The sequence below is a fragment of the Myodes glareolus genome, chromosome 13, assembly GCF_982192425.1.
Source record: "Myodes glareolus chromosome 13, mMyoGla1.1, whole genome shotgun sequence".
Lineage (NCBI taxonomy): Eukaryota > Metazoa > Chordata > Mammalia > Rodentia > Cricetidae > Myodes > Myodes glareolus.
In genome coordinates this window covers 50869575-51013753 of record NC_142038.1, presented here as the reverse complement: position 1 = coordinate 51013753, position 144179 = coordinate 50869575, and the positions used below count along the sequence as shown (strand labels likewise).

Here is a 144179-nt window from a genome sequence, read left to right as displayed (position 1 = left end):
CGGGGAAGAACACAAAGATCCTGCCCGGGACCGAATGGGATTTCGCAGTTACCACGACTCTGGGAGGCCCTGCTTCGGCTCCTATTTCTGGAAAGGACTGAAAGATCCGACTGTCGCAGCCCAGGCTTCTGCAGCACCTACTCCAGGTCCAGTCCCGCTGCTCTCCTCAGGAGGGGAGGAGGACACGGTCCGGACTGGGGAGCAACAGCCCCCGCCCCGAAAGGGGAGGTCAGAGGGCCAGCTGGACAGATTTAACTGCAGAGATGGCCCCTTTCTTCCTGGTATTGGAGAAGGAGCCACCATGGTCATCCTCATCCTACCCCAGAGCTTTCTTTACCCTGGGACAGGGAAGCGAGACTCTCTGGCATTGGTGGAGACAAAGTTAAAGTCCCCTTACCACCGAGGCCAGCCGGACACCTTGCTTTCTGGAGGTCTGTAGCAGGAGTTAGGAAAGTGATTCCAAAGATTTCAAAGCTTCCGGTGTGATGCCCAAAATGCTACTGTCAGCTACTACAAATCTAGATCAGGACACTCCTTCACCACCGGCTCTACAGAAGCCCATCCCAGAGCCTTCTCCAACAGCAGCCAGTTCAGTGACATCATCCCAGGATATCAGTTACTAATACTTGTACCGACTTTGGTCTCCAGTTTTTCATTCATTACTTTTTTTTTTTAAATCCCTCACAACCCTCATAAGAGTTTGGTCCCATTTTACAGATGGGGTAACCCCAAAGCTCAGGAAAGTGAAGTGTTCCCCCAAGGTCACCTTATAGGTGACAGAGGCAAGATTGAGAACTGGCCTACCTGACTCCAAAACCTACATGGTCACTCAGGACCTTCCCCCAGCAGACCAACATTGCCCCCTCCCCCACCACCAAACCAAGGCTTCTGGGGCATTGGGCATCACTCTGGCACTGCAAGATACCTGTCCTTCACCAGCCTAGGACTAACTGTCCAGAACTAGAGAGAAAACTGGGTTCAGGAAGAGTCTACTGTTCCCACACTCTCACCCTCTTCCCCAGGGCTCTTTAATTCTAGTGTCTCAAAAATGAGAGTCACGTAGGTTTTCATGAGGGGTGGGCAGGCGTCAAGCCAGCATGTCCTGGCACATGAGAAGAAGCTGAGCTCAACTTGGCCCACGGACTGGGCACAGCCTGGCCAGCATCACAGGACACGTGAGCGTGTCCGAGTAGCCATAGTTGCTTTTGTTAGTTGGGATGACTCCATTCAGAAGTGGGGAGGAAGGGCCCCAGACCATATGAGTAAGAGGGCCCCAGAAACTTCTGGAGTTACAGTGGGGGGATTTGCAGCTCAAGCTGGCAAAGAGGCATGCTCAGGTATCTAGGATCCCGCCAGCACAGCTCCCAGCCCTGGGCCTCACTGTCCACTTGGCCCAGTGCTTCTCTCCCTGTCCTTCCTAGAACCCATGGGGTCATGGGAAGCCTTCCTTGAGAAAAAGAGAATGAAACGTCCCACCCTTCTCTCTAGATCTGCACCCATCAGTAGCATCCACAAAAATAGAACTCAGTTTCTTTCCAGTCAACCACTGATCTACCCTCGCCTCCCAAAAGGAGTCCAGATTTTAGAGCCAGAGGAATTTGGGTTCAAATCTCAGTGCCTCCGCTTTTAGTTGTGGAACTCTAAGCCTTTCTGGGCCTCAGGTTCCTAGTCTCTGAACTGGCAGAAAATTGTGGCGAAAGTACAGATTATGGGGCTGGAAGGGTGGCACGGGGATCAGAAGTTCATACTGCGCTTGCAGAGGATTCAAATTTGGTTTCCAGCATCCACACCAAACAACTCACAGCTCCAGCTCCAAAGCCTCTGGTCCACAAGAGTGCCTGCATCCATGTGCACACAGTGCATCCATGTGCACACAGGCACATGTACATGTGCGTAAGTTTTTCAAAGTGCTCATTAAAAAATGTATAATGCTGCTTATCAAATGTCAGTACACACCAAGACATTTCATGTATTATCTCACTAAGCTTTAAAATTATTCTGTGGGCTAGGGAGATACCTCAGTCTATACAATGCTTGGAATGCAAGCACAAGGAGCTGAATTCAATGTCCAGCACACACACACAAAAATCTTGGTGTGGCAGTACCTGCCTGTAATCCGAAGCAGAGACCAGAGAATCCCTGGGGCTTGCTGGCCAGCAAGTTTAGCTGATTTGGTGAACTCCGGGTTCTCTGAGAGAGCCTGTTTTAAGAAATAAAATGGAGCTGGGCAGTGGTGGTGCACACTTTTAATCTCAGCACTCAGGAGGCAGAGGCAGGTGAATATCTGAGTTCATGGCCGGCCTGGTCTACAGAATGAGTTCCAGGACAGCCAGAGAAACCCTGTTTCAAAAAGACGAAAAAAGAAAAGAAAGAAAGAAAATGGAGAGTAATTGAAGAAGACACAGCATCAACCTTTGGCCCCCTTGCACACTCACATTTGCACGTGCATCTGCACACACAAACTCTGAGATCAGGGCTATTAACTGCCCCGCCTTATAGAGAAGGAAACAAGGCCCGGGTTAAGTTGCAAGCTGCAGAGCTGGGATCCTTACCCTTTACCCTGACTCTGATTCACTGTGATGTTGGCTACCCCTCTGTGCTTCTGGCTGCTATGGATGGATACCCACAACTGGGTGGCTCCCTACCCCCTCAATAACAACCAGAAGTGCCAAGCTCAGCCCCCTACCCCTGCCTTTTGAACCTGTGACAAGCTTTTCCTGGCCACCTCCCCAAAAGTCCCCACTCCTTCCCCAGGGCCCAGCTGGGGCCTGACATCCTCTGGGTGTGTGCAGGACTCACAGCAAGGGCCATGCCTTCTTAAGCAGCCTGCGTCCTCTGGTGTGTTTGCTTTTGCCTCCTCCCATATGGCCACTCACCAGGCCCAAGAAGGCCGAGTTCCACTGGGTCATTGAGTGGTTCCCAGGAAGGACTTTTCTTGGATAGCCCTTCTTCCTCAGCAGCTCTCATCTCGCTCCCCCAGGGAATATCCCGAGACCAGACTCTGCTCTCTAATGCAGTTAAAAACTACTGCTCCTTTTCGGCCTGGATCATTACCCTACCCGCATGCTGTCCGATTTTTGTGAGCAGGCTCGCAGCGGCTCTGCTCACCATAGTCTCCATGGCATTGCGCAGCACAGGAGACCCAAATGGTAAATGAGGGAAGGAAATGGAGGCTGGCTTGTCTAGGCCCCATGTCCTAAGGAAGCGGAGAAGCTGCAGGAAATCTCTCCCCCCCCTCCGCCCCCGCCCCAGCAGTGATTACAGCAGAAATAGCTCTGTCCTCAAGCAGAGGGCAAGACCTGTCACCATCCGGGCTTCCTGGACCAACTCAGCAGAGACCAGAACAGCCTGCTCGCCCCAGACCCACCCCTCACCTCCGCAGTCCGCAGTCCCTTACTTGAACACCAAGGTTGCAGCCTGAATCGCGGGTTCCTTTTCCAGAAGTAGCCCCAGAGACAATGCCTGGTGTCGTTAAGCCCTTGTGCCCCCCCCCCCCGTGCTTTCAGCACCTCACAATGGCCCTTGGAAATAGCTTTTCTGTTTCCATTTCACACCTGAGGAGGCTGAATCAAGAAAGGTTCTATGTGCAAAATTCTCTAGGACACATTCCGTGAGAGGAGGTAAAACTGAGCCGCCACGTGGTCACTTCTCGCATATCTTAATTCCAAATCTTTGCGCCTCTGGGACCTGCAGTTTTAGGAGGGTCTGGACCAGGTGCTATCTGGTAGGCTACTCCTGGCGTACTGAGTTCTCTGAATCCTGAAGGCAGCCTTTACCCTCACTGCCCCGTAGGGCATCTTTCGCTGATTAAGTTGACAAATATTTACAGGATACCTACAGCACACTAGACGCTTTAGCAAAAAGCGCTCCCAGAGCCCGTTTTTACAGAACCCATACCAGTAGGAATTAGGCAAATGTATGTCCCCTTACAAGCAACCACATTATGAAGGAAGACACTGAGTGAGAACGTCAGAGACAGAATTTAGACAGGAGTGAGTGGCCACAGATAACATTTATGCATTCATGCAACAGGCGAATAAGCCGGTTGGTTAGTCTGGACCAGAAAAGCACTTGGGGCCTCCTGCCCGGGGTGCAGAGAACCGGAGCTTTCCCGCGGTCTCTTCTCTTGGGGTGGGAGGTGGGGATGCTGCAGCCCACGGCCATTTTGCCATTTGCTGAAGTAAAGAGCTCATGGGATTAGAGATCCCTGTGACTCGGAGTAAAAGACGACAGAAAGGCAAACGTGACTTTTGTGTGTGTGCGTGTGTGGTGGTGGGGGAGAGAGCGTTGCTCTTGGATAAAACAGGAAGGGCAGCGCCCTCCACGCCCCGCTGCGTTTGAGCTGCTGGCTCCTTGAAGCCCTGCCCTGCCCAGAATGTGGTGCTTTGTCTCCACCTGGTGGTTGGAGCTGACACTGCATAGGGCGGCTGGACCCCGCCGCCTGGGGTGGGATGCCGGGCGCCGTTCTTTTTGCGCAGAGGCTAATGAACCCTCAGGAGGTTTGGGTGACTTCCCGGCACGGGGCAGAGGTGGGGAGAAGGAGCGAGGGTGGTGCACGGGGATCCGCTGCTTGAAAGTCAACTGACTGGGGACCGACAATGGCTTCATTGTGTCCGGGGCCTTGACCTTGATTTCCTGCCACTCTCATCCCTGGAGCATGGCATCACCAGGGTCTGATTGGCCAGGAATCCTCTTGGCGACAGTGGGCGGGCTGCAGGGTTGGCCACTCGTCCTTGGGCTCCCCAAAGGCCGAGAAGAGGAGCTGGCCCTACTCCCCAGGAAACCCAAGGGGCGGGGCAGCCTGTGGCCGGTGGCTCTTGGGAGTCAGCTGGCAGTCCTTCACCAGCAGGAGGCAGACTGAGGATCCTGAAAGACTGTGAGGCCTAAGACTTGGGATCTGCAGACTGCGTCACCAGGTTCCATCCAGCTTAACTCTAGGGTCCTTGTGCACAGGCGTTAGTGCCGCCCAGTTTTTGTTTTTCTTGTTGTTGTTATTTTTTATTGCTCATACATAGTTACACATTTCCAATGTAAAAGGCAGGTATTCCACAATGTAATAAAAACTAAAGCTGCCGCTTTTGGTTAGCACTCCTTAGGTAACTATTATTCCTGTACTGTATACCCTTCCTGATCCCATCCAATCTATTTATATTCCTCTTTGTGTGTATAAAAATGTGTGTATCATCACGGCAGGGCCTGGAAGCCCAACTCCCTACTTCCCGAAGCTAGGGCAGGAGGGTAGAAAGTTCTAGACCAACTAGAGCATTTTAAGGAAACCCTATCTCAATTTTTCTTTTCTCCCTCTCTCCCTTTTTTTCTTCCTTCCTCCCTCCCTTCCTCCCTTCCTCCCTCCTTCCCTCCCTTCTTTCCTTCCTTCCTTTCTTCCTAACCTAAAAAAGAGGGCCAGGGACATAGGTGAGGGAAAAAGCTCAGCATGTGCTAAACTCCTAGATTAATGTCTAACACCACAAAAAAGAGGGAAGAAAGAAAGGAAAGCATGATGTTGGAGTCACCTAGCAGTGGAAAACTTGCTTAGTATGTGCAAGGCCCTGGGTTTAGTCCTTGGGAGTACACACACACACACACACACACACACACACACACACACACACGAGTCTGATTTTTGTCTTCCAACTCTGAAGATGGAAATGAAAATAGCGAAGTAGAGAGGTTATCTGAGATGAGTAGCACGGTACTTGGCACACGGTGTCTTGATTTTGTTCTTGTCGCTGTTATTGTCGTTGGACCCCAGACCCCAGCAGCTCATTCCTCCCTCCACGCACAGCCTGCTCCTCCCTTCCTCCATCTCCCTCCTAATGAACCAGACTGATAAAAATCTGTGTCCCTAATGCCTGTGTTTTTTGAAAAGCTAGAAAGAGCAGCTGGTGTTTTTGCAGTGTGTCCTCCCCTCCCATATTTGACCTAGATGGGACCACTCACTCTCTGTGGAGAAAACATTCCTATCCCGTGTCAGAAGAAGAAATGTTGACAGCCCACACAGTGACTCTACATACAAAGCTGTCCCTGAGGAATGCCGAAGGGGAGGCCGAGGGCTCTGCAGAACAGGTACCGCGAGGGCTGCTGTCCGTCAGGTCAGAGCTCCCTGAGGTGCAGCCGCAGGCTTGTGGCTTCTCCTCCATGGTACGTACGTCTTTATCTCTCCAACAGGCTACCCACTACCTGTACAGCAGCAACCACACTCAAGGGTTTGTGGGATAACAGACAACCAGTGCCGGAAGAGACCTGCCTCGGAGAAAGTCCCTGAAAAACAGTGAGTTTTATGGTATTGTAAAGCAACGTAATGTGCCTTTCCCCATACTTCAAGTATGCAAAGGGAATTGCTAACAGATTTCTTCTCTTTAAAATAAGCCAGCCTTGCATGGTGTGATGGCGCATACCTGTAATCCAGCACTTGGGAGGTGAGGCAGGAGGACTAAGAATTCAACACTAATTGGGCTAAATAGTAAGGGCCCTATCTCAACAACAACACACACACTTGCTCTCTCTTCCTCCCTTCCTCTCTCTCTCACACACACTTGCACACACATGCTCTTACACACTCAGTGCTCTCTTACACACTCCTACTCTCTTACACACTATTTTACAAATCTCTTGCACACACTCTTACACACCCATACTCTCTTACACACGCCTTGTACTTTTACACACTCACACTTTTGCACACTATTTTACACAATCTCTTGCACACACACTCTCTCTTACACACACTCACACCACTTGTCTCTGCAGCACATAGAAAAAAAATTGGCTCTGACTTGAAGAAAGAGAAACTTGGCCTGGGGTCCCTGCTAGAACATCTTGTTGTCACCTGTTAACGCTGTTGCGGTTCCCCTGTGCCCTCCACCCAGAGACCACAGGACCCGGAAGAAAGCTACACCAGAGGATACAGCGGGACATACACGAAACTCCACAGGAATGAAACAGGGCCAAACCACGGGTTCAGCAAGCACCCTCAGGGCACCTACTATGGGTCGAGGGGGCCTCCACAGCGCTTCACAGCCAGGGGTCCCTAGAACACAGCAGTCTAGATTGAGAAAAAACACTTGCTGCAAATACCGAGTGGTATTCTTTCTGAGTTTACTGGGCGCCCACTGCTCTAGAAGACTTTAAACAAGAAGGCGAGTCTGGCCTTCAAGCAACTTGTCTTTCAATAAGTTCTCTACACATGGTAAGGAATTGTGTCCTTTTCTCTGCTCTTTTTTTAAGGCCCAGTTTACAGGCAGTCTGCTTTTTAGTTTCCCGTCCTATGAGTGTTGACAGATGCAGCCGCTACGGTTTCCCTCTGTGCTCTGGCGCTAATCTCGCCTTCAGCCGACCACTGCTCCCGTTCCCTCTTGGAGCTTCTCCTTCCAGCTGAATAATCTCACAGTGAGCAGCCCTTTTAAAAACAGTGTGTGTGTGTGTGTGTGTGTGTGTGTGAGAGAGAGAGAGAGAGAGAGAGAGAGAGAGAGAGAGAGAGAGAGAATGAATGTGTGTGGTGCACCTGTAGAGGTCTGTAGAGGACAGCTCTTTTGGGAACCAGTTTGCCCCTTCCATAGAGGGTTCCGGGTCCCAAACTCACCAGGCTTGTGTGGCAGGTGCTTTGTCGTCTGGGCCTCGCTGGCCCCAGTGCATAGCTTTCTGTGAGCTTGGCTAGGCAAGGGTCACACATTGTCACTGAGCTGTATCTCCCCACCCTCAGCAGGCTTTTGTCCCCAGTGATCTGCCTTGCCACAGTGCTATGGGGATCCATCTTCATTAATGTGCATATCCAATGATATGCAATTGGCCTTCATTTTTTTCCTTCAACTTTTTTTATTATGAACATTTCCTAATATAGACTTAAGAGACTAATACAATGAACCTGTAGGTCTGTCTATCACCGAGATTCAGTGACTGATGACATTTTGCCATATTTTTAAATGACATCTCTCTATATAGACGTACATTTACTGAACCACTTGAAAGTAATTTGTAAGGGCTTGAGAGATGGCTCTGTGATTGCTTTAGGCAGTAGTGGTGCACACCATAACTCCACTCGGGAGGCAGAGATAGGTGAATCTCTATGAGTTCAAGGCCAGCCTGGTCTACAGAGCAAGTTCCAGGACAGCTAGGGCTACACAGAGAAACCCTGTCTCGAAAACCAACCAAAACAACAACAAAAAAAGAGCACTGGCTGCTTTTGCAGAGGGCCTGGGTTCAGTTCCTAGCACTCACATCAGAATGTTGACAGCTGCCTGTAACTCCAGTCCCAGAGAATTGACACCCTTTTCTGACTTCCTAGGGCATCTGCAGGCACATGCGCATGCGGGCGCGCGCGCGTGCGCGCGCGCACACACACACACACACAAAAAGATAATATAAATCTTTAAAACGTCTTTTATTGTTTTGTTTTTGTTTTGTTTTGTTTTGTTTTGTTTACTCACCTGGTGGAATTTTCTTTTTTTCCTTCTTTCTTTTTGTTTTTCCAGGTAGGATTTCTCTGTGTAGGCCAGGCTGTCCTGGAACTCACTCTGTAGTCCAGGTTGGCCTGCTACTCAGAGATCCACCTGCCTCTGCTTCCTAAGTGCTGGGATTAAAGGCATGCACCACCACTACCTGGCTGATTCATTTCTAAACTTTTGGAACTTTAAGCTTTCTGATTTGGGTGCTGGGAATTGAACTAGGGTCCTCCGTAAGAGCTTCAAGCACTCTTCACTACCTAGCCATCTCCCCCAACCTTTACATTTGTGTGTAGGGTTTGTGTGAACATGAGCTTCACATCCCTTGAGGAAATGAGTAGGCATAAGATTGGTGTGTCACAATCTTGTTTGTGTTGTTGTTGATACAGGGTCTCAGTCTGTAGCTCAGACTGGCCTGAAACTCATACATAGCCCAAGCTAACCCCAAACTGCAGATTCTCCTGCCTCAGTGTACCGCGTACTGAGATTGCAACCGTCTGTCACACATCTGACTTGGTAATAATTACTGGACTTGCCCTTTGTTGCCCCCACACCCTCACTCTAAGGATGAGCTTAGCTTTCTAACGAGGCTCTCCAGTGTTTAAGATGGTATGTGGCACAAAATATTAGTATTTATGAGGTCAGTGTGTCTAGGGAACTTCTTGTTACCCTCCTGTCATCCGGTGCCTCCCGTTTCCCCTGCTGTCACCGTGGTAGAGCTCCTTGGCCTGGCCGCCCCATTTAGTCTTTGCAACGTTTCTCATACCCGCCCTGGATTCCTGCCATGCAGCCTGGAAGACTGGTCCACGACACTGGAAGCCATGGAAACGCCACACTCCCTCTGATGCTCACTGGACACTCAGAGGCACACTCTGCTGCTCTGCACTGTGCGCCCCCTGGACCAAGACCCACTTGTCCCACGGCCATGATCATTTCACTCACATGACCCTAACTTCTGTATCTTAAAGGCATCGAGCAAGCCTTTCCTTGATTTCTTTGCCTGCAAGGAAGTGGCAGAGATAGAGAAGGGCCCAGGCTAGACTAGAACAAACATTTGTAAAATTTTCTATTTATTAAACTTATTGATTTTTGAGACATGGTCTCGCTATGTAGATTAGGCTGGCCTTGAAGTAACAGAGATCCTCTGAGGTAGTTTGGATCTCCGGTCATTGTTGGTTTTTGTTTTTTTGGATTTGTTTGTTTGTTTGTTTTTGTTTTTGTTTTGTTTTGGTTTTGGCTATTCAGGCAGCCAGGGATCCTCTAGCCTCTGCTCTGCCCCTTACAATGCTGGAATCACAGGTATGTGAGGGACCAGACAGTTTTTATGTGGGGACTGGGATCAGAATTCAGGCCTCATCTTTATGCACTGAGAAATCTTAACCACTGAGTCATCTCTTAAGCCTTAAATATTTTTTTCCACAAAAGATTTTTATTTAGTAGGAAATCTTATAACTCAGAGTACTAACACAGTCAAATTAAAATAATGAAGAAAAGGGTTTAACCAGTGCCTCAAAACTACATCTACACATGAAAAGTTTCTCAACATCATTGGCCATTAGAGACTTGTACATTAAAATCCCAATGAGATAATGATGTAATACCAAGTGTCAATTAGAATAGGTAAGCTTTTTTTGGGGGGGGCAGGGTTTCACTATATAGCCCTAGCAGACCTGGAACTCCCAGAGATCCCCCTGTCTCTGCATCCCAAATGCTGGGGTTTAAAGGCATGCACCAGCACACCTGGTTAGAATAGCTAAACTTGGAAAGACTGGAAATGCCAGTCTTTCAAAATGCATGTGTCTATAATCCCAGCAATCCCAGGAGGCAGAGACAGGTGAATCTCTATGAATTCAAATCCAACCTGGTCTACATAATGAGTTCCAGGCCAGCCAGGGCTACACAGTGAGATCCTGTTTCAAAGAAAACAAGCAATAATAGTACTTTTAAAAAGAAGAACTGGAAATAGCATGTGTTTGGTAAGAATATGGAACAATTAAACTCTAGCTTAGTGTGTGGAGAGGTAGTCCAGTGGTTATGAGCACTTGCTCTCCTCCAGAAGACCAAATTCAGTTCCCAGCATATTCTCAAGGTCGCTTAGAGCTACCTGGAACTTCAGCTCCAGGAAATCCAATGCCTCCAGCCTCTGAGGGCACCTGCACTCATGTGCACATGCCCCCATAGATACACATGCCCCCATAGATACACATGCCCCCATAGATACACATGCCCCCATAGATACACATGCCCCCATAGATACACATGCCCCCATAGATACACATGCATACACATAATTAAAAATACACACCAAAGTCTTAAAGAACAAGAGTGTGAACCAGAACAATTACTTTGGAAAAAGTCAGAATCCCTCATGAAACTGACCGTACTCTGACCGTAAGCCAGCAAGCTCCATAGCAAGTATTCACTAAAAGACAGAAAGAAAATAGCTGTTCGTACAAAGACAGGGATTGTCAGAGCAGCTTTGCTCAGAACATCCAAGACTGGAAATGGCCCAGGTATCCATCAGCGGGTGAATAAATTACAGTAGATTCCGACAATGGCTTATCATTTGGTAATAAAAAGGACAATAGACCGGGGAATGCACAACATGAGTGCACTGATTAGTTTTTGTCAAATTGATACAAACTGGAGTCGTCTGTGAAGAGGGAACCGCTGCAGAGAAATTGCCCCTATCAGATTGGCTTGTGGGCATGTCTCTAGATTGCTTTTCCCCCTCAATTAATGATTGATGTGGGAGGGCACAGCCCACTGTGGGGGGTGTCACCCCCTAGGCAGGTGGTCCTGGGTTGTGTAAAAAGCGGACTGAGCAAGCCACGTGGTCCAAGCACCGCTCCACATCCTTTGCTTCAGTTTCTGTCTCCAGGCTCCTCTTGAGCTCCTCCTCTGACTTCCCTTAATGCTGGACCGTGTCATGGAAATGTAAGCCACATCAACCCTCCCTCCCCTCCTGGTGTTGCTCAGTGTTTTATTACAGAAACAGAAAGCAAGCAATGCAATGGTTGAACCTCAAAAGCACACTAGCTCAGAGAAACCAGACAGAAGAGTGTGTTCCAATCAAAGTTCTAAAACAAAACAAACCAGGAAAAGGTGACAGAGGCCACAGGAGACCCAATCTTAGAAAACCAACAAAACCCTGATAATAATACTGAATTAATGAGTAGAAGTATCATGTAATAAGTCCTAGCAGGAAGGAAATATGGTGTTGTAAGAAGGATGAAGAAAGGGCTATTTTGATTGGCTGGCCAGGGAAAAATTCTCAAAGGGGTGACATCTGAGCAGTGGGTATAAAGAGGGAGTCACCCGTGCAAAAACAAGGTAGAGGGCGTTCCAGGCAAAGAGCATTAAAGAACAAAGGCCTGGGACCAGGAAGGAATTTGGTGAGTCTGGGCCCAGTCTGAGGCCATGGCAACTGACCAGGTCAGGATGGGTGGAGAGGATAGAAGAGAGGGAACCGAAGCCAGATCCTGCAGGAACTCCCCAGCCCTGATAAAGACTTAAGAATTTGAAAGTGTAAATCTCTCAGAGATGGATGACTGCAGAGAGAAGCCAGTGCTACTTGGTACATCTGGGAAGCCTTCGCAGGTGACATTTCCCGAGAACAGGAGGGTGGCAGAGAGGATGGGTTAGTCTGGTGGGGTGTACTGTCTAAGGTGCCTACAGGCATGAGGCCGCCTAGGACATTCACAGGCCTCCCACGTTGTAAGTATTATTGAAGGGCTTCCTGTGGGAGATGGGAGGCTCCGAACTCTCAGCCCTGATCCTGCAGAGCATGAAACTCCCTGAAGAACTCCACATCTGGGAATATCAGAGTGATGCTATCCTTCGAGCGAGATCTCCAGCCTAGGCAGGCACAGAGTGAGCTAATGGGGGGAAGAATGGGGCCGGATCCTGGAGAAGGGTCAAACTCGGGCACTCACCAGTACGCCCACCTAGGCTGAGGAAGAGCTGCAGAGTCTGAGGAGCCAGAGGACATAACTTCCGGCTTTGGTGAACATCTGCTCCTGGGGACAGCTGCTCATCACACGGCAAAACCCAGAGGCTCCAAATACTGGATTTAGAAGCTTTGGGTCTAGTATGAAACTCAAGAATCTGTATACATAAAAAAACACGCAGGAACATTTGACAGAGTATGGAAATATTCTACATTCACATGGTATGATGGATATGGGGGGATCTGTCAAAATTTATATAACTGCCTACCTTAAAAGGGGTGCAACTTATCGAACATAAGATCTACCTCAGGAAGAAGAAAGTGAGTCAACAGGTGTGGGGGGCTCACGCTCTGTCTGATACGGGGGGGGGACTCCACACCTTGTGGAGGTTCAGAAAGATTTAGCTAATGGTTCTAAGTCCCAAAGTAAGAATGTAGGAAACTACAGCCCCCCACCCCAGACACTCTGAGCCCAATGTAGCACCATGCTACCTCCCCCAAAATAAGAGAAGCCACTTGGTAATCATGAGTGATTTTCACAAGAAGAGTGGGTATGGGTATAAGCTGTGTCCCTGCCCCCCAGAAGGTATCCACGTCCTCCTTGTGTGTGGCTTGAGCGGCTTCCTACGAGAAGGATCTCAGATCCAGAGGAAGAGGAATCTGGAGCCTCCCAGTGCAAACAGAGGTAGAAGGTTCCAGCCGGCAGCACTTGCCTGGGTCTTCTAAGAATCTCACAGCAGTGCCGTGTCCTCGCCTTATCCAAGCAACAGAAGGAGGTGGTGAAGGCGGCAGCAGCCGCAGCTACAGCAAATCTGTCCCCCTTGCTCCGCAGGGCTGTTTTGCTCTCATGAAACACACATGGCAGATGGTTGTGAAGTTACTATCTTGAGAGCTGATAGAAATGAGATTTTTTTTTTCTTGTGCCAGATCTCATTTCCTTCTGAAACAATTCTTGTAGTAAACAGAGGTTTTTGATCTTGTTAAGATCCAAGGATGGGGATTCCTTTACATATTTTAACTATGAATATTTTCTTGCAGAGTTATAATCTGTTGATGGAGGGATGCTTTTGGTTGTTGTTTTGTCTGTCTGTCTGTCTGTTTGTTTGTTTGTTTGAGACAGGGTTTGTAGCTCAGGCTGACTTGGAACTATGTAGCCTAGACTGGCCTTAAATGCTTGGTAGGTAATTCTCCTGTCTCAGCTTCTATAAAGCTGTGATTACAGACACAGATCACCCTACTTGGCTTTATATATATATATATATATATATATATATATATATATATATATATACATATATATATATATATGCGCACACACATATATGCGCACACACATATATGCACACACACATATATGTATGTTCTTTATGTGCATGCAGAAGCCCTCAGAGAATAGAAGAGGGTGTCAGATTCCCTGAAACTGGAGTTACAGGCAGCTGTGAGTTGCTGTGTGGGCGCTGGCAACTGAGCATGTTTCTTTAAGAGTGGCCTGTATTAATAAATTAATATTTTTTTTATTTTTGAATAAAAAAAATAAAAAAAAGAGTGGCCTGTATTCTTAAACCCTGAGCCATCTCTCCAGCCTAGGGTGTTGTTTTTTTGTTTTGTTGAAACAGGGTCTCCTCATGAAGTCAGAGTTATCCTTAAACTCCATATTTAGCCAAAACTGGCCTTAAACTCCATATATAGCCAAGGTTGGCCTTGAACTCCTGATCCTTCTGCATTAGCCTCCAACTGTTCTGGGATCACGGGTATTCACCATCATGCCCAGCTGGTGCTATTTTGCTGGTGGCGGAAGCTATTCTGTGTTTCCCCTCTCATTTTCTTCCAAAGGCCAGGAAAGGAAGAGACACTGCCACTACCAGAGACCAATTCTGGCTATAAACCACTGTGGATAAGCCCTCCATATGTTTCCCTCTGGCTACCATCTCTCAACACATGGGCCAGCAAGAATGAAAACCTTGCTGAGTGTAGGAGGTCCCAGGCAGAGGCGATATGGAAGGACCAAGAAGTGGGTAGATTGTGACTTGCATGAGGAGAATTATTTTGAACCAAGCCTTGCATGCTGACAGTGTAATGATCATTATTAGAGCCTCAGATATAACATGAAGCCCGCCCTAAAGTTAAATTTTCCCTTTCAGAGAAGTGTGGCCTGCCAGCGCTGTGTAAGACGACGGTACTATGCCAACCTCCTCCACGACACGGGACTAGAAGGCTCCAGCTATTTCCTTCCTGTACCTTCCCCAAAGCCCTTTGCTTCTTGGGTAAATAAGGACTCAACTTTCTTACCTTAGTCTTAAAAAAAAAATCAACCTAAGAGATGTGAGCATTCCAGAGTTGCAGGCTTGTTCTCAGTTAGCTTTGGGGTTGCAGTCTGGAATTCTACCTCCCAGGGACCCAGTGGGCACAGTACGACCTCAGAGGAACAGATCTGTGGCCAGATTACATCCAGCAGATTTTGTTTGACTATTACAGTATTTTGAAACTTGATTTTGCTTTGGTTTTGTTTGTTTGTTTTTCCATTGAAACGTTGCTTGCTGGGTTTTGTTGAAAATAAGAAAATGGGAGCTGGTGAGATGGCTTAGTGTGTAAAGAAAGTGTCAGCGGCACAAGCACGGAGATGTGCGTTTGCATCCCCGTGTAAAGATGGACTGAGCAGCACACATCCGTAGTTCTGGCACTCCTACAGTGAGACAGGAGCAGGAGGCAGAGGCTGAGGCTCATGGGCCAGCTAGCCTGGTGTGCATGGGTGAACATCCACAGCCCCGTATCAAACTAGGTGGAAGATGAAGACCAACCATGGAGGTCCGTCTCTGACCTCCACACGCCAAGCACACACACACACGCACACACGCGCACACACACACACACACACACACACACACACACACACGAGAGAGAGAAAGAGAGACAGACAGAGAGAGAGAGACAGAGAGACAGAGAGAGAACAGAAATCTGAGTGGGACTTGGTAACCCCTGAGAGATAGAGACAGGCATAGGAAGATCAACACTTTGAGACCACCCTGTTTCTACGTCCTGAGTTCCAAGCCAGCTAGGGCTAACTAGTAAGAACCTGTCGAACCTGTCTCAAAAAGACCATAGCAAATCAGAGCCTGACCACGCTGAGCCGCGTTCCCCATGACAAACTGCTACTACTTGAATAAAGTAGTTGCTTCCTTTGCATAAAGCTTGTTCTCTGCTTCACTGTGGACGCTACCACTCCCAGTTTCTCCCATCCACAGGCTAGAAGTAAGTTCAAGCTAAAGGCAGATATGGGCCTGTGGATTTCAGCCTCGGTCCTGCCGCTTAATCTCCATGTTCTCCTGAACAGAAATTTGGCTGTCTGTCTTTTGAGACGGGAGTCACAGTTATTCCAGGCTGATTTCAGATTCAGTATCAGAGGATGGCCCTGAACTCCCGATCTCTCCACTTCCCCAGCGCTGACTGGTTGCTACCTCTCCAGAGCCTGGTATAACCCCTGACCCGTGGTAATTATCAACAAATGTATTAGATATGTAATTCTAATGCCTCCCTAACTCTTGTGTCACATACTAAATTCTCCTTGGCCTATTTTATAAAAAGAAATGCAGATGAACTGGTGGGTTTATTATTTCCATATCGTGTGCACTGTTTTTCCTTTTGTTCTTCTTTAAAAGGATAAAAGGCAGGAAGATGTCTCAGAGTTGTCAGGGCTTTGTCATCGGCAGCAGAGACCCAGCCCAGGAGAGAAATGGCCTCTGCTCTAGGGCTGGCTTTCTAAGGTCACTCTCAGGATGCCAAGCCACGACAGGAATCAGTTAGTTAGAAATGCATGCATTTACGTGCTGCCTTTGAAAGCTGTACAAACACACTTAGGGCATTAAGTGCTCCTTGAAGCACCTTCCTCAGAAGCCGAGCTTTCAGAGAAGTCTGTTGCTGTAAAACCAAAGGCCAGTGCTCTCAGTGGCTGGACTCTGAGTACCAGAGTTGTCCGCTCATTAGATGTTCCTTTGCTGAACACCAAAGAAGATGAGTGATTCTCAAGGGAATTCAAGCCTCCTAGAATATTCTATGACATCAGCCTTTTGGAACTTTCAGTAGACTTATGTATGCTCTTGGTGTTGGTGGCCAGTAGGGGTCAGCCCCTACTTCTGGTTACTAAACTTTCCTTGGGAAGCCATTCTTCCCTCCTGTGGAACTTAAGGAGAATGAGCTTACTTCTCACTCCAGAGGTGAGCACAGGACCAACCAAAGCTTCACACCCCTGCCGACAACCCTACACTCAGAAGAAGGCCAGTTCCGTGTGTTATCCAAACCCAAGATTTCATCCTGGGGCTTTCCCCAGTGCTGTCGACAGCCTTCGGTGTGCTGAGCCTTTGAGTGGGGAGCAGGCACTGGGGGCACTGAAGGACTGACTTCCCAGTAGTCCTGAACGAAGATGCAAGGAGGAAACAGTGAGAACCAGAGAGACGCCTATTACCGGCTTTCACCTGGATCCAGGTACACCAAGTGTTCATATGAACCCAAGTGCTTTGACTGGCGCTTGCCGCAAAGACCATTCCAACTAACAAACTCGAATTCCAAAACGTACTTAGGAAAAAGGCACAAAGCTGAGTGAGACCCATGGCTCAGATGGAAACCACGGCCAGAGGCTGACAAATGACTGAATTTTTTCCCTTCACACGCACTTTAAATTCCACGAGAGCACTGGACTAGGAAACAGTAGTTTTGTTTGTGTTTGGTTTTGAGGCAGGTCACAGGCTATGTAGCCCAGGCTGGCCTCAACTCTGTAGCTGAGGATGACCTTAAATTTCTAGTCCTTCTGTCCCCACCTCCAAATGCTGTGTTTACAGGTGTGTGTCATGAGCTTAGAAGTGACCCCAACCCAGCCTTGTTTCTTTTTCTTTCTTTTTTTTTTTCCTTTTTCTTTTTTTCTTGGTTTTCTCTGTGTAACGGCTTTGGCTGTCCTGGAACTCTCTCTATAGACCAAGCTGGCCTTGAACCCACAGAGATCCACCTGCCTCTGCCTCCCAAGTGCTGAGACTAAAGGTGTGCACCACCACTACCACCTGGTTCCCCCTCATTTCTTTAATTCCACTTCATGGAAGGAGGCGCTCGCCATTCTTCCCTGGGTTTTGTGCATGTCTGATCATAGTCACATCTGTCTTCGGTCTCCCGTGGGGGCGAGAATGGCACTGAGATGAGCCGAGTCTTAGTAGATTTCTCCAGAACTTAAACATTTGCTGTGCTTGACTGAAGAGAATTTTCTAGCATATGCTATTGGCCCTGTAAGCACCAAAAAGATGTCCTGTTTGTGTGCCTACTGACATTCACTAATAGGATTACCAAGGATGCCAGGCTCCATCTCCCATGTAGGGACATGTGGGGGTGGGGAGAGCCGGCTTTCTTTCTTGGGAGTGGCAGCTCTAACTTCTGACCGGCCCTTAACCCTTAGAAGCTGTACCTTTGCTCTATGGACCCAACCTGAATTCTGCTCCCAAATGTTTTTTTCACAAAACAATGTATTCCATTCCCGTTTCCCAATTCAAGGAACTTGAGTGGTTCCTTTTCATTTCGAGACTCAAGATACTTTCTTGTGCTTAGTTCTTAGTTTGAAGCACTTAACTGTATGTTGGGCCCCAGGCTTTGGTTCCACAGTTTCTTAATCCTCAGGGAGGCTGTAAAGCAATTAAGAGTCTTATCTCCATTGTTGAAGGAACTATTTGCACAGCAGTTAAGTCACTTGGTCTAGGTCACGTGACCAGTAAGTCACAGTCCCACTGCAATCCTCCTGGTCTGCAATCCTGCTGGTCCAGATCCACACCCTGTGTGCCTACCAGAAGAATCCATTATCTCAAAAACTCCTACACTCCTTCTGTCTCTCTTTTCCAGAACTTCCTGGTTTTCAGTCCGCTTCGGTTGGTTTTATGGGTGTCTACCGTTCTTCCATTCTTTTTATCGTCTTTGCTTATATGTTGACTCATTCATCCATTCCTTCCTTCACTTGGTAAAGCACTCCTCTGGCTGATCTTACACATTACCTGGTAATTTCTGGTTACCTTTGCTCATTCCTTCATCCGTTCACTCACAGAGCCCCAGTGCAGATGCTCTGTGAGCCAGAATGCTCACTTTCTCCAGTTTCTGCCTAGGTTTCAGGACTTTGATCTAGACCCTCCCTTTCTTAGAGTGTACCATAGCCAGTGTAACCGGCATGATGCTTATACCATGTACGAGGGCGCAAAGGATACGGCAGTTTACCATTCAGTTCCACTGTGGGTTGGTAAACTCCCATGCTGTTTGGTCTTTCAGCAGGAGTTGGGTGTCTGGAAGACCCAGTCAGGGTGATTAGAAACTCTCTCCCCTCTAGATAGATAGAGGTCTATATATTCCCTGATGGTCTTGAACTTGCTATGTAGCTGACAGACAACCTTGGACGCCTGTGTTTCTGCTTCTACCTCCCAAGTCCTGGACTACAGGTATAAAACCACAACTCCCAATGTGGTATTGAGTAATCTAACCTAGGGCTTCATGCATGCCAGGCGAGCATTCTACCAATGTAACCATACCCCTAGTCCAAGAAACATTAATTTTTTTTTTCAAAAACTTTGACCTTGAATTCTCTATGGCTTTGAATAAACTTTGAATCCTTCTGTCTTTGTATTCTAACTGGTATGATTACAGACATGTACCACCATGCCGGATTTACACCACACTAAGTATCAAAAACTGCTTGCCTAGCATGCGCGAGGCCCATTCTATCCACCGAACTATATCCATAGCTCCTAAAATAGCTTCCGTAGTAGACTTTTAAAACTATGAAGGCTCTGGGAAGGTTCAGTGAGAGATCACCTGACTAGCCGTGTGAGGAACCAAATTTGATCCCTGGCACCACAAAAAAAGAAAGTGATGAATCTGGGCTCTTCCTTTGCCCTGCAGGTCCCCTAGAGGGTATGATAATCTTGTGAGGTAGCGTCGTCGTCTTACTGACGCTGTAAGACTTTCCCAAAGCATTGAGTCCCCTCATTGTGCCATGTTGCCGCCGCATCAGTAGACGATTCTTGCTGATGAACACATGTTGAAACTCATCGCAACTTCTTTGGTTCGTGGACTTCCCAGAAAATACACCTTACCACACACTGTTTCCTCGAACAGAAACTCATTGGCATTGTGAAAAGATCTGATGAAAGCCCAGCAGCTTCTACCCAGGCCTGATGTTGTCCTGGGACCTGGTCAGATCCTGGAATGGAGGCATGTGGTTGTGTCCGCTGGCCACGTCACTGGTTCTTGGAACCTGTCAGCAGCAACCTTGAGCTTTTACTCACAGGACGGACGTCACTTTGTCCATCAGCAGTGGAGGCAGGGGAAGGAATGTTTGGTTTTTTTCCTTTGATAATGATTCCTTCACTGTCACTCCTACTAACTCAGGAAAGGGGAGTAGATGGGACTTAGTGAAAAGATGCATGGGCTTCCTTTCTTCCCCAGGGCAGCCCTTGTATGTCCTGGTCTTAAGCAGACGCCATAGGCTCTTCTCTCTTTCAAAGCAATTACCTTTCCACCTCATCCCGACCTTGCTCACCCAGAGTCGAGACAAGGAGACTCGTTAGCAAGGGCCTAGAAATAGTCCAGGCACAAAGAAAAAGCCTGTATTACTCATGTTTCTCAAGACGAATCGAACTGAGAGAGGAAATATATCCCCTGAAAGGTTCAAAAATCTAGTAGTAGTTCAGTTCATAAGGCTGGACGTCTCAGCTTGGCTCCAGTATATGCCAGAATCCCAAAGGAGGCTCTAATGCCAGTGAAGAAACGAACTTGCCAGTAAAAACAATCAAAGAATGAGCTTCCTCCTTCTGTGTCCTATATATACCCAGGCTAAAGGTGTATTTTCCCACTCAAATGATTTCATTAAGAAAAAATCCCTCACAGGTGTATCCAGCTGCTTGGGGTCTAGTTAGTCCCATATGTAATCAAGTTGACAACCAAGAATAGCTGTCACACATTCCTTTACCTTAATCCCAGCCCTCAGGAAACAGAGGCAAGCAGATCTGAGTCGAGGCCAGCCTGTCTATAGAGTGAGTTCCAGGACAGCCATGACTGTACAGAGAAACCCTGTCTCAATAAACCAAAATTCAAAACCAAAGCCCCTTTTTCTTTTCGTTCCCTTTTTTTTTTTTTGACAGTCTTGGTGTGTAGTCTTGAACTTGAGATTTTCCTTCCTTTCCAGAGGGTTGTGATTACAGGCATGCACCACCAGTCCATATGAGTCTGTCTTGATGAATACTGTCAGGATGTAGTTATGGATGTAGCCACATCTGCTCTTCCCTGTATGTCACAACCGTTTAAAGGGCGGTGCAAACACGCGATCCAGAGATAGTTGTGGGGGTACACGTGGATGACCTTTGGTCCTCGGAGGCTCATGAACAAGGCTGCTCTCCTTGTCAGTCTGTCATCTGGCCCTGAAGCCATAACTAGGCAGGTGCCCTGTGTGGTCATCCTCCTGCCCCATTCCTTCCTTTCAGCCTCTTGGACCTCCTTCTTTTGATGCTGTTACATGCCTCTGCTCTGTCTTCCCTTTCAGAAATCTGCCCACTTCTCCCTTCTCAGGATCCCCCACCTCAGGATCCCTCAAACTTCATTCTGGCCCATTTCTCTCCCCTGATCCCAACTCTGACTTGTTTTCTAGATGGAGGTCTCAGTTCTGCCAGACATCTCAGGCCTGCCTGCCTCTCTACTGCCCACTATCTTTCTCTCCATTGTTCTCTGCCTGGGTTCAAGTTTCCCTTTTCATTAAAACAAACTAGGGTCTCATTCTGTGGCTCGGGCTGACCCTGAACCTTCTGTGATCCTATTACTGCATACTCTTACCCTAGGATCTTCCAGACTCTTGTGTTTCAATCTATCTCCCTTAGCTCTTTCTTAGACTTGCAAAGATCTCTGCTTTCCAGGGCTGTCTTTCATTCATGTGTTATATTAGTTGGTGGGGTTCTTGCTCAGCATCAGCATGGGTTTGATCCTCAGCATCAAATAAAACCAGGCACAGTTGTACTTACCTGCAATCCTAGCACTCAGGGCAGAAATTCACCAGCCTCAGCTACACAGAGAGTTCAAAGAAAGTCTGGGAAACATGAGGTCTTGTTTCAAAATAAATACATAATAAAATAAAATACAAGTGAAAAAATGGTACTACAATAAACAAGTAGTTAGATGTGAGACAGCCCATAACACACACACACACACACACACACACACACACACACGTATGTATGTATGTTTTCTTTTTTTGAGAAAGGATTTTATTGTGTGACCCAGTCTGGCCTCAAACTCAGATCTTTCAAGTTCAGCCTGAATGTTGGCATTAAAAGCTATGAACTATGGTCAGGCTATCTATGTATTCTTGATCTTCCGATGCTATATCTCAAGCAGCGTGGCCCCAAAGGGTACTCAGTAGGTTAGTTGTAAATTAACTTCTTGGTCAAAGATACTATTGTGTGAAAGCCTGGGAGGACATACAGAAAACCTTGGTAAAGGTTCAGGGAGTGGGAGACTAAACCTGAAATGGAAGTCAGCAAGAAGTGAAAGGCTCTTAAAACGAGGCCCCCCCGGGGTGTGTTTCGTTTTCATTTCATTTGTTTACATTTTCATAGTCTGTTTGGAAATACTGGATAGTGACAGAGATGTAAAGATACCAGTGTATCAATCAAGATGAGGAATTTGGATCACTTTCCAACTTTTCTTTGCCAGTTTTGGAAGTCAATCTAGCCTTGCTCATGCTTCACAAGCACTCAACCACTGAAATATACTCCAGCCCCCAAAAATCAGTTTCCAAAATGAAAATTGAAGTTTTTTTTCTTTTTCTCATCTTTTTTTCAAGTAGGACTAGGAAATTTGTTATAGGGTGTTCTCAGGGAGCATTGCAGCGGTTTATTTTCCTGTGGGAATAGGTGACCCTGAGGACCCGGAGGTCCTGACTGGGATACATAAATATTCCTATTCTTGCAGTTAGTCTCGTTACATTCTCAAGTACTGGTTACACAGTACTGCTGCAAGGTTTATGGCAAGTTGCCAGAGTGCAATTTAGTCGTTAGCCTCAGCCCCTGTCCTCCAAAGTAGGCTCCTGAACCTAGCCAGCAGTTGAGAAAAGGCAAGGCGGCAGCAGCTCACAACAACACGACGTACTGTGCACCGAGCAGACCCCAGAGCCCCTGCCGTTTCTCCCAGGCTTCAACCTTAGCGACGTGGGGCAGGGTGCCTGCAAGGAGTTGGAGAGGAACTCTAGAGACAGCCCGGGACCGCAAGGTGCCAAGGGCCAGGCTGTGAACCCCACGGCGGTACGGGGTAGGGGGCGGGGCTCGCGCTATGACGCCGCCCTCGCTTGGTCCCGCCCCCTCGCGCGTTGCCAGGGAGATCAGGTGACTCGGGGCTTCCAGCGCTTGAGGCGCGGGTGACGTCAGGCGCGCCGCTGCGGCTCAGTGGCTCGCGGCAGGTGCGGTGCTGTTGGCGTAGTCCGGTCCTGTCTTCTTCAACAAGACTGGGTCAGCACCCGGCCGCGGCGCGGAGCAGAGAGGTGAGGGTGGTGGGATTGGAGCGGGGCGGCCAGCCCGAGGCGGGGAGGCGCGGAGGCGAGGGCGGCTGCGCGGGCAGAGCTGGCGGGACCCGCGGCGTGGCGGGTTGGGGCGAGCGACTCCTGAGGAGAGGACTCCACGGTGCCACCGCCCGACGTCTGTGGCGGACTGAGGGTCTCCCGTGGTCTGTGGGGTCCGAGGAAGTCCGCGGGCTGGGAGCGAAGCGGGCTCGCCCCACCCTGTCTCCGGGGACGTCTGCGGGAAGCTGCTGGATTTCTTCGCCTTGGGCTGCTATTCCTGCGGCTCGGCAACGCGTGCTCCGGTCGAGCTTGCTTGGGAGTGGGGGACCGGTCGCGGGGGAGTGAGCTGCAAAGGGCTCGGGAGACGCGGAGCGGAAGATGTGGGCGCTGGGAACCCCGGCTGCTTGCCGTGGGCGCAGAATCGGAATCCGAGTGTACACCTGTTGAGATGAAACCGGAGAGGGTCCTGACTGAGGACATGGAAGGAGGGGACCTCTGGGGAAGGAGACCCGAGGCTTGAACTCTATAGAGTACGTGCTGGGGCTATCTGGGATGGAGAGTTTGGAGCTTTAAGTTGGGACCTGTTGGGAAAAAAGCTTGAGCGAGCTGAGGCATCGTTTGCTGTGGGGGGTCATGAAGACTGGGTTAGGGAAGGGAAATCACTGTGATGGGGAGACACTGAAGTGGTTGGTGTGATTCCGGAATAGAGTTGACACACCTGAACTCTGGTATATTTATAACAGACATGGGTGAGGGTTCAGGCAACCTAAGTGCCGGGAACACTTCAGCACATTTAAATTTTATTCTAGAAGGAACGTACCCAACCGTGTCTTATTTTCTTGTATCCCATTTGACTGGGTAGAGTGACTCGTGAGAGAGATAGGCTTTCTTCGTTTTGCATAGAGACTGGAATGTTCCCAGCACATTGCCCTTCAGAGACCTCAGCACGTCTTGCAAAAAAATACCCCTATCCCTGGGGTGAAATCCAAACCGAACTGATTGGCAGGCATTTCAATGTGGGAAGTCACTAAAGGGAATTAGCACCAAACCAAGCTTATGGAATGTTGAGTACGGTGTAAATTGTGAAACAGCTCACAGTTTTTTCCTACTTAACTTCCCTCCGTTTCTGGTCTTCTCAGAGGGAGATTGCTTAACTTTGTATGTGAATGGTGCCTGTGTGTCTGGTTTTGGTTCTGATTTTGAGAAGATAGAGTCTCATGTAGTCCAGGTTGGCTTCTGCTTTCTGACCTTCCTCTCTCCACCCCCCAAGTACTGGGTTTACAGGCATACACCGTAGACATCCAGCTTTGTTTAAATATTAATTGGACTATTTTTTCTTGATTTCCCAAGAAACCGGAAAAGTGTATTTTGAGTTTTTGATTTGGTGATGTATATGTATTTTTGTGTTTCTGAAATATATTTATGTTACTAAAACATCAAATCTTTTGTTTTCTGTTACGAACTGAAACGACCAAACTTTCCCACCGATTTGTATTGTATTTGTTTCACTCCAGAAAACAAAATTGGACCTCCAGGGATCTCGTACCGTAAAAAGCAGTTTAGGGAATTGGTGAGAACTTAGGAGGTGGCCTCAGCTGGTTTACATGTAAATGCAGAAACTGGTCCAGCACTCTGGAGAGCCTATCTAGAGTGATTGAGATGAGGAAAATGAACTTCCAGCCAGCTGTGAAATCAGGTTCCATAAAAGAAGCCCTAAGACAGACGATTTTAAAACAGACACAACCAAAAATAGCAAAATGCCAAAAGGCCTCAGAGGGTTTTTGTTTGTTTTTGCTTTTTAATGGTTTCCCGAATCTGTGTAGCCTTGACTGTCCTGGAACTCGCTCTGTAAATCAAACTGGCCTAGAATTCACAGAGATTCACCTGCCTCTGCCTGCCAAGTGCCACACTGCCCAGCTAGGCTGCAGAGGTTCTCAAGAATCTCTGCAGAAACCTCTTAAGAAAGGTTAGAAATTGCTGGTTAGTGGTGATGCACACCTTAGGAGGCAGAGGCAAGCAGATCTCTGTGAGTTCCTGGGCAGCCTGGTCTACAAAGCAAGCTCAGCATAGCCAGGGCCATACAGAGAAACTCTGTCTCAACAAACAAAAAAGAATGGCTAGAAATTAGGTGCCTTGGCACATCAGGTTTTTTTTTTTCCTGTTAACAGTTTTCCCAGTTTCTGATCATATTTCAGATGTCCAGCTAATTTCTCCTCCTCTGGAAAGAAACAGGCCTTCCCATCCCCCTTTCCCAGACACAGTCGCAGGGAGATGTCAGGACAGTTACGTAGACTGAGAATTTCTTTGGAAATTTTCCATTTTCTTTCACCCTTGCCACTCCCACACGTTTTTCTCATTGGTAGAGAACTTAAGAGTTCATTGTCAGGGAAAAAAAATGTTAGTGCGTTTTCCTAAAGACAAGCTGTGATAAACACCAAGGCTGGGTTTCCAGCATTCGAGACACATGGTTTTCCTTACATGGACCGGGGCCAAGGACTCGTGATGTAACTCACTGTTGGAGTTCTTGCCAAGCATACACCACGACCAACACAGGGTCTATCTCACCAGCAAAGTGGAAAGAGTTGTTGTAATTCCAGTATTTAAGAGTCAGAGAAGGGAAATTGCGAGTTCCAGGCTGTCAAGGGTTACATACTGAGTTTGAGCCAGATAATCAAAAGAATTGGGCTGAGGTGAGAGACTTAGCCTGGTATATTTTGAACCTTTCATCTCGGTCACTTCTGTCACTCCCTTCTTGTCAGTGCCCTCTTCACAGAGATACAAAAAATAATAAGAAGCTATATGAAATTCAGATTGCTCCAAAGCAAGACTTTTTTAAAAAAATATTCCTGAATGTATTTTGAGATCTAGGAATTTTTTAAAAAAGAGGTAAAAGTTACAAACTTTTGCTAACATCCCATTTACATCTAGAGGCCTTTTTGCTGTCTATCCCACCCCACGCCCTCTGCCCCTCCCACGCCCCTACCCCCTACCCCCTACCCCCTGCATGGAGTTCTGTGGACTTAGTTACTAATTAGTCAATGATCAAGGCCTGGAGGCCCAAGATTAAGCAGGGGACTGGAGAGATGGCTCAATGGCTAAGAGCACTGTTGCTCTTCCCTTAGGACCTGGGTTCAATTCCCAACACCCGCATGGCAGCTCACAACTGTCTCATGCCCTCCTCTGGACTCTGGGTACCAGGCATGCACATGGTGCACAGACATACACGCAGGCAAAGCACCCATACACATAAAATAAAAATAAAATGTTTAAAAATGAAGAGGTAAAAGTTGCAAACACTTTTGATAACATCCCATTTACACTTAGAGACCTTTTTGCTCTCCACCCCACCCCACCCCACCCTATAGTTCTGTGGACTTAGTTAATAATGATCAGTACCTGGAGGCCTGAAATGTTTGTATTTCATGTGCAAATAAGCACACTTCATTATCTTATACTCTTTCTCTATTACCATGTGTTGATTCTTTAATATTTATTTATTATGTGTACAGTATTCTGTCTGTGTGTATGCCTGCAGGCCAGAAGAGGGCACCAGACCTCATTACAGATGGTTGTGAGCCACCATGTGGTTGCTGGGAATTGAACTCAGGACCTCTGGAATAGCAGGCAATGCTCTTAACCACTGAGCCGTCTCACCAGCCCCCACATGTTGATTCTTACAAGCACTTGCAGTAAGCCAGTAACAGCAAGCTGTGAGGCTGGGCCACTTCTTACCCAGAATCCTTTGATGGTAAGATTGTTACTGGAAGTTGTCTCAGCCTGTAAGGAGTTAGTCCTTAAAGCTCTTCCAAGGAAGAAATTGGGAATACTGCTCACTAAATTGATAAAGATCAGAATAGTTATCTTTGAAATTTCCCTATCTTGTTCAGCCACAGGTCTGACCAGAGAGAAATTCAGGTGCTTACTATTGTTCCAGGAACTCTGTGGAGCTATGACATCAGCCCTCAGACCTCTCACTTTGTTGCCTGGGTAAAGCTTTTTTACCTGAGGGAATTTAGACAGAAGAGGCTTCCTGTTTCCTCAAGCTAAGCCAAGGGCTGTGTCCCAGACCTCAGAGCTCCCCACATTTATCCAAGTCAGCTAATTGGCTTGGCTCTAAAATGGGAGTCAGCAATGAAAAGCAGCAGGATTGAAGCCAGGGCTCTAAGAGCCGGCTCTCCAGCCTCACCCGTGAAAGGTTTATGCCACCTTGAGAACTGTAGCCACAGGAAGTTTTAGGGAAATGTGGAAAAGTGCCACCCTGATCTCAGGGTCCTACTTTTCAGTGGTACAAAGTCTTACCCATATAACCATTCTCGTTTTTTCCAGCATAGTGTTCAATAAATTAACTACAGATTTTCAATACCCTCCACCTCTCCTCTTCTCTCTCTCTCTCCCCCCCCCCCCCCTTTTTTTAAGGCAGGGTCTCCTCTAGCACGGACTGGCCTCAAATTGCTGTATGGCCAAGGCGAGGTTTGAACACCTGATCTTGCTGCTTCTGCTTCCCAGGAGCTGGGATTACAGGCATGTGTCGCCATGCCTGACACCCAGTACTGCATTATGTACTTGCTTTCTGGATGATTTTGTACAGCTACTGACTAGTGTTAAGTGTTGCAAGCACATTGAAGGTAGGCTGAGCTAAGCTATGGTGTTTACTGTATTAACCACATTTTTTTAAAATTTATGATAGTTTCAGTTTATGATGGGTTTGTCTGGATGTAACCCCACCATAAATAGAGGGACACTGGGACTGATTTAGGCCTCAAAGATAAATATGTGTAACTGGTAGGATCCTCACATCTAAAGTAAGGGAAACAATGGTTTGAGTCTGACCTCTGAGCAGCAGGTAGCAGGCAGATTGACAGCTTTCTGTACTCTTAATTAGATGGTTTAAGGGAGTGTTGGTAGTTGTGGTGGGAGGAAGGTTTGCTTTACCTGATGTCTCATTAGGGAGTAAATGCTTTCTTTATTCAGAGATGCCTATTGCTAGTTCCCTGGTGACATGTGCTTAAGAATTGTTAGCTAGTCCCAAGAGCATTGCCAAAAAATATATCACATTTGAAAACTACCTAGACATATGCCCAGTGGCAAGAGAGAGGGCAGGATGGTGAACAGTTGAGCTGCAGAAATATCCAGGGACAAGGAAACCTGGGAATGGCCTAGACTTCTTCCCTGTTTATTTCAGCATCAGGACTGTAGGTAGGAGCAGCTGGAGAGGCGTGCGAGTAGCAGACATAGGAACATGCCTGTCTCGAGTCTTCATTAAGTCTCATTCTTGGTGCTTCCCTGATGTCCGCAGTAGCCTGTGGACTTACTCAGCCTTTCCAGCAAAGGCCACTGTCAAGCTAGTGGTAGATCCCAGTTGCTGCAGCCCTCTGCCTCTGCTGACTCTTGAGTTACGATTCTTGGTACTCTTCAATGTCTGAGGATCACTATGAAACTGGTGGGGCACCGGGCGGTGGTGGCACATGCTTTTAATCCCAGCACTCGGGAGACAGAGGCAGGTGGATCTCTGTGAGTTCGAGGCCAGCCTGGTCTACAAGAGCTAGTTCCAGGACAGACTCCAAAGCTACAGAGAAACCCTGTCTCAAAAAACCAAAAGGAAAAACAAAAAACAAACAAACAAAAAAACCGGTGGGGCAAAAGTTTTCAGCAAAAAGCTTCATGTTCCATATGTGTGATTTTTGTCCTATCTCCATGCCTTCCTTGCTGTTTTATTCAAACATTTAAATTTTATAATTTAATTTTTAAATTTTGTATTTGTATGGGTGTATATGCCTACATGTATACTTTTGTGCCACATGCATGCATGGTGCCATGAAGTTCAGAGGAAGGCATTGGATCCCCTGGAACTGGAGTTAAAGATCATCAGGAGCTGCCTTGTGTGTTCTGGGAGTCTAGCCTGGGCCCTTTGGAAGAGCAGCCAGTGCTCTTAGCCACTGAGCCATCTCTCCAGCCCAACTCTTACACTCTTTTTATGGGGGCGGCGGGTTTCGAGACAGGGTTGCTCTGTGTAGCCCTAGCTGTCCTAGCTGCTCTTTGTAGACCAGGCTGGCCTCCAACTCATAGAGGTCCACCTGCTTCTACCTCTTGAGTGTTGGGATTAAAGGCATGTGCCACCACTGCCCTGCTTCCAACTCTTATACCCTTTAATTGGCTTAATTAGTGCAGCTGTCAGTAACTATCTCTCATCTTCTTAAAACTTCAAATTTTTGATCCCAGGATTTGCATGGTGGGAAAAAAAGGAGAAAAACTGACTCCCACAAATTACCCTCTGACTTCCAGATGTGTACCATATTGTACATGTGTGCTGGAGTGCACACACACATACACACACAATAAACATATTTTTTTAACTTGAAATCTTATTTACAGGGGAGACTGTCATTGCCTTTAAGTTGAAAAGTACTGTACCCGCTGCCACAAATAGAAGGTGAATATTATAAGCTAAAATAGTTGTTTGTATATGTTCTCTAAATCATAGTGCATACATGAGTCATCCATGGTGAGTTTTCCAGGTGGCAGGAGGTGGATGGTAGAGCTGGTTTATGTAGGCGGGCTTTCAGAGAAGTCTCCCTAAACCCTGTCCTAAAACTTGTATGACAGTCCGATACTAAGAAAGCCACAAAATGAAGAACCTAGTTGCTGAGAATAGGCAACTGCGTATGGTAACACACACCTACAGGAAGCTGAGTTAAAAAGGATTGCAAGCTCCAGCCAAGACTGTCTCCCGGAAAAGAAAAGTATAATATCGAAACCTCTGTCTTTGTTTGTTTTTCTTGTTTTGTTTTGTTTTTTTAACCACTGCCATTTTGATGTGATTTGCCATAAGGAGGCCTAAGAGGTGGTGATGGTGTGCTCTGTGTTAACTCAGGCCGGAAGCTCAGGCTTGGCTTTGGCTGATGCTGTAGTGCGGTGTTGTCCTTTCTGTGTAGGTGTGCCCTGGGAAACTCAGGTTTTTCCCAGGGACGAGGGCAGTCCTATTAGTTTCTAGTCTCTTTGACTCCTTTGATTCAGCTGCTTTGAGTCCTTCATCTTTTGCATGTGGAGTGCTCTGTGTAGGTGTCAGCAGTGACAGAAAGTTGTCATTTAGCATTTGTTTCTTCTAGTCTTTTTTACCCACAGCTGGCTGGCGCTCATACCCCAGACCAGAAGAGGTTGGGCAGTGCTGCTGGGGTGGTGTGATCCCTGGAAGCCTCACATGCAGGTGTGAACTGAAATTTACTGCTGTCTGTCATGGGTCACCTGCTGTGTTGACAGAGCTGCGCTCTCTCTGAGGGCTAGCAAAGGAGCTTTCATGGTGGAGCAAAGAGGGCCGCTGGGTATTCATCAGGAGCTCGATTAAATTGCCAGCACATTAAGCCTTTTACTAAGCCATCAAGATGTCAACTTTTCCACAAAGCCTACTCTAATGCTCTGGGAGGCTGTGGAACCTGCCTTTCAGGGGCTGTGCTGGTGGGGGACCTGACCTGGGAAGTGACTTTCTCAGGCTCCTTGGGAAGGATAGCCCTGTCCCTTTCTAGTGTGTCCTCTCAACTTGGCAGGGGGGCAGGGTTCTTCCTCTCTCCTGCTTTCTATGCTCTAACCCCGTTCATTTCCCTAACTTGCTTTCTGTGTTAGCAGCTTTCTTCCCCCTCCCTTCCCTTCTGTTCACTGCCGCCCCCTCTTTTGATTCTTTCTCTTGCTGGGCCTCATTTTCTCTCCCTTTCCACTTTGAGGGTTGCCTTGTTTGAAGTCCCAGAGTTCCGGCGCTGTCCTATGACTGGATGGTTTTCGCAGGAGCAACCAGCCACAGGCTTTCGGCTAACCGCGTTGGTGGGCTGCTGACCAGAGCTGAGCCGCTTGGCTGAGTGAGGCTCCAAGTAGGGCCTAGTATGAAGCGGGTGTGGATTTACCTGCTGTCCTTAGACTGTCAGGCCAGGGGCTGTGCTGTGCCCCCAGAGACTCCTTCTGGAAGCTCAAAGCAAAAGGGAGTCCCGTGTTCAGACAACCTGTGGTTTTTGCCGAGGACCAAACACAATGAAGGCCGAAACAGGCTGGTTGCCTGGGAGCCTGCTAGTGCTTGCAGTTATGGGCACTGCCAACATGGTCAGCGGAAGAAATTCTATTTTCCTTGTACTTGTGTCTAGAAGCAGCCTCTCCTTCTCAAAAAATTAAGATATAAGTTAATTTTTTTCTCCTAAAATCCATGTGACTTTTAGTCAGGGATAATCAGTAGGCATTGTGAACCTTTATTGCTAAATATGCCATATGAGCTAGGCATATTTAATCCTGAGTGCTGGGATTAAAGGTGTGTGCCTGGCAGAACCTAATTTTTTATTTATTTACTTTTGATTGATTGGTTAAGAGAAGATCTTATTGCTTATTGCTGGCTGGTCTGGAATCTAGTATGTAGACCAGGCTAGCTGGCCTCAAACTCAGAGATCCGCTCACCTCTGCCTTCCAAATGCTTGGATTTTAATGCCTGACTTAAAACTTTATTTTTAAATCCAAATAGCTAAGTGAATGCGCTATATTGCAAATTACTACTTTGCTTTGTTGCTGTTATTTAACCACATCGGTCCATGTAATTCTGTCTCATTGTTTTGAAGGCACTCAGCGGTATTAGTTCTATGGTTTGGGAGTCCTTGGGTTTATTTTGCCTTCTCATAATGATGGGCTTTTAGAATATTATGTACCCTGTGTACATGTTATGTTGCTGTTATGAATATATAAAAACCTGCATATATATAAAATTTTAAATTTTTAGCGTACTGCTGTAATATGTATCTGTAAGATGAACCCCCTACAGGTAAGTCTGCCAGTTCAATAGATAAAATGTTCACTTATTTATTTGGGATATAATTTTAAATATGACCCGGGCACAGTAAGAAACAGTTTTAATCCAGCACTTGGGAGGCTGAGGCAGAAGGAACTCAGTTATGACCAGCCTGGGCAACATAGGAGATGTCAGGAAGGAAGAAATGTTAGGAGGGCAGGCATCCTTCAGTAAACACTGCTTATGAGTGGAGTGGCATCTGAGATCACTTTCCTCAACTAGCTGCCCATCCACCATTGCGGCCTGACTTTCCCACTGAGGGGTGTTCTGCTTGTACCTCATCTTCAGGGACATTGTAGAGCTCCAGGACCTCCTAACTTAAGTTTGTCCAATCTGAGTAGCTGGACCACTTTTAATGAGACCTCTGCAATTAGAAATCTCACAGATTTTCCTTGCTGGAAATAATAGGCTAATAGAGAAGTTGCTAAATCCTAAGCTAGTGTTAGACCTCATCTCTGCTGTCCAGCTCTGGTCCTGATGCTCAGTAGGAATTTCATAATGTAACCTGGAAAGTAGAGGTGGATAAAGTTCTAAGATTCTTTTTTTTTTTGTTTTTGTGGGGTTTTTTTTTTGTTGTTGTTGTTTTTTCAAGACAGAGTTTCTCTGTATATCTTTGGCTGTCCTGGAACTCACTCTATAGATCAGGTTGGCCTTGAACTCACAGAGATCCACCTGCCTCTGCCTCCTGAGTGCTGGGATTAAAGGTGTGCACCACCACGCCTGGCCCCAAGATTCTTTCTGAAAACAGTAAAGAGTAATTATAAAAAGGGAGGCATATAAAAGAGCATCCTGAGCACAGCGGTGTCCTTAGCACAGCAGTGCTCACCTTCAGCCTCATTCCGTACAACAGGCACTCGCCATGGTGATCCCCATCCAGCCCTGAAATGTACTTCGTTTTTTCAGGTAAAAGGGCAACTGAAAGACATGGAGGCCTTTAGGCTAAAATATGTCTTTGTGTCTTTTTAACTTTAAAGACAATTATACAAGTTGCCGAAAGGATTCTTAGGCTAGAAGTATTCTGACTTCAGGCTTCAATAAGAAGATCAAAGGTGGGAAAGTGAATGTCACACACACAAAATATTTTATTTGGCCCCGTGTCTTTTTTTTTTTCTCAAAGTTTATTAAAATACAAAAGTCTCCATTTCCGCCCCTCCTCCCAACACCCTCCCACTCCCCCCACTCCCTCCCCTCCTTCCCCTCCATCCCCAATAGCAGTCAGGGTCTCCTGCCCTGTGGGTAGTTCAAGCTCCTCCCCCTCCCTCCAGGTCCAGGAAGGTGAGCATCCAAACAGACTGGATCCCAAAAATCCAGTATATGCAGAGGAAACAAGTCCCAGTGTCATTGTCAATGGCTTTTCAGAAAGACTCCGGGCCGGCCACATTCAGAGAATCTGGCCTCATTCAGAGAATCTGGCTGGATTACGTGCTCGCTCAGTCCCAGACAGCTGGCCTTGGTGAACTCTCATTAGATCAGTCCCCTTGTATCAGTGGGTGATCACACCCCTCGTGGTCCTGATTTCCTTTTTCATGTTCTTCCTCCTTCTGCTCCTCGTTTGGACCTTTGGGGACTCAGTCCGGTGCTCCAATGTGGGTCTCCGTCTGTATCGCCATCCCTCGTCGGATGAAGGTTCCCTCTAATCTTGCCTTCCTTGCTCACGTTCTCTTTCCTTCTGCTTCTCGTTTGGACCTAGGGAGTTAAGTCCAGTGTTCCAATGTGGGTCTCCGTCTCCATCTCCATCCATCGCCAGATGAAGGATCTATGGTGATAAGCAAAATATAAGTATGGTTATGTTGGCCCCGTGTCTTTACCCAGCCAAAAATCTTCCTAGTTACAACAAAAAATCACAGCTACAAGGCAGAAAAACAGCAGTGGACAGACACAGGATAAGAGTTAATAAGGGAAGATTGGAAATAGGAAGGAAAATTGACTCATCAGAAGAGGCCAAGTCTTAAGAGGCAAAATGGTCATTAAAAAGAGCGAGCAGCATAAATATCCCAGAAAGCATGAAGAAAACTTGATTTCCTCAAGTTACTAACAGTGGCCACCACATTAAGTATAATTTTTAAAAATCACCTGTGATTTTAGCATCTAACTTAGCGATTGTAGATTTTTTTCCTTATAGCTAAGTATTATCTGTTTGCTTTACAATGTGGAATATGAAAACTTGACTGTTCAACTCGGTGGATTTGTATGTTTTTATGAAAACATGACTCAGCTCGAGATCCAGACCATTTCTGCCATTCTGAAGGTTCTGTCTGCCTCGGAGTGTCCTGAAGTATTGGCGGCTCTTTCTCCTCAAATGAGTGAACATCGGTGGTGGTGCTTGAACAACATCCAGCTGATGGTGCTCATCTGTCTCTGAGAGTCACCGGTTGCCACAGTGATTTATTATTTCTGGATGGCTGTTGTTTGCCCTGTATAAATGTACCATAGTTTAAACTGCTGTGCCGCTGATTTGCATAGTTTCCAGTGTGGAGCAATTATAATTCACAGCTACCCTGGGGTATGTATCTTGTGGCGGCCTTCGAGCTTTTTCCCTTCAGCATATAGGAACATGCTGAACACACGGGCCATCAGCTGCACTGCATATACCAAAAAGTGGGCCCTTTAAACTGCTTAGTGGTGAAACAGCAGGAGTTGTAGTTTGTTAAAAGATTCTGTAGTTTGCACAGCAAGTAAATCACCAATGACAAAGTTCCTCGGAATCCTCAGAGTGAATACTGTAGTTAAAGCAGGACTCTGTAGCCATTCCGATTCCTCAGAAACATCCCTGTAGTTAAGGGAGGCATAACTGGTTATCAGGGAGGAGAATTGCTGAGTCAGAAGAGAAACTGAACATAAGACATGCTTTTTCCTAAAAGTGTGATGCTCTAGCTCTTATTTATAGTTCTATGATGTGTTGAGTTATTTTTGTATATAAAGCTAGGAGTCACCCCTCCCCCCACAGCTATTAATCTAGATTATTTTATTGGAAACACAATCTTTTCCTTTCTGAATTGCAGAGGTGCCTTTCTGTTAAATTAAGTCACTGTACTGTGAATTTGTGTTAGGACTTGACAGTCTATTAATTTTTTTACAGTTTAATTTATGGGATAGAAAGATGGCTCAGCAGTTACAGGTACCTACCACCAAGCCTGATGGCCCGAGTTCAATCCCTGGGACCCACATGGTAAAAGGAGAGAACTGACTCCCACAAGTCATCCTCTCGTCTTCACACGAGTGTCATGGTACATTCATGCTCACAACACACACACATAAATAAACATAGTAAAATTGGATAATTACAATAAAAATTAAATTGAATTTGGTGTGTGTGTGTGAGAGAGAGAGAGAGAGAGAGAGAGACAGAGAGACAGAGAGACAGAGAGAGAGAAGAGAGGGAGACGTGAGAGGGCATCAGGTTTGCATGGCAACTCTGTTTACAATTGTGCTCTCTCTAGCCCAGGATTATTCTGTTTTATTACATTGATCTTTTTATTAGTTTTTATTTTAGCAAAATGTGGAATTTGTGCAGACTATATAGCTTTCAAGTTTTTTCTTCGTGTGTGTGTGTGCATGTGTGCATATACATACATAGGTCGGAGGTTGATGTCTTTTTCTAGTCTTCATTGTTTATTTCATGTTATTTTTTTGAGACAGGGTTTCTCTGTGTAGCCCTGGCTGTCTTAGAACTCACTTTATGACTGACCTCGAATTTACAAAGATCCACTTGCCTCTGCCTCCTGAGTGCTGGGATTAAAGGCATGTGCCACCACTGCCCAGCTTTACTTTTTAACTTTGACAGTTTTGTGTACACACACACACACACACACACACACACACACACACACACACACACACATTGAGTAGAGTTTTTTTCCTCCCCACATCTTGTTAGCCTGTTTTATATTCTCCTCTTGTCTTATATTTTATACAGAGTTTCTCTCAACCTGGAACTCGTCATTTTGGCTAGACCAGCAGGCCAGGAAACTCCAGGGATCCCTTTGTCTGCTCTTTCCCAGCACTGGGTATACGTCAATGGCTGCTGTGCTCTGCTTTTTATGTGGCTTCTCGAATTGAACTCAGGTCCTTATGTATTCCTGGCTAACTTTTTGCCAGCTGAGTCATCTCTCCAACTCCTAAACTCTCCTGCACAGAATTCAGTTGTATTTCAAAAGCTTAGAACTGATAGCTAAGGGAATAGATTAATGGTTGAGCGCTTGCCTAGCATGTGTGAGGCTGTGGGTTGAATCTTCAGCACTAGACCCGTACATATAGGCACAGAAATGAAATCAGAGCCCACCAATAGATAAATTAATGAGATGGATGTACCGGAGTAGCTTTTTTCTTCTATAGGTATGTAGATTGTGATTTCTTTTCCCCGCTTTATGTAGTACCCGTGTGGAGGTCAGAGGACAATTTTTGAAAGTCAGTGCTTTCTTTTTTTTTTTTTATTCAAAGTGATTTTATTGCTCGTGTACACAAGGGAACTTATGCCACTAAAGCAGAGGCTGTGGATGACTCATATTTCCAGTTGGGTGGGAGGACCCGCTTGGTTTTATAGTAACGAGCCAGTCGGTGAATTCTGCTCTCTATCAGAATGAAGCGGAATTTAGCATCCTTATCCTTTCTGTTCCTCTCAAGATGCTTTCGGACAGCGACTGCCTTTTTAATCAAATGGTAGAGATCCTCAGGAAGATCAGGGGCAAGGCCTTTGGATTTAAGGATTCTCAAGATTTTATTACCAGTCACAAAACGGACCTGGGCCACACCGTGAGAGTCCCTCAGGATCACACCTATTTGGGAGGGAGTGAGGCCTTTCTTGGCCAGTTTGTAAATCTGTCAGCTTCAGCCACGTGGGGACGCTACGGCGGTAGGGCAACGCCGACTGGGACAGGCCCTTCCCGGGAGCGTGCATGCGACCCATGATGGCGGAGGTCTGGCAGCAAAAAGAGCAAGTCAGTGCTTTCTTTCCAAGGATTGAACTTGGGTCATCAGGCCTAGAAGGAAGCTCTTTCACCTGCCAAGCCATTTTGCCGGCCCCTTTTTGATCTTTTTGTTTTGCTTTTGGTTTTCAAGACAGGGTTTCTCTGTGCAGCCTTGGAGCCTGTCCTGGAACTCACTCTGTAGACCAGGCTGGCCTTGAACTCACAGAGATCTGCCTGCTTTTGCCTCCGAGATGCTGGGACTAAAGGCAGCACCACCACCGCCCTTTCTGCTTTTTATGTTGAAGGCCTCACCCTCCAGTGTCTGATAATCTTTGTCCATTCATTAATATATAAGGCAGTAAATAGAAGTTCTCTGTGCACGGCCTTACCACAGTGGACTGGAGAGGCCATTTCTTTGTTGTCCTCTTCTGTATTGGTGTTGGATTTGTTTTGTCTTTGAAACAAGGTTTTTCTGTGTAGCCCCGACTGTCCTGGAACTCACTCTGAAGACCAGACTGGCCATGAACTCAGAGATCTGCCTGTCTCTGCCTCCTGAGTGCTGGGATTAAAAGTGTGTGTCACCACCGCCCGGCTGGTATCTGATTTTTTTTACCTCTGAGATTGTTCAGTTTTTCTGAAGGAAATGTATTCACCATACTGCCCACAGGGGCAGTGCTGGCAGCTACCAGGTAGACTGTAACAGTGGCATTTTTCAAGACTATCATATTTTTATTTCTTAGCCTTGATGAGGCCTTCCAGTGTCTCTGTGAATCACTTTCCCAAACAGCTTTTGCCCGTCTCACCATACTGCAGAATGACAGTGATCTTGAGGCTGTGTTGTGTGCGTCTTGAATGAGATGGGGAGAGCAGTGGGCAGTCTCGTCCATTCACAGATCCTGCAGTGGCACCCTTTCAGCTCTTCCCTTTGAAGCTCCTGTTTGTCTTTAATGCTTCATCTGTGTACATTCGGTCTTTAGTAATGCTCTACTTTCAGCAAGGCTCATGTTTTACCACATTTATGAGGGAAACCAGTCAAGTAACAAAGTCCAGTGTCTCAGATTCAAAATTAGTACTTTGCTAATGAATGCAGCGTGGTTTGTAATGCATGTGTCTGTGTTAGGGGATCTTGGTCAGGTCAGCTTGTTTCTTCAGTGGCTGGAGAATAATAGGTTTGCCCCAAGTGAAGCCCTGCTTTTCAAATCCTAGCTCTAGACCCTTGATTCAGTTTAGATTCTCTCTCTCTCTCTCTCTCTCTGGCATTTGCTGTTCTTTTATTGTGAGTGGGTTTTTGTTGTTTGTGTTTTCTTAGAAGAAACTGGACATAGACCTATCTCTGTTGCTGTAAGATGGCTGCCTGGGGCACGCAGGTGCACGTGTGCGGGAGGGAGTCATGGTTGTCGGAGCCTTATGACTATGTCGGAACAGATGACTTTGTTTCCTCTTTAGACTTGTTGTTTGAACAAAGAGAGAAAGGCATACACTGAAAGGAACTGTGATTGAGGGGCAAGAGTGCATTCATTTGGGATAGTGTTTTGAGGGCCCCAGGAAGAGAAGTGCACAGTACACAGGACGGCGAAGAGTGAAAACAAATGGGTTGAGAATAGTCAGGAAGTGAGTGGGGCGGCAGCAGCACCGAGTGTGGCAGTTGTGCGTGCTTCGTTGTTCTTCTACACTGCCCATTGTTCTCAGAATAATATCCTTGGGGAAGGATAGCCTTTGGCTTTGTCTGGAACGAAAATGGTCATTACAGCGTAGGCCTGCTGGATGGATCAGCTTAAAACACAGTTTTAATGGAGTTTAGGTCATATATAATGAATTTCAGGCAGAGTAGTTGCATTGACTGTGTTCTACGTTGATGACTTAAATAATGGGAACCAGGCAGTGGTGGTACACATCTTTAATCCCAGCACTCTGGAGGCAGAGGTAAGCAGCTGTCTGTGAGTTTGAGGCCAGCCTGGTCTACAGAGTGAGTTCCAAGACAGCCAAGGTTACATGGAGAAACACTATCTCGAAAAACCAAAGTAACTAGCTAGCTAGCTAACCAACTAACTAATTAGCTAACTAGCTAACTGACTAAATAATAACTAAATAATAACTAACTAAATAATAAAGGCATGGCCATATGAGAGTTAATGAGATTGATTTCTAGGTTAATCGGCCTTCCTGCACAAGCGCTCAGTGTTCACTATGTCTTCATTCGGGCAATGCTTGTTGTGTTAGTCACTGTGGGCAAAGGCTTCCTGGGGTAGGATGGGATGTCGTGTTGGCATATAACAGAGGTCAGAGAACAGGAAAAATCAACGACGGTTTTCACTGTTTGTTCTTGAGGGGTGTGTGTGTGCGCGCATTTGTACGTGTGTGCAAACACAAGCACACTTGCCATGATGCGTGTGTGGAGGACATTCTCTGGCCTCACCCTCCACAATGTTGAAAACAGGACCCTCTTCTGTTGTTTGTGGCTGTATACAACAGGGTTACAGACATTTAATGTGCTGCTGAGCCTGACTTTATGTGGGCTCTGGAGATTGCAACTCAGGTCCCCACTGCTGAGTAAAGCAGCAAGTCCTGCACTCACCGAGCCATCTCCTCAGCCCCACTAGTTGATTTTTGAGTCTCTATCAGACTCTGGAAAAGAAAGACTTGAAAGTGGGAGGCATAATGCAGATGATTCCCTTATAACACTGATTCCATACAAACATCGATTTATAATTTCCTTCAAGGGCCTCTCCCTCTCCCCTTACTTCCTCCGCTAGGTTTATGCCTTTACTCTAGCAGTCATTTAGTCTTTCAACCCTTTGCCAAGAGAAGAATTTGAGCCACACTGATACCTACTCCCCACTATTTTAGCCCACCTCCTAATGTGTGTTTAGTTATACATCGTCACTTGTTACTTGAAGTGCTAATCATTGGTTCCCAGGACCAGAAACCCTATATAAACAGCTTAGGTAGGCTGGATTTCAGTCTTTGATTTATGATCTGTTATAAACTCATCTGGAATTCTACCTTCTTTCTGATCTGCCTGTGTGAAATGCCCACTGCATCTTTTTTTTTTTTACTGTATTGTAAAACTGCGCATTTATTTTAAATGTTACACAAAAACATGACTACTAAGAACATGAATACTTTTGAAAACTGATAGCCTGTCAGTAAACAAAACAAAATGAGAAAATCGGCTGACAGAATTGCTGATTGGCTGGCAGCAATTTTGTTGGTCATGGTTTTCATAGACTTTGTGTGTCTGTGTTAGTAGCAAGGGGAGCTTGGGTAAGCATGAACTTTCTACTGACTGAACCACTGTAGACTGGTCACTCCAGTCCCAGTGACCAGGAAATGGCTTTTATCATCCGCTCAGTTCTGGGTTCCTTGAATCATTTGTGATGAAAACAGGAGATGCCGACCACGATTGGCTTGGCGGTTGAGGTTCCCCCCTGGAGTGGGACAAGATGAGCTTTTCTTGAAGCACGTGAGCTATAGGAAGAACTGATAGTATCTAACTGGAAATCTGGTAACTATTTGGAAGGAAGAATGTGGAAGTTAAATAGATAACCAGAAAAATATGTTACTTTAATCCAAACCCCTAGGGAACCTATGACTACTCTGGCCTTCAGGAAATCACTTAATATTGATTCCATATTCTGAAGAAGAATTAATAATGAGATGACTAAGTTGTAATTATTCGACTCTTTCCTACTATTTAATTGGGGTTAGAAGATACTCAAATAGGTGAAAAGTTAAATATTAGTCTAGGAGATGCTTAACAGTCAGGCAGTCCAGTATCGCAGATCCCATGCCGTTTTGTGACTCATGTGGAGTATGGCTTGTTCCCCAGTTAAGATTTGTTTGCCTTTAATCTGGAAGTCTCTGTGCCAGGCACTGTGGAGATTGTAGCGATGATGGAAGCAATATGTTGGCCCTCAGAGCTTCAAGACCAGTCAAGAGAATATTTAATAGGCTCGGGGGCTAGGAAGCGTAGCCTCCCTCATAGAAACAAACCACTGTGGACAGGAACTTGTGAACACAAGTGAGGATTCCTGGTGAGTCTTTCAGAGAATCCCGGGAGTGTGGAAGCTTGGGAGAAATTTTTTCTTGGAGTACTCTGTGGGCAGCTCACTGCTTAGAGCAGTGGATCTGGAAAGAACCATATTATCCCAGAACCCAAAGCAGGGACATGTCTGGTCACTGCTGGCAGTGCTGACTCTTAGTACTTAGTACTCTTAGTACATTACTGTAGCCTAACCTTCTTTATTGGAGGGTTTTCTAGTGGACCAGCATCTACTATTCTGGTCGATGGTGCTGTTAGATTTTCTACTATCTTAAAGCTGTCCAACCACATTCGTGGACATTTCAGGAAATTTAAAAACAAAATATCTGGTTATTCATCCAACACATTTATTTCAGAGACCACAGGTACTAGGCAGGTACTTGGTGGTGACCCCAAACTGACTTGATTGATTCATTGTCAAGGTCTACTATCTAGAATAGAAAGGAAGACAAAGGGGAAACAAGCAGCTATGTAAGAGAATAGCCTTGTGGTTCTGGTGAGAATAAACCCAGATAGGCCCGGCCAGAGGTGTTCCAGTCTTTGAGGCACCTTTAAGGCATGTGGTAAATGATCTCATCAGCTGGAAAATGTTTCCTAATGATTTTCATATGCAAATAATTTTTATTTCCTTTGTCTCTTAGGTGCATTGCTAGGTTCCTGATGAACCCAGAGAACCCTCCACCATATCCGGGCCCTGGCCCAACGGCCCCGTACCCACCTTATCCACAACAGCCCATGGGGCCTATGGGAGCCCCACCTCCTCAGGGGTACCCCTACCCACCTCCTCAGGGGTACCCCTATCAAGGATATCCGCAGTACGGCTGGCAGGGTGGACCTCAGGAGCCTCCTAAGACCACAGGTGGGTGCCTGTGACTATGGGAATGTGCATGTCTTCAGTGGCACACCACCAGAGAGTGCTGGCAAAGAAGAAATTCTGACCTTTGTGGTCTCTGATTGATGCTTGGTGCTGACGCTCAGAGTGACTTTCACTCGAGGCCCCAGTCAGTTCTACCTTCCCCCTTCGTGCCTCTTGGACTTTCTGTGTGGATGACTTCTGGCCGACTTGTTTTCTAGGCTACCTCCCATTCAGTGATTCTCAGCCTTCCTAATGCTGAGACCCTTTAATACAGTTCCTTATGCTGTGGTGACTCCAGCCATAAAACTTATCTCATTGCTACTTCATAACTGTGATTTTGCTACCTATGAGTCATAACATAAATATCTGATAGGCAGGGTGTGAGACCCCATAGGGGTTGGGACCCACAGGTTGAGAACCACTGTCCTACAGCACTGATGGGGAAAATACCAATTGGAGTCTTTCTCTTGTGGCTGTTTTTGTTTTGTTTTAGCTTATTGGGGTTATTTTATCTGTCAGCTTGTTGGCCCTCAAGTCATCCTCCTGTGTTGCTGCTGGAGTTGGTTTTCCTAAGTCTGTTTAGTCTGCGGCTTGAGAGTGCAGCGGCTAGTTCTGAGTCCTTCATGTATGCGAGAACAGTGCGACTCAAGGCAGTTCACTTATTGACAGTGAACTGTTTGTGGCCTGTGAGAAGGAAAGAAAGTGAGAGCAAATGCTTAAAAAAAAAAAAAGAATAATTTGATATTCCCGACAGTCAAGCATATAATCACACTTTATAAAAGCTGTCAGTCAGTGCAGGATTAAAAATAAAACATGGTGAGAAGCATTGTGCTGCATACATGTCTTGTGACTATTTATAAGCCTCTGGTCTATGGAATAACTGCTCTCATAGCTGTTTCAGCTTTTAAAACTAGTTAATTTTACCAAGTGCTTGGTTTATACCAAATGGTTTCCCAAAAGCTTTATGTCCACCAGCATTTAATCCTCGCAATAATTCCATGAGCAAAACTAGGGCCTTGTGTATGCTAGACAAGTGCTCTACCCCGAGAGAGGCCTCCTGCCCATCACTCTCCAGGGTGTCCGCTTAGGGTTTGCACTTTACTGGGCTATGGAAAAGGAGTTAGCCTAGAGTCCGGCTTGTCTAGTAGCCTCTGTCCAGTGCTTGTCTGGCATCTCATCCTTCACCCAGGACACTCATGGTCATCTGTGCCATTTCCAGGCTTACTCTCTAGTGTGCACTTGATGATTTTAGAATTTTACTCAGTTTGTCTAGAGCAAGCATGTCCTAGGTTTGGTGAACTTCATGCAGAAAATGCAGATTTGATTCTCTTTTGTTCATTTCATTAGTATTGATGTCAGCCATTTTGAAAAAAAAAAGAAAGCTTCTTTATTCCTAAGATTAAAAGACTCTTAGTTTAGTGTTAGCAATCATAATTCACAAAAGCAGCTGGAAGCTATTTAACATCCTTGCCTGCGACTGTGAATCATTAACTACCTGCATTCATTGTGTGCCTAAACAAAGCAGGTACTGCCAGCTGGTCAGCTTTTCTCAGGTGGGGCCCAGGTCTGTGACTAGCACTCTGGGGGTGAGTTCATTACAGAGGGAACCTTTGGGGAACTGGTTCACTCCTCATCCTTGGCATTGTTTCTGGGATCTCCAGTCAGAATCATATGCTGTCCTATTAAAGTATCTGAGCTTCGTATGGAAATTTAAGCCTTTTGTCTCCAGTTAGAAGATTTTAGATTTATCTCCCGCAGCTTTTCCTACTGAAGTTCAAGTGTGTACTCAGTTCCTTCTGTTAATAGCTGCACAGGTGGAAATGGTTCCTCCTTCAAAGGAAGGAGGCTATCCTTAGCCATTCTTAATCGACTTCTGGTAATTATTAAGGGCTTAATATGCATGTGATACGTGGATGGCCAAGTAGCTAATCTAAGAACTTTCTTTGGTCATCTTTTTATGATACATAGTTCATTTTTCAGGCCTTGTAGTAAAGGGTCTGCAAGATGGCTCAGTGGCAAAGGAGCTTGCTGCCAAACCTGACAGCTTGTTTGATATCCAGAACCCATACCATGAAAGGAAAGAACCCACTCCTACATGCTGTTCGTTTATCTTCGTATACTTGAACTATGACATGTGCAAACACACAAATGAATAATAAAGAGATTTTTAGTAAGAAATTGTAGCCAAAACTAAAAAAAACAAACAAAACCTTTTATCTGTCTCAGAAACCCAACCTTTGGAAATCACATAAATGGAAGTACCTGTGGGAATAAGGCTTCCCAAAGGGCATGCCTGCAACTTGTGTTTAGGATCTCTTTCTTTTCCTCACTATAACAACAAGTATTTCTTGTGCATTGTGCTCACGTTAGTCTCGTGCAGTGTTGACAACAAACCCGTAACATCAGTCCCATGCTACAAAGGTAGAGTCTGAGGCTTATCAAGGTAGTATTTCAGCTATTTATTGAGGCAGTATACCCCAAAGTTCACCGACTTAAAACAGTGGTTGTATTATTATTCTTTGTGTTGGCAGGCAGGGAGATTCTTTCATTTCATGTGATCTCTTGTGGAGTCACTTGTGTGATTTAATCCAGCTGTCAGCGTGGCTGGGTCCAGGATGTCCAAGATGGCCTCACTTTCACGAATAAAGTGTTGGTTTGCCTGCAGGAACCACTCTTTAGCATCCCTCGTCATTGGGTAGACTAGCTCCCAGTCTTGGAAGGAGATATATTTTGCTGTTCGTGTTCTCTCCCATGAATTAAATAGAGGCATCTCAGCCAATAACGACATTAAACAGTCCACCATTGAGGGTTTGGAACTCTCAGTTAAGAGCACTGGCTTCTCTTTTAGGGGACCCAGGTTCCATTTCCAGCAGTCACATGTCAATTCATAACCATCTGTATGTAACTCCAGTTCCAGGGAATCCAACACCCTCTCTGTCCTTTGTAGACACCAAGCATGCACATGGTACATAGACATACATACAGCAAATATAAAAATAAAAAATCCGTCATTGAAGTAGTCTCCATGTGGACTAGGCCTGTTACTTCTGTTTCGCACTCACCCCTCATTCCCACTTTGCCCCATCCGGCCCTACACATCTCTGCATGAAACCCGGCATCGCCTCCGCCGCATCTTCAGAACTTCCTCCTCCCGTGTGCGTCACTGTACACGAAGGGACTCAAACTGTCTCCTCCCCCAATTCACTTAGTGTTCATTTTATGTCCAGCTTAGCTCCTCAGCGCCCAGATCAAGTACCTCACTGTTTGTTTTTCTCCAGACTGTAAGGGTACCTGTGACAGAACCTCAGCCCTTATCACTAACGAGCAACAGAGAACCACCCGAGGAAAGACAGCATCCAAGATAAAAAGTGGTGATCGGAACAGAAAATAAGGGAGTGTGGGAGCAGAGGCTTCAGGGAGCAGAAACCCTCCTACAACATAGAGGGAAGGAACCCTGAAATATGTTCAGGATTCCTGGGGAGGTAAATAAGACCAGGGGTGCAGGATGAAGGGAGGCTCGAGACAGCCGCACTTAGCCTCAAATGTGAACAACCCCACACAGGATCAGATATGAGACTGCTTTGGCAGCCAGATCCTGCTGGCCAGAACTTAAGGCTTTCTGCTACCAGTGAAAGTTTTGATCAGCTGAGCAATTAAATGAAAGATTATAATTGTAATTTCGATAGAACTTTGCAGGAAAGGTTAGTTCAGCTTTTTCCTGCACAACACAGTGTGCTTGCTCTCTGGCAACCCCTGCCTGTATTTTGAGACAGGGTCTCATGTAGTCCAGGCTAGCTTCAAACTCACTATGTGGCTGAGGATGACCTTGAACTTAATTTCCTGGTTTCCCAAATGCTGGATTAGAGACCTGCAGGGCCATGCCAGGCACCACTGCACCCTATCTGTCCTGTACTAAGTTTCATAAACATTCCTGCTAACGTGCATCAAAATAAAGTCGTGCTATTGGTTTGATTTACCCCGCACTGCAGAGAAGAGGTGCAGCTTCAAGTCCCTTCAAGAGGCTGAGAGGGAGAGAAGCATGGGGACAGACTGGCTGTGAGACTGGCTAAGAGGATTCTGTTGTTAAGTCTGGACCCAGAGGCCCTTATTCTTGTGTTTCCCACCAGCCGTGGGCTCTCCACTCTCACTGGCTGTGCGTGACTTCTTCAGTTTCCTTAAAGATTTCATTCAGTTCAGCCATATTCTGTGTGTCAAGCTTTTAGTTTGGGTGGAATTTGTATTTCTGATTCATTTTAACAAGAACTCCATAAGTAGTCACCGACCAAACATCTTAGCTGAGTGGTTGAAACGCTTGGGTGCAGGGTGTCTCTCCCTCTGCTTTCCCCTCCCCTTCCGTCCCTTCGGTAAGGTAGTTAGGTCCCAAATCTTCCTTTAAAAGTAAACAAAACACTCATTTAACTTGATCCTAAAATAATTTCAGATGTATGTAAACATTGCAAAAGTAGTACAGATCACCCATATTTCCCCAAACCACATTTAATCACAGTGCAGTAGTCTGCAATGTTCATTTTACCTCTCAAAAATCCCAGAATGATATTTCTTCCGTACTCTTTGAGGCAGGCTCTTGCTATGTATATGTAGCTCAGGCTGGTCTTCAACCTGCAATCTTCCTGCCTTACCTTTTTGAGGGTTAGGATTACAGGCATGCACCCCTATACCTGCCTTCATCCACTCTTTTAGTCAAAGAAGTCACAGCTCTTTAGTGTATATTCTATTCCAAGGGAGAGGAAGTAGACCCTTCTTGATTGGGGAGGGGATGGTGGCATCTCTTTGCAAGATGGGAGTGTTTTGGAAACACAGTTCTGGTAGTGGCAGGTGAATCCCTGCACAGATATAAATTCTTATGAACATGCAATACTAGAAACAGTTGGGTGAAAAATTGAACATAACAGTTTCTCTAATCTTGGTATCAGAAAGCAGGTACCAGGCCTGGTGGTGGATGTCTGCCATTCTGACTGCTTGAGCAGCTGAGACAGGAGGCTCACATTTGAGGCCTGCCAAGGCTACCGAGAAAATAGGCACTCTGTCTTTAAGGAGAGTTCTGTAACTGTTAGATCATGAAAAGGGATTTTAATCTTCACCAGATTAAAATGACTCCTGCTCACTTACATCAGTCCTGAGAGAGGAACGAGTTCTGCTCATGTGACCTCAGGGTAATCACAGCAGCAGGGCCACTCAGGTTCTGAGTCACAGCAAACATCACTAATCTATTATTGATCTTTCTGTTGTGCGTGGATTTGACTTCTGAGTCCTCACCCAAGCATGCTAGGCAGCCATTATTAAGTTTGAGTTTCACATGGACCCATTTATCATTCCTTACTAAGCCAACTCCCTCTTTTTAGAGAAACTGCTGCCTCAGAACCACGAGGGATTTGCCAAGATTAGTGAGTCCTTTTGTTTGGGAAGGATTGGTTGTGTTAAGACAAGGTCCTGCTTTGTAGCCAAGGCTAGCTTCCTCAGACTTGAGGCAGTGGTTCTCTACCTGCTTGGTGGGATTGCAAGGTGTGAACCATAACTCTGGCTAACAGTTTTGACTAAGACAGAGGACTCTGATTTCAAGCCAAACACTTTTCCTCCTTGTGCTCTGGATATCCAACACAGATTTGCCAGAAATTCTGAAGCACCCACCAAAGGAGATTTTTTTTTTACCCTTTTCTCTCTCTAATCTGTCTCTCAAAACACAAACATAAAACAAAAATATCTAGTAATCAATAGGTCAGTAGTTTCCTCCTTTTCTTCTTCCTCCTCCCTCTCCTTATTTTCTTCCTCCTCCTTCTCTTGATTGATTGATTGACAGAGTCTCACCATGTAACGCTGGCTGTCCTGGAACTCATCGTGTAGACCAGGCTGGCCCTGAACTCAGAGATCCTTCCTGCCTCTGCCTCACAAATCCTGAGATTAAAGGCATGTGCCACCATGGTAGCTATTAGTTTCCTGACAGCAGAAATAAATCAGCATCTGATAAACTGTACTCGTATTCCCTTACTAATACTAAAATCCTGGCGAGTTTCTTAAACTCCCTGGTCTTTGACTGTGCCCTGCCTCCACGTGGAAGTCTTATAAAGGCAGGTTTTTCTCTGTTGTCTCTTCTAGAACAGTGCTAAGTACATGTTGTACATAGATGTGTATGTGCATATAGAACTGACATGCACATATATGCACTCAATAAATAAGTGTTGGGTGAATGGAAATGTTTCCAAAGGTGGTTGTAAATTTGTTAGGTGTCTGGGCCCCTCCCCATTCTCTCTGTCATCCTTCCCTTGCTGTTTAACCACAAGACCTGGTTTTATGAGTCGTCCTCTAGGACAGGGCTGTGGTATCTGAAAGAGTACTTATTTAAAATGGATTCTATTTACAGCACTATCCTTTGGGATGCCATGTGGAACTACAAAGCCCAATTGGCCCTGGAATTAGGTTTCTAAGTTGGGAACCTCACATTGACCCCATTTCGGTCCTTTGTAATCTGAGGGAAGGAAAGGGAGTGTATTTTCTGGGGTTGCCTTTCCAGGCTAATAAAAAGTGAGTCAGAGCTGTGGGGAGTGATGGAGACGTGTGTTTCTCTTCGTGTGCTCCATTCTTGAGGTCTCGCCTGCTTTCATCAGTTAGTGTGAGGAGAGAAGGGATGGAAATGTGATGTTTCTGACATGGCTGGCTGATCATCCTGAGTGTGGGGCTGCAGCCTGCATTGCAAGAGCTTTCATGCCTTCTGTCAACAGAAACTCTCGTCAGACAGTTTTGTTCCCTGAGAAGCCTCTCCAGCCTGGACAATCTGGGGCTTTTTTTTTTTTTTTTTTTTTTTTTTTTTTTTTGCCAGGTGTCAGATGACAGAATGTCTCTGCAAGGACACTGAGTAGTGACACCAAAAGTCACATTGATTTAGTACTCCAAGTAGCATTTATCATGTTTGTGGACGCCAGCTTCCTATCCTGTAAAAATGGGATTATAGGCCCATGGTAAAAATAAATAAAGGAATGCGCCTTCCACAGCATATGACACATCCATGGGCAGTGTAACCTTTGTTTGTAGGTGAACAGAAGTGGGGAAGAACAGGGAGTGCTCCAAACAGGAGGGGAGACTAGTTGCTGGTTCCCCATTACCCTACAGGATCCACTGGCCTGGGGCAAAGGGAGTGGTCCCAAGTCACCTCACCTGTAATCATAGCCTCTAGCTGGTCTTCTTCCCTTGTACCCCTGCTGTGTATTTCCTACCAAGACCCCTAAGAAGCTTTCATTTTATTCAGGTGAAAGCCAGGGTCCTTTCACAAAGGTCCTCACCCTTTGTGAGCTGGCTGCTGCTTGCTCTGCTCTTCCAGGGCCACCCTGGGCACTTGCCAGGCCTCACTGCAGACCCTTAGCACAGGTTGTTCCTATCCCCCAGGCTTCGCCTGCCATATAGCCTTGCTCTCTCTCGGTTCTTGCCGACCTTTTATAGCTAGAAAGGCCTTCCAGTTGCTTCTTTCTCCCTTAGTCCTTGGTGTACAGTACTCAGACTAGCCCTAGTGTCCCTGTCTGTCCACCTGTTTCCCCTCCCTGACACTGTTTACTGGTTCATGGCTGCCCCTTTCCCCATGTAATATAAGCTCTTTGAAGGCTAGGACTTGTGTTTTCATTGTTGTTGTTTGAGAAAGGGTCTCACTATGTAAACTAGGCTGGCCTAAAAGCATGTGCCACCATACCCGGCAGGGGCTTCTTCATGCCAGGGTCACTGCTGGACCTTTGGGTGTCTTGTGCAGTCCTCTCTCAGGCCTTCCCTTTTCCTCTGGTCTTATTTGGACTGAACCTACTGGGCTACATCATGCATCCGGCTTGGTGCTGAGCGCTGCATACGTATCCTTATCATTTCATTGACATGACAGTTAAACCTGTAGGAGGCGGAGCCTAGTGAAGAAGCTGGTTTGTGAAGATGTGAGCTAGCAGGGGCAAAGCAGGTGTCTGATAGCAGTATCTGGCTTGTACCTGCTCTCTACAGACACTGCCTTGGCTGCCCCACCCCCTCCAGGATAGGCCGCCAGTTTCTTTGGACTCTGCTTACTCCATTGTTGCCTTCCTACTCCAGATCTGGCTGTGGGCTGCGCTTGGTGTGCCTTGTACCTCCAGCACTGCTTCCTCCTTGGCCTCTTAGCTCATCCTGGTCCCTTTCTCAATAGCAAGGGTTGGCTGCTGTGCAAATTACCCTCTGTAGTGGATCCTTAGTTTATCATGTTCAGGATCCTTAAAATTCTTCCCTCAATCACATCTCTGCTATGCTGAGTAGAAGTCTAGGAAGAGATGCACTCTCTCTTTCTCTTTAAAAGAGTTATTTTTATTATTTAGTTATTTGTATGGGGAGTGGTCTGTGCACATGAGTGTGAGTACCTACAGAGGCCAGAGGTTGTCAGATCCCTCTGAACTGGGGTTACAGCAGTTTAAGGCACCTGATGGCCCAAATTTAGGTCCTCAGGAAGAGCAGTATGTGCTGTTAACCACTGAGCCATCTCTCTGACCCTTGCCTTCCTATCTCTTAACTCCTATCCAGGGATGTCAGTTCGAGTGTGCCAATGCTCAAATGGTATAGTAGTAGAACCTTTGGGAAAGTTCTCCTGGGTCTTACATAGGCCGAGACAGCATTTCTTAAGATAGTATCTGGGCATGTCACAGGGTCTGGACACATCCTTTTGCTAGCAAGGAGACATGAAGCTCTTGGTGACCACCAGCACAGTCTGCTCTGGCCTCTCAACTGGAAGAAGACAGGTTGCTTATGGGCACTTTCCAGGTTTGTAGCACTTGTAGGGGCTCCAACCCTAGCTCATCCTTATGGCCATCTCAGAAACTTCCTCTGCGCCAGAGAAACTTGCTGGTCCTGGATGTGGAAGGAAGCCCTCTTCCTCCTTGCAGTGTTCCATTACCCTGCTAAGGTGGGGGCTCCACCCCCTGCATGGACTTGTGTGTGACAGGTGGGAGGAGGTAAATAGAAAACAGCATTTAAGTCTTCCCTCAGATTCTTTCCTGTGACTTCTTTGTGTTCATATCCTAACTGGGAATGAAGAAAAGACAGAAGTATATACAGCAATGCTTGGGGTCCGATGGACTGAGTACACTCTGATATAATGGCTCCAACTACCACACAACCTGGAACCTCAGCATGGTTATTGTATACAGCACAGTGGGAGGAATTGGCTAGTCTTTGTAAACATCTGGGAGGAAGAAGCCATAGCTGGTAGTTTTTACACACACTGGCCATTTTTTCTAAACATTCACACTTGGACCAGAGAAAGGCTTTTGCTATTTTGAACCTGGGGACGGGGAAGGCTTTGCATTTTCCCATGGGGTCTGTGGCATTGGTCTTTACATGACTGTAGTCACCTCCCAGTTGGAGTTAGGTTTCTGTCCTTCACTCTGCTGTCTTCATTCAGAGTTTTATAACCTTGCCTTCAGTCACAGAATTCTTTTCACTGATCTAAAAGCACCATGGTAGATCTTGTCCAGTTTAACTGACCATCAGATTCCCTGGTAACTATTTGAAAGTGATTTTAAAATGAGCAGTTAGCTGGGCATAGTGGTGCATGGCTTTAATCTCAGCAGTAGGGAGGCAGAGGCAGAAGCAGCTTGCTCTGCATGACAAGTTCTGGGGCAAACAGGGCAACATAGAAAGATCCTGTCTCAAAAAAATCTAAAAATATGCAGAGGGAGGACGAGTAATGTAATGTAGGACAGCACAGGGAAACTGGAGGAGCCTTTTCAAGTTGTTAAACCCGGCTTGATTTTGCAGAAAACACTGAACACTTCCTTCCTTCCTTCCCTTATTCATTTTTGGGCTGAGAGCATTGTTAAGACGCCAGCAGTCATGGATGTCTGAGGAATCTGAGCTAAGAGGTGTAATTGGGGGCATTCATACCCCATGAGTTCTGGCTGCCACTATCTTCAGTCTCATAACATACTAATAATAGCCCCAGAACTTTAAAAAATTCCACTTATGCTCCAGATACCCCATCACCGCCATTCATTTTCATGTTATTTCCTGGGCAGTTCTTGCTTCCATGCACATGTCCTTTGTATGTGGCTGACACCGGGCTGTTATCTTGTGGGCACCATTGTGTATTTGTTATGAGCAGCTTTCCTGTAGGGCAGGTTTCTCAGCATTATTGACCCCTCTACCAGAAATACTTTATGGGTGTTTTCCTGCAGCACCGCCACGTGTTCAGCAGCTTCCCTGTGCTCCAGCTGCCAGCTGCCTGCAGAGGCTCTTGGTTATGTCTCCAGATCGTACCAAATGTTCTTCAGGACTCCACATCACCTTCCCCTGAGAACACTGCTGTATAGTCGGAATCACTAAAAATTGTGGTGGATCTTTGTTTGAGCTCAGAGAAGGAAAAGGCCTCCTAACTCATATTGTCAGCTCCTGAAAAGCACAGGACCTGCTGATCAGCTGGAATTTGGAATTATGTAGAACTTCTGGACTGGACAGGCTTCACTTCTTAGTTTCTATGAAACCTAGGGTTAGAAACGTAGATGCTATCAATTCCTGTATTAAAGTTATTAGAACAAAAAGTTTCAGGCCAGTGTTTTTGTTTCATTTTTATATTAAATATTAAGTAGTTCTTTTATTAAATAATAAATACTAGCTAAATAATAGAGCAAATATTTGCTGACTAGTTACGTATGTTGGCCGCTTTTATATGCAAACTCATTTAGTCCTAAGAGCAACTCTGTGAGGTAAGTCTTCTTGTTATCATTGCCGTATGGATAAGTAGACGTGTAAGGGCCAGCATGTCCCTGGGCAGCAAAGGTCTGGTAGAGCTGAGATCCAGTCCCAGTCGTCTGAGTCGGGAGCCTGGGCTCCTCTGCAGTGGCCGCTTCACTGAGCACCTGTTGCAGTTCCTAGTTCTGAGAGTCTCACAGATTAATTTCTGGTTTCTTAACAGTCCTTCAGGGCACATGCCAATATCCATGTGAGACAGAAACTTACAGAAGCTGTAAGGTTGTGCTGTGGTCTCTCGGGACTCTGGTCAAAAACTTCACTTGCTTCCACGTATCATGTGGCCTCCTATGCACAAACAAGCAAAAACTATGGAGGAGGTGGTTCAGTGAGTAAATGTGCTACCACCATGCCTGATGACCTGAGTCTGAGCCCCAGGACCATATGGTAGAAAGAGAGAACCAACCTCCTCAAGGTCCCCCACCTACTCACACACAAATAAATAAAATTTAAAAGCTTAAAAAAATGCATAACCTTGGAACCACCTCTCTTTCAGCAGATACTGGTTATATGCATCTTGTCACTCAGGACCGGTGACAAGTGTTAGTGTCTAATCAGACCTTATTTGAGTGCTTTGTGGACATCATTTTCCTTAACCTTTGTAGCAGTCCCAGAGGAGAGAGAAAGTAAAATGACCTTCCTGGTCTGCTGACATAGTAGCTAGCTGCAAGCCTGATTTAGAACCCACATCTGTCCAGTTTCAAGCTGTGTTAACGTTTAGACCCTTTTGCATTAAAGGAATAGTCTTTAAACACAGCATTAACAATAGCACACAGTTAGTTGTAAAGGACTTGTTGATGAGTTCTCTCTGGTGGCTCTCAGTGGACAGTGTCACAGAGACAGTGAGAATGGCCGTCAGGAGTCTCCTAAGAACTTAGCACCAGCTAGGCCCAGCTCTCTAAGGGTGGTCTCCTTGGTAACTGTGCTGAGTCTCTTAGACCTGTGGGTTGTGTAAAGGCAGTCAAGTCTGGTGCACAGGACTTTAATCCCAGCACTTGGGAGACAGAGGGAAGTGAACCTCTGAATTCAAGATCAGCTTGGTCTACAGAGAGTTCCAGGACCGCCAGGGATACAGAGAGAAACCGTGTCTCCAAACAGAAAAAAAAAGACAGTCTAGCTATGAGGACCTCAGGAGACCACAGACTCCTAAAGGTGGCCTCTCTTTCCCCTTTGGGGGAACAGAGACACGCTGCACTTCAGTCCTGTACTTTATACACAATACTCGGCGTTTCTTTTTTGAAGGGCTTGTTTGCCCAGCACTCGGAGGTAATGGAGTATGAAAACACACCTGCCCTTGCGGACTCCTTTTCCTTGGCTAGCTGGTGGGTATATCCATGCCTGCTGGCTGAAAGCAGGCTGGGGCTGCTGAGACCAGTTGCTCACTGCATTCCCAGCCTCCCTTTACCCACATACAGCCTGGGTTTCCTGCTCAAATATACTCTACCTTGTCTTGAGAACACAGGGCTCACATATCCTCACTTTTCACATAGATTTTATTTTTAGTTTTTAGTTAGGCCAATAGAAACAGTGCGGACGCTGGTTTGGTGGGCAGGGAAAACAAGTCACAAACAAGGAAGTTTAAGCTGTGAGTTAGATGGAGTGGGTCAGCCTCAGGAGACTGGCTGAGCACACACTGTTGGAATTTCTCATTGCCAGCTTCACTCTATTGAAGCAAGACCAATGCTTCAGGTCATTAGTTCTGGGGACCCTGGGGTGGCAGGAAGCTCCCCTAGTTACTTCCTTCAGAATAGTAATAAGGCATTAGCTGAACTGCAAGGACTTCGCTCGAGGGCTTGCACAGAGCAATGTGGCTCTTGTCACACCAGCTGCCCATGTGGCACAATGCCCAAAGCCACCTAGCACCATCCGCCCAGTGGTCAGTGTGGTTAGCCATATTGGAAACCTGAGGAAGACCTCTTTACAACTGAAGTCTCCCTTGGGTTTTCATGGAAGTCACTTTCAGGAGAAGTGGCTTCCCAGGAAATGATGGTTTGTTCAAGGTCTGCCCTCTACCAGTCTCATGGCTCCCCAAGTTGAGATGCTCTACAATTTGGGCTATGCCACAGGACGATTCTTATTAGGCTGCTGACAAAGGAAACAGCAAGGATTGGTGTTGGCTCTACCGAGTGAGGACTTAGCCCGGCAGACAGTAGCAGTGTAAACACCAAATCGAGAACTCTCTGTGGCCAGAAGAGCTGGTTTCTTTCAAAGCCCAGCTTAGTTAGCTCTCCTAACACCCAGGGTGTCTGCCTCTGGTTAGGCCTGGGTTCTGAGTTGTTTCCGCACCCCCCGAGAAAGAGTTTCTCAGTGTAGCCTTGGCTGCCCTTGAGCTCGCTCTATAGACCAGAATGGCTTCGAAATCACAGAGATCCACCTGCCTTTGCTTCCTGAGTGCCACCACTGCCTGGCAGGCCTTGGTTCTTGTATGAAGAAATCTGGCCATCTAAAAAATTTTTTTTTTGCGGAGGCTGGAGAGATGACTCAGTGGTTAAGAGCAAGTACTGCTCATTCAGAGGACTGAGTTCTGCTCCCAGCACCCATATAAGGTGGCTACAACTCCAGCTCGAGGGCCATCAGATGCTTCTAGTTTCCCTGGGCCTCTGCACTCACATCCATATACACAGATAGACACATATGCACATAATTGAAAATAGTAAAAATCAATCTTTTAAAATAACTATAAGTTACTGAGTTGGGGAAGAGCCTGGGTTGGGTCAGTGGTAGAGCTTTTGACTAGCATACACTCTCTTTCTGCCATGTGAGTCCCAGAAATTGAACTCTGTCAGGCTTGGCAACAGGCATTACTAACCAAGCCATCTCTCTAGTTCCTGATGCAGCCCTTTTTGAAATTCATCTAATTACATGGTCTTCATCCAGGGGATATATCTGAAGCTACGCCTATACTCCACAAAAGTGTTCTGGGTGTTTGATGTTCTTGTTCCTGTCTCTGTTTTACATTGTCAAGGCTGACATTGACTGCGTCTTGGCCGCTGAGACTGTGAGCCTTCGGGAGTGGGTATCAGTTTATGCCGAGGTCTCCATTTCAGCTGTTAGCCTTACTCTGCTGACTCCCTGCTATGCTTTTGTTCACCCCAGTCTGATATGGGCCTCACCTGTGATGTTGGGATATCGTCCCCAGTTGTTTCTGTACCTTATTATCTGAGACAGGATCTCTTTACTGAACCTGGAGTTCACCATTTCTGCTAGACTGACTGGCCAGGAAGCCCAGAATCTGTCTGCTCATCACCATCCCCAAGTGCTAGGGTTGTAGGCATATACCGTCCTGACTAGCTTTTTAAGTGAGTTTTGGGGCTCTGAATTCATATCCTCCTGTTGCACAGCAAGTACCCTACTGACTTAGTCATTCCCCAAGACCAGTTGTTCTTTGTTTTTTAATCACAAAGCAGTGTAACACACTATGAAAAGATTGCTTTTCCTTTTAACTCTTGACTAATTTACAAAGAATAATACAGTAACTGTCATGATTTTTTTCCATTTTGTACTAGGCACTGTACTAACTGCTTGTGAAGGAATAACTCATACAGTCTTTATAATCATCCTAAGAGGTTGCTGCTATAAGTGTAGCCATTTTTCAGGAGAGGAAACTGAGCCACAGAGAGGGTAAGGGACTTGCATTTGACTTCAATGGACTATGCCAAGTATATTAAGCATAACCTAAATCCAGTGAGCTTGTGTCTATAAGAGCTGGGCATACAGAACTGACAAGGCCTGCCTTCCACCTGAGCTAAGTGGAAAATCTGGCAGGGACCGGGGGTTCACAGAAACAGACCCAGTGAATGGACTCTGACAATATTTGAGTCACTGCCTTTATCCTCTTGTTTTGCCTTGGCTCTCTGGAAGAGTAGGTCTACTCTCCAGGGAATATTTTCCTATCAACTCTTAGGGTAAGGCTTACCTGCTTGCACCAGGTTTTGAGAGGTCAATCGTACTCTCCTCTTTTTCCTTCCCTGCTGTGGGGGGTTGGCTTATGCATTTAGATTGGGATACTGATTGGAAAAGATCCCCCTCCTAGGGTGGGTCTGACTCACCCTTGGCATTTCAGACATTAGGAGCTTTTGAAGCATGGGGGAAGGGCAGACTGCACATGTTCTCATAATTTCCTATTCTTGGGGTACAGCCCAGGTTCCTGCTTGGGATCCTTGACACCAGACCTTTTCCCCTTTAACTAAGATATCCCTTCCCAGAGACCATAGGAACAGCCTAGAAAAGTTTTTTTTAAAAATTATTTATATTTATTTTATGCGAGTGAGTGTTTTGCCTGCATGTATGTATGTGCAACATGTACATGCCTGGTTTCCATAGAAGCCAGAAGAAGGCAAAAGATCCCCTGGAACCAAAGTTGCAGGTCACTGTGAGCTGTCATGTGGGTGCTGTGAACTGAACTCAGGTCCTCTACACAAACAGTGATATTAAGCACTGAGCCATCTCTCCAGCTCCCTAGAAAAGATTTTTATGCCTTTCATTTGTACTTTTCTTGAAGGTAGAATCTCCTTATGTCTTTATTTTATTTTTAATAGTCTCTAGGTTCTCTCTAAACTTTGGAGATAGAACCCAGGATCTCATATATGCTTACCACAGAGCCACATCACCGACTCTCAAGCACATGCCCAGCTTAGAGAGTTTTACAGAGGGAGTGTAAGGTTGAATTATGAAAGCCAGGCTTGACGGCACACACCAACAATCCCACCACTTGGGTATTTGGGAAGCAGAGGCAGGTGGATCTTTGTGAGTTAAGAGCCCAGCCTGGTCTACATAGTGAGTTCCAGGACAGCCGGAGCTATCTACATAGTGAGACTCTGTTTCAAAAAACAAACAAATAACAACTCCATAAGATTGTATTTGTGAGTTCTTAAGTAAGCAGAATGATTTTTTGATTGTATCATGTACCACATGTATCATAGGTCATTTGTGAAGGACTACAATTCATTTCCTTTACTCTAGAGTTCCCCCCAAAATTCCTCTCCAAGCCCCTCTGTGAGCCTTCGAGTAATCATGCATTTCCTAGAGCTGTGGGCAAGATATTCTGGGTTGTAGAACTAAAGAAAGGTCCCAAAAAAGGCCCCCGTGGGAAGGTGCGTTCTATGGCTCAAGGCCTGCTCTCCCTGGCCAACAACTCAGCACCACCACTGCTCCATTTGCTTGCATAATCCTCTCCCAAGATCTCTCTTCAGTCTAAAGTGATGGTCCTGGTGCCAGGGATGGCCGTCAGCCCCTTTACAGAAACGTTAGGGTATGCAGATGCCCAGATCTTGTCTGAGCATGCTAGCACTTGCCTGTAGTTCAGCATTCTAGAGGCTAAAGCCTTGCCTAGCCTCTAAAGGATTGTGAGGTTGAGCCTTGCCTAGATTATATAATGAGACCCTGTCTCAAAAAAAAAAAAGTTTTATGGTTAACTGTCTTCTTTGAGTACTTGTGGCTGATTGGTTTTGGTGTTTTCTTACTAATATTTATAGTTCTTCAGAGAGCAACCAGCTAAATTTATACGTGCAACTTGCTTCCAAGTGAGGCTTGAGTAGCAGCTATTCCAGTGGCAATAACAGACACACAGTAGATTGCTTATTCATTCATTTGGTGTCTTCTGTGTGTTAGGCCTACTCAGTTTTCTACAGTAGGTTATGGGCAAAGAATGGTAAATGGCATTAAAGATCTGAGCAGTTTTATCCAGGTAGAACTAGGAGCTGGAGGCTCACCTCTTGAAGGTCAAAAGGGATTCCTAAGTATGATCATTGCCCCCTTGAGTCAAGAGAGAAGAGTGATGAGGGTAGGGGTACTGGAAGGGTTCGTAATGTCAGCTAGCCTCAGCCTTCTGGTACTGTGGGCACAAGTACCAAGGACGACTTTGTGTGGTTGTGAATTTTATTTACTGGGAGGCAGCACTCCTGGCCTTTCTGGATTGTCATCCAGCTACCTGGCATTCACTCCTTTTCTACCTGTCTCCTTGTCCCTTGTTGGTTCTTCGAAAACAAGTTAGTTCGTTGTATTGAAGTACGTATAACCTCTACCAGCTTTATGTAATGCCCATGCTGCTTCCAAGTCTCAGCCCCGGGGCCTCTGCTGTTCTTTCTTTGGGCGTCTGTCTGGGGAATAGCAATAGCAGCTGATCACTGAACATTTGATGTGTACCAGACACTGGCCTGTGTGGATTGACTCAGTGAGGGAACTCTGCTTCTTACATATGGGAAACTAAAGCTGGGGGAAACTGTTGCTTCCTCAGAGTGGCCTTGAGGCTGGCTGTGGGGTGCCCCACTCCAGGCTTCTTTCCTTTCTCTGCCGTGTTCTCGGCAGGGCCGGTTGCCAGATGAGATACTGGTCTGCTGGCATAGGCAGACGGTGGAATGCTGCACAGTGCCCAAGAGTATGCTCCAGGGTGAGTGTGTGGCACGGTGGGTTTCCCGAGTGGCACAGTGGACTCCCGAGCTCCCTCAGAGTGTTCTTGTTGTCTCCAGTTTCTCTGTACCCAACGGGTGGGACTATAAATAACCCCATTGCTTTGAGCCGCTGAGCTGCCCTCACAAGTGTGTGAGAGAGCCAAGCCTTCCTGGCAGAGCAGAGACTCCATGTATTCTACCTACTTCACCTCCAAGGCCAAGGGGTTTTATGGCAAAGACGGGTAGCCTGTTTCTGTGGCGGTGGTGGCTGTTTTGACTGCCTCAGTGACGAGCTGGCCAGATGATAGTGTTGATCATGGGAGAAGGTGTTTCTCTAAATACTGGCTCTGTCTCCCAGGCTAGAAAAGTTCCAGGCAAAAAGCCCAACACTGCCTCTCTCTCCCTTTCCCCACTGCGGAAACCTCTGGCCTCTCCTTTGACAAACAGTGTATCTATGTAAGCAAGGGAGTGGTTTTCAGGACCCTTTGTCATTGACTTTCAGGTGGATGTTGGCTTGTCATGGCATTAGGAAAACAACAGCATTTGTGACTAACAGAGCTCCCCACACTGATCTTCCCAGATGTGCAAGGATACCCTTTGTTTCTCTAACTCTGGGCATTGTGCTCATTACACAGAGGCGAGGATGAGCCAATCAGTTCTTACTAGTGAGGTCTGTACCATTCCATCATATCCGTTGACAATGTCATCCTGTCCCATTCTTGACCTCGGAGCTCTAACTGCACCCAGGAGAAAGCAGCTATTTTTACTGTCATATAATTATGTCTGCTGGTCAAGGAAGAAAACAGCCTGGAGTGTTTTTGCATAAATACATCTGTGGGAGCTGTTAATTAGTAACCTGGAAATCTGTTCCTGGTAGAAGCCAGTTGTGGTCTATATACCTAAGATAAAACCTGCTTTGTGTTCACTAGAAATGATACGGTTGTGTTTGCTCTCCTGGAGAATGTGGCAGATACTGTTTGAATGAGACTCCTGGGGCTGGCGCTGTACATGAGTCAGGCTGACATTGCTGATAATAGCCGCCTGTGCCTTTCTGTGCCTGGACACCAGCACTAAGAGCCAGCAGCTTCCTCCTTGGTGATCTCTGCCCATTTGGGCAGGTTCCAAAGTGCTGGCTCCCCTCAAAGTAACCTCTCCTTTCCCCCTTTTCCTGTAACCCAGGACTTGAAAACCAAGAAAGCGACCGTTTCTGATTCCTGTTTAGCTCTCTAAAGTCATTGTAGCATCTTATTTTCAAGACCACGTGGAGGCTGGGCAAACTCTACTACTGAGCTATATCTCCAGTCCTCTTAACACAGGTTCCAGAGCTACACAGAGAAACCCTGTCTTGAAAAATCTAATAATAATAATAATAATATTTTTTTTAAATTTTGAGACAGGGTCTCACAAAGCTGCTGGGCTAGTCTAAAATACAGGTTCGAGCCTTGAGTTCGGCAGTCCTCCTCTCCAGCCACCAGGCCTGACTTGCTTGCTTTAGGTTTCTGTTCTGCTTCTCTTGAACACACCTCCTCTTTGGTTCTCTGGTTCCAAACATCTTTGCTGCTGCTATATACAGTATAATAATAGGTCATGTGTTAACCACCCTCACCACCATGTCATCCTGCAAGGGTGGGACCAGCAGACCATGTAGGGCATACTGATCAGAAGACGACGGGGCCAATCAAAGTGATCCAGGATCGACAGCCATCCCACCTCGGCTCATGGTGAAAGGACCCTTTCCTGACTCGGGATTTCAGTTGTGCTTCCTGTTGATTATGCCTGTTCCTCCTAGCATGTGCCTGTGTGCAGCGTCTGTTTCTTCTCTCAAAGGGTTCTGTTAGCCAGTGTGTTCTTTTTCTAGACTCCTCTCCATGGTTGGCTGTGCCAGGAAGAGAGAAGTGGGCATATGAGGGGGAGACTGAGCCAAGTGTCAACAATCACAGCTGGGCTCCCCTGGAGCATTGGGAGGTGCAGGGAGGGGAGCAGTCTGGAAGAGTCGACAAGCAGAACAGGCAAGCGTCGAAGATGGCAGGGCAGACTTGGTTTTCTGGTAACCGCCTGCCTCTGACTGACTGGGGCCCAGGCTAGCCACAGGGAGTACGGTTCACAGGGGAATCAAGGCTGCTGCTGGAACACAGTGACCCTGGACCACCAGAGTTTGGCCACTGTGAACTAAACTGTGGTGTCCTCACCTCCTGATGTTGAAGAACCCTGGAAGCCTCATGAGTCAGTAGAACACTAAAGAATGTACGTTTTGATACCACTCAAGATCCTTGAAAGGATGCGTGTAATTACATATTTGTGACATAAAATCTGTTCCTAGCCTTGTCTATGGACATGGTTAACATTAACTGCATTTACATGGTTGGTCAGACATTGTCTCCAAAACTTTTCTTCCCAAACTGAAACTTGGTACCTCTTAAATAACAGATCCCCATATTCTCCTTTGTCCTACCCTTGACAACCTGCCTTTGCCTATGGATTTGACTGCTGTATGTATCTCAGATAAATGGAATCATACAATCATATAGTATTGCCCTTCTGTGACTGGTTGATTTCATGTATTGAGTCTTTAGAGTTTATCCATATTACAAGATGTGTTCAAATTTTCTTTCTTTTTGAGGGTGGATAATATTCCATTGAAGATATATTCCATATTTAGTTTATTCATTCATGGTGATATTGAGTTGTGTTCACCTTTCAGCCATTTTAGGTAATTTCAGATAGTGTAAATAATGATCATGGGCATACATATTTGCTCAGGCTCTTGCATTCAGTTATTTTGGATGAGGGTATTAAAGCAAGATATCTTTAAAGATGAGTTGCTGAGGGCTTGACTTTCAGACCAGAAGTCAGCTTTCCTCACCTTCTAAATTTAGACTACACACCCCTGAGTGGTCGCCTCAGCATCACACTACGTTTTGATATTTGATCGGCTTTCACAATAGGCTATGACTGTAGTTTTACATATCACCTTCCATGGAGAGCTCTCGTGTTGGTGATGTTCTTGCAACCGTGGGAGTACCCTTGACATCCAGTGCGTGGTCTTGGACTGGACAGAACCCTGCTTATCTTTTGGGCTTATTCCTAGAAATGGCTCCATTTGGGGACTTGAAACTATGAGCTGCTGAAGCCTGAGGAGTCTTGTCTTCTGCTCGATGTCAGCTTTGTGTAGGCATGCCAGTGTCCCCCAGTGTCCCCCAGGTGGATAACCTGCTTTTGTTTCAGCTGGTTCTTAGAGAACATAGCAAATCGTGGAATTATACGTAGATGTCCCCTAGGAAAATCTGGTCCACTCATGAAGTTCCTTGGCATTGGGAATTGTCACTGGACTGATTGTACCGACTACTGACACACCTGCATGGGAGTGGGCTTTATATGGCTGCAGCTCTCCTGGGCCTGTATCCCTCTATATTGGCCTGGTGTTACTACTAGAAATGGAGATGGCTGGTTGTATGAAGTTGTGTTCTTAATGCTCATTGGTGTTCTAGACCCATAGATGAACTAATCAGATTTCTTTTGCATAGCCACAGACACGAGGTAAGGACCTAGGTTGTAGGCGATGCAGCCCATGTGAATATGCAGGGATCCTGCCAGCCCCTGTCACTGCTACCCTTCCCTGGATCTCAGGCCCTATGTGGGCAGTGTGTGAAAAGGGAACTCAGAATCCAGTTAGGATGTATGAAGACATCTCGGATAATCCTGTTCTAGTGTTGTGATGACCCGAGTAGAAAGGAAGATCACCAGCTCTAGTCTGTATGTGAGCTCCAGCTCACATGTTCCTGCAGACGCGCTGCGTGGCTTGGACTGGCCTGGAGTGGTCCCTCTCTGCCTCAGTGCTCAGTTGATAAGGCTGGTTCTGCATGATTGCAAGTGAATGTGCTTGCAGGAGTCTCAGGCCCCTAGGAGCTGTGGTGAGCTGGAGACGGCAAGGAAGGCTCCTCCCAAGAGCTGCAGGTCCTAGGTGGTGGAGAGCACAGAGCAGCAGCCTTTTTTTCTGACTTTGGCACAGGGCTTCTGAGACAGAGGGAGAATAACCCTCTGGTATTCTGTTGACAAGACAGTCTCATCTCGGGCACTCATTCCAAAACACCAATCTCAATTCTGAGAGGTGGCAAGGAGGATCCAAGTTTGGATCAGAGCTGAACCAGGGCCTGAACTGGGGAAGGAAGGGGTGTCAGGCAGGTCTGAGCTAGATAAGGGACGGGTCTGCCAGGGCCTGGGTTATGCCCTGCTAGTGTCTTGAATGCTAGAGGACAATCAATATCTCTTAGGATCAGAGGTCTCATGGGGGGCAAAGGGTAAGGAGGGTATTTTCACAAGGTGACCCAACCTTGAACAAAGTCTCTGGCATCCACTTGGGCAGAGCCAGCTAATGAATCAGGCAGCTGGTCTGGGAGCTGACTCAGAGCAGGGAACTTTCTGCCCTGAGCCCTGCAGGCCATTCCTTTGCCATGGAAAGAAGAAAGAAGAGTTATTCAAAGGGTATGTGGCCCCATCAGTTCCTGGAGGTGGACGGGCATGCTCGCTCACAGGTGCTACTGCCCAGTCTGGGTCTTTGAAAGGCTGAGGCCTAGCAGGTGGTCTGGGCAGGTGCCGGTGAAACCCATGGGAGGAGCAGGGTTCCTGCTGGGGTGCCCAGGATCTCCAGGCCTTCAGTGGGTGAGGTACATGTTTTACTGAGCATAGACCTGTCAGTCCGGTTGAGGCTATGTCTGTGTTCCTGAGCAATAGCCCCTGGACTGCCCTACCAATGGTTTCCTGTTTCAGGCTCCGTATGTAAGATCCCCTCCACTGACTGCCCTTGGAAGTACTCTACCTGGGCCTTACCTGGGCTTCTAAGAGTTTGACTTCCCAAAGGTGGGACCTGGACTTTGGACTCCAGGTATACTGAGGCCAAAGGAAAAATGATGGGAACTGTGTGGAGCTGTGTGTGAGCTGATGCTAGGGAAGATACATAGGCAAGACCTTGATTTCAACTATGGCTAACTAGTGTGGCTGCTGGGATTAAAGGTGTGTGCCACCACTGCCTGACCTGTATGGCTGACCAGTATGACTGTTTTGCATTCTGATCCTTCAGGCAAGCTTTACTTATTAAAATACAAATGAAATATCACTACAGCCGACAGTCCAGGCAATTTCTCAACTGAGGCCTCTTCCCAGGTGACTCCAGCTGTGTCAGGTTGACAAAAACAATCAACCTTTAGGAATTGATTAGGAATAGGGTATCCTATTCCTTTAGGATACCCAAGGAAGCCAAAGCCCCCTTTCCATATGTTCCCTTATCACCCGTCAGTGCAGACTTCTGTGACCTCTAACACATGGTGGTCTCTCCCACTAAACAAATAAGCATCTAGTTCTATAGCGTCAGATGCCAGCCTGGGTGTTCCCTTATCTGCTTCTCAAGTTGTCCACCCATAATGGCATCAGATCCCAGAGGCTGAAGGCTCAGTCTCCTTCTAGATGCTGGTTTTGGTCTCTTTGCTTTGTCTGTGGATCCAATCAACTTAGCATTAACAGGAGTCCCCACAACCCTCTCCTAGTTCATTTGTTTGCTTGAGTGGCTCAGGGAACACTTTGGTTTGCTGGTTTATTATAAAAACTGGCACAGGACAGGGGTGAAGAGGTGTAGAACATGGAAGACTTCTGTGCCCTCTCCAGTCTGACATGTCCAGGAACTGCCGTGAGGTTAAGGTTGCCCAGAAGCCCCAAACTCTGCCCTTTGGAATGCTTTATGGAGATATTGCCCAGGCAGCCACACAGCTGGGATTGGACTAGAGAGACAGATGTGACACAGAGCAGGGAAGCCCGGCAGGGCTCGTCAGTACCGCGTTCTTCCCTCAGGGAGTGAGGAGGGTCTTCTGAACTACTTCGAGGTAGGCCAGCGAGTTCATTTTTTGTTTTATTTTGCTTTTTGAAACAGGGTCTCACTATGTAGCTATGACTGTCCTGGAACTCTCTGTGTAGACCAGGCTGGCCTTGAACTCACAAGTATTGGGATTAAAGGTATAATCCACTATGTCCAGCCCTAAGGGAGTTCATTTTTTATAGCCAGTCCCAAGACAGAAAGGTGGAGGAGGCTCTGTGTTTCTGTGGATCTGCTTTTCGGAAGAGAAGCCCAGTTTCTGTCTCTGGAGGGAGTTAGGAGCCAGAGACTGTGAGACAAAAAATAAATTCCAGAATCTCACCTCCTGCTGTACACAGTCCTGTAAGAAGGGCTCCTTCTCTGTTTTTATCTGACTTCCATCACCAGAGTCCAGCAGAACCTACCATCCCTTTCATCCTGCCATACTACTTCCTGCTGTGCCTCAGGTTCCTGCGGTAAGGAGAAGGGCTGGAGAGATAGGGACAGGAGTCTTGAAAATGTAGTTAGGGGGCTGCCTTTTTGCATAGTGCCTCCTGGGGCATAGGGTAGATTGTTTAAGGCACTTGAGTGTTCTATGCTCCTAGAGCTGGTCTGGGCCATGGGGGGAACATGCTAGGCACACCTGTGAGCTATGCCAGCCTGTCTGGCAGACTTTGCCTTAATTTCTCTGATATAAACCCCAAGCACACTGGCTGCCTCCCTTCACCCGGCTTCCAGAGACCAGAGTTCCGCAGAGTTCCACAGCTACCAATACAGGCCTTGGTGCTGCAGACAGAATTTTATCACATGAAATTCTACTTCTCTTTGGATCATTCACAGCCTGGTACTTGATTTTACACTGCACACGTGCCGGGAATTAGGTTCCTTGACTCTTACTGGGCCTGCTTTCCGTGATCACTGCAAGGCGTCCCTAAGGACCTGTGCTCTTAACATGCTGGTAAGCAGCCTGCATTGGGGACAGATAGGTCAAATCCTGGTCTCTCGAGTGCAAGGAAGGGCACTTGGCTCTGAGGTATCGGAGGCCCTACGCACCATAGAACCCATGGAGTCTGGACAGTTTGGGCAGTGAAGGACCAAGTGCTGTGACAGGAGCCTGGGTGCTCCTGAGGAAACAAGTGATGTGGTTGGTGGGTAAAGTGTGGGACAGTAAGGAGGTGCTGCAGGTTAGCTGGGAGACTGGCACAGAAATGCTGGCAGCTGGCTCTGGACAAAATCATGTAACTCTATTTGAAGTGGTTTCTTTTTCCATGAAATGAACCACAGTATGCTGGCCACCTACAGATGTGCAGAGCTTCGTGGGCTTGGGCCCAGTGATGGTTATGATGAATTATGAAGGCCATGTCTGGGAGTTGTAGGCAGGGGTGCTGTCTGGGAAGCTTCAGTCCTGTATCCTGCTCAGATTGTTGGAGGGCCACCTAGAAGGAATGTTAAAGGAGATATTTGCAGCAGCTGAGCACATCCTCGGTGTGGTGGATGGGAAGTGAGTAGGCCCCGGAGTTTCTCCTGATGGCGTGCCCTAAGGGACCAGGCCGCAGAGTGGAGAGCGCTAGAGTGGAGACACAGGGACTCAGGATGGGAGAAGAGCATAAGCAACACACTGAGGTGAGCAGCGAGGGGATCCAGGATCTGGAATCCTCCTGGGTGGTCACAGCAGACACCATTTCCCGTGTTCTCTATGACCCAGCTCAGCTGAACTCTCAGTTCCCTAGAAAAACCCAGTTCTCTGAGAGTAATGGTAAAGCCAGCACTGCTGTGGTCAATGTTGAGTGCTGCTGGAGATGGAGGAGGGGTCATATGTTTGGGTCATGGCCTTTCGGGGTTGTATTTGTACTCACAGGGGCCCAGGTCTAAGAATGTCACAAGTACCTGGGTGCTCGCCCTCTAGGCCCTGAGCTTCTTATGGGGAGGGCTGGTAATCTGATCTGGCTTCTGCTGCCTGGCCTGAGCCCCTGTGTTCATCCAGAGCCCATAGGCGGCAAGGGCTGAGAGGAGTCTGACTAGAGTAGCGGCTTTTGGATGCTTGGGGCCTGGAATCAGAGCTGTCAGTGTGGCTGGGCGGGGCATAGATCAGGTAGGGTCAGGCCAGGTGGGACTTGTAGTTGACAGGGACTTGGGAAGCAGTCCAGGTCAGGGCCACCGAGACAGGCAGGTCAGTCAGCACCAGGACTCGCACTTACAGAGAGGACAGAGGGGTCCGAGGCAGCCAAAATCACAGTTATCTTCCTGCTGGAGCTGGGCCCTCTCCGCTTCCCTTCATTTTTAACTTTGATGTGTGTGGCTTTAGATTTAAGAAAAGTGAAAAACGGGAAGTAAAAACCGCTACTCTTCCCCACACCCTGGCATTTAAGTTTCTTGCATTTGTCAGAAGCATGGATACCCTTTCCATATAAATAATATGAAAGCGTTACTATATCCCTCCTTACGCTACCAGCCACATAGAGACCTACCGAGCTCTCTCTAAAGGCCGCTATTCTACTCTGTGCTTTGTCTTCCTTTAGCTGACTGGACTCGAGGGTAAATTCTAGATACTATTTGTTCTTTCTTAGCCAAAGTAGTTGTAGCCCATCCCTACAAATTCCCCTTCCCGACGTGTCGTGACCCCAGCCCCCAGGTATGGGAGTAGGAGGTAGTAAGTAACATACTGATTGTGAGGATTAAATGAGTGGGCAAAGCTTTCCCGAAGCCACGGACCTGGGCTGAGGGCAGAGGTTGTAACTGGGTCCTTCTAGACCACGTGGGTGGAAGGTGAGGTGATGGAAACAGTGGTCGGTCAGCTCCTGATGAGTGCAGACACGGAGTGGCCCCTGTCCTGCCTCATGGAGCTGACGGTTCTGTGTGAACCTTGCAGTGTGGTAAGTGCTGCCAGACCGCCACTGCTCCAAACCCCTCTTAACTGGTCTCTCTCTCCCCGCCCGCCCCTCCCAGTGTACATTTTGGAACGGGAAAGGAAGACGGACACGGATGGCGGCTGTCAGGCAGCCCTGGCTGCATGCTGGGCTGCACTCTGCTGCTGCTGCCTCCTGGACAGCTTGGACTGAGCAGCCAGGATCCAGTTCTCCCGCAGCCACTGCTCCTGCTACTGGAATAAACAACCAGTGTTACACAGGCTCAATTTTTTTTTATTTCTTTGGAAAAAAAATGCTAATCTGCAGACTAAAATTCTATCACCTGTAAATGGGTGTGAACTAGTATTACTTCTCTTCTGCCTTCCAGATTACCACTGACCTTGAACGGATACCAAATATATTTAAATTTTTTGTGTGCCCATGTGTTCATGTGCCACGACACACACATGGAGATGAGACAACTTAGGAGTTGGTTCCCCCATTCTCTATATGGATTCCAGGAGCTGAACTTGGGAGTGTGCATCTTTACCCACTTAGCCATCCCTTTGGCCTCCTGTATATGTTCTTAGACTATTTTTCCTATTAATTTGTCATTTCCTACTGATTTTTAGAGAAGCCTGGTTTCCTTTGTTTGCAGAGGGGAAATATTTGAGATGGGGGTCTCAATATGTAGCTCTGGCTGTCCTGAAATTCACTCTGTAGACCAGGCTGGCCTCAGATTCACAGATGATATCTACCCGCTTCTGCCTCCTCCAAGTGCTGGGATTAAACGTGTGCGTCCAACTGAGAAGTCTCTTTTTGATACATGAGTGCTTGTCTGGTTTATAAATTTACAGACTTAAAATTGTCTTCCATTGGGTTATCTTAACTTACGTTGTTTCTTCCTCCCTCCCACTCTGTGTGTGTGCATGTGTATCTCCGGAGCCTGGAGGAGCCTCCTGTGTCTTGCTCTTTAATTCTATTTCTTTGAGGTGAACCTGAGCTGGTGTTTGGGTTTGGTTTTGTTTCTGAGTTGGAAGCCTAGGGATCATTGCCTGTGCCCGGAGCAGTGCTGGGGTCTGAATTCTGGTCCTCGTGCAGTGAGCACTCCGAACCACAGAGTGTCTCTCCAGCCCTCTGAAGTCCATCTGGTTTGCTGTTACTGTTCCTTCAGTTCTCACTGTGTAGTCAAGCTTCACTGTTTTCCTGCCTCGGCCTCTCAAGTGCGGGTGACAGGATGTGCCACCATCCCCAGCCTAAGTTTGTGATCATGAGACTATAGTTCTCACTTTTTCTGTTGATACTTCCAGCCCAGATTTTGATTATTTTGTTGAGTAGAAAAAAAATAGACTCTGCCTCAGTTGATTCTATATGCCGTCACAACAGAGGTCACTTCTGACACTAGACATGGGAAGTCTTCTAGGCACCAAGCAGGCAGTCTGTGAAGCAAAGGCAGATACCAGCGCACTGTCCTCAGCTCTCAGTTCATTCTGATGACACCTGCCCGGAGATGGCACTAGACCCACGAGTGGGGTGGTTGGGGTTATTAGGACTGTCCCTGTAGCAGGTATCAGGCACAGGCCTCAGGCAGCTTTACTGGTGTTTTTGATACCCACTATGTAAATCATCCTCATAGCCTTCCTTGCCTTAAGAGGCTCACAGAGCTCAGGACTCCTGCTGACTGGCTTATTATAAAGACATTACAGATGGAGGAAGCTGATGAAGAGTTGCAGAGGGAAGGGGGCGGTGAGCCTCTGTGCCTTTTTCTGGGTTCATTACCCTTCAGGGCCTCTACATACTGAGTTTTCTGAACCCCATTCTTCTAGGTTTCCTGGAGACTTCATTATAGTGGAGTGGCTGTATGTAGCACAGGCGGCCAGGTAGTGTGACTGGAGAGGAAGGAGTCTGATCTAATACCCGCAGACGGAGTGGGGGAAACCCAGCCAGCCTGCCCATCCCAGTTGTTCATGGCCTCTCCATGCAGAATTCCTTCCTTTCTAATTATTACTCAGACAAGGCAAGTCACAGAATCTCTCCATGGCCAGCCCCAGACCAGGGGCAGAGGTTAGCATCCCTGACTTGCCTTGAAGAAGATAAATCCCCGTGTCTGCGCTACCCTGGGAAGAAGCTATGGGCAAAACATATGTCTATAAATATCAGTCATCCCTCCCCCATTAATTTGAAATGGGATTTGCCATCTACCAAATTTCCATATATAAATGGTGTGGTGTCTGCTCTCCTGCCTCCTTTCAGGAACCTGACCAAGACCCTGAACTGTATCAGTTTGGCATAGATCTGCTCTAGGTCTTCGTTTACTTGTTTTGAAGCCCTGACTGTACTAGGACTTGCTATGTAGATCAGGTTGGCTTTGAAGTCACAGAGATCCACCTGCCTCTGTTCCTGAGTACTGGGATTAGAAGTGTATACCACCATGCCCGGCGTTAAATTTTTAAATTTAAAAAAAAATTCATCTTATGAGTAACTTTTGTCTGCACTTACACATACAGGCAACTGTGTATGCCTGTTTACAAAGAGGTCAGAGAGAGCTTCAGGTTCCCTGGAACTGAAGCTGTGAATGGTTGTGAGCCACCATGAGCAAGGGCTCTTAAACACTGCACCATCATCCAGCCTTGTTTTCTTCCCTGTGTATGTTTGTTGGAGAGTTTCATGTAGCCCCAGCTACCCCTGGATCAGTGATGGAACCAAGGGTAACCATGAACTCTATCCCTGCTTCTACCCCCAAAGGCTGGGATTATAGGTCATGTCTATCATTTATCCTAACAGCTTTTAATTTTGATAAAATCCAGTTTACCAATTTTTCTTTTATAGATAATGCTAAGCTAACTTCAGGTAATGAGGATTTTTGTTGTTGTTGTTGTTTTCTCCTAAAATTTTCCTATTATATATTTAGATTAATGATCCATTTAAGGTTAATTTTTTTGTTTGTTTTGTTTTTTTCTTTTTGAGACAGGGTTTCTGTGTGAAACCCTAGCTGACCTGGGACTGATTCTGTTGACTTCACTGGCCTCCAACTCACAGAGATCCACCTGCCTCTAAAGAGTGCTGGGATTAAAAGCATGCACCACCACCATCTAGCTAAGGTTAATTTTTAAAATAAAATGTAATGTTTTAGTTCTGGGGGTGGGGTCAGGTATGGTGTACACGGAAGCAGAGGCAGGTGAATCTCTGGGTTCTAACTAGCCTAGACTACAGAGCAAGTTCCCAGATAGCCAACGCTACTCTCAGAAAACCCTGTATCAACCAACCAATCAGTCACTAAGATAGTTTAGGATTGTTTGGTTTCTGCATTCTAGTTTTCAGCATTCTTTTTGAAACAGCCCCCCTTCCTCAAGCCTGCTCTGCATATCTGTGAGTCAGTAGGCAAGTTGGTACCAGTCTTTCTGTTCTTTGTTGTTCCCTTGATCTGTGGAGACACAGTACAGTACAGTTAACAGTCCTGACTACTGTAACTTTGTAGGGAATTGTACTTTAATCATCACAGTTCTCTTGCTTGTCTTACATTTATCTATGATGTGTCTTGGGATTTTTGTTGGAATAACATTAAGTCTAGATCATCGTGGAGGAGCCTGATCTTATTTTTACTTATTTACTTGAGACCGTCTTTTTTTTTTTTTTCCCCCATGGTATTTATTGAGCTCTACATTTTTCTCTGCTCCCCTCCCTGCCTCTTCCCCTCCCCCTTCAACCTTCCCCCAAGGTCCCCATGCTCCCAATTTACTCAGGAGATCTTGTCTTTTTATACTTTCAATTTTCTATGTAGATTAGATCTATATAAATCTATCTTAGTGTCTTCATTGTTATCTAAGTTCTCTGGGATTGTGATTTGTAGGCTGGATTTCTTTGCTTTATGTTTAAAAACCACTTATGAGTGAGTACATGTGATAATTGTCTTTCTGTGTCCGGGTTACCTCACTTAAAATAATGTTTTCTAGTTCAATCCATTTTCCTGCAAAATTCAGGCTGTTGAAACAGGGTCTTACTGTGTAGCCGTGGCTGAGACCCCAGCCAGGCGAGTATTTAAGTGGATCATTCATTTGTTTTATATGACACAGGCAACTTGCTCACTTCACTTGCTGTAGTGGTGACTGGAATTGGAGCCCCCCCTCATTTCGATGACGTAGGCTTCTGTTGAAACCTGGAAGCACCTGAGGTGCAGGATCCATGCAGACTTTGAAGTCTTCACTCTGGTCAGGACAGAATTGTGGTGCAATAGGCATGAGCAGGCTGGATTCTAGTGTTTTCTGCCTACGGCTAACAGACACATTCACAATTATCTCTAAAAACTGCTTCAGAGCCAGGTGTGGTAGCACAAGCCTTTAACCCCAGCACCTGGGGAACAGAGGCAGTCAGTCAGATCTCTGTGAGTTCAAGGTCAGTTTGGTTTACACAGTGGCAGTTCAGTTAAGGCTACATAGACCCTGTTTCAAACAAAAACCAAACCAACAAAATTGCTGCATTAGGATCTCTGCATGAGACACTGAACCTCCGCCATATGCGGTGTTCCCTGTGGCGGGTTTCCAGCACTGGACAAGCTGTTTTCTTCCCAGTGCACTCTGGAGCCTTCCTTACTTGTTGCCTCCTCCGTTTGCTCCTCACACTGACATAGTCCCAGTTCCCACTCCCATTTCCTCCAGTCTGAGCTGAGTGTCAGTTATGGTCCAGAAGGCACTGAGGAGTTGCTGTTCTTCCTACCCCCAGTCCCTCCCGTGAAGTCTTCTGGCTGACCTCAGGATCAAAGGAAGCTGGGTCTCTGTCTCACTAAATGTGAAGCATTATTTGCTAAGGGTCTTTTCCCTTTGGGGCACATCAGAGTGCTCGGCCAAGGCTGGAGGAGGAAGTGGCCATTTGAGATTCTCTTTGTGGCGTGTTTCCTTCTTTCATCAGCATGGGAAATTCTCTCAGACTTACAAAAGCAAAATGGATTCTTTGTTTTACTTAAGTCAGAGTATAAGCTTTCATTCTATACACACATCTGGATAGGGTCCCAGGCAGCTGGTGCACAGGGCATGGCATCGTGAGGGCTTTGCTGTGGTGTTTGCTGCAGAACTTGCAAGGCCAAGATTTGCATGTACTGTGCTGCACTGAGGGCCCTCCACTCTCCAGTATGTCAGGCCGAACAGTGTAGACAGTCTACCAAATCAAGACAGCCACTCTGGACTGGCAAGGTTGCTCAGTGGGTAAGAGGTAAGACCTACACACACAGAGGGGTGGGGGGGAGAAAAGGGGGGGCATGCATCCTACTCCCAGAATTAAAAAAATGTAATAAAAATAATTGAAACAAAGAAAGACACTCTGTGAAAGGTGCTTGGGAAGACTTGAGACACTCAGGGAGGCTGTGTATTTGTACAGAGAAAGCCTTTATTTTTGACCTGTCTTAATAATACTGCCTTTTCTTCAGCAGCATCTTTATCCTGGGCAGTAGTTTACACAACTTTGTCCTCTCGTTCATAGTAAAGCAGGCAGAAGCTTTTCAAAGAAGAGTAAGTCTGGGACCTCAGCTCAGTCCTGTCAAGTCCCCCTCGTCCCAACAGAGGTCCTAATCTTCTCTGTTTAAATGGAATACCAGCTGCTTATCGCGGAGGAGTGTCATCTTTACTGGAGAACAGGAAGAATTCGGATACTCCAGCCTCTTGCACCCTTAAGGCTTGCTGAGATTTTACATTCTCATTCAGACTACTCAAGTTTGATTAACCTTTAAAAAAACAGCTAAGCCAGGTAGTGGTGGTGCTTGCCTTTAATCCTAGCACTTGGAAGGTAGAGGTAGGTGGATCTCTGTGAATTGGAGGCCAACCTGGACTACAAAAGCTAGTTCCAGGACAGGCACCAAAGCTACACAGAGAAACCTTGTCTCGAAAAGTCAAAACCATAGCTAGCTCAGTCGGTAAAGTGCTTGCCCTGCAAGCATGAAGACCATGGTTCCATTCCCAGCGCCCACAAAGCTGGGTGTGGTGGCATACTGGGGAGAAGGTGCAAACAGGAGACTCTGCCCAGCCCATGTGGTCTACCTGGTGAGCTTCAGGTGCAGCAGGACCCTGATAAGAACTAAGGTGAGACAAACAAGCTAGGGATATGCGCTCTAGGTTGTCCTGTCCCCTCCTCTCCAGTGACCAGATAACAGGCACATACCATCACACTTGGCTTCTTTACAGGGATGCAGGCGATGAAACTCGGGGCCCCACAATTGTGTGACAAGCACTTTACCAACTGAGCCAGCTGCCTGCCCCTTAAGTGTTGATGTCAACTGCCCGGGTTCCTGTGTTCTTCAGAACTCCAGTATTGTCGTGTTAGTGATATCTGTAGACACCACAGCCAGGAAAATGTCCCATGTCTATGAAGTTCTCCTCCCTTTTATCCAAGGAAATAAATGTCTGGATATTTCACCCTCAAAGTCCCTGCAGGATCCACTAGCTAAAGCTGTATGTACCTGCCTGCTACCCTGGCCTGCCACACAAAGGATGACTGCAGATCATGTGTGTTCCCTTCCCAACACACACACTTGCTTCATCTTGTGCCTAGACTGCTGTTACTCCTTAATAACATGGAACCACACTCACAAACACGCCTTCATATAGGCTGATAGTAGCCCCTCCACTCACAGACACAGAATAAGAAAACCTGTATTTTCATGATGTCTCCCTTCTTGGCCCCATGCCAGGTCCCAGCAAACACTCCATCTCCTCATTTTATGATAATCTGCTTCATATGTGTTACTTTCTGATCTGTGAGGTCAGTGCTGTGACTTGTTCTATATCATTAGTGAGTCAGCTGCAGAGTCAGGATTGGGGTTGGAACCTATGCACATAACCACTATTCCAGAGCACCAAGCCACGAGGAGTCAGGCAGCTGAGGAAAAGCTAAGCAGTATCTCTTGAAGGGCCAGCAGGGCACCCACTCACCAGGCACACAGGAAGTTTATGTCATGGCTGACTGCTTGAGCAGGTCTTGGGGAATGGGCTCTGACTCAAGCATTTTGGTTTTGGTTCTGTTTTGTTTTTTTTTCGAGACAGGGTTTCTCTGTGGCTGATTCAAGCATTCTGAAGCAGGGCACTAGCTAGATCTTGACCACCATGCTGGCCTCAAAGGGAGAACAGGTGCACAGGAAGGAGACAGCTTTCTCTTGTCACAAGAGCCATAGCCCATGGTACGTGTAGCCAGACGGCTTGTCTTATGAGAGCCATCCTGATGTGCAGAGCCCAAGTTTAGGAGGGAGTCGGGTGGAATGGACAGGCAAGGATCCGCCTCTAACTCACTGTGGAGTCCCTGTCAGACTTCGTGTGTGACACTTCAAATCCATATGACTGGCCAAGTTGATCTCAGTTCCACACCTGCATCTCTGGCTTGGAGGCTCCTGCTGCCTGAGACTCTGCAGCCAGCCCTGTCCTCATACTTGGCTCGAGGATGGTGGTGCAGTCCTAGTGCTCAGTTGTGGCTTAGGGGTTTGGCTAGGGCTATGTCGTGTAGCCTCTTGAGTGCTGAGCATATAGGCATGTGCTGCCACCCAGCCTTCAGTGGTCTTGTTCATCCAGATGCGAGGCCATTGTGTTCTGCTCACAGCATTGGGGTGGACTGCTAACCAGCAGGCTGAGCTTGTTACTGAGCCTTGGGCAAAGGTGGGATTGTTTGGGGGCTCGTCTGAATGACTCACGGGCTCACTAGGTTTGTTTCCTTCGCCTCTCAGATACCATGGTGGCAGCTGCACTCACTGAAGCTAGGCACGGGACCCATGCCCAGATCAGCACTCTTACCTCCCCAGACCAGCCCACGAACACTGGCTCACATGGAAGCAAGGGGCTGGCAGTCAGAGGACTCCTAGATCAGTGGGGCACTGCTGCCTGCCGGCTCTCAGTCTGCTCTACCTCGGTATCTCTGAGAGACCCGGTGCAGTTTCATAGAAGAGAGCATGAGAAGCAATGCATGCGGGGGGTGGAGTAGATGGGAGGAGAGAAGGGAGACTGTGGTTGGTATATAAATGAAAAAATTTAATAATAAAAGGAAATATAGGGGCCGGAAAGGCACAAGGGGCTGGGAACAGTCCTGCTCAGCGGCAAAGGTAGCTGTGGTCACAGAACCTGGCTGAGGCTGTGCCAAGTCCTGACAGCACCGTGTCCTACGGGAGAGGCAGAGGAGTGTGGGAGGGTCTCCTAACCTCTGCTGTCCTCAGTCTTTGGTGTCCAGAGTAAACATTACAGACTTAGCCTGCCCAACTGAGCCCTGGGGGTGGGGTGGGGTGGGGCAAAGCCGGGTCTGTCCCTCCTACTCACATACTTGTGGGCTAAGCAGGTGTCTGTGAACATTGTTCACAACATTGCTGTCAGCAACAGGACACCTTTGTGCTGGCAGCAAAAGATGTCACTGGCATGGATGGCCTCCAAAAGGTGAGGCAGAGCAGAGCCCCTTGAAGCTGTATGCCCTCCCCTTCCCTGCATGAGGGTGAAGGCCATCCTGTGATGGCTTGAGGTTCTATTTATAATGAAAATGTGTAGGGTGTCTCCTTTTACTTGCCTCTTGGTCTGCGCAGTAGAAAGGCATTCGGGCATCTTCTGTAAAGGCATTCGGGCATCTTCTGTAATCTCCAGAAGGCTAGGCTACTTAGCTGCCTTCTGTTTATCTAGATGCCTGATGTGGGATGATGGCAACTGAGACTCCACTGGTGGGGCTTCTCAGGAGATACTGTGGCTATGTGGTCCTTAAAATTGAGTGCACCCTCCAGCCCGTCCCTGGACTGGGACATGACATTTCAAGGTACAGTCTCACTTCTTGTTGAAGGTCCATGTTCTTGTATTAAAGGCCTGCAGCATCAACCCTGCGTTAGGGCAGACTGCCTCTCCTTGGCACTCCGATGCGCTCACAGGCATGCATGGGGACTTGTAGACTCTAGCAGCAACCAGAGCCTTTGATTAATCATTTAGAAGGTCAGAGCAGAGCAAGTGAAGTTTCGGATGTCAGGCTGATATCACCTGAGAAGGCCTCTGTTCACATTCTTGTGACTCATTCCTGCCCGTCCCACTTGTCCATTGTCTGCCCTCGTGACACCTGTGAGGTTGTAGACTATCCAGGGACCAAGGGACTTCTGGTATGAGGTGTCGGGTGGCCCTGGAGAAAGACCCAGGGATTGGTGAGTAGACACTGACCTTCCTTGTAGCACAAAGACAAGATGTAGGTGACCAACCTTTCCATGACAGTCGAGCCCTCCCACACTTGCTCTGCACCAGGCCTCTAGGTATCTGCCCCTCTGCAGACCCTACACCAGGTTGGGGCTGAGAATGCTGACAGCTGGCTCAAGGGAAAGGGATGGCTTCAACAATGAAGGAGCCCAGACCCGATGTCACCCCAGCCTGATCATTAGACCCTTCCTGCCTGAGACCAGTAGAGGCCTCTACTAATGGCCGAACAGGATGATCTCGGTCCCCAGTGAATGAACAAGGTTAGTAGTACTTCAGTTGATGTGAATGTACACAGAATCTAGAACCAGCCTTTGTCTCAAGTCTGGCCACTGGGGGGCAGCACTTGATCTCCAGGGATGATCTCAAACTGAGCAAGCTCTGTAGTGCCAGCGCCTTTCCAGGCCAGGTGCAGCCTACCCACGGCTTTGGACTCCCAACACCCCACCCCACCCCCTCCACCCCCGTTTCCTTCTTTAGAAAAGAAAGACTGAGAGGGGCGTGGGAGAAAGAACCTCACAGGGCTAACACCATTCACAAAAGGCTCTCAGCAGCAGTACACACACTCTGCTTTGGCTACAGAAGACAGTCGCCAGGACAGTCCATCTGGGCAGGAGCCCTCTCTGTATCACTGACTGGTACTCCCAGCTCAGCTTCAGAGAATACATGACTGATTCGATACTGGGAAGATGTGAGAATCCTCAGGCAGATTCCCTCACAGAGGTGACAGGGACAGTGGCAACATGGAAGACAGAGCCGCGAGGCCCCTGGGTGGATAGGAATCCTGAGGCAGAGACCAGGCCTTGCTATTCAGTACAGGAGACGTCCTCTGGAAGTGCAATGCCTTCCCCCAATAGCAGGTGGGCGTCTAGAAGGAACTGTTGGAAGATTTACCGTTTCTAGGCCCACAGTCGTGCTACAAGGATCTGGAAGGACTTCCTTTAGACTTACTCCTGGACCACTGCTGCTTTAGTTAACTTGAAAGCAAGGAAGAGGTGGGTAGGAGACCTGTAGACCCCACCCTGTCCCCATCCTAGCCTCGGTGTGAGGGAAGGGCAGTCAGAAGGGCTTTGGAACGTTCTGTCTCTGGAAAAGGGTGCCTTGGGCATCTTTTGACATCCGTCAGCAGTCTGAGAAGAATGGTCTGGAAATCTTTAAGTTACCAGGTTTCTAGGAATTAGTGAAATGAGACCTGGCATGAATGACCTTGGCTGATCTGGAGAAGGCGGCAGTGAAGAAAGCAGGATTTGGTGTTGTGTTGACTTAGCTGAGCAAGCTCAAGGTGCACTGGTTCTCACAGGAGGGAAGGCCCTGTGCCTGGTGCCCCCTGTCTGCCCCTCAGGTAGAAGGTTGGATGGCATTGTGCGGTAGACTTTGGACTAAGTTTTGGCATTGTGAGCAACTACCCAATGGATGTAGCTGGAGACTATGAGGCCAAGTGGTCTAGCATTAAACCTGCGCCAGATCCCTAGCAAGCCAGGGCACTCTCCTATACCAGCTCCCGTGGCCAAGATATAAAAATAGACAGAAAACACAAGACTAGAGCTGAAGAAGGCCAGCTGCAGGAGAACTGGCCTGATTCATAAAAATCCATATTCTTTTGCAAGTTTGAAGTCCTTACTGCTTATGGATTTGATGAGTGTTCTAAGGTTAAAGCTACCCAGTGTTTAGAATAGGCCCTAGGGGAAGACAAACTGAGGTGTGCCTACTGTAGGCTTAGATATCCAACTCCATTCTGAAAGCCTCCAGCCAGCTGCCCCACTTGACCTGGCTGCCCTCCCTGCTTGCTTTACAATGTAGTTTGCTGCTGAGCAGCTCTCAAGTTTTTGTTTGCTTGCTTGTTTTGAACTCCCAATTGTTTCTTTAAGGTACAGATTTGAATTCTATTGGGCTTAGCTGAATCTGAGGAGTGCCCCTCCCCACAACTTTTGTAGAGCAGGGGACAACACTTCCTATCTTCTTAGCCGACTGAGGTCTGACTGAGGTCCACCAGCTTCAGTGCCTTGGCTTAGGGTCATTTTGTAGTGTCCTAGCGTTCACTCCTAGGAGGAAGAATGCTGTCCCCTTGAGTGACGGGAAAGAGGAAGTAGTAGGCAGGAGAAACAGGCTGCAGAGCCCCTCCGCTGACACCAGATCATTCTCACTCTCCTCTTCGTTCTCTCTCCAGTGTATGTGGTGGAAGACCAAAGAAGAGATGACCTGGGCCCGTCCACCTGCCTCACAGCCTGCTGGACGGCTCTCTGCTGCTGCTGCCTCTGGGACATGCTCACCTGACGAGCCCAGCTCTCCTGCTGGGTGTCTGTGGCACCTCTGATAGCTGTGCCTGCTCCCATCTCTTCTGATTGCTGTAATACGTGGCTAGCTCTGCGCAGACACCGCTACCTTGAATCCTATGGAGTTTTAGATTAGTAAGGGTTACTGCTATTTAATTCAGTGACTTGATCTTTTTAATGTTCAAAAGTCATTTCTTACTGATCCTTAACAAATGTGCTAAATAATGTTACTTTTTGGCCAAAGGCTTAGTTATGAAATATATATTTATAATGTTTAAATTATACACTCAAGGTTATGGCAATATGTGACACACCACTAGATCTCTGCTCACACCCTGTATGTTTCAATAAATCCGTCCAAAACCTGGTCTCTGTTGTATTCCATCCACCAGAGCTTGTAAGATGTGAGCATGTCAGCTGTGACCACTGCCCAAACCAGAAAGAATTTTTCTTCTATTCTAGCTACCTCCTCACAGATGGCTTAGGCAGGCGTATTCACCAACACAGTTCAGACTCGCTTTTGCCCAGGCCCTGGGAAAGGGACTGCCCAGGGCCACTCTCCAGTCCACAATCACAGGGCCTTCCTGTTCCCACCCCTCCTAGTTAACCAACCTGTTCACCTCACATTTGGCCACAGGGTGTCGCTAAGTTGTCAAAAAACAAGTCAAGAGTTTCCTTAGCTGTGGAGCACCAAGGGCAGCCCAGAGCAGCAGTGGAGGGCGGAGTGCAGGACGGGGAGGGAGATGTGCTTCCAGTGAAGTTACCTGTGACTAAACAGTGAGTATGAGCTAGCCTGAGCTAGATGAGATCATATCTCAGAGAAGCAACCCACAACTTTATACCATTATACACCATATCAATACCCCCAATTTATTGAGGCACAAAGCCCACCACCAAACACCCTGCCTGGACTCAGCAACTGATCTTGAATTCCTGCAGTGGCCAAGTGCAGAGCAATAGGAAGGGATGAATTCTAAAGGTTTACTGTTTTGTTCTAAATACTTAAGTCTACACCTAGTTTTCAGTAATAGTTGTGTTTAACTGACGTACAATAAAATTCCTGAAAGCTGAACAAAATGAATCAGCTGTCCCGAGAATGTGTAAGCCATCTCCCCAAAACCACTGCCCCCTTGGAGGTGCTAGAAAGCAGGACCACTGGCCCACCATGGCCAGACAAGAGACAAAGCCTTGGAGATGCTACTTGCTATTGAACTTGGTTTGGGAATTGGGGGAGAAAACAAGGAAGAAATCTTGAGGCCAGCTGTGGCTCTGTTCACCTATAAACTCCCTTCTTCCTCCTGTGCCCTACATAGAGGCCATGAGCTACCTGCAAGGACCAGAAAGGGAAGAGGAAAGAGATAAGAGCTGAGGAAAACACTTACTCTCTCCCTCAGCTGGAGAAAAGCAGATGTCACAGAGCAAGACGCAGCTTTTTATTGATCTAACCCAATGTCTACTGACAGGCTTAGGCAGCCGTCTCCGTCTGCCCTCCAGACTTCCCTCTGTTGAGAGCTCCTGGCTTGGCCCCTGGAGAGCAGTGTCCTGGGCAGGTGCCAACATTCAGGTGGGGCCTGAAGGGGGCTCAAGGTGTTGGAGAGACCGTAGGGCCGCGAGGCAGAGGGAGACCAGAACCCCGCAGAGCCCCTGCTTGACAGGATAGCAGGGGTCAGGAGGGGAGGACACTGCCAGCAGCTCCTACTGTGCCCTCCGTGCCATCAGCATCTCTCGAATGTTGTCCTCGGCTTCCTTAACACTCCGCTCCAGGTAGGACTTTTTCTGCTGTAATATGAGAAAAAAAGGGTTAGGACCAAAGTGAGCAGGCGTAGGTATTACAGCCACAGGTTATGATGTCCTCCCCGGACAGTGATGCCAGCAGCATGCTGCCAAATAAAAGGCAGGGAAGCTCAGCTGCCACAGCACTCCCCTCAGGCAGCAGGAAGACCTAGCCTGGTACAGGAAGCACAAATGCCCTGTAGAGGGCAGGCCATAGCACCCTTCCCCCAGAATGAAGTACATGAGGTTACACTAGATGAAGGCCAGAAAATTCCAGGACAAAGCTCCTGCCCCACAATGGGCTGTCTCCTCTGAGGGTTTTCCGTGGCCTGAGCCAGGCATCCATAGCCCCTGGTGTGTAGGGCAGACAGCATGCATACACTGCGGCGAGCCCAGAGCAGTCGACTGCACAGCTCCGGCAGGCAGATGAGTCAGGGTGCAATCTGCTTTCCTACTGAAGCTGATGCCGCCACGATCCAGAGCAATGACACATCATTTAGTAAAGCAGTCTTATGGAAGCTCACCTCTTGTCCCATCTGGGTCCTAAATTAAAAATCTCAACTTCAACAAAGAGACATAACTACTTTCAGAAGACAGACCAGGACCACAAAGATTAGTCAAAGGAAATGACGTGTGTACATTATTTGCCCCGTGCTCATTCCAAAAGTATGGTGGCTTTGCCACAGTCTCCTGTCCTGGGAACAGAGTTGTGGCTGTGTTTCCACTTAGTAGACATGACAGTGCCCATTAGAGGATAATCAGAACCACCCTTCCCAGGTACATATGACTGAGGGAGCCCCACTGGAGTTTGGTGCCACCACTGCCTTCACCCAAAGTGCCTACATGACCCAGGGAAAATCTAAGGCAGACAGCAGGTGAGCCACACATCACCACGCTTCCAGGGACCTGCTCCACAGGCCCTTGCTTGCTTGGAAACTGAAGACAAGGAAAGAGCATTTCTACAAGGTGGTCATTTGCATCAAACCTCTGATGTACGGTCTGCAGGTCTCTGCCTTAAACTTCTCCCACTTGGCCAGTTAGTTATGGAACAATGCATTCAAAGGCTCTGCAGAAGTGACACAAATCTGTACCAGTTCCTGTGTGAGCTTGCCTCCAGTCTGACCTTCCAGTCAAACCCCAGTCTCCTGACTCATCTCCCATCTGCCAACTTGCACCCACTTCCTTACAACACCAGGAGCACCATAAAAGCCATCAGGACTATGACAATTCAGCGGCCCCAAATGTGTACTGTTGCTAAGGAATTTTGCTTAAGTACACTGCTAACCCTGATACAACCTATCACTGATAGAGTGGGGATTGAACTTCCCTTGATAAACAACCCTTAGAGTTCACTTTTGAGTGTTACAGGCGCACTGATAACTGCTGCCTCATGACTGAAGAATGTGCCCACGTAGACCTAGTCACAGTGCCACACACCACCTGGACACCTTGGGCCGAGCCTCACAGGAAGTACAGACCAGGCTGGTGGAGAAAGCAGAACTCTCCCTGCCACAGCTAGCACTTAGGGACCTGGGTCTGTTGCCTTTGCTCCGACAAACCCAAGTCACAGATGACTTTGAACATCCTCGTCCTTCCCAGGCTTCTGAACAAATACAGGTCATAATCCTCAGCATTAAAACGTTTTTATCTCATAGCATTTTTTCCTTCAACCATCTTTTTTTAAAAGATAATGCAAATAAGCTTTTCTCTCTTTAAATCTTGTCTGGTTGGTTTTTGTTTTTGTTGTTTCTTCTTCTTCTTCCTTTTTTTTTAAAAACTTCCTTTTTGAGACAGGGTTTCTCTGTGTAGCACTGGCTGTTCTGGAACTCACTCGGTAGACCAGGCTGGCCTTGAACTCACAAAGATCCACCTGCCTCTGCCTCCCAAGTGCTGGGATCAAAGGCATATACTACAACCACCCTAGATTTTATTTTTAGAAGCAGGATCTCCCTGTGTAACCTGGGCTATCAGCATACAGCCTAGGCTTGCTCTGAACTTATAGTAGTCTTCCTGCCTCTGTCTTGCAAGTGCTGATATAGGTGCACAGCATCAAACCCAGCCCTTCAATCTCCAGTTTAAATAAATTTAATGGGCAATTCGAAAAACAAACACTAACTCAATAGTTCCTGTCTCAGCCTCAAGTACAACTAAGCCCAATGACATCTAACCTAGACCATGGCACCTGCTCGGAAGTGAACTCTCACAAAAGGTATCCTGCAGCCCTGTCTCCCATGAACACACTCCTGAACACACACCCCGAACTCTTCAGATTCAACCCCATTATGGATTCTAAATCCAGCTAATGTCCTTGAAAGAAGGTGATGTGCAGACAGGTCCCACACAAAAAGGCAGAACGTCTTGTGTGCTCTAAGTAGAGACTTGATTTGCCTACAAGCTGGAAAAGCAAAGCCACATCAACTGGGAAATGCTTCTAAACATTTGTATGCTGGGATCATACTTCTCTCAAAAACAACTGTAAGAAACTCAACCAAAAATACAAATGAAACCATAAGAGAGGATAAAGAAAACAAAGGAAGCAAGACTTAGCTAACCGCTTCCCAACTGAAGTTTATTCCTGAAAGGTCAGGAGGTCAGCTCCAGTCCTGAATTGGCTCTGACACTGCAAACGCAGGCACTGTCCACCACACCTATGAGCCCTGCCTCAGAAGTATCTGGAACCTTCCTGAAGTGTCCCTCTGAAGTATCTTTCTTCTGCTCCTGATCTCTACCCGGTGGCTGGGGTCTTCCTTCCAACAAAGCCTTCTCTTCCATAGCTTCCCACCATAGAGGAAAAAGCAAAGCTACTTTGTCTGTGGGCTGATAAATCCAAACAGCATAGCCTGGGCGGCTTTTAAATACCAATGTTCTGCAGGCTGGGGTGAAGACCAAGGCTGATGAAGGATCTGGTTGGCACTGTCTGGTCACAGACAAAAGTTCCTCCTAGCAGTGTGCAAGTGAGCTCCTTGGTCTCTTATAAGGACACTAATCCCATTCAAAGGGTTCCACCCCCATGATCTAATGACTTTCCAAACCCAGCTTCTCCAGGCCTTTATCAAGTGTCAGCTTATCTGAGGAAGAACTGTCCAATGGGCAAACTTGGTTCTGTCTGTGCCTGGGCCCTAGAGTCTAGAATGGTTGGTGCAGCAGCTCCTGCTGCGAACGTCTTGGAGCCCTGGCACACTCGCTGCTCCTTCTTTCCCTCCAAGTTTAACAAACAGGGAACACGTACCAGAGGGAGCAAAGGCAGAAAGTGACCATCCTTCACAATGCCTTTCCTGTTTGGGTTTCGGTCCCTAACCTTTTGCCCCTGGATATATATAGATTTAAAACTAAATCTTCACTGATGCCAACAGGGACATCAGAGCCTTGACCTCACAAACACGGCAGGCCCTTAGGCTTCAGCAAGTCAACTGCTGTAGCCTAGAAAACAAACCTTTCCAAGTCCCCAGGTTCTAGACTCTGGAGTCTGTAAGATACTACAGTATCTGGTGCCAGCCTTGGCAGGGCCAGGGACGTCACACTGCTGGAGTTCTCGCTCACAGATCCAAGGTTCCTTTTCTGGGAGACAGTCTGAGGCTGGCTTTTCAGTCTCATCAGAGGACAAGGTTCAAGTACTCAGAACTTTCCCAACATGACACAATCTTTCAGATGGACTCCTAAGGTAACTCACCCTGTGATTCTCCAGGCTTCTCTCTTTCGGGAACTCGATCCCCAACTCTCTTCTAAATCTGTACTTTCCCCTTCCTGTTTGTCATGCCTTAGGGTTTAAAAAAGAAGATTTTTGTTTTGTTTTGTCTTTTTTTTTCTTTTAAAGACAAGGTAGCCTGTTTTTTGGTTTTTTGTTTCTTTTAACCCAGGCTGCCTTTGAGCTCATGATGGGAATACAGGTGTGAACCGCCACATCACTACTATAAGCTCCCCCCTTTGCTCCTCAGCTGTTTCCATGTGTCTCTTGAATATGCCTCTCAAATTGCCCTCTCTCCTCAGTGCCACAGTAGGCCTCTGCCTAGTCCTGTGCTTCCTATCCAGGCTAGGGAGGCTAGAGATAACAGGCAGGGAGGGCTGTCTTGTCTGCCTGAGATATTTTGTGAGATCCATGTCTTCAGAGGCCTTCTGCCCCGAGTCTGACCTATTCTGGCCATCTACTTTCTCCTTACAGTGAACCCCAGCTTCTAGCTTCTCTAGACCCTCGCCAGCTTCTGAAAAGTGAAGGCAAAGGCTATCTTCTCCTCCTCTGTCCCTTGACTCCCAGATTAAAAGTCCAAAAAACAGTATGACAGCTCATGCCTATGAACCCAGCGCCCAATTGTAACTTTAAAAAAGAAAAGAAAGAAGACAAAAAGAAGTAACAAAAATGGGGTTGTAGAGGTGGCTCTATTGGTGGTGTGTGGATTCTCAGGACACACTTATAAAGCTGAGTGTGGTGGTCCATGCCTGTCATCCTTGTGGTAAAGAAAGACACAGGAATACCCCTGGGTCCCACTGGCCAGATCCGCTGAGCCCCTGCTGCAAAGGAGAAGGTGGAGAGCAGCTAATGAAGACGCCATGTTGACCTCTGGCCTCCAATCACTCTCACACTGGAGGACATGCACAAACAGGCACACAGAGCACAGCCCAGACTTCTGACCACTCTCGGTCATCAGACATGTAGCTGGTCCAAGGGGCAGTGCCCACCATAATGAAGCTAGAAAAAGGCCAAGATATACTAAAGGTAAGGGGGTCTATCTTGGCAGACAGGAAGCCAATGTGGAAAGCAAAGGGAAGAGGAAGAAAAAGGAAGGAAGACAACAGGCAGGACAGGAAGTTAGGAGGCAAAATGAGAGCATCTCTGGGACAACAAGGATGTCTGATGAACTGATGAAGAGAGTGTAACAAAGACAGGAAAAGTCAGGATATGATAGAAGAGTCAGGTACTGACCACTCGTAAACCCCCACTGAAGAGGCCGGTCCCACGGTGACTGCAGAACCACAGCACCGAGGGACAAGCTCAAAGAGAACAAGCACCTTATCAGGGTACGGTGCCTGCATTCTATAGAAACTACAGTAGGAACAGCCTTTGGAGGCCATTCTGCTGAAGGACAGGAAGGAGCCCAGAACTTGTTCAGTAGACACAGACTGGTCTTCCTGCAGAGAAGCTGATGCTGCTCCCATCTGGGGTCAAAGCCCAAGCCACCTGGATCCTCTGCTCCCTGTCCAACTCAACCATCACAACAAAGCGCGCTTGCTACACTACTCCAGCACGTCAGAGCATAAATACGGAGGGGGGGGGCCACTTTCTTCTTCCAAACCAGTGGCTAGACCCTAGGTCCCCCGAGGTCATGTGACCTCTACTGCTATGAATACCATTGGTGAATAAAGAAACTGTCTTGGCCTGTTGATAGGGCAGAATTTAGGTAGGCGGGGAAAACTTAAACTGAATGTTGGGAGAAAGGAGGCAGAGTCAGAGAGAAGCCATGAAGCCACAGTCGGAGACAGGTGCTAAAACTTTGCTGATAGGCAACGACCTCGTGGAGAGGCACAGATTAATGGAGATGGGTTAAACTAAGATGTAAGAGTTAGCCAATAAGAAGCTAGAGCTAATGGGCCAAGCAGTGATTTAAATAATACAGTTTCTGTGCGATTATTCTGGGGCTGAGCAGTCGGGAACCAGCAAGCGGCCTTATTACAACACTGCTGCCTTGCCTAAGAGTTCCATTTAAGCTCCAAGAAAGCTGGGAGGCAAGGGTGAAGGAAAGCTTACAGGGAGTGCAGGGCCAGGAAGGCAGCTTGTCCAAAGCACTGGCAATGAGCAGGCTTCACCCAGTCAGCAGCAGGCAACTCTGGATTAAAAGTGAGGATGAAAGCCCAGAAATCCTGTCCACTGGCCGGCACTGATCCAGGCTGGGACACTGGTTCAGCAAAGGTTAGGGGGAGAAGGGACCTGGTGAGCAGTGGTTTCTCGTGTGGTTCCACCCCAGAAGCAGAGCATCAGCAGGGAACTTGTCAGAAATGTACATTCTTGGGTCCCAATCAAGACTCACTGAATCAGAAAGCCTGGGTTGAGTCCGATAAGCTGTGTTTTTACAGCCATCCGGTGATTCCAAAACCTGCTGAATCCTGAGAGCCAGTGTTCCAAATCAGGAGCCAGGAAAATTTTCCAATGAAAGGCCAGATAATAAATAGTTTATGTTGTATGGGGATGTCTGTTAATGTAGCACGAAAGCGGCCACCGACAATGTGTGAGTCAGTGGTGTGGTCTCACTAGCCGGCACAGCAGGCCTTGGAAAACAGACTGAGGCCCAGATCTGCTCAGCAGCTGGAATTTGCCAGCGTCTCTCCTCAAAAAGACGGAGCTTTACAGGGTGGAATGAGCAGAGCAGGTGGAGTCATAGTGACTTTAATCAATGAGAACTCACAAACACGACCATTTCCATGAGCTCATCTTTCCATTCACTCACTCCTTCATTCAGCTCGCTTCATGGAACTGCTTTCCCGACTCTTTCAACTAGAAATGTCCTGGTGTCAGACATTCACAGCACCCCACTCCCAGCTGCCTGGATGAGGTCCCGTTCACTGGGGGGCTCTCTGCCTTCTGCCTTCTGCTTACAGAGGTTGCATCATCAAGTGACTCCAACTGGAAAGCAGATGACAACCCACTGACACCCCATATTCCACCCAGCTCTGGGCATCCACTAGATTCCACACCTTCAGTAACTGTGCCCCTCCAGGCTGAACTCTGACCTCCACCTCAAGTCCTCCCGGACACCAGGCCTGACTCTGCTCTGGCAGAGTGTCTTCAGCTGCTCTCGGTCCAGTGCCGCCGTGTCCCTTCCCTGCCTACCCAGCGTAGGTGCCACAGACCAGCAAAGGAATTTTAAAATTTCAAAAAAAAAAAAGCAAAACAAAAAACCAAGCTGGGTGTGATGGTGCACACTTTTAATCCTAGCACCCAGGAGCAGGCAGATCTCTGAGTTTGAGGCCAGTCTGGTCTATGAATAGAGTTCCAGGATAGCCAGGACTATTACACAGAGAAACCTTGTCTCAAATAAACAAACAAACAAACAAAAAATGGGACTGGAGAGATGGCTCAGCAGTTAAGAACACCAGGGGCTCTCCAGAATCCCGAGATCAATTCCCAGCAACCACATGGTGGCTCACAATAATCTACAGTGGGAACTGATGCCCTCTTTTGGCCTAAAGGTGCACAAGCATATGGAGCACTCATACATAAAATAAATAAATAAATAGATAGATCTTTAAAAAGCGACCCTATTGCCCCCCTTTTCTCCTTTGCCTTCTCCCTCTGTTGCATCTGTCTAGAAGATGCTAACCTGTGTTAAAGCAGTCACCGACGCATGCCTGCAATGACCAGGCACTGCTGGAAGAAACATTTCAATGTGCAGGACAGTTCCACAGACCGTGACCCTCAATGGATACTTATTGGCCAGAAACCCTATTAAAGTCCTCAGCATGTCCGCCTGTCTGCACTACAAAACTAGTTCATACTCATTGTCTCTGTCTTCTTGAATCTATTCTCCAGTCTCCCTCAGTTCACCAAAAGAAAGAAAATCTAACGATCAATGCTTTCTGCTGCTGAATCTAATGAACCCATGTGTGAGATGCACCCCTCCCCACTGTGAAGACAGACACTGTCCCTTCCTTTCTGTAGGAATCAAAATCAGTCTCCTACATAAGCAACAGTGAGCTCCTGGTATTGATAATGACTCTCCAAAACACAATAAATAAAAGTGAATTTTAAAGATGTTTTAAAGAGGGGTGGGATAGAGACATGCTTGACCTGGTGTGGGTTTTGAAATTGCAATGCCCACCTCCAGTGACACACTTCCTGTAACAAGGCCATGCCTCCTAATCCTTCTCACATAATACCACTCCCTGATGACTAATATTCAAATATATGAGCCTATGTGGGCCATTCTTACTTAAAACCACGCAGAATGTAATGGGGCTCTGAAGGAAAGCAGTCCACAGGAGGAAGCATCAGAGGTAATCGAAGCTATTGCAGAGGTGCTTCTGAGCATAGACAAGAGCAGGTGTGTTTAGAGAACTGGGTATCAACAAAACTGGAGCACAGAGATGGGCAGGTGAGAATCAGTCAAATCAGACAGAGTCTTGTGGGGTATTTTGTTTACACTCTGACACTCCTGAGACTACCAATAAAGTTTACTTTGAATCAGCGGGCAGTGTTAGCTACTAGTTGACCTTCGGAATTAGCCTTAGAGGTTTTGGAGGATCCAGGACAAAAAGAAAGACACAGAAAGTAGTAGGGAGGGGCTTAGAATGATTCATAGGCCCTTTTTGGACCAAGGAAGGAGAGAGAGAGAGAGAGAGAGAGAGAGAGAGAGAGAGAGAGAGAGAGAGAGCGAGCGAGCGCCACTGGTCGCTTCTTTCGTCAATCAGGTTTTTACCCTAATATCCAACTCACTCGAGTTTTACTTAATAACAGAACAAATACAAGTAATTGCTTCAGGGTATTCTTGTTTGTTTGTTTGTTTTTTGAGTCATGGTCTATGTACATAGCTCTAACTACACCAGAACTCACTATGTAGCCTGCTACCCTGGAACTCGGATCTACTTGTCTCTGTCTCCAGGGTGCTGGGATTAAAGGCATAGATCACGATGCCCAACTAATTATACAGGAACTTAAGCCACCAAAGTTCCAGTATTTATCTTAAATGCAAAATAAAGCCACAAGGTTTTAAACTCTGCTAAGAAAAGTCAAATCTTTTCACAGAATCTCCTTCTGATTGAAGCTCAGAATGAAAACACAGCTTCCCTCAGAAGGGCCTATGAGTCATGAACAGGTAACAGGTGTGCTCAAGACAGTGTCTCTTTGTCCCCAGCGAAGCTGCTGTCACGGCTAAGCATCCTGGGCCAGTTGCCTGTGATGTGCAGATACAGTTAGTTGTCTGAGTTCTATGGTTGAGAGATGCTGTGAAATACAGGATTACAGAGCGCACATTTTAAGTGTGGGAATTTACCAGGGCGCTGCAGCACTCTTTAAAAGACAGTGTCTTACCCGCACCCTCCCCCAAGTCAGGCAGGGGTGGTGCTCACCTTAATCCCAGCAACTCAAGAGGCAGAGGCAGGAGGATCTCTGTCTGAGTTCAAGTCCAGCCTGATCTATAGAGGAATTCTAGAGTAGCTGGGGCTACACAGAGAAACCCTGTCTCAAAAAACAAACAAAAAAGGGACAGTATCCTAGTGGTGACAGTGAACAGTGAATATAAAAGAGAGAGAGACAGATTTTGGGAGGGGAGAGGCAAGGGGGAAGCAGAGAAAAATGTGAAGCACAATAAAAATCAATAAAATAAAGTTTAAAAAAAGAAAAATAGAGAGATTTTAAGGAATATTGTGAGGAAGAGTAACAACAGAATTTCACCCAAACCTTCACTGTAACCTGCATGAGGTATCAGATGCTGGGAGATAGGACGGGACGGGAATGTTCTCCAGACAACCCACCTTGCTTGGACTTACATGCTGGCTGGCTGGTATCACCTTTTACTGAGTTTAGGAATCCAGGACCAGGATTGCAAGGAAAGATTACAAATTTTATTTTCAACATACTGTGTATAAGGCACCTATAACATGCTCAAGGTAGATGTAAGGTGAAAACCAGACTGGACCTGAAGCCGGCCAGAGACGTCCGTTCGGGGCGGGGAGACAGTGTGGCTGATCAACTGCTCGCTGCGCAAGTCTGAGAACCAAAGTCCAATCCACGCACCGTGGGCCGGACCACGGGCAGCGGCACCCCCCCAAAGCTGGAGGCTGAGCAGGTGGACCCCTGGGGCTTGCTTACAAGCCAGCCAACCTATCTACCTGGTGAGCTCCAGGTCTGTGAGAGACCCTGTCCAAAATACAAGGAATGCCACCCAAAGTTGACTTCTGGCCCCATGGGCACATAAGTGCCTGCACACACATAAACAAAACATAAAAAAGTGATGCACACCTTTAACGCCAGCACTCAGGAGGCAAAGGTGAGAGAGCTTTGTGAGTCTGAAACCAGCCTGAGCTACATAGTGACTCCCAGCTAGCAAGATACATCAGACCCTGTCTCAAAAAACGGAAAGTTGGGAGTATAACTTGGGAGGTTGAGGGTGTAATGTAGTTCAGAACATAGTGCACACCTAAAACATAAGGAGCCCTGGATACGGTTCCCAGGACCACCAAAACACAAAAACGAAATCTCTCTCACACACACATTTATAGATGTATGGGCAGTAGGATGGTTCCGTAGGTAAGGGTGCCTGCCACCATGACCACCTGGGTTTGATTTCCAAGACTCACATGACGGAAGAGAGAACCCATTCCTGCAAACTAAGATATGAGTGACATTTGAAGTCATGAGAAAGGATGACACTATAGAGTATAAAAGAGTAACCTTAAAGAAATTCAACATTTTCTGACTAGAGGTAGATGAGGAACTAAGAGGCTAAAGAGGAGAAAAAACAAGAGGAAAGCGGCAGAGGAAGACATGAGATCTGACAGGAGCAGCGACAATGTCACCAGCGGTGCCTGGTAGGGACGAACAGGGACACGGACGGACACACACACACACACACACACACACACACACACCTGTAACTCCAGCACGCTGGGAGGCTGGGACAGGTTAGCAAGTGTCAGGCCAGCCAGGGTTACACATAGGAGGAAGGAGGAGGGGAGGAGGGAAGATGGGCTGTGTGGGAAAGAAGGGTGCTATATAGATTCTAGAATATCTTCTCCTTTGAGGCCAGACCCCTAAGATTCATGAAAGAGATGAGGCAATATTTTAGTTGTCAAATGTTTTCCTGAGAGGCCCTGGGCCTTGTCAGACCCAGGACTGCTGTGGAAGCACGCTCACAGCCAGGCCGAGAAGTGCCGAGAAGGCCAGAAGTGCTTGCTCAGGAAAAACAGCAGCCAAGAAGAGGTCCTCAGAGACCATCCAAGGCCAGGGCTGAGAATCCCATTAAGTACTTGGAGATCAGCAAAAGGCAGCACAGAGAACTGCCAGTATCCTCACAGAAACTCGCAGGATTCCCCGTCTCAGCTGACAAACGTTACAACCTACACACCACAGGTCTCTTTCCAGGAGAAAAATACAAGGGTTTGGCATATAATAAAGAATATGGAGACACACTTTTAAAAGAAAATCAAGGATTTTATTAATATATATTATATTTGCTTTTCTAAGATTAAGAAACGGTTCATAGGGTTAGACAGATGGCTCAGCAATTAGGAGTGCTTTCTGTCTTTCCAGAGGACTCAATTCAGTTCCCAGCACCCACACCGTCTGGTGACTACGGTGACTCCAGCCCCAGAGGCTCAGATGCTCTTTTCTCGCCTCCCTGGGCACCTACACATACATGACACACACATACAGACACATACATGACACACACATACAGACACACACATACAGACACATACATGACACACACATACAGACACATACATGACACACACATACAGACACATACATGACACACACATACAGACACATACATGACACACACATACAGACACATACATGACACACACATACAGACACATACATGACACACACATATAGACACATACGCACAGCAATTGCTTTAAGGTTTTTAAAAAGAAGGAAACAAAGATCTCAGTAAAAGGAGCTGGGGGACTCTCACACTCCAGCAGCAGTAAGACAAAAGCGGTGACTGCCCGGGTGAACCCTGCCGTCTTAGCAGGAGCCAGAAATCAAGTGTTCACGGCAGAGCCTGGCCTGAAGGCCCAGTAAAGCACAGCGGACAGGGTGTGCCAGGGCTGGGAGAGGAAGCAGGAGCCAACACCTCACATTCTTGGAGGCGGGGGTGTGACTGACTCAGCTCAGTTGGGGACAGGACTCCCGCAGGTGTGTGAACTTGTGGCCAGGCTCTCTGCTCCAACTAAATCAAGAACTGCTGTTTTCTAACAACTCAATAGCAAAAAGAGCAATTAAAAAAACAAAAGCAAAAACAAGCAAAGGGAGTGGAGAGCCGGCTCTGTGGGTAGTGCTCTAACTAACTTGTTGCCAAACCAGATGATCTAAATTCAATCCCGGCTTACACAATGGAAATTGTCCCCTGGCCTCCACACAACACATACACACCTCCATACATAATAAACAAAATTTAAAAATTAAATTAAATCGAAGAATGTGAAAACAGAATTTTCTTTTTAAAATGACATATTAATGGTCAATCAGCACATGAAAAAAATGAAAAAAATAATTCGATATCGTTATTTGTTACAAAATTGCAAATACCACAAGCATCTAGTATCACAATGAGAGACTATTTTATATTCACTGGGGCCACTATCTTCAAAATAACAAGTGTTGGTAAGGATACAGAGAAACTGGAACCTTGTGTGTTGATGGCAAGAGCATAAGGGGTGCAGATACCACAGGCGACAGCTGGGGAGAAGTTAAGACATTAAGTCATGTGACTTGACAGCTTTCACAGGAAGGTGAGTACCAAGAGAAAGAAACCCAGGTGTTCAAAAGCAATCTGAGAAGGCTTGCTGCAGGCTTTCCTTAGCTAAGGCAGAAACTGTGCATGCCCGTGAATGTAAGACATTATGGAATATTCATACTGTGGATTACTATGCAGACAAAATGATGGGGGAAGTATTGGTAAATGCTATATCACAGATAAACCCTGAAAATAATTACGCTAACCCCCAAAAGCTATGTTATACAAATAACAAAAACAATCAATCTAGGACCATGGCGACAACTTGCAGGTAAAGGTGGCTGGTGCCAAGCCCCACCACAGCCTGTATTTAATTCCTGGAACCCACACAACAGGAGAGAACAGACTCCCAAAGCTGTCCTCTTACTCCATACAGATGCTATGGCACAAGTATTCCTACACATAATTCACACATGTGTGCACATTAATGAATAAATAAAAGTATAATGAAATTTCTAAAGAAAGTCAGGCAATCTAGAAACAAAAAAACAAATGAATGGCTGCCACGTGGAGACTCAATGGGAGAAAACTGTAACCAGTATGCAAGCTGGATTCCTTTGGGAAGACTCTGGAATCACGGGAGTGATGGTTATGCGACAGCTTTAGTTCAGCAGCAGTTTATCTCAAACCGATGCAGCACACAGGTGAGGCCCTGTGCTGCAGCCTCTGTCTGGAACAGCTGCAGCAGAGAAGGAGCACCTAGCAGATGCCACCCAGTTGTACCCCCAAGCAATCCACAGACACCCAGAAATTTAAGGGAACCACGCACACAGTGGCCAGGGAAGACAAACCTATGTGCTGATCTCTGAAAATTAACTCTAATGCTGTAAGCAGAAACTCTAAGCATTTAGACCAATGGATTAATAGGGAACTCAGAGAGGCAATGAGCAAGCAAAGGCAAGGAAACTTCCATGTGATCACATTACTACTCCCCAATTGAGTTAACATATTTATACAACTGAAAAAATAGAGATATGGCCACCGGAAGCCCATAAAAGGACCTGGAAACGGTGAAAACAAGCTCAAAGCCACGGCAGGCACAGATGCATGAGTCACAGGCACCGCCTGGCTGATCTGTGTGGGTCAACAGAGGGCAGAACTGAGACTACAAATCGACTCCGATATCAAAGGGCTATTTATAAAGCTTTCCAAAAACCTTGGCTTTTGCTTCATCAAATGGAAAGGGAAGGAGGCTCACTTATACCTGTCTGTATCACCCCAGGAAACACTGCTGTCTCTAAACTAAACTTCTGAGCTAGACAAGCATCCAGGACCTTGTTCCCAGCCAAGTGCTCTGACAGAAAGACCAGGTCCACATCACCCACTTCTCCGTCCAGGGTAATTGATACAGAGTTCAGACCATGATGAAATCATTCATGGACCAAACGTCACAGTTGTCATTTGTCCCCAACTCCACACCCACCCATGCTACCATGGAACTGGTGTAAACAGACTGCAGTTTCATATGCTATTAGCTCTGATCTAAGTAGCTGACATAATACCAATTAAATTTATAATGACTTGGGAGTAATAAAAGCGTCCTTGGCACAATTCTCTATGTAAGCATGATTCAAGGGGTGGTTTCATTTTGCCCTTTCTTCAACCCCTAGATGCCAGGCTACGGAGAAACTCTCATAATCTCTACTCAGAGCTGATGTTTTAAGAGAATTATCATTTTATAAAAAGATCAAAAATCCTAGAACATTCAAGCATTCCATAAGAATCCCACTTCTCGGGTTAGTAAGAGGACTCAGAGTAAAGAAAGGTGCCTGCGACAAATCTCTGGAACCCAGAGCGGGAGAGAACCAAGATACACACACAGGGAGAGAGAGAGAGAGAGAGAGAGAGAGAGAGACAGAGACAGAGACAGAGACAGAGAAATGTTTGAAATAATTTTCATTTCTTTAGAGCCAAAGGGAATGACGGCATGAGTGTGAGTTGGGGTCTGGTGGCAGGATTCTGGCTTCCTACTCTGTTGTCCTCTCTTTCTCTGAATTGGTCCTAGCCCTGCAAAGCACATGTGATCTTTATTTCCCAACTATGGGCAAAGGACACCAATTCACGAGATGGTTTTCTCCATTCTCCATGGCTGTTAAGAAATCAGAGCACCAGATACCACACCTACATCCTCCAATCCAGCAGCCAGCCCTAGAGTTTATGCTTCTTGGAGCAGTCTCAGGGCCCCATGGCACACTTAAGTGAGTCAAACTATAGTTTCAACAGTAGATTCTTAAAACAAAATATAGAAAGTTACTTTTTCCTGTGGAATTTACTACAACAGTTTAATATCAACAAGCTACATCTTATGTAGACAGGGTCTTAAAACCCGCTACTGAGTGAAAAAAAAGTCGCTAAGAGATCTGAATGGCATCTCGTCCATCATGTATCTACAGCATGAACACAGCCAACAAAAGTGCTTCCTGGCCACTCAAACAAACAAATAAACTAGGAGGGGCTGTAGGGGCTCCTTCCTGACAGTAGCTGCTTCTGGCTAACAACAATGAGGCTATACCGCTGGGGAGAGAGCTTTTCAGACTCCAGTCTCATCGGTGTTGTGTGGTGGTGGAGGGAGTGGCGGCAATGGTGGTGGGCTGGTGTGTGTGGAGGGGGCTGTTGGGGTTTCTTTTTAGGTCATTTTGTTCTCTCACTACGTAATCCTGACTGGCCTGGAATTCACTATGTAGACCAGGCGGGTCTCGAACGCAACAGAGAGATCTGCCTCCCCCTCTGGAGCACTGAAAGGTGTGTGCTTCTGCATCTAGCTTTGATTTCTGTAAAAACCAAAATTACAGCTTCGTGGCAGAGGGCTTGCCTAGCATGTGCAAGGTCCAGGGTTCACTCTCCATATTGCCAAAGGGAAACAATCAAGCTTCCATTAGTTAGCTCTGGGTGATGAGTACAGGTCTGCTTGTGAGACAGGGTCTCACATAACCCATGCTCCTCTCAAAATCACTATTTCTGACCTTCCTCTTGAGTGCTGGGATTGCAAGGCTGTGTCCCACGCCTGGTCTACAAGGCACTGCTGACCAAACACAGAACTGAGTTACATCCCAGTCCCAAACATTGTTTAAATTTTGCATATCTATATGTTCTGATTCTTTTCCAATTAAAAAAACTTTTACAAACATTTGATGGCAATACACATGATCAGTACACAGGTACAGTGACACACGCCTTTAATCCCACACTTGGGAGGTAGAGGCTGGTGGATCTTTGTGAGTTCGGGACTGGTCTACACAGTGAGTTCCAGGACACTTAGGGCTATCTAGTTGAGACACTGGCTCAAAAAAATCAAAAAGGAAAAAAACACAAACAAAATCCAGGTGTCAGGCTCATACCATAAGTAAATAATAAATTACTCAAGTGCAAGGCTTAGTATTTTTAAAATTAGTTTGGAAACTTCAAGACTGACTAGGAAACACTGGTGTACAGAGGTTAGCAACATCTGTTCCTATGAACACGTGGACTGTCTACAGCGGATCACCTCTGGGAGCCCAGGGCACACGGAACAGTGTATGCAAACCACAGCGAATGAGTCACTGGCACCAGGAACAGCTACTCACTCAGAAGTAGAACTCAGACCAAGCAAGTGAAAGTAATGCCAGCCATGTCCTTTCAGTTCCCTTCCCCTAGACCTTTCCACTCTGACAGGGCACTGCCCACACCAGCTGTGATTCAAATCCCTCCACCTCAGCCCCTCTCGCTGTGGGGAGGTGACAGCCAGCTCTAACCTAATGGCACTGTGTTATTTATTGCCTGCTCTATCCAGTCAATTAGTGACACTTTCCCCAAAGAGCTTAGATCTGTGTGTGCAAAGTTCCAGTTTAACAGCTGGCATTGTACCACATGCCTATAATCCCAGGAGGTGGAGACTGACGGATCAGGAGTTCAAGTCTTCCTCAGTTACACAGTGAGTCTGTAGGCCAGTTTAGGCTACCCAAGACCCTGCTTCAAAACACAAAACAAAACCAAAAATTTCCACCACATCTTAAAGGTTGGAGAATGTCTCCATCTTGTGAACCTGTCCCAGACCCTCTCCAACAGGAGAATGAATGTAAAGTGCAGGAGGGAGAGATGATTCCAGGAACACAGGACAAAATCCCAGCCTTGCCTGACTCCTCTCTTTCATGCTTAGACACAATCATCTTTTCTCTGCCTTCATATTTATCCACCACCACAGTCCAAGACGGCAGAACCTACCACCTGGATGGCACAGAAGCCTCCATCAAACTACCCACTGAGGCCAGCAGGGGATGTAAGAGATGAGTAAAAGCCGGGCGTGCTGATGCGCACCTTTAGTCCTGGCAATCAGAAGGCAGAGGCAGGCGGATCTCAGAGGCCAGCCTGGTCTACACAGTGAGTTCCAGGACAGTCAGGGCTACATAGTGAAACTGTCTCAAAAAATAACGATGGGGGGGGGAGGGAAGAGTTGGGGGGGAGGGTTGGGAGGGGGGGAGGGTGGTAAAGCAAGCACTCCCAAAGCCTGCAGTATCCAAGCTTCATGTGAACACCAGACTTCCCTCAGACACGCTTAAGCCTTCTGTCCAAAAAATCTGCAACGAAAACAATCCATTTTTTGGCTCTCGTATTAAAATGGTCAGATTCAGACACTATCCCACTCCAAATCAAAACAGGAATTACGCAAAGAAAGGATTTCAGATGAGACTTTAGCAACCTAGACTATGAAAACCCAAGCAAGTCCTCAGTCAGTCAAGTAAAAAAAAAAAACAAAAAACTGCAGAACACCAGAAGCCTAACAAAGTCTTCCTGGTTTTCACCCAATTCACCTTTCTCTGTGATAGACACACAGAGGGGGACAGGAGACATGCGGGGACCCTTCAACAGCTTCACAAACACACAGACTGCTGGGTCTCCTTTACAGTGTTATTTTGATTAAGAGAAACGGAGACCAGAGATCCAGACAAACCCAGGTCCAGCTTTCCATGTGGCTGTCTCTGACTCTCTGGCTGGCTTTCGGGACCCATTCTTCACCCGGGGTCGCCTTGCCCAGTCTTAGCACATGGGGAGGTGCTTAGTCGTGCTGCCATGGGAGGCCTGTCCTTTTCTAGAGAGAAAAGGAGGAGTGGATGGGGGCCCCTCGCCAACCCCCCAAACACACTGGGTGGAGAAGAGGGAGGGGAAACTGTGGCCAGGGTTTAAGATTAATTGGTTAATTTTAAAAATCTGCTGAAAAACAAAACAAAACAAAAAAATCAAATATAGGAAGGGCCAGCAAGATGGCTCAGCGAGTCAGGGCGCCTGCGGCAAGGCCTGGTTTTTGGTCCCCAGGACATACATGGTAGAAGGACAGAACAGGAGCCTGTGCATGATCACACACAAATATATACAAAATAAATAATGTTTCAAGTTTTAAATTAAATGCAGGAAGGTGTATTGGAGTCACGTGTGGTTAACTTTTTTAATCAACCTGACTCAAACACCTGACTGAGTCCACTTCCTTCTCACACATCAACTTCCCATTCAAACCACCAGCCCTCGCTTGCCTGCCTTCTCTTCACACACACACACACACACACACACACACGCTCGCAGTACAGCCCCACTGTCAAAAGCCAGAAGCACAAGACCACACATGCACGTTCATCTCCAGCACAGACGGAGTCACAGCAAGCTTTCTGAGCCCCTGGCTCTGGCTCTTCGCTGTAAATGGATGGGAGTACACAGCCCTATGGGGTTTGAGAAAAGGGAGCGCTCAATGGTCTTATCAGTATTTTAAACAGACACCCAATGGGAATGGTACCAGGTTGCTTTTGCCTTCCTCCTCAGGAACTAAACTGAGCACCATCCTATGTAGCTCATCGGCAAAGGCCTCTCTCCCCTTTGCTATTTTAGCAATTTAGTGGACGACGCCTGACAACTAAACAGGCCTAGAATAGCTAAAGGGAGAGGGATTATCAAACACTACCAGCAAAAAACAACAACGAAGTCACCACTTCCTCCCTCCATAAGAAAGAATCATTTTCCACATCGTTGCAGCATCACACAATTTGAACCTTTGGAGTCACATATAAAAATAGTATTGCAGTATAAAACACCAGTGGAAACTGATAAGGTTTCCTGAACTGGAATACTGTTCCACGCTCACATCTATTTTCTTAAAAACAAAAGCAGAAGTTGGGTGTGGTGGCATGTCTCTGTAATCCCAGCACTTGGGAAGCTGAGACAGAAGGACCAGGCGGTCAAGGACAGTTTTGGTTACTTAGCAAGTTCATAAGGGCCAGGGCTACAGAGACTCCCATCTCAAACACAAAACAAAGCTGAAGTGAATAAATTGTTTTACAAAAAAAAGTTAGGACTAGCTGGCAGTGGTTAAAGGCACTTGCTGCTTACGCCTGACTTCAACCCCAAATCCCACATGGAAGAGACCTAACTTCCCTCATCTACTGACCTCTGCCTGTGTACTTCAGTGTGCATGGGTGCAAGCGAGAGTGTGTGTGCGCGCGCATGCACACACGCACACACGCACGCACACACACACACACACACACACACACCAGGCTGTGAGCCACCTGACGAGGGGGCTAGGAACCCAACTACAGCCACTGCAAGAACAATGAGCACCCCCTTTGCTGAGTCGTCTCTCCAGCCCCATTACAAACTACTTTTAAACCATCATATGAACATCTCTGACTTAAGTTACCACTAAACTATGGAGGAAGATACCATTCTGCCACAGATGTGCTCACTAAAGCAGGCGGAGCCTTCTCCTCACTGAGGAATGAACACTCTGGCTTTTCCTGGACATCACCTTTCTGTCTGTCTGTCTCAGGTTCTCATGGAGCCCTGGCTGGCCTGGAACTACATAACAAAGGAAGACCGTCAACTTCTGATTTCCCCTGCCTCTACCTCCCAGACTGCACCAGATTGGTCAGTATCTGTCTGTAGCTTGAAGTTGGCGATCCCCTGTACTGTAAGAACAGAACTGACCGAGGGAGAATGAGAGTGAGTGGAAGTCCACTAACTCCTCCTTACCACGTGGTCACACCACCAGGGAGCTGCCCACTAACATGAATTTGTCAAAAGAAACAAGCCTCTAGGTAGCCCGGAAAAAGACCTGAGGCACAGGAAGCCAGGAGTCTGTATTTATGACTGGACATATAAAGTGTATAGCAGCCAAGGCTGAGGTCAATAATCCTCTGAAGCTTCAACAGAATGACTGCTGTGGGCACAAACACTACAAGAGGAACAACAAGACTCAGATCCGTGAGAAGAGAACAACTGAACCAAGATGCAGGAACCCCACCTCTGGGTTCACTGCGATGCACATGGAGTTATTGAAGGGAAAACTGAGCCGCAAAATGAAGGCTCACCATCAGGGAATAGAGCCAATCAAAGGGATGAGCATATATAAAGTATCTGTAATGTGTATTCTACAGATAGATAAATAGTAGAATTATCTAGTTAAAAAGAACAGTTTGTTTGAACTGTTTACATCTAAATTCTCCTCAGACCAAAAATCTTTCTACTGAGGATATGAAATAAACCAAAGTTTCTATTTGGACAAATTTTAGCAACTAGAACACAGCACATGCACACTAAGGCACTGGGAATAGTGATGCAGGGAACATGTGATCAGAACGAGAACACATGTGGGCGCTGTGGGACCGATGCCTACACTACTTCTGAAGGCTACACCAGGTGACCCTGAAAGTACATTCCACTTATGACACTAGGACACAGGGATCATACAGAGTTCACTATTAACTAGGCTCTTTTACACTTATATCTTAAACAACCAAAAACTATTTTAAAATGAACATTTTTGTAAATGCTGAGAATGCAAATGAACTCCATGAAGAAATAATCAGCCATGTATGAAATTTCAATGGCGAAGCACTAAAACCATCACATGGCCCAGGATTCCAAGTGAAAACAAAGGAACTTGGTTGGAAACTTGGTTTTTGCATTTTTTTAAAAAATAAAAAAAGAGCCAGGTAGCGGTGGCGCATGCCTTTAATCCCAGCACTTGCCAGGCAGAGGCAGGTAGAGTTCTGTGAGTTCAAGGTCAGCCTGGTCTACAAGAGCTAGTTCCAGGACAGGTACCAAAGCTACACAGAGAAACCCTGTCTCAAAAAACAAAAAAACAAAATTAAAAAATAAAAATAAAGTCATAAATGCCTTGCTGTCTAGTTAGTACTGAAAGTGAGAAGTTTGTGGAGTCAATTTCTGACATATATTATATTTCTTTCCAGGACTCAAATTCTGCTGGGGTGAAGATAAAGGTAGTCTCCAAAAAGAAGTCCCCTTCTCAGCAAAAGTATGCTATAAACTGCCAGGCACTTTGAGATCTGTAAGGATAAGAATGGACTGTCTCCTAGAACTTCTACACAATGTGATACTAGACAGCAAGGAGGATTACAAGTCACCTCAGATAACAAACACTTCACATACAACAGAGTCCAAGAAGAGGTTAAGTTACATTATTTTTAGGATACATTTGCAGGTAATAATACTAAAACTTTTATTCTATATGTACGGTTGTTGCCTTGATGTATATCTATGTACTATGTGCCCGATGCCCACAGAAGCCAGAAGGGGGCACAAGGTCCCTTAGAAACGAGATACAGACAGTTGTGAGCTGCCATTGTGGGTGCTGGGAATTGAACCTGGGTCCTCTGGAAGAGTAGCCAGTGCTCTGAATGGCTGAACTATCTCTCTGGGTCCATAAAGAGTAAAATAGAGCTGAAAAGATGGCTCAGCTGCTAAAAGCACTGACAACTCTTGCAGAGAAAACAAATTTGATTCCAAGCACCCCCAACTGCCTGTAACTCCAGCCCCAGGGGATCTGACGCTGGCTCCTTGGACACTTGCCCTCTCATGTACGCACCCACACTGACACATAAACACATAAATAAAATAAAATGAAACAAAGGCGATTTTTTTTTAGATTTTTAAAAATAATTATCTTTGTGTAGGAAGATTTTGCATGAGTACCACATGCATGCCTGGTGCCTTTGGAATTTGGAAAAGGATGTCAGATCCCCTAAAACTGGACTTATGAATGGACAGTGTGGGTCTGGAAACTGAACCTGGATCCTCTGCAAGAGCAGCAAGTGCTGGACCATCTCTCCAGTCTCAAAACAAATCTTTTCTGAAAAATTAAATGGTTACCTCAAAAGTTAGGGTAGTGAAAATAATTAACTAATTAATTTTTTAAAAAGTCAGACATGGTGACACATGCCTTTAATCCAAGCACTGAGAGGCAGAGGCGGGAAGATCTCTGAGTTCGAGATCATCTGGTCTACAGAGGAGTTGGGACAGCCAGGGCCATGTAGAGAAACCTTGTCTTGAGAATAAAAGGGGAAATAGGATGAGATAGTTGTCAGGCATGGTGGCACTTTCCTTTAAACCCTGAACTTGGGAGCCAGGGGCAGGAGGATCTCTGTGAGTTTGAAACCAGTCTGATGTACATATTGAGTTGCAGGCCTGCCAGGGCTATAGTGAGACCCTGTCTCAGAAAGAGCAGCTGCCTGTGGGGAGGGGCAAAGGGGGTGCAGTGTGACCAGGGAGTGAAAAACAAACATTCTGGGCACCTCTGGTATCTTGTCCATATCTGATTTCTCAGCCTTATAATTATTATGAGTAATTGCTTTATAATTCTTAAACTATATTTAATACATATTTCTTTGAATTCCAAGTCATTACAAAATAATTAATTAGACTAAAATTATAATGGGCTCTAAACTGAGTTATTCAAGCAGCTGAAATGGGTATATTCCATGTCTAAGATTTTTGAGTTATTTTTAAAGAATGATTTTATTATAATGGGGGGTGTGCATGTGGCAGCTTGTGGCAGAGGCCAGAGGTGTCAACTCCCCAAGCTGCAGTTGCAGGCAGTGTGGGCAGCCTGACTCAAGCAGTGGGAACTGAGCGCAGGTCCTGCTGAAGAACAGTGTGTGCTCTTAAGCACTGAGCCATCTCTCCAGCCCTCATGCTAAATGTTTTTAAAGCATTCTGGGGACCTCCAAAGACAGGTCCCATCACAGAACCACTGCCAGCTCAAAAATGAAATATTTTTACAGCAAAACTGGACATCCACCAAGAGCCACCTGTGCTCTGGAAAAAATTACCCTCAGTGGGTAAAGTAAAATTTCCTTAATTGTAGGAATTCCCCCAAAATATGTTCTCATCAGGGATCAGAGCTAAGCCAGTTGTAGCATCACAGATGCCTCCTATCTGACTCCCGCATCACTTCTCTTCCGCTTTCAGAAGTTAATAAAATGTTTTGGATTTTACGTATAGCCTGGGCTGGGGAAATATTTCAACAACCCTAACATTGCAACACTTTGCCTCAGAAATGGCACAAAGCCAAGGACCAGAGGCCTGCATTTCCTCACTCTTACTCTGTCACTGCTGAGGTAACCAGGGTGGTGGTAAGGGTGGTAACCCTGTTGGAAACAGAAGGAAAAGGCAGTGGCAGAAGAGCATACAGATGTGCCTAAAAGCAGAAACAGACCATAAAGAGGGTCAGCCTCAACAGTGTACCAACCAGAGAGCCCGAGGGAGCTCCACTGAAACACAGGACAGCACAGGAGACAAATCAACAACTGGACTGACGACTCTAACAACGGATGCTAGAAATAAGTGGGAAGTTCCTTTTAGAAGAGCTGAGACAGCCCTAAATAAAAAGCGATGCTCTGAAGTGTGCATGCAGTAACCATGGGCACTTACACCCGCAATAGCCACTAAGTATCACTGCCCACTGGACTGGTGGATGAAAGGCGCATTCCTAAGTACCCTTACAGAAGGAGATCCCTGCAATCTTTCACCACTAACTGAATATGCAGAAGAAAAATCAGAAGCAGAAAGAATTATTAAAATGAATGTGAGTCTGTTCTAGTGCACAAGTGCATTTCAGGCTGCAGGAACAGACTATTAATGTGTGCAGTTAAAAAAAAAAAAACCTAAGAGGCAGGCTTTAATACTCTAATACTCCTTTAATCCCAGCCCTGTGAAACCAGAGGCAGGAGATCTCTGAGGCCAGTCTGGTCTACAGAGTGAGTTCCAGGACAGCAAGGGCTACATAGAGAGACCCTGTTTCAAAAACCCAAAACCCAAATCCAAAATCAAAGCAAAAGCTCTTAAGGATTTTTTCAGGAAAATTTGCTTCAGGAAAGAAAAAGATCTTGCACATGGAGGCTGATGGTAAACACAGGGTCAGGGTCATTGGCCAGGTGGTGGTGGTGCACACCTTTAGTCCCAGCACTAAGAAGCAGATCTCTGTGAATTCAAGGCCAGCGTGGTCTACAAAGTGAGTTCCAGGGCAGCAGGAATGTTGCACAGAGGAACCTTGTCTGGAAAAACCAAAACCAGAAGTCACAGGCAGAGATGGAAAGTGAAGGCATCTCGCACCACTGTTTTGTAGCTACTGCATTTCTTTTCTTTACTTGCATTTTTTTTTAATGAGAGAGAGAGAGAGAGAGAGAGAGAGAGAGAGAGAGAGAGAGAGAGAGAGAGAGAGAGAGAGAAGAGAGAGAGAACCATGGAGATCAAGAGAACAACGTCAGGAACTGGTTTCTTCTGTCTCTCTGTGTGTTCCAGGGATTGCCATCGGGTTTGGCAGCAATCACCTTTACCATCTCACTGAAACAGCATCGTTTAACACTCCTAAGTTTGTTATAAGCCGGTGTTGGGCACATATACCATAAGCATGTCTTCAACAGTGTATGCTAACTTCTGTCTGCATCATATTGTAGTAATCTCTGGGACACTTCAAACTTCCTCATTCCTCCCCGACCCTCGCCTCCCCCCAGCCCACTCCCACCTACTCCTCCAAAAGGGTAAGGTCTCTCATAGAGAGTCTGCCATATGCATTTTCTAAATAAAATGATACAGGATGCTAGTTAGGGTAAAGTATAATGCAAACCCAACTCTCGTAATACTGGGAAACCAAAAAAAGATCATTTTAGCCTTAATAATATAGTTTTATAATATATGCTTAAAAATACAAGTTTATTGTTGCCAAAACCTGGGATATCTTCAAGGTTTGTCTGTTTGCTAAGGCAGACATAAGGTGCATGCAAAAATTGAATACAGAGGTAATAAGAGCCTGCAACAGTGGGAGGAATGGAAAATAAAAAATCAAATACATTATTAAATCAGAAAGCCATCATAATTATCAAGTGACATAGAATAATGTTTTATTTTTTAATGTATGTGTGTATGTATGTATTATGTATAAAAATACTATACTGAACAAAGTTTAAAACAATACATGCCAAATTGTGCACTAACATTTGGAGGGATACAGGAAAACAAGGAGATTATATTTCCATGCTTAATTTTTCTATTGCTTGAGTTTTTTTGCTTTTTATGGTATAGATATATAATTTTTTATTGTTTATTTACTTTTTTATTATTTATTAAAAATTTCCACCTCCTCCCCACCTCCCTTTTCCTTCCCCCATACATAATTTTTATAATATAAATAACATAAAATTAAAGATCTGAAAGAAGAAAATTAACTTTCTAGAGTAGACATTACTTAGCCCTGGTAGTTTTGTGTAGCTTTAATTAGCCTTTCAGATAGGCGCCAAAGCCCCTAACTTGGTTCTACTAAACAAAATATCCAGCAGTATTTGGGAGATCTGAAAGAAAAGCTGCTACAAAGTAAAGTCCCTTGTGCTCGTTAGAACTGAGCAATATGCTAAAATCATCTGTGGCAATTTTACCTTGGTAACCTGTGTGTGTGTGTGTGTGTGTGTGTGAGAGAGAGAGAGAGAGAGAGAGAGAGAGAGAGAGATGCAGATGTCCACAGGGGCAAGAGGAGGGCACTGGACCTCCTAGAGGAGGAGTTATAGGTGGTTGTGAGCCACCTACCATGGGTGCTGGGACTGAACAGAGGTGTCCTGCGGGAGCTGCTCTGCTCGTGCTCAGACTCATGAACACCTCCTTCTCTAGGCCCCGGAACATGTTTAAGTATAAAAGCTAAAAACTAAGAGCAGAGAGTATAACACCCAAATCTGAGCACCGGAGTTTTAGCCCTAACACCCACAGAACCAACTCCCAAAAGCTGACCCTGATCTCCGCTCAAGTGTCATAGTACACACACAAAAACATTAAATTTTGCACAGTTAATGTATATTTATAACTTATTCGACACAGATTATAAAAATAAAAAATAAAAAAAAAAACTCTGGGGGCAGCGCGACAGCTCTTCTGGTAAAGGCACTTGCCAACAAGCCCAATGACCTGAGTTCAATCTCTAGGTCCCACAGGGCAAAAGGAGACAACCAACTCTTGAGTTGTCCTCTGACTTCCACACACAAGCCATAGCACATGCATGCTCCACCACCACATGAAAGAAAAACATCATTTGCCCTTATGCCCTAAGTCATTTCCGTACAGTAACCACTGTTTAATAATCCAATATACAGCTTTACATTCAAAAGCCAGGCGTGTTGGCATATACCCACAATCTTACAACTTAGGAATCGGAGACAGGGAGATCAGGAGTTCAAGGTTATCTTTGGCTACACAGCAAATAAAGGCCAGTATGAACTAAATGAAACTTAGTCTTGAAAGCCATAACACAACAAAATTTAGACACATATCAATGACTTTAGTTCTGGTTTGTTTCCATAAAGCATTTAACCACATGGGGCTGAGGAGATGGCTCAGTAAAGTGTTTGCCGTACAAACATGAGGACCTGAGTTCAAATCCCCAGCACCCATGTAAAGAAGCCAAGAGTGATAGTGACACCTGTACCATCACAGCTGGGAAGGCAGAGACTTGTGGGTTCGTGGAGTGCTGGCCAGCCAATCAGCCACATCAGTGAGCTCCAGGTACAGAGAGAGACTGTCTCAAAAACTAGTTACAGAGAAAAATACCAAGGTTGACCTCAGGTCCCCACATGCACACAAACACATAACACAAATACACATGCACATGAACATATAACACACACACACACACACAAAGGAAAAAACTTGCATTCTGCTATTTATTCATCAGAACAATTTTCAAATGTATTCACTTAGCTACAAAAACCAAGTTTTTGTTTAATCTATATGAAATAGTTTCATTTGGGTTTTTTAGATATTTTTGTTTTTTCCTGAGTGAAACTAAGAGAATATTTGCTCTAGAACAGCTCCGAGGCACAAAGGCAACAGAACAGCTGTAACAACAAACTGGTTACCGTAGGCTGACGAATTTTTTTCTTTATGGTTTTTGTTTTATTTTTACATTGCATCTTTCCAAGTCACTACTAATCAAGTTAGTTTAAGTTATCAGTCAAACTAAAGTAAATCTAAGAAGCTCTTCCACACCCAGGCCATGCCAAATCAGTGCCCTGAGAAACCCCCACTGACTAGAGGGGGTGTCTCCCCAATTCAGCAGAGGGTTGAATCATATTCTAAACCACTGCCTCAACAGTACTAACAGAAATTAGGTCACCTGACCTATGAAATCATAGTATATCCACCCCGGTCACAGGAAATCTTGGTACTTAAGAAATAGCCTAATCTAACTGCTGTGATGGACAGGAAAGGCCCTTCACCAAAGCCCCAGAAAAAAATCCCATCAAAGGTCTCAACACATAAGAAAATTGCAATAAGCTTGAGTTTCCCACCACTTTCTAATCTATTATCTTTTATCCAAGCTTTAAAGATGTTTGTTTTCCTCGTAGGAATACACACCATCACTCAGACTGTTTATTAATTATGGCTCCCTACTTTGTTATTGTCTAAATCTAAGATAAAAGAATTGCATGTAAAAGAGACAGTACAGTAAGGCCCTCTGGCAGTTGTTACTATTGTCCATTATTCTGTCCATCTGCCACAGTCTAGTTAAACAATGTCTCTTTTGTCTATTTTTTTTTAAAGAAACTGTGTAGTAAAAGGCAATGGAGAATACATATTCAGACCAACACCTTATCTTTAAAAACTGCCTACAGGGGGCTGGAGAGATGGCTCAACGCTGAAGAGCACTGACTGCTCTTCCAAAGGTCCTGAGTTCAGTTCCCAGCACCCACATGGCAGCTCACAACTGTCTGTAAATCCAGTTCCAGGGCATCTGACCCTCATATCAATGAACATAAAATAATAAGAAAATAAATTTACAAAAAACTGCCTACAGTTTAAAAAATTTTTCACTTCTTATCTTCAAATACTATGAATATGGCTGTTCCACAGTTCTACAGTAAATTAGAGAAAAACTCTGTCGGTCATGTTTTCATCTAACATAACACAAAGGGGTTATCACGTCTTTCCCTACGAGCTGACTGCTGTTGTCATGTGGACATACCTCCAGTTCTTTAATTTTTTCTTCTGCTACTTTCTGTTTTTCTAACAGCTGGTTGTGAATTACTTCCTTGGATTGTAGAATAAACCTAGAAAACAAAAAAGTTGAAAATTATGGCAAATGGCTACTGTATTCCAAATCAATAGTTACACACCTACAAACATTCAACTCTAGATTCAGGACCAAAAAAAAGAAAACAAAAACACCCTGTTACATTAAATACGCCGGAAACCATCATGGTTATAAGCTGTCTCAGCCAAGGAAAAAGAAAGGGTTAAAAGTACATTCTGTGTTCCTATTTAAAAGACAATTTGACATTGAAAATATTTATGGATAGGAAAAAAATGGCAAAAGCATTAAAAAAAATCTATCAAAAAGCCAACATATAAGCTACCAAAATTCCTGGTTAACTTTGAGCTGTAGACTCTTGTGTAGACTTTAAAGCAGTATTTGTAAACTGCAGTGTCCTTCCATCTTTTCGAGTTTCTTGCAGCAGCCGTAACTCATGACCTTTCAAAGTCACAATCAAGTACTGTGCTAGGATCAATGCCTTAGTGTCTATATGAGCTCCGCACACAAAGGCACTGTATAAGTCCTAGTATCTTTTATTATTATTCCCAGAGTGTGTAATACCTCTGAAAAGCTCAAAATGCACAAATAGAAAGCTTTAACTTTTTCCATTTCACTGTCAGGCACATTATTTACCAGTGCTGAGGGTTCAAACATGGGGAAGCTTTATATATTAACAGAGTCTGTTCTGCGGCGTTACACTCATAATTCTTGCTTCAGGAAAAAGAGGAACAAACCATCTCACTGCTTCAAGAAGAGAGCTGAATGAAGTATTTCTCTTCTACTGGAACCACGGAAAAACTGCAATTACTAAAACCACTTTCAGGATTGTCTAACTAGGCTAAAACAGATTTCAAATAACAACTGCAACTACTTAAGAGCATGGTTTCACCTCTTTGCACTTAAGGATACAGCAGCAAAGAACTAAGCATTATCTTTTTAACAAAAAAGTCAAACAAATCAAGGTAATAACCATTTGTAATTTTCTCTGCCAACTTTGAAGCAACGTCACTGTGCCTAGGCGGGACCTCACCGAGAAGCTCTGTTATCCCGGAGAGTGGACAAGTGGAAGGAGTCCACCAGGGCAACGAGAGCCCTGACCCCCGGGGAAATGTCGTCTCCGTCATGAATAGACCTGACCGTACATTATTAATACAATCCCATGAACTCTCTATCATGTCACTAATTGTTAAACTTTATCCATGATGTCAATTGTCCATATGTCTTTTTTATAGATTTATTTTACTTTTATGTGTATGAATATTTTGCCTGTGTGTATCTGTGTACATTACATGTGTGCCTGGCATCCATGCAGGTCAGAAGAGGACATCAGATGCCTTAGAACTGGAGTTAAAAATGGCAGTGAGCTACTACCTGGTGCTAGGAAATGAACCAGGGTCCTCTGTAGGAGCAACAAGTGCTCTTAAATGGCTGAGCCACCTCTCCAGCCCCTGTTCAGCTACCTTAACTATGATTGTTTATTATCTCCTGGAAATACTGCTCACACTCATTAAAAAAAATGATTAATTGTAGGTCTTTCCCTATAGAACCCATCATTTCTAAACGTTCTTACTGGATCCAAGAGACAGTGCTATTTCAGATAAGACTGTGTCGCACTGGAAGGGTTGGTTTTCATTTCAGAATCAGGTGATGCTATTCAGGAAGCGCTGCTCTGAACTGCACTGGGTCTTAGTGACAGGACATGAGAAGCATCACACAAGGCAAGGCCCAGGAGCTGTCAATTATGCCATTCATGTACCATTTTGCTAATCAAAGTCATTTAGGCAGGGAAGTAATTTTCAAAGTAAAATACACATTTTCTAACAGCACTGGTTGTCTACCATTGAGAAGTATTCTCAAATGATAGGTCTGGGGAATTTTCAAGGCTAAGATTAGAGGTCATTACTTTATGTAGCCTTTAAAAAGAAAGTTATCTGAACAGATACTAAATCCCTTGAGCAGAAAATAAAGTCACTAGAAAGCAAGAACAGTAAACAGCAGAAACACGTTGTCCATGGCCACACATACCTAAGGTCACTATGTTAGCCAGGCCAACTTCACAGGCCAGTCTACTACTGCAAGCCTAAAACATCTCAGCCATCCAGATACTAAACAAGATGAATCTCAACCATCCAGATATTAAACAAGATGAGAATTTTATAAGCCCAAATGTTTACTAAAAAGAGTTGTTACATACAAAATTCAAATACAAAATATATGGAAAGTTGTTTGAGCCTCAATTCAAAAATTGGCTCAGATACTCTATACAGCTATTAGAAAGACCTCCAAAAAGCTAAGATTTCTGAAAAGTCCTTAGGAGATAATTTCTCTATGATCTAAGGGGCAGTAAATAATTTAGAGATGATGTATTTTATTATCACAATGTGTCTTATTATCACAAGTATTAAACATACAGTTTCTAAAAGAGAATCTCACAGAGATCCTGCCTAATTGTTTCTATAAACAAATAGATAATAAAGATTCTGGAGTTGAGACTGGATGGTGGTGAACACCTTAAACCCAGCACTCAGGAGGCAGAGTCAGGTGAATATCTGTGAGATTAAGGCCAGCCTGGTCTACAGAGTGAGTTCCAGGATAGCCAGGGCTACACAGAGAAATCCTGTCTCAAAAAAACAAGATTCTGGAGTTGAAAATGTACCGAAAAAAGAATCCTGTGACAAATGAGGGGGCTGGTGTGCAGGTGACAGCTGGGATCACGTGACCTGCAGTAAAGCCACTGCTCTGCAAAGGATCTGAAGCCAATGTCCTGTGTGACCTGTCGCATTAACTCCTCATTTATGTGCAGTCACGTGACCTGGATAACATACTTCCCTGACTCCTCCCCCTCTGAGGACACCACAGACTGTGATCCAGATCATACTACAGGGCTGACAGGTGAGGTTCCTTTTTGTTTGTTTGTTTGTTTGTTTGAGTCAGGGTTTCTCTGTATATCTCTAGCTGTTCTGTAACTTGTTCTGTAGATCAGGCTGGCCTTGAACTCAAAAACATCCACTGCCTCTGCCTCCCAAAAATGCCGGGATTAAAGGCATACACCACCACCCATCCCACCCCCAGCGAAGTTTCACTTTCTTATAACTCAGCATGGATCAAAAGTATTGTGCACTCCCCAGAAATACAATTCCAACCTGTGATGTTGTCGACTGGGTACACTTCTAATGTATGGTCACCTGGACACAAACCATTAGAAAATGAAATGCTCACAACACTGACTTTGTTTGGATGGGTATCTTAAAAAATTCTTAACAGCATTTCATTTTCAGAGCATCCACAAATTAAGTAGCACAGAAAAGGCTGAATAAGAATGAATCTAACTGGAACTAGGCATGATGGTGCTGTAATCCTGGAACTAGGAAGGTAGAAGCAGAAGGATTGGGAGTTCAAGGTAATCCCCAGCCTCAGAGCGAGCTGCAGGCCAGGCTTGGTTACTTGGGACTCCATCTCAAAAAGCCAAAGAAGGAATGTTAGACGCCTTCAGCATTTGCACTGACATAAAAACAGACAGCAGGTAGAAAACGGGCCTACCTGAGGCTGCACATAGAATAATCTTCTACTCAAGGCAGATTCCCAAAGGGTTTCACCTTTTGCCTAAGAGTACTGAAAAAATTAACTTACTTTGTAGATCAGGCTAGCTTTGAACCCACAGAGATCTGCCTGCCTCTGCCTCCGGAGGGCTGAGATTAAAGGAATGCACCACCATCGCCCAGCAAACTTGCTTCTTTTTAAGACACAATAAAACTACTTTAGGAGTGAGTAGAACAACCAAAAGTAAATTTATCTTTTAAGAATATATAGCAAGAGCCGGGCGGTGGTGGCACACACCTTTAATCCCAGCACTCAGAAGGCAGAGGCAGGCGGATCTTTGTGAGTTCGAGGCCAGCCTGGTCTACAAGAACTAGTTCCAGAACAGGCTCCAAAGCTATGGAGAAACCCTGTCTCGAAAAACCAACATAACAAGTCAGGTGCCAGGTGCATGCCTTTAATCTCAGAACTTGGGAGGCAGAGGTAGGCAGATCTCTGTAAGCTTGAGGCTAGTCTGGTCTACACAATAAATTCCAGAACAGCCAGAACTATATAGTGAGACCCTCTCTCAAAACAAGCAAACAAACAAACAAACAAAAAGAATATATACCCAGGAGCTGGAGCAATGGCTCAGTGGCTAAGAGCACCGGCTGCTCTTCTAGAGGACCCAAGTTTGATTCCTAGCATCCACATGATGAGTCACAACCATCTTGCAGGGGATCTGATGCCCTCTTCCAAACTTAGAGCACCAGACATGTGTGTGTGTGTGCACATACACACACACAGGCAAAACACTCATACATATAAAATAAGATCACACACACTCACACACACACACACACACACACACACACACACACACGGCCTGGAGAGATGGCTCAGTCATGAAGACAGCATACCATTCTTGCAAAAGACCTGAGTTTGACTCTCAGCATCCATGTGAGACAGCTCACTACCACCTGTTAAGTCCAGCTCCAAGAGCAGCACTTCTGGCCTCTGACACATGTGCACACCTCCCTGCCTCACAGACACACAAACACAAAATTTAAAGTAATAAATATTAATCTAAGCTGGGCTGTGGTGGTGCATGCCTTTAATCCCAGCATTTGGGAGGCAGAGCCAGGCTGCTCTCTAAAGTTCAAGTCAGCCTGGTCTACAGAGCGAGTTCCCAGAACAGTCAGGGCTACACAGAGCCCTGACTCAAAAAACACACAAACAACAATAAAAATTAGATCTTTAAAAAAAAAAAAAAAGCCTGTGTGGAGCGAGTGTGCCTGTGTGAACAGGCATTCAGGGCATGAGCACAGCCATGTCAAGGATGCCAAGGCCTTAGACTCATCAGAGGGCAAGGTTTCCCCTGGTCCAAGTACAAATGCTGAGGAATGGCCGACCAATCTTTAGCTAAAAGCAGTATGTGCAAAAACTGCCAACCTCAACTTCCTCCTCCTGGTTGATCAATCCCACACCTCCTCTTCCTTCTCGGTGTACATAATAAACACACTTAGTACCCACTGTGGATGCAAGTCCACCCAGTCCCAGCTTGACGTTACTTGTGCCTGTCTTTCTTAATCTCCCTTTGCTCCCACTCAGGTTTCCAGCACCCAGTCACGTGGGCCATGGCATTAACCATAAGCCAGCTTTCTCAAAGTAGTCGACAACTACAGATCCCCAAATATGCTGCGCTCAAAACGTAAGATACAGCCGCTCCTAGTTAGACAGGCGGCACTGTTCAAGCTAATGCTAAGAAAGGCGAATGAAATGCACTCTAGAGGCCGGCAAGACAGCTCAGGGGATAGAGCAATTGCTGTGGGAGCCTGAGGGCCTGAGCTGGGAGAGAAACAAATCTACAAAGCTGTCTTTGCACTTGCATACTCATGCCATGGCAGGCACACATACCATACATCTCACACTCTCTCCTCTTAAAAAAATAAAGAATAAAAAAGACTACCACAGGGGCTGTACCTGCTGTTCTTCTACTGAATAGAGTTACATTCCCAGCACCCACCAGGGCTAACAACCACCTACAATAAGGTCCACCTACAACTCCCTCTTCTGGCCTAAGCAGGCCCCAAACACACGTGGCATACATATACATAAATTTAAATAAAAACAAAAACAATCAACCTTTTACTGATGTCAAGTAAGAAAAAATGAATAATAAAACATACACACAAAAAAAGGCCAAGTTATCTCATGTAGTTAGACCTAGGAGGAAAAAAAGGAGACAAGGAAAGAAACCTTTAAAGAGATCATGAACTTGCACTTTCTAAAGCAAACAGACCACCACTCTAAACCACCATGCTAGGACACTCAGAGTCCCAGCCAGTTTCAAAAATGAAAACTCACAAAAAACAGAACAAACTATAAACTACTGCAAAGCAAAAATAATAACAGTCTTAAGGGCAGTCAGAAAAAGGACACATTATATTCAGAGATAAGAATTATAACATAAACTATGCAAGGAGAAGACAATGGTATGACATTTTCGGAGTACAAAAAAACAGTATTAACCAGCATTATATACAAGGTGAAAATATATTTCAGAAATAAAAGAGAAATTCAAACAAAAGCTGAGACTATTTATCCTAGCAAATATGTGTCATAAGGAATGCTACAAACAGTACTCACACGGTGGCTCGCAACCATCTATAACTTCAGTTACAGAGACCCATCACCCTCTTCTGACTGACCTCCATGGGCATGCACACAGTGCTCAAACATACATGTGAGCAGAACGCTCACACACATAAAATAAAATGATAAGTAAATATTTTTAAAAAGTGCTTAAGGAAAATAAGGCTAAAGTAGGCAGTGGTGGTACAGACCTTTAATCCCAGCATTCAGGAGGCAGAAGCTGACGGATCTCTGTGAGTTCGAGGCCAGCCTGGTCTATAGAGTTACAGGAGAACCAAGGTTACAAAGAGAAACCCTGTCTCCAAAAAACAAAAACCTCCGCAAAAAAAAAAAAAAAAAAAAGAAAGAAAGAAAGAAAAAAAGAAAAAAACACAGCTATATAATAGTAAGATGGAGCCCACGCAGTAGGCAAGCGTTATAATCCATGGTAGTTTACGCTGGGGTGGTGTTAAGAACAGTTCAGATTATGGGCCAAATTCAGAAAACCAATAGAATTTGCTACTGCGCTGACTATAAGATCAAATAAAAAGGTAACTCTCCAAAGATTTGGAAGAACTGAGAGGATGGAAAAGTCATTTGCTAAAATGGGAAAGACTGAGCAACATGGTTTATTCATATGAGCAAGAACTTTATGTTGGCCAAGCTAATTCTGAGATCCATAATAGACCACCAAAAGATGTGCACCAGACAGGTGGGTAAGCAAGCTCAGCATTCAGGGAGGCAGACTTAAGTTAAAGATAAAAATGTGGGCCTTTTCAGTATATAAGAAGACATTTGGGGGCTGGTGATGTAGTTAAGTCATGAGGGGCCTGCCTGGTATGCAAAAAGTCCTGGGTTCAAACTCCCAAACCACAAACCAGTTATGGTAGTGCACACCTATGAACCCAGCATTTAGGATGGAAAGGCAAGAGGCAAGAGAATCTTAAGTCCAAAGTCGGGCTGGACGCATGCTCGGCTGGTAAAGCGCATGCTTTGCAAGCACAAGGACCCGAGTTCAGATCCGCAGCACTCATGTAAAAGCCAGGCTGTGGTGCACACCTTGTAACCCTAGGGCTGGAGAGACAGAGGCAAGAGGCTCCCGGAGCTAACTGACCAACTAATCTTGCTGAACTGATGAATTTTAGGTTCAGTAAATCTTGTATTGGAAAGAAAACCAAACAAACGAAAAAACAACGGAGGGGCTAGAGAGATGGCTCTCATGTGGTTAAGAGCATTTGCTGCTTTCAGAGAACCCACATCTTCACATACACATGAACATGTACACTCAGACACACACACACACACACACACACACATACACATACACAAAAGGTGCTTCAAGGTCATTCTCAGCTATATAGTAAATTCAAGGTCAGCCTGGGCTATATATGATACCCTGTCTTAAAAGAGAGAAGGAGAGGTAATTCCAGTAAGACAATTAAATATAAAAGAGAAAAAAATCCACACAGTAAGCCCAAAGTCAATCTAATATTTACAGATGTGAAAGAAAAGCAGATGGTATGACCGAGAAGGAATGCACAGCTGGACTCCGTCACTCACAGCAGGGGCGTGAGCACTCCCCTCAAGGCTCCTGAGGACCCCGGCTCACCTACAAACATTCTGTGTTCTAGATAAGCAGCGTACACTGCAAGGTTCAGTTTGTACTAATTTAAAAACATTGTCTATTTTTAAGTCAAAACCATTGCCCCTGAAATGGAAGCTGTAGTACGTTAATCTATTTTAAAACAGGTGTTTATTTTGGGTTACTATCTGGCATTCTAAGTATTCTGGTAAACAATCACCTCTGACCACTTTTATTCTGGCCTTGTCAAGCTTCAGACGCTGAAGTAAGTAGGAAAACGCTGACTTCTTTTGTTTAAGATGTGATCTTTATTTCACTGGGAGGTTAAAATACTAGAAATGTATAATCAAGGATAATAAAATAGATAATCTTCTATGAGTACTGATAGACATATACAGAATGAAAACTGATAAAAGAGCAGAAAGTCACAAAAAGCTTTTTAAAAATAATTTATTTAACTTTATTTTATGTGTATTGGTGTGAAGGTATAAGACTCCATGCAACTGAAGTTACAGACAGGTGTGAGCTGCCATGTGGGCGCTGGGAATTAAACCTGGGTCATCTGAAGAGCACTCAGTGCTCTTAACGGGTAAGCCATCACTTCAGACCCCTATAAAAAGTTATTTTTGACACATGTCAAAAGTCAGTCAGAAACACACACACACAGGATGCCTATTGGAAGCTGGTTTGGCAATCCTAGTTCCTGGGAATCAATATCAGGAAAGTCAACATTAGTTTGAGACTAGCCTGATTTACATGGTGAATTCCTCCAAGCCAGACTAGGCTAAAGTGTGAGAACATGTCTCAAAATGAAGCAAAACAAAACAAAAAATAGGATGCACACTGTGGTCCAAATCTTTTACTCTCAGCCAACATAAAAAGATGAGCAGACAGCAGTCATGAGATCTTACCTATTTAGAAATAGATTTTTAATACTAGGCTCTAGATGCCTGAAAGTTTTGATATCAGAATAATTTAAGTTCTCTTTGAAGCCAAAAGGATAATGTCTTCCAAACACTTGATCCATTTCAAGGTAACGGATATGCCTCAAAACAAGGATGGCTCAGCAGTAAGGGAGTCTGCCACCAAGTCTGGCCACCTGACTTCAAGGCCCAGAACCTAGGTGATGGAAGGAGAGAAGTGACTCCCTCATGTTGTTCTGACTGCCACATGTGTTCCCATATACAAGAGATTAATTAATTAAAATTATTAATTTTTAAAAGAGACAGGGGCTGGAAAGATGGATCAGTGGTTAAGAGTGCTTGCTGTAGCTTCGATGGACCCAAGTTCAGTTCCCAGTACCTACAGGAGGCAGGGAACAACCACCTGTAACTGCAGGGAACACAACATGTTCTGGCACACATGTGAGCACACACACACACATACACACACGCAATATTTTTTTAACAAGAGAAGTAATAAGAATTCCTGACCAAGATGGATCTAGAAAACATTATATTGAGTGAGATAACTCAGACTTCCAAAAGACAACAAATATCTTATGTACTCACTCATGAGTGGCTTTTAGACATAAAGAAAAAAAAAACAACCTACAATTCACAACCCCAGAGAACCTAGACAACAAAGAGGACCCTAAGAGAGAGAGACATACATGGATCTAATCTACAGGGGAAGTAGAAAAAGGCAAGAACTCCTGAGTAATTTGGGAGCATGAGGACCATGGGAGAGGGTAGGAGGGGAAGGAAGAGGAATGGAGGGGAGTGGAAAAAATATATAGCACAATAAAAACAATTAAAACAGCAACAACAAAGAATTCCTGACCAAGATAATGGGATAGTCTCTCTCAGGCACCAGACTCAATCCTTCTGCCTCGGTTCCATGCGCTCAGCAATGGGTTAAAGGTGTATGCCATCACTCTTAGATCTCAGCAATTTTTTGATACAAGTATTAAGAAAAAAAAAGAATACTAACAAATCATTAGCCTCACACTCTGGGTCAGTTCTTTCCTTTTTGGGAGTTTGATTGAACTGGCTATAGTCCTTGACAAAGCACTGCAGCCATCTCATTCACATCAGACTGCAAGCTGCTCCTAAATCTGTCACGATGACATAAGCGGCAGTTAAGATCAGAAAATTCTTTAGTGCACTTAAAATGGACTGTTTTCTTCTCAAGTCAGTCGGCTGGAGCACAGTTCCCCAGTGACAAAGCAACACAGGTCACTGCGAGTGTTTGTAAGTGGTAGTACAGGCTCCTGTTTGCCATCAGCTTAGACACACGTGGCATTGTGCCGTTGAGTAACTGCAAAGGCAGACTGTTTAATCCTTTGTGTGGAAAAACAACAACAACAAAACAAACAAACAAATCACGTGTCAGGTCTTTTTCCAAAAAGCTATTTCTAATTATTTTATGTGTAGGCATGCTTTGCCTACATGTATGGCTGCATACCATAGGTGGCCTGGAGCTCATGGAGGACACAAGAGGTTACCAGATCCCCTGGAGTTACAGATGGTTGCGAGCCACCACATAAGTGCTGGAACTTGAACCCTGGTCCTCTGGAAGAACAAGTAGCCAGTGCTCCCAAGCACTGAGTCATTGTCTCTCCAGCCCTTAGGTCAGGTCTGTAGGTGTCAAGAATTGTAGATGCTAAACAACAGAATGAATGGATTAGATTCTTAAAAAATCAAAAACAAAAAACTTCAAGCCTAAAAATAAGTAATGCCATAGCAAGGATACAGTAAATAAATATTCATTTTAGCATGTTTCAAATTAAGAGACTATCTCAGATAAGAGAATTCTTTTTTTGACAATTGACTCTAATGACACAACATTTTCTAAGTTAATTTCCTGTTTTCAGTGAGAATGTTTACATTCTGGAGAACTTGGGAGGAAAGACAGGAAGGAATTATTAAAGACCTCTTCTGCAGAAGAAACATGACTATGTGAGTCTTACGCAAATGTCTGCTAAGCGCTGCAGCCTAAAAACAATTATGTCACTGCACACAGCAGGAGAACAAGTCATAATGAGCATCAAGTTTTAAATCATTGGCAACTTAAGAAAATTAAGAAGATTACTCAAAGGTCGCCTCTCTCCAGAGATGTGCCCATCTGGGGTTCTATACATATTCGACATCAACAAAACTGAAGTCATTTTTCCCAAACACAACAGGAAAAGTTGTTTTTCTTTTCCTCAGAACTCTGAGCAATGAAAGCAATGACTTTAAACGGCTCTGTATAAAAGCCTGAGAAGGGCGAGCCCGTGCTCTGTTAGGAAAAGCTGCTGAACAGTAAGAACCTCTCTTAAAAATAAAAATGTTTTACAGCAAAAAGATAAAAAGCAAAAATATTACCTCTAAAAATCATCTTTGCATTGCTTTCTAAACCCTAAAATACAGGTTAATCCCTCGGGAGAGAATGTAAAAGGGAGTTACACAACTGTATTTACAATAGGGCTCTCCTACCAAAAGGAATCTACACACTTCCCCATCCAGACTCAGCATCAAGTACCTAACTTGAGCCTGGAAAGACGGTTCTTCCAGAGGCCCTGAGTTTAATTCCCAGCACTCACATGGAGGCTTACCATGTGATCCATGGGATAACCATGGATCCATGGGATCTGATGCACTCTTCTCTTGTGGAGGTGTAAGTGCAGACAAAACACATAAATAAACAAATCTTAAAAAGTAGTAATAAACAAATAAATGTCTTAACCTGATTCTGGTGAGAGCAATAGCATAGCTTGTGTTTATTGTACCACAACAGCAAAATGAACAATGCCAACAATGTTTGCTGTGCCATATTTTTTAAATTTTATTTCCTTATCTCCTGGAAATAAAATATTACTTTCTTAAATTTTAAAATTACCTCATTTAAACTGGAAGATAAACTCAATACATGAAATTATAAAAGGGCTGCCAACTTGAGATGACACAACTATTATCTATTAGTATTTAACATAAGTAAACTATCCTACCTTTACCAGATGTCACAAGTGAAATTACATGTCAACTGTCACACGAAAGAGTAAGGCAACAGCACGAACATTGCAATTTTAGACAAAGGGCAAACCGACCAAGCTGCGATGAAGATTTAGATTTCTTTACCCTAATTAGCTGAAAATCTGCTTGGATGCATTTTACGAAATATCTCTTGGTTATCAGGAGTGCACCTACTATTTCACTTCCTACCTAAGCAGCATTTAACTTGCGTTTATACTTCTAGATCTTTCAACCAACAAAGATCAACCGTAAAATTACTTCAACAAGTAGAAATAGCCACACTCCCCAACAGTAACCTCTGCATTGCTAGACGCTTATCCAGCTGGTGGATTTATACCATTGTTCATTCTTAGTTCCCTAAATGTAAAAAATACCCACAGAACGGTAGCATACCTCTAAATTGGTCTAAATATGGCACCAAGTTATTTTTAGTCAGCTTCAAGCTTTAAAAAGGGACTTATCATTCTTTTCAAAGGCTAATCTACTCAAGTTGCTCCCATGTTTAAAAAAAAAAGATAAATAAAAGGCCAATTTATCTGTTTTGAAAATTAGAAATGTTATTTATGCATTGGTCAACAGTATGTTAGGCTAGTCCTCACATCAAACCACGGTCAGAACTGTGCCTATTGTTTATAAATATACAGTCTTTTCAAACACTACCATGGCTAAGTGTTATTTGTGCATACTTAAATATAATTCTTATCAAAACATTAAGATTCTTTTTAAAAACTCACCTGAGCCTATACTAAGTAAAAAAGAAAACTCACATTAGAAATTGTTTCTTATTTGTGAAAAAATACAAAAAATATTCAGATCCCTTTTATTTGAAATCTGGATTCCTCCTTGCACACTAGGAAGATGCAGAGACAAACCCTTGCAAATCTCCAGACAGACCGTCCCACAGTTGTGACTTTCCTCACACTTCTCAAAGCAGCGCGGTGAGGTCAGCTCACAAACAGCTTAAGCAGCAGAACCAGGACTCGGTGGTAGTAGTGTCAGGCTACATAACAGCCTCTCCAAAGAATATGAAGTAAGAGAACGAAAATGTGCTGGCACCGTCCCAAAAGACGGACAGCTACAGCTTCGAGCGATGAGGTTCAGAGCTTACAGTGGAGAGAATTCCTCTTCCCTGACCCTGCAGCTTGACTTTCCTGACTTTAACCCCAAAATAGCCACATAGAAGTCACTGAACACTGTCAACCATCTCTCTAAATATAAGCTGAAGGGCATGTGGGATTGCAAAGATCTGTTTAAACACACACATACCCTGAAAAGGAAACTGTCTTCCATCGATGTGAAGATGAAGAAAGTCAGACACAATTATACTATATAGAACAGCCTTTGTTACCCAGGAATTGTGCCTACAGCATTATTCTGAAGGTTTAGGGATTTCTTTGTTGTCAGTTTTGACACACTGAAGTTGCCTGGCAATGAAAATTAGTCAACTTTCTCAAAAGAAATAATCCTAGCAGATTAATCAAGGCATATCAAGCAATTTTGCTAAGAAACAATTCCTTTACCTTTAGTCATAGTTACTTTGTTTGTCAGTTCTGAGTCGGTCTCACTGCGTAACCAGGCGAGCCTAGAACTCCCTCTGTCTCCCAGACTAGACGAGAAACTCAATCCTCCTGCTCAGCCTCCCAAGTACTGGGATTTAAGGCATTTACCACCACACATGGCTTTACATATTACTTTTATAATCTCATCTTGACCAAATCATACATTAAAATAGGATTATAAACCCTAATTCTTGAACCTCTCACACTTTCAAAGCATAACTTTTCTCTAAAGAATCAAGAAGTTAGGCGTAGCAGGCAGACCTGTAATCCTAGCATTTAGGAGGTAGAGGCAAGAGGATCAGGAGTTCAAGACCACTCTCACTACACAGAGTTTAAGGCCAACCTGGGTACATCAAATAAACAAAAATCACTCAAAAATTCTAGGCTGAAAAACAGTCAAATTTAATTCAAATCAATATATATTTATTTAACATGTATTTTGCACCAAATATTACTCAGAGAATGGAGGAGCCAAAGGTAATCTATGTACATGGTTTTAAGAGAGTTGATCTCATTGGGGAAACCACATGGCATACTCAATGTGTTCTACTAAGAGCCAAAACAAAAACCTTGGTGTTGCTGATGAAAGAGTGGGTAAATCCAGACACATTTTGAAGACATCACAGGATCTGAGCTGTATTCAAGCTCCTTTCACAAAGGGAAGAATACGAAAGTCAAAAACAGAATGGGCAAAGCATCCCCCCCACCCCAAAAAAGGACAAAAACATGGAAAGGAAGAAAAACCAAAACACCCATATAACAAGGGTAAAAATGCCTGGTACACGTGCCAGTGCTCTTCTACCCTTATCCCATGACAGACATCACCAATCAATCAGAGCATACTTTTTTTTTTTAAATCAGAGCATACTTAAAAACCACACAAAGTTTCAAAATCCTTCTAAACAGATAACACAAAAAGGCAGGGCCATGAGACTAAAAGGCCTAGGACTTGAGGCTAGATGGGCCAATTAAAAACAGGCTATATGGCCATGAATGTGAGGCTAACAAGTTTAGACTTTCTCCCACAAGTAACAGAGGATAAATAAAGGTTCTGTGAGAAAAGATCGATTCTGGCACGGTGATGAACGGACGTGAGCAGACAGGAGAGCAGAAAGGACGAGCGATACTGTACGATTAGCTCTCCCATAATCGCACTCTTGGGAGTGGAGGGGAGGTGGTAGGAGCTCAACATGATCAAGGCTACAACAATAAATTTAGGCTAGCCTGGGCTACAAGAGACCCTATCTCAACAACAAAAAAAAACCTTGAGAATGTAGATCTGTGATATAGCACCTGTCTAGCAGGTATGAGGCCCACATTCAATACATTGTACTATAAAAAAAACAAACAAATAGAAAAATAGTAAAATAGTAATTGTGGGTCAAAAGAGAAGTAGAAAAACCTATGGCTGGCTCTAAAAAAAAAAAAAGCAGAGTTTTAGATTCTAAAATCATTTAAAAATAAAAATGAGGGTAAACCCATGTAATTAGAATTCTCAAGTAGCATTCAAAAGGAAGGTAAAGGCTAGAATTAAAGAATTGAAAAACAATGTTAGGCTCAAGATTACCCAAGACCATAAATTCAGAAGTAGGTATTCCAGGGTTAGCATCAGGAAAGAGAACATCCTCATGACCAGACTGGCACTCAGCAAGTCTCTCCTGTTCTGAGGCACCAATACACTGGCCAACAGCAGATGCGGTTACCTCACACGCCCTACGTGCCTCGCGGCACAGGGCAGACTCACACTACATGAAGTGCAGAACACCAAGTTGCTCATCTTAAAACCAAGGCTCATCCAAAACTCTAAAACCGCACATTTCTCTTAAGCAACATAGTTCATACGAAATAATACCATTCTATCATTAACTACTTAGGCATAAGTCTTACACTCTATTACCCTTTGCATGAAATACAACCTATCTATAGAATTTTGGACAGAATGAAAAAAAAAGTAATTCCTACCACATATGCAGAATGAATACTAAATGGCATTATTCTAATTAGATACAAAACTTCAGGGCTGAGGATGCAGCTTAGTGGCTAAGGACTACTTGTCTGACATGAATAAAGCCCTAGTTTTAATTCTTTTTTTTCATTTTATTGATTTTTATTGAGATCGACATTTTTCTCTGCTCCCCTCCCTGCCTCTCCCCTCCCTTTCAACCCTCTCTCAAGGTCCCATGCTCCCAATTTACTCAGGAGATCTTGTCTTTTTCTACTTCCCACCTAGCTTTGATTCTTAAAATCAAACATAAAACAATTAAAATTTAAACCTTTTTTAAATTGAAAACATTAATTTCAGTGAAGCACATCCCAATCATCCTAGCCCTTGGAAGATACAAGATCAGAAACCAGCAGGAAGCTAGTCTCGGCTACATGAAACCCTGTCTCAAGAAAGATCAAAAGGCTGGGCATGGGGGTACAAGTATAATCCCAGCAATCAGGAGGCGGGGGCGGATGGTTCCCTGTGAGTTCAAGGCCAGTTTGGTGTACAAAGTGTGTTCCAGGCCAGTCAGGGCTCCACAGCTCCATAGAGAGACTATGAAAATAATAATAATAATAAAATCTTTGGCTGTTATAAACAAAGGCTAAAGTAATAATATGAACTCCAAGGATACTAACAGGCTAGCATTAATGTTTTAAGACCTAAGGATGTTCAAATTGAGGGATAAAATTACTCTCCAGTGAATGCCAGCAATGTATTTCACACTACACAGACACACAATCAAGGGTTCCACTTTGCTCTCATTCTTTTCTGTATCATTACAGCCAACACTGAACACCTGCCATTTCAGCACGTGGTGGATGGAGGCAGGAGGACCAGGAGTTCAGTCATCCTCCACTACACAATTAGTCTGAGACTTTCTCAAAAATAAAGACAAACAAAAAACCCACAAAAGGGGTGCCCACTCTCTTACAATAAGACAAAATTGAAAAATATGAACATAAAAGAAAATGCATGTGGTTCATTTAAAAAAGGAAATCCAAAATTCATCATCACTTCTCTCTTAGCAGAAAGAATGAATCTATCACAGGAAGGGTCACCTTGTCATGATGTCATTCTAAAGTCATTACAGAATTTTACACATGTTATGCTTGCTTCCAGTCAATCACAAAGAAGTCATCCTGAGACGAAGGTCAGATTCCATTCTAAAGATCTCCAAACTCAAAGGAAAGGTCCATAAGAACATAACATCCAATGCAGACACAGAAACCCCTCCTCCCCAGTTAAAAAAAAATCAGTTCTTCCCGTTTAGCTAACTGTAATGGAATGTGGCCCATACACAAGGGCTTTCCCATTCCTCATTTTCTCAGAAAATATAAAGCAGACTTAATCTTTTTTATAAGGAGAATATGTTTGTGACAGAAAAAAACTGTAACATTAATAAGCCTTTTCCCTCCTCATGAGTCCACTCGAATACTCAGGAACGCTTTTCCTTTCTCAGTAAACTCTATTTCCTCTCATTAAAATTTTTTTTAATACGTAGTTGATAATTAGTACAAAGGGGTAACTGCACTCACTTGCACAGACCAACACACAGACACACCATACGTACATAATTAATAAAACGTTTTTAAAAGGAGAGGGGGTGCAGTGATGGTTCAGCAGTTAGGAGTCCTAGCTGCTCTTGCAGATATCCCAAGTTCAGTTCCCAGCATCCACATCAGGAGACTCATAAACACCTACAACTCCAGTTCCTAGGGAACCCAAAGCCTCCATGGGCATGGGAGGCAGACAGGAGATCTCTGTGAGTTCGAGGCCAGCCTGGTCTACACACAGCGTGAGATTCAGGATGGCCAGGAATATACAGAGAAACCGTGTCTTTAAAAAGAAAAAAAGAAAAGCAAAAAAAGAAAGCTTTTGTAAGTTTTAACCCAAGTTTTAAAATAAACAGCCAGCCAGTGGTGGCACACGCCTTTAATCCCAGCACTCAGGAGGCAGAGGCAGGCGGATCTCTGTGAGTTCGAGATCAGCCTGGGCTACAAGAGCTAGTTCCAGGACAGGCTCCACAGCTACAGAGAGACCCTGTCTCAAAAAACCAATAAATAAATAAATAAATAAATAAATAAATCCACCATTTAATTCCCATGAAAGCTGTCACAAGGAAACAGCACTACAGGTGAGCTTTACTTACATTCTTCCTACGCCTTCATACATGTTAGTTTCATCTACCAGCGTCATAATCTCTGTGTCTGTGAGGTGCGCATGCTTTTTCGTTCTGTTTAGCTGTTCAATCTGTATGTCTGCAAGCTTCACCTTCTGCTGGGTATCAATAACTTTGGCTTGAAGCTCTGTGAAGGCCTAAGGAAAACAAGACCCTGATTTAGAAAGGAAACATTTAAGTCAAAGCCAGATTTATTAAAACAGAACACACTAACCAAAGTTGTGAAACTTACCAAAATAAGCACAAATGAGAGTGAACAGAATTCTAATACTATGCTAAATTCTAAAGGTACCCTATTCAGACGATATGATCAAATGAACAAGCAAAAGTCCATTAAATAACAACCATATTTCAAATAACTAAAGAGTAATAAAAGGAATAAATAAAATACTCAGGGGATAAAACTCAGAGATCCAAAGCAAGAACTGTAAAAGGAACAATTCACTATATCTATATTATATAACTAGAATTCAAAGCACTTCACATCATTTCAAAATCTTGGCTGGAGACTCAGAGCTGGAGTCTCACGCCTGTAACACTAATAGCTGGGAAGTGGAAGCAGAGGATGGGAGTAGTGAGGACTCAGACACAAGATATTCAAGGCCATCTAGGCTATAAGACACCTTGTCCCAAAAAAGAATTTTTTTTAGAGCCAGTAAGATTGGCTCAGCAGATAAAGGCACTTGACATCAAGTCTGAGGACCTAAATTTGATCCCTGGGAACTACATGGTAAGAGAGAACTGACTCCCTAAAGCTGTCCCCTGACCTCCACGTGTGCACTCTGGCACACCATATCAGTACTCACCCTTGAGCACATACACATACACACACACACACACACACACACACGCACGCAATTTTTTAAAAAAAATAAGATAGAGAAATACATAGATGGGTGGATAGATACATGGATGGATAGGTAGATAGACAGACAGAAATAGATAGATAGGCAGGTAGGTAGATAGACAGAGGTCCACGAGATGGCTCAGCAAGTAAAGGTTCTTACTACCAAGCCTAATAACCTGAGTTCCATCTCTGGAACCTGAATCCACATGATAAAAGGAGAAAACCAGCTCCCTAAAATTATATTCTGATCTCCTCACACTCTGACCACACACTATCATGACATGTGTGTGCCCACACTCACACACATCTGAGATTTACATGCCACGGATAGAGGTGCACACTTTTAATCCAAGCACTAAGGGGGAAGAGGCAGGAGGATCTCTTGTGATTTCAAGACCAGCCTGGTCTACACAGTGAGATCTAGCTAGTCAGGGCTACATGGTGAGTTCCTGTCTCAAAAAGGAAAAAGAAAAAACTAAATAAAAATAAAAAGGACTGCAATTTACAGCATGAGAGAGAGAGAATGCTGTGTGAGATTAACTTTACAAGTTTCAAGTCAAGAATGGCCAAGAGCAAGAGCCACATACTTAGCATCCCCAGAACAATAACAAATGGCTTCTTTTATTAGCAACAACAGCTATTTCAGCTGTCCTATTGCTTAAACAGAGGTTAACCAGAGGCAGCTACTTAATATGTTACTGGGAGCTCGGGGAAATAGTCAGTCAGTGGACTTAAGGCTCACTCCCCATGACCCACAAAGAAAGTTGAGCTTAGGAGTGGAGGGATGGCTCTGGGGCTAAGAGCATTCGAAGTTCCTGCAGAGGACCTGGGTTTGGTTCCTAGTATCCACATAGCAGCTCACAACCACCTGTAACTACAGTTTCAGGGGATCCAAGGCCCAAGTGGGCAGTACACATATGGTAAACAGACATTCATGCAAGCAAGATGCCCAGATGCATAAAAATACAGCTTGTTGAATGCTATGCATGGAGGCAGAGAGAGAGTAAAAGAGGATCCTTGAAGCTCATTAGCTAGACAATCTAGTCAAAGAGGAAATCCCTAGGTCCCAGTGAGTGACCTTATCTCAGAATAAAATATGAACAGTCCCTGCCTAGAATGCAGGAAGCCCTGGGTATAAGTGCTGCATGCCAGCTACATAGCCAAGTTCCAGGTCAGCCCGGACTACATGAGACCCTGTCTTTAAGGGAAAACATAACAAAACAAAAGCAGAATCTGGGTCAGTGAGAAGGCTCACCTTGCCTAAAAGGCCTGATGACCAGAGTTCAATCCCTAGGAACCACCTGAACCAACTCCCAAAAGTTGTTCTCTGACCTCCCCTAAGCAACTTGAAGGTGTGTCCACACACACACACACACACACACACACACACACACACAAATAAAAATATATAATGTTTTAAAATAGGCTGCTCACTTACAAAACATACTGATCAAAATGTTATGATAATACCAAATTCTAAACTCGATTTTTGAAATGAATTTATTATTGTGTGTCTGAGTATGGGCCAGTGTGCGGCGGTATGCCTCTGAGACATTGCAGAACAACCTTGAGCTCCTCTCCCCTTTCACCATGGGTTCCAGGACAGAACTTAAACAGGCAAAAGCCTTCACCCACTGACCCATCTTGCTGCCTGGGGTTCAATCTTTTAGGACTTTCCCTGCCAGTGACCCTAGCACACATCTGTTACCCTAATATTCAGGAGGTAGCGGCACTAGAGAGATTAGGGGTACAGTGTCAAATCACATACCAAAAAACACTAGAAGGTTACCTTTCTAGAAAAGTAGATTTAAACTGAATGAATTCTGGGGAGCTTTCTAATTATAGCCAAATCTCCACAAAGAAAGCATAGTCTGAGTTCTTAGTAGTGTTAGGGTCCTAAGACTTTTAAGTGGCAAAAATGTTTCCAATTAACAACCGGCATTTGACTAGAGACTGTAATTCCAGAACTCAAGAGGCTGAGGCAGGAAGACTGCCTGGAGTTCAAGGCCAACCTGGACACCAGGCCAATTTAGGACACACTGAGATAATATCTCTAAAAAAACAAAGCAAAATAACAACAAAAATCATTTGTAAGCAAAGGATCGAACAACAACAACAAAAAAATCCAATTCCTCTGACCGCTCATTTGGAAAACTTTATTGTACTGGGGGAGGGAGGAGTTCTTTTAAAAGAAGGGCCCTGGAGGATTAAGGCCTTGACGTGAACATTGACAAAAGAGTGTCTGGTTTTCTGAGGTGTAGAAACAAGGTCCTTCCAAGGGGTGGTAAAGAATAAATAGCCTAAAAGCAAAGGCTGAACTAGTCGTTTTTCAAATCAAGTGAAGAAACCGAATTACAGAAGGTGCCCCGGTTCCAGCAAGCACTTTGAAGGGCATCTGTGGGAGACGCTGTCTTTAGTTCTTGCTTTTAAATTGGGTCCCTGACGGCTCCGATCGCTGAGAGATGACTCTGGAGTTCAGGACATGAGGACACACAGCAGCCCACTCACCTAGCCGCCCTAAGCAGCTCCCGCCGGCCAGAGCCCCCGGGGACCCAGGCCCGCCGAAGCGGAACGACCCCGTCTCAGGACTCCCGGAAGCCAGCCCCCGCCCCTACAGTCTCTGTGCTTAGGCGAGACTCCGGGCCCCTCTCTCTTCTTGCCCCCACTCGCCTCATCACTCAAACAGACGGCTCTGTCTGCTCAAAAGCCCCCATTACCTTCTTCAACTCCAGGTCCACGGGGGCCGCCATATTGGAGCACTCTGTGCGCCTGCGTTAGCTGCAAGCCGGAAAGGGATGGGGGAAGGGCGCTTTCAGGTTTAATTGCGAGACTTCCTTCTGCGCCTGCGCATAAATTAAACCCTACACCAGATTTCTCACTCTGTGTATCTGCTCCACTCCGCCACTCGGTCATGAGACAAGTGGCTCTAAACATTGGGAACTCCGATAAAATCTGATAAACGTGTAACCGCCCAGGTGTGACTCTTAGTTATGTTCCACACACAATTAGACAAACATCTTCGTTTGGGCTGCGAAATTGAAACAGGTGTGTTCAAACCCATCAACCACAGTCCTTCAGGTAATCCCTGTGCTTCTGTCAGGGATGTATAAAGCCCCCAGCTTCCGATCACTGGAAAGTGTGGTTAGAATATTCAGCCTCAAAGATCTTCTAACCACAGCGCTTTTCAAAAAAAAAAAAAAAAAAAAAAAAAAAAAGCCGCATTTGATAGTTGAAATCAGACTCCTGGCTGGAGATGCAGTTCAATTGGCAGAGTACTTGCCTGGCACACGTGAAACTATGGGATTGAGCCACAGCACCGCATAAAATAGGTGTGATGGTGAATGCCTGTGATCCAAACGCTAGATGGGTGGAGGCAGGAGGATCAGAAGCTCAAGATCAGATCAGCAAGATGCACAGGGAATAAAAGTACTTGCCCCCAAGCCTGCCTACATGAGTTCAATCCCAAGAACCCAAGTGGTGCAGAGAACTGACTCCCACAAGTTATCCTCTGACTTCTTGTCTGTGCCCCTGCACGGGCTTATGCATATACAATAAATAAATACAATTTTTTAAAATGTTGTTATTGATTTTATTGAGCTATACATTTTTCTCTGTGCCTCTCCCTTCCTCTCCCCTCCCCTTCTACCCTCTCACGTGGTCCCCATGCTCCCAATTCACTCAAGAGATCTTGTCTTTTTCTACTTCCCACGTAGATTAGATGCATGTATGTCTCTCTTAAGGTCCTTTCTGGGATCTAGGTTCTCTGGGATTGTGAATTGTAGGTTGGTTTTCTTTGTTTTATGTCTAAAAACCACTTATGAGTGAGTACATATGATATTTGTCTTTCTGGGTCTGAGTTACCTCACTCAATATGATGTTTTCTAGATCCATCCATTTGCCTGCAAAATTCAAGACGTCATTTTTTTCTGCTGTGTAGTACTCCATTGTGTAAATGTACCACATTTTCCTTATCCATTCTTCAGTCGAGGGGCATTTAGGTTGTTTCCAACAAATGCAAGTTTTAAAGTACAATTAGGAACTGGAGAGATGGGTCAAAACATGTACTCCTCTTCCAGAGGACCAAAGCTTGACTCTCAGCACCGCGTCAGAAAACTGACAATGAGCTTATCTCCAGTTACAGGGGAATCCAACACTAGACTCTGCAGGCACCTGTGCTTATGTGCTCTCTCTCTCTCTCTCTCTCTCTCTCTCTCTCTCTCTCTCTCACACACACACACACACATACACACACATACACACACGAATACATAATTTAAAATAATAATAAGAAAATCAGCTTGGGCTACATGAGACTTGTCCCCCCCCAAAAAAAAAGCAAAAAAATAATAGATAAAGGTCAAGGGTCAAGCATGGTAGCCTATGCCTGTGATCCCAGGAAGCTGAGGCAGAAGGATCACCGTGAATTTAAGGTCAGTCTGCTCATGATTCCAGGCCAGTGTAAGCTGGAACACCGTGACTCCAGGAAAGAGAAAGGGTCAGGATACCAAAGGGATCTTATACAGAAATACATTTTGGCTTCGTCTGTCATTCTCTTGTCTCTGCTTTGCACACCATATACTTCGTTAATATAAGGACTTATATAATTCTAGAGAATACACAGCCAGTGTCTAACGAGAAGTATGTTGAAGCATCCACATCTCTCAACCTCTGCTTTACACTTGGGTACTTTCCAGTCTCTCTGAGCTGGAACATGATTTCCTAGAACTCACCTCACCAGTTTAAGGACTGTCTCTTCAACTCTGTCTCATTTATCATTTCAGTCATCCTTTGCGTTTCTACTTCAATAGCTACAAACTTTAATATTTTATTTAGTTTTTTATTTTGTTCTTTTGAGACAGAATTTTACTCTGTAGCCCATGCTAGCCTTAAGCTAATCCTCCTGCTTCAGCCTCCCAATACCAGCATTATAGCTATACACCTCCAAGTCCTGTTAAACTGCAGGTTTAAAATTCTGCTTAGGCCAGCCTGGGCTACAAAGATAAATTCTGCCTCAAAAAGCCAGAGGGGGAGAATTCCACTTGGTCATTTTCAAATCCATTTGCTCTTTTCCATAATTTCAAAATTACTTGGTACTGAGTGCAATTACAGCATTGTCAATGTAAGTGCTATAGACTTTCTTCACAAAGCCCTGAGCCCGAGATTTTCTAGATGCAAATCCTTTTATTGAGAATATCTTCTGGATCTCTCTTGTGATGGTTTGATTCTAGCACTGGGGAGATAGATCCACTTAGATCTTTGTTCAGACCATCCAGGACGATATGGTCTAAATACAAGAATAAAAGAAACATCTTTGTGAATGGCTTCCTCTTTTGGGGGGTGAAGGATTTGTTTTGTTTTTTGAGGCTGGGTTTCTCCGTGTAGCTCTGGCTGTCCTGGAACTCACCAGTTTGAGGCTGGCCTCAAACTCAGAAATCTGCCTGCCTCTACCTTCCTAGTGCTAGTATTAAAGGCGTATGCCACCACAGCCCAGCTGGCTTCCATTTCTATCCACTAAAAACCTTAGGAAATTTATGAGTTCCAGACTATATTTATTGGTTTTGTGTGTGTGTGTGTGTGTGTGTGTGTGTGTGTGTGTGTGTGTGTGTGTAGATTGCCATGTTGGGAAAAATAAAAGGAAAGAATCAATGTGGCAGGATGGTAGAAGATATCAGTGTAGAGATGGATGAGGTTGGATCATGAAAGACCTTGTATGGTTAGATTAGAATTGTCATTTTGAGTGTGATTGGAAGCCAATAAATGTTTTCATATTTTCTTTTCTTTCTTTTTTTTTTCTTTTTGGCTTTTTGAGACCGGGTTTCTCTGTTGCTTTGGAGCCTGTCCTGGTACTAGCTCTTGTAGACCAGGCTGGCCTTGAACTCACAGAGAACCACCTGCCTCTGCCTCCCAAGTGCTGGGATTAAAGGCGTGTACCACCACCACCTGGCAATTTCTAAATTCTTATGTGTACACTGTGGGTGTGTTACATTGTATGTGTGTCATGTGTCTTGTGTATAGTGTAGTTGCTAGTGTGTGAAGCTCTGCATGTGGGGTGTATGTGCACCTGTGTGCAGAAGGGGGCATTGTTTGGTATCTATCTTTCTTCAACTGCTTGCTTCCTTTATTTTTTGAGACCAATCCCCTTATTTAGCCAGATAAGCTGGCCCAGTGATCTCCAGGGATCCTCCTGTCTCTGTCCCCTCAGCACTAGTGTTATACAAGTGTGCCACCATGACAACCTTTTTACATGGGTTCTGGGGGTCTGAGTTCAAGTGCTCAGGCTGTCATGGCACTCACTTTACTGACTGAGCCATCTCCCCAGCCCTGGAAGTCACTAAATGATTTCTCGTGCCATATTGATATGATCTCATTTTCAAAGGATCATTTAGGTTATGAATGGGGAATGAAATGGAGACATCAAGAGTGGGAGCCATCCAACCAGCTAGGACAGTATAATCTATCTATCTATCTACCTATCTATCTATCTATCTACCTATCTATCTATCTATCTATCTATCTATCTATCTATCTATCTATCTATTTATCTATCTATAGTATATATAGGCCAGTAAAGAGATGGTGGTGTCGGCTGTAGCTCTTGTTTTATTATAGAGTTGGTTTCCCACATAGGAACACATTAAATTAATATTTTCAGATTATTGTTATATGTCAATCTTAGCTCAATAAAGCTCCTGTTTTAAAAGTCAGGTATGTTGGCGGCTCATCATACTCAAGAGACAGAAACATGAAGATCTTGCATTCAAGCCAACCTATCCTACACAGTGAGTTCAAGGCCAACTATGCTGGTCAACCTGGACTATTTGGTGAAACCATGCCTCAAAATAGAAAGATTGCTAAAACTTTTACTTAGTCAAACTATTTGAAACTACTTTCCTGACAAGGAAAAAATAACCCTCAGAGTGTCTATGCAGTCTCAGTCTGCTCTGTAGAAATAATAACCCTCACCTGTGTGAATAAACAGCATTGTTACATTACAAATCCAGCTGTTGAAGTGTGTGTATGTGTGTGTGTTGTTTGTTTTGTTTTTTGAGACACAGTCTCATGTAATCTAAACTGCCTTGAACGTCTGATGTTTCCACCCCTACCTCCGAAGTGCTGGGGTTTGGACTTTTGCCATCACGCCAGGTTATCCTGTAGGGTTTTGTATCATTGTTGCCTCTATCAGTATGTCTGTGTGTGGTGCTGGGAACTGAGCCTGTATGGCTTTATGTTTTGAGGCAAGTGCCTTGCCACTGAGCTATAGTGTGTGTGTGGGAGGGGAGTGTTGTTTATTTATCTATTTATTTTTGAGAGTCTTTTTAGTTTCCTATTTATTTTACAGAGTCTTTCTGGGGTCTAACCCTCACTCCAATCCTCTGCTTCAGACTCCAGAATACTGCGATGACAAGAAGCCCAGAAACGTAGATTTAGAGAGAAGTGTATCTACAGAAAACTTGGAAAATGTCATGGACACAATTTTGTTGGCAATAATTAGCAGAACCAAGAGTCAATTAATAGGCATAGGAGCACAAGCTTTTAATCCCAGTCTTCAGATGCAGAGGCAGACAGATTTCTGTGAGTTCCAAGACAACCTAGTCTACTGAGCAAGTTCCAGGACAGTCAGGGCCTCATAAAGAGACCCTGTCTTGACCCCCTGTCTTCATTAGGGTTTTCATTGCTGCAAAGAGACACCATGACCACGGTAGCTCTTATAAAGGGAACATTTAATTGTGGTAGTCTGCTTACAGTTCAGAGGTTCAGTTCACCATGATAGGGAGCATGGCGGTGTGCAGGCAGACACAGTGCTGGCTACATCTTGACCAGAAGGCAGCAGAAAGTCAACTTACACACTGGACGGTATCCTGAGTATATGAAACCCTAAAACCTGTCCTCACAGAGACACACCTCCTCCAATAAGGTCATACCTCTTAAAGTGCCACTCCCTATGAGATTGTGGGAGTATGGAATTATGGGGGCCAATTACATTTAAACTACCACACTCCCCATCCCACTGCCAAAAAAGGAGCCCATTAATATATGTCATTTGATATAAAGCACACATCAAAATATAGTTTTCTAGTTTCATCTATTAGCTTCTCATATTCTAATTTGTAACAAATCTAGAAATAGCTGGACAGTGGTGGCGCACGCCTTTAAGCTCAGTACTCGGAGTCAGAGATAGGCAGATTTCTATGAGTTCGAGGCCAGCCTGGCCTACAGAGTGAGTTCCAGGACAGCTAGGGCTGTTACACAGAGAAACCCTGTCTCGAAAAAACAAACAAACAAACAAATACAACCCCCCCAAAAAAAACAAAAAATAAAGCGATATGCATAAAATAAAATTGCTGAATATTTAAAAATGTGTTTTATGCCGGGCAGTGGTAGTGTAAACCTTTAATCCCAGCTCTCAGGAGGCAGAGGCAGGAGGAGTTCTGTGAGTTCAAGGCCAGCCTGGTCTACAAAGTAAGTTCCAGGACAGGCAGGGCTGTTACATAGAGAAAACCTGTCTCAAAAAACAAACCAAAAAGATTATTTTTACAGTCCATATTTGACATTACTTCTATTTTAAAACCAATTTCAAATTCAATGACTTTTATATTACTCTGATTTTACAGATATTAAGCACAAAATGGAATTTAAATGCATTAAATTTTAAAAGAAGCAGGAAGTACAGACTCATGCCTGTAATTCCAAAATTTGGAAGATCGGGTATGAAGACCAGAGGTTCAAGGTCAGTTCCAGGCAGCACAATTTCACAGGTGTTGATTCTGGACTGAACGAAAAGGAGAAAGGGTGCCAAGCACAGCGCTCATCTCTCTCCCCTTTCTGACTGAGGATGCCATATGACCAACTGCCTCAAGCTCTTCCTGTCATGACTTCCCCACCATGACAGACAGGCAACCTAGAACCATGAGACAAATCCCTCATTCCTTAAGCCGCTTTTGTTAGATATTTTGTAAATGCAACAAAACTAGCAGCTACTACAGTGTCACTTAAGGATAAAAGGAAGATGGAGGGTCCAGGGCATTGATGGTGCATTCCCCAAACCCCCAGGGATAGAACTCAGGTTGTCAGGCTTGGTGGCAAGAACCCTCACCTACTGAGCCATCTGGCTGGCTCTAATTTAGTTTTTTGAGAGAGGATCTCATGTAATCCAGGATAGCATAATTTAGTATAATCTGAGGATGGCCTTGAACTCTTGATCCTCCTGATTGCTGGAATCACAACCCTAAGCTGTTATATTTTGTCACTTTCTCTTGTAGTGCCTTTGATTCTTCTAAGACTATCCTTTCTCCTTTATCTGTCACAAATATCTTATTTTCCTGCAATATTCCTGCCTAAGTCCAGGGATCTATGTAGTTTGGTGGCTGAGTACCTGCCTACCATGAGCCAGACATTTAATCCCTGCAAGAACAAGAAGATAGCTGGGAACCCTTTCTCTATACACCTTCATTTTCTTTTTCCTGGGATCACCTCTTCTTGATATAGAAGAATCTTCATATCATTTTTGCCATTTCCCAATATTCTCTTCCCCCCCGCCCCGTCTCTCCCTCATGTTTGTGGACCAAATGTGAGCTCTCAGCTACTTCTCCAGCACCATGCCTGTCTGATTGTTGCCATGGTTCCCACCATGATAGTCATGGGCTCGTCCTCTAAAACTGTAAGTCCCTAATTAAATGATTCTTTTGTAAGTTAGAAATTAAGATGCATACACTCTTACCACTCGGCTAAACTACTCTCACACTGAACGAGCCATGGGCAGATGGTTCGAAAATGTGGAAATCAAGTTACGTGATAAACTAGGAAATGACTTCATAAACAGAAAACTTAGAGCAGAACTGATCACTTCCACTGCATATCCGTCCTCAATTTCTCGATCACAGTAACAGAATTTGTGATGCTTAGCTAGGCATATAATTGCCTGTGATAATAATAATGATGTTTTCCAGGCATGTTTGCGAGGATGAGATGGGACAGAGGCAAGCCTTCTGCATGTCTTCAAAAGGAAGAGGTGTGCAAAGGTGCTGGGCCTAGCAGCATAGAATATGTACTATCGTAGTGACCCGAAGACTGAGGCGACAACATGAAGGCTGTGGCTCTGTGATGATAGGGAAACTGAGGCACAGAATATTTTAGTGACTTTTCAAGGCTCCTGGGGTTTCTTCGTCTAAAGCCACAAAGGACATGTCGGTGAGTCAGGAGGCCTGAACTACAGATATGGAAGTTGTAAGACACTGAAGGACTTACTGAAGAATAGAAAGATCTGGAAAGGTACGGAAAATGTCGGATTAAATGATCCCTTATTGCAGCTGAGGTCTTGATGACTCATTGTTCAGCTGTGGTTATTAGTGAGTCAAGAGAAATAATTGACTGCTGAAATCAGCGGCACAAAGAAACACCTGAGAGCCAGCAAGGTGGCTCAGGACTCAATGTGCTTTCACCGAGCCTTTAGTCCTGAATTTGGTTCTTGGAACCCACACAGTAGGAAAGAACCTATAATTCCTATAAGCAGGCCCCTGACGTCCACACTTACACCAACACATATATACACCCAAATAAATAAGTGAATGTAAAAGCTAAAACAAACAAATAAAACTAAACAAGAGCCAAGAAATCTAATAAGAAAGAAAAAAAAATCCACAAGCATTTCCAAGCCAGGATCTGAGAAGGTGGCTCAGGGGCAAACACCCTTGCCACCAAGGCACGTGGGTAACCTGAGTTTGAACCCATGGAATCGCAAGATAGAATGTAAAAAGTGACTCCTAAAAATCTTCACATGTGTTCCATGGCACCTACACACTACACACAATACACACGTGTACACTCAGTGAGACCATGGCTCAAGCAATCACAGTTTGGTGTGGCTGAATCAGGGGAGGGGACACATCGGTACTGAGGTCCAGAGCTGGGGACCTCCCAAGTCAAGCTAAAAAGCTAAAGTTTTCTCATGTGTCACTGACAGCACAGAGGCTGTGAGCAGGTCCGTCACTGGTCATATTACCCTTTTAAAGATGACCGTAGGTGCTTTGTGTAACGTGATTCCCAAAAGACGAGAAACCAGATCTCAGAAACTGGGGCTCCACCCAGACACCAAGAGCCCAGAACTACGGTAGGTGAAGAAGAGGCCATCTTCAGGGGCCGTCAGATTTTTCAAACATCCTGTGCTCACTTGGGCTAGTTCTCTTTCGGGTTTGCCTTGTCACAACCGCTTCTACATGAATTAAATTATTGGGAAATTATGAGCAGAGTGGCTCAGAATGTATCAGTGCTTAACAGGGAAAGCCTGACATCCAGGGAATCCACGTCCAAAAGCCATGTGTGACCCAGCAAGACAGGAGACAGAGATCAGAGACTGACCTGAGATCTCTTGGACAAGCTAGTCTGGAGTTTGCAGTATGGCAGAAACAAAGATCCTGCCTCAGTGAGTGAAGAGAGAAAACCCACCCTGAAAGCTGTCCTCTGAGCTCCATTCTTGTACTGTGGCACCATGCATGTCACATGTACACACACACACACACACACACACACACACACACACACACACACGGACACGGACAAAACTTAAGCCCAGATTCTGGGGAAGCTGAGACAGGAGGATTGCAAATCGAGGCCAGTCTGGGAAACTTTTTTTTAAAGTATTTATTCATTTATTATGCATACAATATCTGCCTACATGTGTGCTTGCAGACCAGAGAGGGCACCAGATCTCATTACAGATGGTTGTGAGCCACCATGTGGTTGCTGGAATTGAACTCCCAGCAACCACATGGTGGCTCACAGCCATGAGATCTGGTGCCCTCTTCTGACATGCAAGCATACATGGAAGGAATATTGTATACATAATAAATAAATAAAGAAAGAAAGAAAGAAGAAAAAGAAACAAGATTAAAAAAATAATAATAATGGAGAGATTAGCCAGTGGTGGTGCATGCCTTTAATCCCAGCACTCGACAGGCAGAGGCAGGTGGATCTCTGTGAGTTTGAGTCCAGCCTGGTCTACAGAACGAGTTCCGGGACAGGCTCCAAAAGCTACAGAGAAACCCTGTCTCAAAAAAAAAAAAAAAAAAAAAAAAAAAAGGAGAGATGACTAAAGGATTAAGATTGTTTGCTGCTCTTGCAGAGGATTAAGGTTCAATTCCTAGGACCCACATGATGCTTCACAACTGTCTGTAACTCCAGTTCCAAAGGATCTAACACTTTTTTTCTTACTTCTATAGGGACCTAGCACACACAAGGTGTACAAATACATGCAGGCAAACACTGATACATATAAAATAAAATTTAAAGAACATTTTTTAAAAAGTGGAGACACTGCCAGGTGGTGATGGCGCACACCTTTAATCCCAGCACTCAGGAGGCAGAGGCAGACAGATCTCTGTGAGTTTAAGGCCAGCCTGGTCTACAAGGCAAGTTTCAGGACAGCCGAGGCTGTTATACAGAGAAACCGTGTCTCAAAAAATCAAACATAAATAAATAAAGTGCAGAAACTGGGCTGAAGAGATGACCTATTGGTTAAGATAACTGACTGCTTTTCCAGAGGACCCGAGTTCAATTCCAGCACCCACATGGCAGCTCATACTTGTCTATACCTCCAGTTCCAGCAGATCTGACACCCTCACACAGACATGCATGCAGGCAAAATATCAATGCACACAGAACAAAATACATTATATTTATTTTTTAAAAAGTAGCACATGCTTTTAATCCCAACACTTGGGGAGCAGAAGCAGTAGGATCTCTGTGAGTTCAAAATTAACCTGAGTGAGTTCCAGCAGGGCTACACAGAAACACCCTGTCTTGAAAATGCAAACAAAAAGGGGGAGAAACTGAGATGACCAAAAAAAAAAGTAGCAAGCAAACTCATGGGCATCCATTTGTCTCTGCTCTTAGACGCGATGGGGTGAGCTGGGAAAACTTTCTCTTTCCCACAGTGATCACCGAGGACCTGCAACAGTTGCAGGAATAAACTCTTTCTCCTTTAAGTACTTTTGGTGAAGATATTTTTATCACAGCTAGAATAAGGCCCAACGTTCAATGAGCATTACTTAAAAATTAGGAGAGAAACACTTTCTTTGCTAACGCACACACATGACTTGGCTGTTTGTTGAAGTGGGCTTCCACGGAGCTCAGGATGGCCCACACTCAAGGCTACCCTCGAACCTGCCCATGCTTCCCAAGTGCTGGTCTTACGCAAGCTGTGCTGGCTTGTTTCATGTCAATTTGACACAAGCTGGAGTCCTTTGGGAAGCGGGAACCTCAATTGAGAAAAGCTCCCATCAGATTGGCTCATGGGCAAGCCTGTGGGGCATGTTCTAGATTGATGATTGGTGTGGGAGGGCCCAGCCCACTGTGGGTGGTATGCTATCCCTGGGTAGGTGTGGTGGGGGGGTAGTATGAACAAGCAGGCTGAGCAAGCGGTGAGCAAGGCTGTAAGCAGTGTTCCTCCTTGGCCTTTGCATCAGTTCCAGCCTGAGTTTCCCCCCTTTCTTTCTTGGATGCTGGACTGTAGCTAGTAAGATGAAATAAACCTTCCTCCTCGTGTAGTTTTTGGTCATGGTGTTTTATTGTACCAATAGGAACTTAACCAGGACAGCCAGCATGCACACTAAGCTTCTTTCCTGATATTCCTTCCTTCCTTCTTTCCTTCCTTCCTTCCTTCCGTCCGTTCGTCCGTCCTTCCTTCCTTCCTTTCTTCCTTTCTTTGTTTTTTCTTTTCTTTTTTTCCAAGACAGGTTTTCTCTGTGTAGCTCTGACTGTTCTGGAACTCACTCTGTAGACCAGGCTGGCCTTGAAATCACAGAGGTCTGCCTGTCTCTGCCTCCCAAGTACTGGGATTAAAGCCGTGCGCCATGACCGCGGCTCTTTCCTGATATTTCTACATTAGAGTTCCCACCACAACTCTTTATGAAGGGGCAGTGTGGTATAGGGGTTAAGAGAATTCTAGCGCTGGGGAATGGCTCCGGGGAAAATTGCTGTGAAACCATGAAGGCTTCAGTCTGGACCCCCTAGAACTCACATAAAAGGGGTGCAGTGACACTGGGCTGTAATCCCAGCACTCCTGTGGCATAAGAGGCAGAGGCAGGAGACTCTCTGGAAGCTTTCAGGCCAGACATCTTGGCATACCTGTTGGCGTACAAAGTATTTATTGCTCTGCACCTCAGTTTGCCCGTGTGAAAAAGTGGGAGCAAGCAGTGTAGTAACTACCAGGGTCCTTGCAGGGACTAAACAAACTTACATGTGCTAAATATTTAGAATGGTGTCTGCAACACTAAGTTTGCTGCGAATCGCTTGAGATTATAGCTGCTATGAACATTTATCCCCTGGCTTCTTTCTTATTTTTGTTTTTGTTTTATTGACACTTCACTTCCAAGTTCTCGCTTACCTCAACCGAGAATAGTAAGAAAATGTGGTCCTGTGAAACTGGAGACTGTCTGGCCTGGGAGTAGCCACTTTCATACAGAATTGAACTACAAGGAACTGAGGCTTGTAAGACCTCCCAAAAGGGCCATCTTCCAATATCCTCAAGAAAGGGGCAAGTAGCTGGGGCTAGCTAATTGGTAAAGTATATGCTTAGCATGCATGAGGCCCCAGATTTGATCTCTAGCACCAAAACCGCCCAGCCCAAAAGAATGGGGCAGTCTGTACTTATGAAACTGAATTCTATGCGGCAGTGTGCCCAAGAAGGGGATTGCAAGGGCTGAGAACATTTGCGAGCTTATATGGTAGCTCTCTGACAGTCTAAGACATAGAGATGATGAGGAAGGACCCTTCCCACGTGACACATTGCTAAGGCAGTATGAGTTAGCCCTTCCAGCTGACAAAGTAAATTTGGGACTGGCAAGGTCTCAGCCCGGAAAGGGGTTGTCACTGTGCCTACCAAATAAAACAGTCATAGGAAACTTTGCAAGGAGGGGAAGTGAGTCGTCACCAACAGGAACTGACGGTGGCTTTTCCCTGGCATCTTGCCACGTCAATCTGCTTGTGAAAATTCCAAAGAAAGTTAGTATTTCAATCAGCCTGGTGATTAAGCCTGTGTAAGCAAGAGAGGTGGGAAAGAGAGTACAGCAAAGACTGGATTTCAGCCCATTGGTTGCCAGAGAAGTGAGGGTACGAGACCCGCCAGAGGCGAGAGCCAGTAATGGGGGTTCCGGTTACAAGTAGGCAAGTACTCCATCACTGAGATACTCCAACCCCAGCTGTAAGTGTTTAAATAAAGACATTTAAAGTCGGAAAAAGAAAAAAAAGAAGGGGGGATTAATACTTACTAATCAAGGAATTTAGATTAAATAAGCCCCATACCCTTCAATTCTAGTATGAATTCTCTTGGTGGAGAGTTGAGACAGGGTTCCTTTGTGTATCCCTGGCTGTCCTAGAACTAGTTCTATAGATCAGGCTGGCCTCGAACTCACAGAGGTCCACCTGCCTCTGCCTCCTGAGTACTGGGATTAAAGGCATGCGCCACCACCACCCGGCTTGTTACTTGTTATTAATTCTTATATGTGACCACTAGCAAGTGTAGGTAAACACTGGAACACTTCAGCCACAGTGGGCACATGCACCCAGGAGGATCTCTGTGAGTCCAAGGCCAGCCTGGTCTACAGAGACACTCTGTGAGTTCCAGGACAGCCAAGGTTACACAGAGAAACCCTATCTTTGGAAAAAAAAAACCCAAAGAGGAAAAACAATAGCTATAGATATAAGGTATATAGACAGAGGCAGTCGCTGATGAGGGGAGGTGGAAGTTTCCACTTCCTTTTGTCCCAGAAACGAAGGCAAAGGCCTCCATGTGGGTTTGAGAAGACGGCAAACTTGAGTGGCTGAGGAGAAATCCCCGCAGTGACCTCATAAAGCTTACAGAAAGCCGCGCAGAACCAGGAGGAAAATTCTCCGAGGACCATGTCAGACCTTGCCACACTGTGTCCTATTGTGCTCTGCTCCCTGAAGTATACAGCTCTACGTGCAATTTCTGGAAAGGAATCCCAGACTCAAAGAACCGGTAGGGTTGAGTGGCTTATGCCTGTAATTCTGCCCCTCAGAAGACCAAGGCAGGAGGATTGCCAGTAAAGACAAAGCCAGTCGGGGCTGATTACATAGAGAATTGTAAACCAGCTTGGCTTACAGAGTGAGGCAACGCTTTCTCAAGAGAGAGAGAATTGATGTCTGTGTTAGGACTCGAGCCCCAGAGCCTTGGGTTTGTTTCCAGAATCCTTTGTCCTCTACCCTCTCTTGGGGGAGGTTTGATGAGGGGGAGGTTTCAACCGAGAAATTAGTTTAGTTGGAAGTCTGTCTGTGTCTAGAGGGCTTGTACTTGCAGTCACTACCACTGATGGCACTTAGATGAGTGCACCCTGAACAGTACCCTGAGTCCCAGAGCACCAACGAAAAGCAACACAGAAACTCCAGTGTAGACGGAAACGGCTCATTCATTTCCCGGCCGCCAGCCTCAAATGATCACCCAGAAACTATATTAATTCCAATACTGTTTGGCCAATAGCTAATGCATATGTCTAGCTAACTCTTACATATCAATCACCACAAGGTTGTGGCCTACCGGTGAGGTTCTGGCTGAAGGCTGGCAGCTTTCTTCTTTGTAGGCTACATGGCATCTCCTTGACTCCACCTACTTTCTCTCTGTATCTCTGTTAGGGTTTCCCATCTGGCTTTACTCTACTAAGCCATTGACCGGAACGACTTCTTTAATAAACCAATGGTAGTAAAACATATTCATAGCATACAGAGGGGAATCCCATACTATCTCCCCTTTTCTGTCTAAATAAAAAGGAAAGTTTTAACTTTAACATACTAAAATTACATATAACAAAACAGGTATCAAGTAAGAATTACAGTTACAATATTTGTATCTACTTTATCTTTTATCATAACTAAGGAAAACTATAATTATAACTATCTATTCTTCAACTCCATCAAAGACCCCAAAAGGATATAATACTACCTAAGTTAACAGGAAGTACTTTGTAAGCAACTTCCAAAACTCTAGAACTGATAGAGACATCTCACTGCCTGGACAGTCACCCAAAGTTCTTCTGTATCATTGGGGTATCCATCTTCAGCCTACAGGCCCATAGTATTCAGCAGACTTTTCCAAGAAGCAGGAAATTTGACTTTTTTGCCTCTCTTGGCAGTTTATCAGTCACTTTCTTCTGTGTCTTGCAGAATATCTGACAGACTCTTTCATGAAGTAAGAACCCTGAAGGACTGTCTCACCTTTAGGCAAATTCAGCATTCATTTTTCTGTGAGTCCTACATGTCCAGTTTATACAGCATAACATCAAGCAGTCCAGGCAAAAGCAGTTTCTTGTCCAAATGCCTAACAAACTCCATAAGAAGCCTCTTCAATGCCCATCATCCTCTTGAAGTAGATTGGTGCTGCCAGGAGCAGATGTGTCTCATTGTCATGAAAAATCTTAAGTTCTTAAAACATTTTAAATGCCATAGTCTGTTAGTCTTTGAAAGGTTTGAAGAATACCTATCCATCTGAAACAT

At 45.3% G+C, this 144179-nt stretch overlaps 1 protein-coding gene, 1 long non-coding RNA gene and 1 pseudogene across 2 annotated transcripts; 1 reads left to right on the top strand and 2 right to left on the bottom strand.

The window, feature by feature from the left end:
* Window positions 1-5254: 5254 nt before the first annotated feature.
* LOC146891690 (uncharacterized) lies at window positions 5255-15009 on the top strand. Its single transcript, XR_015734775.1, has 3 exons — window positions 5255-6271; window positions 7228-7389; window positions 14532-15009. It is a non-coding gene; the product is annotated as an uncharacterized LOC146891690 (long non-coding RNA).
* A 21179-nt stretch (window positions 15010-36188) lies between these two features.
* Window positions 36189-36691, bottom strand: LOC148120023 (small ribosomal subunit protein uS15 pseudogene; annotated as a pseudogene).
* Window positions 36692-80266: 43575 nt separating this feature from the next.
* Pfdn1 (prefoldin subunit 1) lies at window positions 80267-129535 on the bottom strand. Its single transcript, XM_048442412.3, has 4 exons — window positions 129395-129535; window positions 125801-125967; window positions 108349-108433; window positions 80267-80634 (listed from the first exon to the last, which is right to left on the bottom strand). Exons 1-4 carry the CDS (start codon window positions 129425-129427, stop codon window positions 80551-80553), a joined length of 369 nt encoding a protein of 122 aa, XP_048298369.1. The 5' UTR covers window positions 129428-129535; the 3' UTR covers window positions 80267-80550.
* Between the last annotated feature and the right edge of the window lie 14644 nt (window positions 129536-144179).

Coding starts and splice junctions, on each gene's coding strand:
- Pfdn1 (XM_048442412.3), bottom strand. CDS start 129,427: ATGGCGGCCCCCGTGGACCTGGAGTTGAAGAAG. Junction 125,968..129,394: donor TGGACCTGGAGTTGAAGAAG/GTAATGGGGGCT, acceptor TGTTTTCCTTAG/GCCTTCACAGAGCTTCAAGC. Junction 80,635..108,348: donor AAAAAATTAAAGAACTGGAG/GTATGTCCACAT, acceptor CTCATATTACAG/CAGAAAAAGTCCTACCTGGA.